A 144179-nucleotide genomic window follows, 5' to 3' on the forward strand; every position below is an offset into this window, starting at 1 on the left:
GGAGTCAGTCTGCACACCATAACGCCCCTCTTTATACCGTCATCTCTGTACTGTTGTATTCATAAGTCCCCGGCACATTGTGTAGGATATAGCGACAGTTACGAGTCTCTGTAAATCATAGTACATCCAGCTAAAAGGCCTCAACAACCTCGTAATAGCTGTTGGACCCTAGTGTTTTGAAGCTTTTCCTCTCCATTAAAAAAAAAAAAAAAAAATGGTAGTTGGAGTCTTTGTACGCTAAACTTTCGAGATTAACTGTATATCTGTTCCTCCACATCATACTCTTTAACCCTCCCCCCATCAGCCCCCCATTCTTCTTCCCCCCCTCCCCTGCTCCCTTGCTTTACCCCCCCCCTGTTATTTATGCTACCACTCCATTACATCCCTTTTCCATTTTCGCCTTTCTGCCTAGCCAACTCCCCAGGGACCTACCTTTTTCTCACCCCTTCCCCTCTTTCCTCCCTCCCCACACTTCCATGTTCCTCTCTTAACTCCCTTCTCCCTGTCCCCTCCTTCGTTTCTGTCTCCCTCTTCATCTTGCTCTCTCTTCCTCCTCGCCCCATTTCTGACTCCCTCACCCTCCCTTTCTGTTCTCCCTCACTGTACCTCCAACCCTCCCTCTCTAACCCTTCGCCCTTCCCTACGCCCCTCTTCCCCCCTCCCTTTTGTCTCGTCGCACCTTTAGCTCTCCCTCTCAACCCTTCTCTCCCCTCTCTCCCTCTCAACCCCTCTCTTCCCCCTCCCTCTCAACCCCTCTCTCCCCTTCCTCTGAACTCCTCTCTCTCTCCCCTTCCTTTGAACCTCTCTCTCTCTCCCCTCCCTCTGAACCCCTCTCCCCCCTCCCTCAACCCCTCTCTCCCTCCTCCCTCTCAACTCCTCCTCCCTCCCTCTCAACCCCTCACCCCTCTCTCCCCCTTCCTCAGAACCCCTCTCTCTCTCCCCTTCCTCTGAACCCCTCTCTCTCTCCCCTCCCTCTGAACCCCACTCTCCCCTTCCTCTGAACCCCTCTCTCCCCTTCCTCTCAACCCCTCTCAGCCCCTCTCTCCCCTCCCTCTCAATCCCTTTCTCCCCTCCCTCTCTTTCCATTCAACCATCCACTGCTCCCGATCTCCTTCCCTTCCCTCATTCTCTTGCCCCCTCACCCCTCTTTTCCTTCATTCCATCTGCAACTCTCAACTCCCTGCCCTTTCCCATTTTCTCCTGCCCCTGTTTTACCCCCTCTCTCTTTCCCCTCTCTTCCTCGCTTCTCTTGCCTTCCTCCCCATAATTATTCTGTCCTTTTCTTACGCCCCTCACTGCCCCTTCCTCCTCTTTGTACCCTACTCCCCCTGTGCACCATCAACACTAACCTCCTGCTCCCCCTCCATGCTCCACTCTCCTCTTTCCCCTCTCTTCCCCTGCCCCCTTCCACTCAATTCCCCCTTCCTCTCCCCTCCCCTCCCCTCCCCTCCCCTCCCCATCCCGGCACCCTCACTGTATTCGGCATCCTGTATTTTATTACGGTTTTTTACATATATATAACGTGTAATATCGTAGCGCTTTCGGTTGCCTCCCCCCCTCGTCTCTCTCTCTCTCTCTCTCTCTCTCTCTCTCTCTCTCTCTCTCTCATTTCTTCCGTTTTTCTCTTCCGTTCTTCCTAGCGTCCCTCTTCCCCTTATTCTATCTTCTTCCATCCCTTTTCCTCCTCTCCCTATTACCCTTCCCTCCATCTTCCTCCTCTCCTTGTTACCATTCCATCCCTCATCCTCCTCTTCCTATTATCCTTCCATCCCTCTTCCTCCTGTCCCTATTACCCTTCCATTCATCTTCTCTCTGTATTACCCTTCCATCCATCTTCCTCCTCTCCCTATTACCCTTCCATCCATCTTCCTCCTCTCACTATTACCCTTCCATTCATCTTCTCTCCCTATTACCTTAACATCCATCTTCCTCCTCTCCCTGTGCCCTTCCATCCATCTTCCCATTATTTTTTTTTTAGCCTTCCTTTTAATCTGTTTTACTCTCTGCAACAAATGTAATTATATAATCTTGTATTTTTGCTATTTTATTTTTATGTAAGAATACCCATGTCATTTCATGGAGTTAAGATATTATCATTACTATTATTATTATTATTATTATTATTATTCATAGTAGTAGTAGTAGTTGTACATGTGCCACGAAAATTTAATGGAAGTGTGATGGGATAATGGTACAGAAATGTGATAGAAAATGCAATGATGTGTTAGGAAACTGTAATGGAAATGTAACAGGAAAAGGTTTTGGAAAATTGATAGGAAAACGGTGTTCAGTCGAAATGTGATCAGAAAATGTGGTATGAAAAATTGGTAGGAAAATTGGCATGGCAGTTTGACAGGAAGATCGACGGTAAAACAGAAAAAAACAAAAACAAAAAGCGCCACAGCTTGAAAAAAAAAAAAAAGTACCGCAATATCTCAGTACAGGGTGGTTCATAAATAGCGCTCCATTACAAATTCACATGGAGGTATTTTGTGTGTTTCTGGGACGGCGCAGTTTGCTGGTGTGGGCGTAGGTGTGGCAGTGGGAGTAGGAAATGAATAAATGATGCAGTGTGGGCGTGGGTGTGGCAGTGGGGGTAGGAAATGAATAAATGATGCAGTGTGGGTGTGGTAGTGGTGGTAGGAAGTGAATAAATGATGCAGTGTGGGCGTGGGTTTGGCAGTGGGAGTAGAAAGTGAATAAATGATGCAGTGTGGGCGTGGGTGTGGCAGTGGGAGTAGGAAGTGAATAAATGATGCATTGTGGGCGTGGGTATGGCAGTGGGAGTAGGAAATGAATAAATGATGCTGTGTGGGCGTGGGTGTGGCAGTGGGAGTAGGAAATGAATAAATGATGCTGTGTGGGCGTGGGTGTGGCAGTGAGAGTAGGAAATGAATAAATGTTGCAGGATGGACATTGACAACGAGCCGTCCCTGCAACACAAGAGAAGTCCCCAGGCGGAGTGTGTTATGTCTTTATCTGTTTGTTTATTTTTGTTTATCCATTTATTCATTCGTTCACTTTTTTCTTTCTTTTCATTTTCTTTCTTTTTTTCTTTCATTTCTTTCTTTTTCTTGTGCTCTTTAAACTCACAATCGATTTAACAGCAACTGAATCGCTGGGTTACTTGTCCATTCACACATTACATTTTTTTCCAATCTATTTCACTTATATCTATCTACTGAAGCCGAATTTTTCTCATTGGAATCCATTTATGTGCTTTTTGCCCTTCATACTTTTCACAAAACTTTCATACTTTTAAAACACAATAATAAAACTCGTTCATAAAACCCATACTTCTACATAAATCTTATTCACAAACGTCATACGTATTCATAAAATTTTCATACTGATTCGTGAAACTTTATTAATGTTTCCTGCATCAGATCCCTATATCTACTTTGAAATCTCTCTCTCTCTCTCTCTCTCTCTCTCTCTCTCTCTCTCTCTCTCTCTCCTTATTCAATCCTTTCTCGTCTCTCATCTCACATCCCCTTTTTCTTCCTCCTCTCTCCCTTCTCCCCTTTTCCCCTTCCTCTTATGCCCCTCTCATCCTTTTCCCATTCCCCTATTTCTGTTTTTTCTTCCCATTCTCATCTTTTCTTTTTTTTTCCCTCATTAATGTTCTCTGTATTCCTTTCCCTTTGCATCACTTTATCACCTATTTATTCTTAACTTTGCTCCCTCTCCACCACATCACCACACCGCCCCCTCCTGCACCCCCTATCTCCCTCCCCCTCCTATCCACCCCACCCCACCACCCACCCTCACCGTCCACTTAGCCCACATCGTTAAATATTCATATCCCCTCCTCTCTTAAGCTCTCCTCCCCTCTTAAGCTCTCTCCCCTCCCCTCCCCTCCCCTCCCCTCCCCTCCCCCCTGTCTCCTTTCCCCGCCTTTCCCCTTCCTTCCTCTCCCCTCTTATACTCTCTCTCCTTCCCCCTCCAGTCCCCTTTCTCCATGTCTTACAAGCTGCCTTTCCCCCTTCCCTCCTTAGTGTTGCTGTCCCCTTCCTCTCTTCCTCTCTCTCCTCTTTAGCTCCTTCCTCTCTCTCATCTCCTCTTCTCAAACTCCTCCCTTCCTCTCACTCACTTCTCAAGCATCTCCCTCCTCTCAAACATCTCCCTTTCTCTCCCTCCATTAACATCTCCCCTCTGTCTCTCCATCTTCTTTGTAGCCCCTCCCTCTCACTTCCTTTCATCAAATCCCTCCCTCTCCCCCTTCTACTCCTCTTCCCCCTCCCCCTCTCCCCCTTTTTCCCTCTCCCTTCTCCCTTAATCCCCCCTTCTCCTTCTCATCTCCTCCCTCAAACCCCTTTCCCCTTCTTTTGCTTTCTCCAGCTCTCCCTCTTACCGCTCCTTTCTCTATTCCTTTCTTTCCTTTCACCTCTTCCTCTCCCCATACCTCACTCCCCCCTTCCTGTTAGCCATCCTCTCTCTCTCTCTCTCTCTCTCTCTCTCTCTCTCTCCATGCCCCGTTCTTTCCCCCCCCCTTCACTCTTTCCCTTCCCCCTCTCCCTCCCCCTCCCACGCCCCGTCTCCTTTTCTCTCCCCCTCTCCCCCTCCTCGCCTCCTCTCCCCCTTCTTTTCATGGCTTTATAATCCTTGTCGTCTTCGTTATAAACAGAAACCATAGTGATAGTTCTCAGTGTTACAAACTTCCTTCAAGACCCTAATGGGGCTGGCGATGTTTACTTTCTCTCTCAACACCTTTTCATCCTCCCTCCCTCCCACCCCCTCTTCCTTCCCTCCTCCTCTCCCCCCCCTCCCACCTGCCCTCCCTCTACCTCTCAGTCTATCCCATTCCCCTCCCCCACCACTCCAGTACGTCTTTCAACCCTTCCCCCCTCCTCCTCCTCCTATATTCTTTTCAGTGTCCCTCTCTCTCTGCCCTCTCATTATCCCTCTCCCCCGTCCCACCTTTCTCAATCCCTCCCACCCCTCTTGTCCCCACTCTTTCCTTTTCACACCCTCTTACATCATTATCCCTCCTCTCCCTCCCTGCCCCGCCTCTCCTCCTCCCATCCTCTCCCCTCCCCCCACCCATTCACTGCTTCTCTCCTCATTATCTCTCTTTACTCCCCCTCTCTCATCCCCTCCCCTCCCAAACCCTCCCCACTCTCCTTTTCACACTCTCATTATCTATCTGGACTCCACATCCCTCCCCTCCCCTCCCCTCCCCCCAACGTCGAGGGGTTTTGGGAGAGAATGAATTTGCCCTCCATATTTAATTCACAAAAGGGGCCATCTCATTGGGCACTAGTGAAGGAGGCTGAGAGAGAGAGAGAGAGAGAGAGGAGGGAACTGGTTGGATACATGGCAACTCAAGGAGGCGATTTTTTTATTGTGTGTGTATGTGTGAGAGAGAGAGAGAGAGAGAGAGAGAGAGAGAGAGAGAGAATCAAAGAGACTGGAGGCACGAAAGAAAAGTTAAATAAGATGTAAAAAGAGAAAAAAGAAGAGATGAAAAGAGAAACGAGAATATGGGAGGGAGAGAAGAGTAAGAATGTAAATAATCAAGTAAGTTACACGAAGTTTAAGTTACACAAACCACACTGAATTATGGTCCCTTCCAGTCGAGAGAGAGAGAGAGAGAGAGAGAGAGGAGAAAATGGAATAAGTAGAAGGTGAGAGGGGTAAAAGAAAATGGAAGAGATAAAGGGAGGGGAAACGATAAGAAATGGAGATGGAAATAAGAAAATGTTAAAGGAGAGAAGAGAGAAGATAAAGAAAGAAATGTTAGGGAAGAGATGTGAAAAATCGAAGAAATAGGTAGTTCATTCCGAAATTAGTATAGGGGAATTATATATTAAAAAATGAAATGGGAAGAAATATCAGAAAATGAAATGTGGAAAAGAAAATTGAGCTAAAAGAAGATCCTCCTCCTCCTCCTCCTCCTCCTCCTCCTCCTCCTCCACAAATTGAGGGGAGATTGACCTTACAAAAACTACTGTGAAAACTAATCTCCATCCATGTGGGACTGGTTTCAAACTTATTAGATTGGATTATTATTATTATTATTATTATTTGAACATTACCAGTGTAAACTCAGATGTGCAGTTGATGACAAAAGTATACGAAATATGTCACCTTTGCTAATTTCCACTTTCATCTCCAGGCTAATATTCCTACGCTGCGAGAGGCTTGGTGTGTTTCCCTGCCCATAGATAACTCTGATATGATAACGTCAGGGAGGAAGGTGACGGACGTGCCCAAGTGTTAAGTGAAAGCAGTGGAATAGCAGACGAATTTTTGTGGTTGATTTTTTTTTTTTTTTAAATGCAAGGAAGAAGGAACCAAAGGCCAGAAAAACAAGATAACAAGAAAGGCAAGTTCAAGATTGTACAAATTTGGTCAAAAAATCCTCTTACACGTTTGGGATGCCGAATTAATGACTCTGAGATTGCAAGCCTTCTTATCTTCTTGAATTGTATTGTTTATAGTGTATTTAACCTGACCAAGACCCTTAACCCCTTTCTGCTCTGTTGGTGCCCAGGTGTAGTATTCTTGAAGGGTTGATTTGACTAGTAACCAAGGAGACTCATCCTCACCGCATAACTAAGGGCCATCGGATTTAAGCAGCCACCTTATAGTAATCAGGTTGTTAGTGGGCCAGTTCCCTTAGATGAAACGAAAGTAGTTAGATTAGCGAGATTTCGTTAGGTTGACACGATGTTAGAACACGATGTAAACGAATTATTGACCGTAACTTCAATCATCATTTTTTTTTTTCCACTTCCCGAACTATTATATAGGTGGTTAGGTGTAGTATTAATCAGTCATGTCGCTGCAAAAAGGTCAGTCGAAGTTGAATACAGTGGTTGGAAGTTGTGATTATATTGGAAAGAAAAAGACGCCACATTATATAGGTTTATTTTATGATCTTCCCTTGCGTTGTTCTGTAAAGTAGTGGACAGGTAGATAGATTGGTAAATAAGTAGATGTTAGATATAGATAATGGTGAACAGACATAGAGACAGACATAAGTAAACAAACATGCTGACGGATAGGCTAAACAGACAGTCAGATTCATAAACAAATACGCAATCTGACAGACACGGAACGACAGACAGGTAGGTAAACACCGTAGATAGACAGATAGACTGATTGGGTGATAGCCTGATGGAAAGACAAAGATACTGTAGGCTGACAAATACAGAATACAAAGACACAGACAGACAGACAGGAGCGATAAAAACAAAACATGATAAAATCTCCAGTGACGAGGAAAGTGAGAGATAAAAAGTGAAATGCAATATAGATAGGTAAATAGACCTAGATAGGTAGGTAGATAGATAGATAGATACAGAGGTAGACAGGTTGACAGCCAGTACAGATCAACTGATAGCTAGACAAACGTATAATGGACACAAACGGACAGACAGACAGCCGTGCAAACAGAAAGACAGACAGGCAGAATGATAGCAAGACACTGACAGACAGGCAGACAGACAGACAAACGGGACAAAAGCGCAAACTGAAAACCTGCCTCCACCTTGAATGAGGGAGGAAATAAAAAGAAAGAGAGCTAGATAAGAAAAGAGAGGAGTGAGGAAGAGAGAGAAATAAGGAAGTGAATTGCAAATGTCACCGACTATCAGTGTCCCTATCGACTGGTGGGGGAGAAGGGGGAGGGAAGGAAAGAGGGAGGAGAGAAGGAACGGAGGCAGGAGGGAAGAAAGGAGAAAAGAGAGTGAGAGGGAAGGCTTGAGGAATTGAGAGAGAGAGAAGGGGGGGGGGAAGGAAAGAGGGAGACAGAAGAAGAAAGGGGAGGAGTGAAGAAGGCATGAGGAAAGAAGAAAAGTGGGGAGGAAGGGAAGGAATGAGATAGGAGGGAGGGAAGACATGCTAAATACAGAAGGGGAAGAAGAGTGAACACAGAGGGGGGGGAGGGGGAGAAAGGACGGAAAGAAATAAGGAGAAGAAGAGTAGGAAAGTGAATGGAATGAGGGAAGAGGTTAGGGGAGGAAGAGGAGTGGGAGAGGAAGGGAGAGCATTGAAATAGGAAGGGATGCAGGGAACAAGGGAGAGGGGGAAGTGAAAGAGGGAGGGAAGGAAAGATGTAGAGAGGGAGAAAAGGATAGAGTGAGTGGACAAAGAAGTTGAGAAACATTAGGAGAAAACAGATTTGAGAGAGAGAGAGAGAGGGCAAGGGGTTCTGTAAGCCGGTTTGTGTGTGTGTGTGTGTGTGTGTGTGTGTGTGTGTGTGTGTGTGTGTGTGTGTGTGTGTGTGTGTGTGTGTTTTCTATTCACCTTTTATCGTCTTGTTTTGCACTTAAGACCTCCATGTTTTCCTGTTTTGCATCAGTGCTTAAAATACTATTCACAGTCACATTTCGGTGAATGCTTGGTAAAACTTAAGTACACAGTCGTAATTTGGTAAGTAAGGAATTAAGCAGGTCTGTCATGGAAATATGGGGATTGGCTTCCGTAGAGTTGTTCAGAGTGGCGGAGAATTGAGTTCCAGCAGTCTGTTGTTGTTGTTGTTATTATTATTATTATTATTATTATTATTATTATTAAGTAGTAGTAGTGGGAATAGCGGTATTATGGGTTCTGGTGAGTGCCCTTCCGTTTATCATCATCAGCAGCTTGATATTTTCCTCAGTTTCTTCATCTTTTTATATGCGTTTCCTCAGCATTCCCACGTTCAGATATTCCCGTTCGCTGTTATTTTCACCCCATGATATTTACCTCCTGTATTTCTCCGTTTCCTTCTTCCCTCTTCCAGACTTTTTCATCTTGGTGCCATTCTTTTATTTCTGTTAAATCAGTTCGCGTTACACTTTGTACAGTTTTCCTTCCAATAACCTTAGACACCATTTTTATTTTCGTTTTATTTATGACTTTTAAAGGGATTCATGAGGTCAAACGTGAACCCATGTAAACCCGCAGCCTTAAAGATCCTGTGTGTGTGTGTGTGTGTGTGTGTGTGTGTGTGTGTGTGTGTGTGTGTGTGTGTGTGTGTGTGTGTTCAGTGAAAATTTGTACAGGAGAATGTCAGTGTATTGTAGTTGTGTGGAGACCATCTTGCATTCCCCTGGGCATGTTGGCAAGCTTGTCTCATTTTCTGTTACCTCCTTTTATTCCCGTTCCTTATTTCCATTAGCTTTTATTTCCTTGTCTTTTTTCTTGTATTTTCATTTCCTATTCTAATTTTGGGGAGACTATTTTTTTTTGTGTGTCCGTTCCCTCTTATTCTCATTTTTCTTATTCCCATTTTCAGGTACTTACGTCTCTTCTTGCCTTTCATTTTCCGATTACTGTTTCCCTCCCTTTATACTTCTCCTTCCCTGTTATTCGACCTTGTCCCGTTTCCTGTTTTTCTCTCCAGTCTTTCCTGTTTTTCTCCCCCTCCCTTTCCTGTGCCTTCTCCTGCCAGTCTCTCGAGGTCCTCTTCTCTTTTCTTCCTTTCTCTTCCTCTTTCTTCCTCTCAAACTATCGATGCTCTCCTCTCTTTTTCCGTTTTAAATTATCGATGCCTTGCTCTCCTTTCCTTCCTTCTCAAACTGTCGTGGTATTTTCTGACTCTTCCTCTCTTTCGTTCCTCTTCCTTTCTCATTCCTCTCATCCTCCCTTTCAGCCTATCTTTACTTCTTCGTCCTCTTTCCTTCCCACCTTTTCCTCTTTCATTTATTACCTGTGTGTTTTTCCTTCCTCCCTCTTTTCTTCCTTTCCTCTTCGTTCATTCTTCACTTGTTTCTCTTTCGCCATTTCTTCCGTGTTTTCCCTTCTTTTTTTCCCTTCGTTATACTCAGTTTTCCTCCTCCTCCTCTTCCTCCTCCTCCTCCTCCTCCTCCTCCTCCTCGGCTCCGATTTCTGCACTTTTTTCGAAGTGAAAGACGAGCTTGAAGGAGCCCGTTCAAGGCGAAAATTGTGGTAGTTTGGTTGTGGTAGTTGGATGTTAGTAGTTGTGGTTCTTGAATGATGGTAGCTGTCGTTTTTGGATGGTGGTAGTTGTGGTTGATGTGTAGTTGCTGATTGATGATAGTTTTAGTTATTGGGGTGGTGGTAGTTGTAATTGGATGCTGGTAGTTATGGTGTTTATGTTTGCATGTTAGTAGTTGTGGTTGTTTGATGGTGGTAGATGTGGTTGTTGGGTGGTGTTGTGGTAGTTTTGGTTGTCGGCTAGTTTTAGTTGATTGGTTGTAGCTGTGGTAGCAGAAAGATGGTGGTTGTGGTAATTGGGCGCTAGTAGTTGTGGTAGTTGGTGGTAGTTGTTGTAGTTGGATGCTAGTAGTTGTGGTAGTTGATGGTAGTTGTTATAGTTGGGTGCTAGTAGTTGTGGTAGTTGGGTGCTAGTAGTTGTGGTAGTTGGTGGTATTTGGGTACTAGTAGTTGTGGTAGTTGGTGGTATTTGGGTACTAGTAGTTGTGGTAGTTGGTGGTATTTGGGTACTAGTAGTTGTGGTAGTTGGGTGCTAGTAGTTGTGGTAGTTGGTGGTATTTGGGTACTAGTAGTTGTGGTAGTTGGGTGCTAGTAGTTGTGGTGGTTGGTGGTAGTTTGATGATGGTAGTCGTGGTGGTTGAATGGTGGTTGTTGTGGTGGTTGAATGGTTATAGTTACGATAGTTGAATGGTTTTAGTTGTTGGATGGTGGTAGTTGTGGTTGTTGCAATGGTTGAATGATGGCAATTGGGGTAGTTTGGTTGTGGTTGTTTGAGATTGGTAGTTGTGATAATAGTTGTGGTAGGCAGTGGTGAGTCGTTGCGGAATTGTGATTGATTGTGGTAGATTTGCGGTGGTGGTTTTGGATAATTGGGTGAAATTGTGGTAGTTTGATGGTGGTAGTCTGGAGGTGAGATGTGGTGGATTGTGGTAGTTGAGGTGGGGTGTGGTAGATTGTGGTAGTTGAGGTGGGGTGTGGTAGATTGTGGTAGTGATTGTGGTAGAGGTGGGATGTGGTTGATTGTGGTAGTTGAGGTGGGGTGTGGTAGATTGTGGTAGTTGAGGTGGGGTGTGGTAGATTGTGGTGGTTGAAGTGGGATGTGGTAGATTGTGGTAGTTGAGGTGGGGTGTGGTAGATTGTGGTAGTTGAGGTGGGATGTGGTTGAGTGTGGTAGTTGAGATGGGATGAGGTAGATTGTGGTAGTTGAGGTGGGGTGTGGTAGATTGTGGTAGTTGAGGTGGGATGTGGTTGAGTGTGGTAGTTGAGATGGGATGAGGTAGATTGTGGTAGTTGAGGTGGGATGTGGTTGATTGTGGTAGTTGCAGATGTGTGGTGATTGTGATAGATGTATGGTGGTAGTTGTGGTTGGAAGGTGATAGTTGTAGGTGTATGGTGATTGTGGTGGTCAGATGGTGGTAGGTGGATGGTGGTAGTTATGGGGGAGTATGGTGGTAGTTACAGTGATGGTGGCTGAGGTGAATGGTGGTACTTCATACCGTAATTGTGGTTGATGGTAGGTGGTAGGTGAGGTAGGGTGTGATGTGGTAGTGAGCGGTAGTTGGGATGGTGGTAGTGGTAGGTTGGTACTGATTGAATGGAGGTATCGGACAGCCGGAGACAGATGGTGATAGATGGGTGGGAATGGTGGTGATGGTGGTGGTGGTGGTGGATGGTTTTGAATGCCTGTATTTAAAATGTGTGTGTGTGTGTGTGTGTGTGTGTGTGTGTGTGTGTGTGTGTGTGTGTGTGTGTGTGTGTGTGTGTGTGTTCCTGTAAAAATCCTAATTATTGCAAATTTTTCGAACAAGATAGACATAGCGTTTTTCATGTTATGTGTAGAATCTCTCTCTCTCTCTCTCTCTCTCTCTCTCTCTCTCTCTCTCTCTCTCTCTTTCTCTCTCTCAAAGAAGCTCAGTAATTAGTATTTTCAGAATCTGTTGATAATTTTTCAGAGGTCTTTCGGTACTCATAATTCCTTTTCCTCAGACTCACTCTTAGATTCACCATAATAAGTCCCCCAGATCATTAAAATTTTCTAAAGGTTTCTCTTCTCAAAAATAATCCCAAACATTAAGCTACAAACTGATCTACAACCTCTCCATAAATTTGGTTTGGAAATTCTGGGAAAAAATATTAAAAATCGAAAAATCCCCCCCAATTTTTATAATACTAATTCTGTGAAGGTGTGATTTCTTGCTGGATCCTGGAGTCTTGGGGGATTCTTCTGGAAATCCTGGAAGTTTGATAAATGTCTTCACGCTGAGAGTTTTTGCTGGGGAGAAGGGTTGGGGCTGAGCTGAGCTTGGGTGAGGCAGGTGGGTGTCAGGCATGTAGGTGGGGGTGCGACAGGTGGGGGTGAGGTAGGAAGGAGTGAGGTAGGTAGAGGTGAGATAGGTGGGGGCGGGGAGTACGTGGAGGTGAGATAAGTTGGGATGAGGCACGCGGAATAAGGTAGGTAATGTGGGAGGTGTGGTAAGGGAGGCACGTGGGGTAATGGAGGTAGAGGTCAGACAGGTAGGGGTGAGGCAGGTGGGAGTGAGGCAAGTAGGACCGAGGCAGGTGAGGTTGAGGCAGGTGGGGGGTGTAGGTGGGGGTGGGGAAGGTGGGGGTGAAGCAGGTTGGGAGTAAAGCAGTTTGGGTGAGGTATGTAGGGGTGAGGAAGGGAGGGGTGAGGCAGGTGGTGATGGGACTTATGGAGGTGAGGCAGGTGGGGTGAGGTATGTAGGGGTGAGGAAGGGAGGGGTGAGACAGGTAGGAGTGGGGTTCATGGAGGTGAGGCAGATGAGGGTGAGGTAGGTATGGTTAAGGAAGATGGGAATGAGGGAAGTAAGAGTTGGGCAGAGGGGGCGAGAAAGGTAAGGGTGAGGAAGGTGGTGGTGAGGCAGTGAGAGTAAAGGTTATTATGCAAGCTGGTTGGTGAGACATGTGATGACATGTGTACAGAGACAGGTAGAGAAGGCAGGTGTGTCGGTGATGCAAAGAGAGGAGGGGTATTTGTGACTGGGCAGGCATGATATAAAACAGGTTTGGTTGAGTTAGGCAAAGAGGTGAAGCAGGGAGAGTAGGGAATGTGTGATGAGACAGGTATGGTGAAGCAGATTGGGTGGAAGGTACTGTAAAGCAGGCAGGGTGAAGAGTGTGCGGAGAAGTACGTGTGGTGAGGAGGTAGGGTAGGGGATGTGCGAAGGTTAGAAGTAAGGAGAGTGGTCGGGTATGCATGGTGAAGCAGGTGGAGTGGGGGATGTGAGTGAAGTACGAGTAGTTAAGGGTGAAGCACAGGAGTTGAGATAGTAGCATGTTTTCCCTTCCCCTCTTATCCAGCCTAACTTTCTACATAGATGCATAACAAACATGCATACGTACATGCGTTCTTGTACACAAATAACCCTCAGCAGTGTAACACATAATGTATCTTTGCCTACCTACATACCTGCCTACCTAACTACCTATTTACCCAATATCACATGAGTTACTGGCTTCCCCGGCCCATTTTCCCTGATATACTGACTTGCGTTGTCTCGTTGGTTGTGTATTTCTCTCTCGTTCCACATCAGCCGCATGTCAACGGTTCGAGCCTGCACCATGACGGTCGTTTAAAGTGGGTATTGGTAGTATGTCCATTCATTTGCCTGCTTTTGTTCACACTCTTGATTCTTACTGACAACATACAGACTCTGACACACGGAAAACAACCATTCCAACCTTTTAGCTTTCACGGGGATCACCATCACTACCTGCACCAATTCTCCATTCGTACTTCGCCAGCATGTGGATAGGTTACTTGCGACAAGTTCTGTAGAAGATTCGGATCTACAGTAGACATTGTTACTACGGCACTTACTGTCATCCTACCTACCTACACATCTAGCTCCCGTTCATGCTGTCTTTCCACCCATCCTTTATACATCGCTCAGGCTATATGCTTCTCTATGTAAATATTTACCTACTGCTACCTCTTCCGCTTAGTTACCCACCAAACGACTTACCTAATGTACCTACATACCTGCCAGCCTACGTGAATACCTGCCTACCTACCCACCCGCCCTGCCTACCCACCCGCCCATCTACCTTCCTTCCTTCCTTTCTTCTTTCCTGCCTTCTTTCCTTTCCTCATCTCTTTCTGTCTTTCGATCGTTCGTTCGTTGGTTCCCTCCTTCCTTCCCTCGTACGTAGCCTACAAACCAACCAGCCTACCTAACTACCCACCTACCTACCTACTTACCTACATACCTACTTACCTACATACTGTCCTTCTTCTTCCTTCCATTCCTCATATAATGTTTGCCCTCCTTCACCTGTATAGTATGTGCATCGGCGTGTCTGCTAATTCTAAGTGAACAAAAGCTGCACCTATCGCTTTTAATCCCTTCAATACGATGATGTACATTTACTACACCTGTGGGGACGGAAGCATAGCGGGATACCTTTGCTGTCCTGATCATCAACTCATAGAATTATAATAGTTATAAACTCTGACAAGCAGTCTCCAATGAATGCTAATGTCTGGTGCTGCTTTGCTTTACCTTGTACTGTTTGCATTCCTCTCTCTCTCTCTCTCTCTCTCTCTCTCTCGTGTGTGTGTGTGTGTGTGTGTGTGTGTGTGTGTGTGTGTGTGTGTGTGTGTGTGTGTGTGTGTGTGCGTGCGCGAACAAAATAATTCCAAATAGTAAACAGTTATGATTGGATTTGGATCAAAGTGTGTGGAAGTGTTGAGGGTCAGCCAAGGATGAAGAGGGTTTTAAGAACAGTAGGTAATAGTCAAAGCTCAGAGGGCAAGGTCAGCATTAAGAATTCTGACCCGATATGGACGAAACTCTGTAGAAGAGTTGAAAGTCAGAGGAGGATAAAGTACACCGATTTTGGGAAGAGTCAGTGGAAGATCAAGGGCAAAAGGGTAAAATCATTCCTGTAGACAGATTGTTAGGCGTGGCGTTGCTCATTATAGCTGACCTATGACCCTCAGCTGAGTTTATTCGCCTCGGAGAAGACGTAGCGTGGTGATGGACTAAATGGAGAATGTTTCCGACTGCTGCGCTACGAAAGATATACTGTATATCCCATAAACTATATAAGATCGTCTCTAGGTAGATAGTATAAGGTAAAGTAGGTGTCTTGATTTAATGATATTCAGCTTAATCCTGCATCATCCTTGAACATGCTTGGGGTTTCATTTACTCGGGACTTATCTTGGAAAGATCATATTACATCTATTGTAAAATCTGCTTCTAAGAGATTAGGTATGCTAAGCCGACTCCGTTCCTTCTTTACCCCTACACAATTGTTGACTCAGTATAGGGGTTTTATCCGCCCCTGTGTGGAGTACAACTCTCATGTGTGGGGAGGCTTCCCACATACAGCTCTTCTCAATAGGGTGGAGTCAAAGGCTCTTCCCAAGGCTCTTCGTCTCATTAACTCTCCTCTTACTAACTCCCTTCAACCTCTGCTGTCTCTTCGCCGCACTGTTGCATCTTGATCTCTTTTTTTGTCGCTGCTTCAATGGTCACTGTTCATCAGAACTGTCTGCATGTATTCCTCCACCTGTACGACGGGCGCGTAGCACCCGTCTAGCAGCAAACTCTCATCCCTTTTCTGTCCAACTCTCTAATGCAAGAGTTAACCGTTATTCCTAGTCCTTCATTTATACAACAGGTCAACTCTGGAACTGTCTCCCTCTGTCTGTATTTCCTGCTTCCTATGATCTTCAGTCTTTCAAACGCAGTGTGTCCGGGCATCTCGAAATGATCGGATCTTGAATTTGGCTCTGTCTTTTGTTTTGTTTTTCTCTTGGAGGGAACTGTTATTGCGGGCTCATGGCCTTTGGTTCCTTCTTCCTCGCATAACAAAAAAAAAAAAAAAAAAAAAAAAATAAGGTGTCTTGATAAATGTGGACTAAAGAGATGTTCTTCTGTGCTGTTTCAATGTTTTTGTATAATTGTGAAAGCAAAAGTATCCCTCCCGCACACGCAGGTTTGATGAAACTAAACCTGTGCGATGTTTTTCTCTGTATGTTTCGGTATGCTTCGTGTTTCTTAGTCACTGAAAGAAGTGTTGATATCGTATGTCTCCCCTTCAGTACGATGACGTGGATTTTATATTCATTGTACCTTCCGACGGTTTTATTCAGCGTAACAAAAGCCCCTTCTACTGAACAGATTAATGAAGGCTATTGTTTTGCCCTCTCAGTTGGAAAAATTTGTTAGTCAGAAAATAATCACCTGAAGTTAGGAAAAATAGTAAAAATAAAACGTCCTCGGGCTGCAGGGGTTAGATGGGTGGTAGAAGTTGGATCCCAGTGCTGATTCTGTGTTTCAGTGTGTTTCGCGCGTCGGAAAACAAGTGTCGTTCACCCATAGGCTCAGGGAAAAACAGACTGAGCGATGTTTATATGTTTCGCTGTCAGGAGTGTTTGAGTCAGCGGAAATGTGCGAGTTGTTAGCCTACCCATAATTTAGATCAAAGTTAACCTGGGCGATTTTATTTGTTTGATTGTTTTTTGTTTTTTTTATTTTTTTATTTATTTTTTTTTTGAAATCATTGTGTCAGCAAAGAAAATCCTGTTTGATGGTACAGTACTTGAATGAGATTGGACATAGGTTTAACGACGATGACGATGGTGATGGTAAGACGGGGGAAGGAATATGACATGCTGGAGGTAGTGGTGCTGATGATGATTGATGATGATGATGATGATGATTGATGATGATGATGATGATGATCATGATCGTTAGGAGGAGGAACGAGAACAAAACGCTGCTGCTGTTATTGCTACTGGTGCTGCTGCTGCAAATGATGATGATGATGGTGGTGCTGGTGGTGGTGGTGATTTTCATTATGATGATGACGGTTAGGAGAAGGAAGAATAAAACTGATGATGATGATGATGATGATGATGATGATGATGGTTTTAATCTTCAATACGTCTGGTAGTTTTTACCTAAAAATAATAATAGTAGTTACCCATAAGCTCAGTCAGACGTAGTGAGCGGTGTTTTTCAGTAGGTTTCGATATGTCTGGAAATACGTGAGTCAGCAAAATAAGTAGGCCTATCCCATTCCTTAGTAGGTTGATAACATTGAGCCTAAACGATGTGTGTCTTTGTGTTTCGCCGCCTTTAGTAGTTGTGAGTGACCCAAAATTCGGTGTGATGCCACGTAACTGTATTTTAATGAGTGATAGTATTGGAAAATAATATGGGGTTAGTGAAATAGGATATACAGTGTGGGGTTTATAAGTTTTCGTTGTCCGTTTCAGAATGTTGAGCACAAGGAGAGGACGTTACTTTTGTTGTTGTTGTCGTTGTTCTTGTTGTTGATGGTGGTGATGGTGAGGGTAGTGTTGATGGTGATTGTGGTGCTGGCGGTTGTGGTGGTGGTGTTGATTGTGGTGGTGGTGGTGGTGATGGTGGTGGTGGTAGTGGTAGTGGTGATTGTGGTGTGGTGGTGGTGGTGGTGATTTTGTGGTTGTGGTGGTGGTGATGATTGTGATGGTGATTGTGTGTGTGATGGTAGTGATGGTGATGATTGTGGTTGTGGTGGTGGTGATGATTGTGTTGGCGATTGTGTGTGTGATGGTAGTGGTGGTGGTTGTGTTGGTGTTGGTGGTGATGGTGTTGGTGGTGGTGGTGATTGTGATGGTGGTGAATGTGTTGGTAATTGTGGTGGTGTTGACTGTACGACTCTTGTCATCGTGAATATATTTTAGGCCAAGGTGTATAAAGGTGTCTTGTGCAATAGGAGATGGAAGATAGAAGTGTGGTGGCAGTGCAAGGTGTGTGCGAGATGTGACCATGAGGTGTGCTTGAGGTCTGGCAGTGTGGAGTCTGATATTGTGAGATGTGCTTAAAGTGTGGCAATTTAAGGTGCGGTTGTGTGATGTGACATAGTTAAATAGTGCAGTGTGAGATGTGAGAGAGGAGTATAACACTGAGGTGAGTTTGAGGTGTATGAGGTGTGTGCTAGTAGGAGGTATATTTGAGGTGTGGCAGTGTGAGGTGTGACAGTGTGAGATGTGGCGTATGTTACGTGTGGCTGTGTAAACTAACGGTATTTTTCTGTTTTATTGTTTCTCCTTTGTCACAGGAAATATAGTAGCTTGATTTCTTTCGCTATAAATCTTTTCATTACGTCACAACAAAATATCGTGCCAGAGTGAGGATTTATCGAAGTTTGCCATTATGCTGACAAAGTTTGGAGAGGGAGTGAGGCAGGCGGGTGACAAAATGAGGAGGCAGTGGGGTGAGGCAAGTGGGGTTAAGCTGGGGGAGAGGGGGAAGCAAGCGTGGTACAGAAGATGGGGAGGCAGATGGGGTGAGCCGGGTTTGGTGAGGCAGGTGGAGCGGGGCATGTGTGATGAGGCAGTTAGGTGATGTGAGGCAGGAATGTGGGGTGAGGGAGGTGTGGTGAAGGAAAAAGGGATCGGAGGGGGAATGAGACAGATTAGGTAATTATGTTAAGTTCTTTTGCTTCGTCGTCGTCGTCGTCGTCGTCTTCAAGCTGCTCTCTCTCCACTCATTTCCAGTCCTTCCTGCCAATCCAAGAAGTCTTCCCTCTTCGACCTAATTTTTCCATTTCCTTGTTGGTCTTCCTCTCCATGTGCGTGCATCATCGTCATCATCATCACTTCCATACAATTCATTTTACTCTCACGTTCATGGTCTTATCATCGTCATCATCTTTTATATTCTTTGTTTATTTGTGTTTCTCGTTCATGCTCTTCCTTTCTTTATCTGCCTATCGTCTTTATACACTTTTATTTTTCACTTTTCTACCCAGACCTTACTACTTACTGCCTACCCACCACTTGGCACCCCTTTCCTACTTACACATAGATCAGCCTCCTTCTCTCCCCGCTTTTCTCACTCATATTCGCTACCCACTTACTTGCCTACTTACCGTGCTACTTCGCGTTACTACCTTATCCTTCTGCGCTACTGACTTTAGACCAGTTCCTTCATTCTTCCATACCTACCTTCCATCCTCCCATGTTACCTACCTTCTTTCCTTTACTTACCTATCTTCCTTCCTACCAGTAGCAATCTTCCTTCTTTTGCCAACCTATCTTCCTGCTTTTGCCTACCTACCTACCTTCCTTCCCTTACCCACCTACCTTCCCACCCATACATACCTACCTACCTTCCATTCCCTACCTACCTTCCTTCCATTTCCAACCTACGTTTTGTAACTACGTGCCTACCTACCTACCTATCTTTTCTACGTACTTGCCTACCTACCTGCCTATCTTCTTTTTCTGTCTACTTGCCTCCCTGCATTTTCTATCACTTTCCCTACCTACCTCCCTCCCTCCCTACCTACTTACCTACCTACCTACCTACCTAATCCCTGCTGCCCAGACCTTCTGCCCTACTGACACGTAGTAGCTTAGCCACCTGTCCTCCCTCCCTCTCTTGTTTCCTTCCTTTTTTTTTTCCTTCCATGTTCTCCTTCTTTCCCGTTCCTCTCCTTTCTTTTCCTTTCCTTCCAGTTTCTTTTCCCTTTTCCTGCTTCATTAATTAATTAAATCATTCATTCACAATTCATTGTCCTTTTACCTCCTACAAGGAGGTTATGTTTTACACCGCTTTTGTTTGTTTGTTTGTCTGACTGTCTGTCTGTTAGCAGAATTACTCAAAAAGTTATGAACATATTTTTGGTGAAATTTTGTGAAAGGGTGGGCCATGGGCTAAGAAAGAAATGATTAAATCTGGGGGTGGATCCGGATCCGGAGTATCCCGCACAATACCTCCAACAGTTCTCAATGAATTTCAATTATATTTTGTGGAAAGGTGGGCCATAGACCAAGAAAGAATTATCAGTATTTTGGGCGGATCCGGATCCTGTATCCACGGATCGGGATTGGGATCCATTTTAATGGCAGTGGCACTGACGGAGGTATGTGCTCCCTGAGCGCCTTGTAGTTATTATTTTATTAATTCAATTGCCTTTATTAATTAATTCATTTATTTCCATTCATCATTTATTCATTTCGTTCTTTTTCTTTCTTTCATTCATGTTCTTCCCATTTCTTATCCCTAACCTGTGTGCCTACTTACCCGACCACCTACCTACCTACCTACCTACCTACCTTCATAGACTCCCTTCTTCTGGTACCAGTCTCCCTACTTACATACCCACCTACTTACTCCCTACTCCCCTGTCCTGGTGCCTGTTTTCCTACTTACCTACCCACCTACTTACGCCCTACTGGCCTGTCCTGGTGGCCTACTGACACGTAGTAGGCCAGCCTCCTTCCTCTCCCCACCCCATCGCCTGTCCGCTTTATTGATTTATCTCTAATCCTTCTCACGTAGCCTTTCCCTCCACCCCTCCACCCTCCCTTCTTCTCCTTCTCTCCCTCCGCCTTCTTCTTTCCCTTCTTCTTCTTCTCTCCCGTGTTTCCCTTCTGCTTTTCTTCTTTCCCTTCTCTCTCTCTCCCTTCCTTCCTCTCTCACTTTCTTTCCTTTCTTCTCTTACCGTCTCTCCATCTCCCTCCCCCCATGCCTTTCTCCGTCCGTCTTCCTCCTACCCCTTTTCTTCCTCCATTCCTCTCCTTCCTTCACACAATGCTTCTTTCTCTCTCTCTCCCTTGCCCTTCTTTCCTTTCATTGGCTCCTTCCTTCTCTCTCTTTCCCTTGCCCTTCTTTCCTTTCATTGGCTCCTTCCTTCTTTTTCTCTCTCTTCTTCCCTCTCCCTCTTAATTTCCTCTGTCCATAGCCATTGATTCTTCCTTTTAGTCTGCCTCTTATTTACCACCTCTTCCTCTCCCCCAGATGAAACAAAGCGTGTCTTCTTAACCCTCTCATTACAAGTGTTCTCTCAAAACGTCTAGTGTTAGCCAAAATAAAACACGAAGCGCGTCTTATATGATTGCGTTTGAGAGATGAATAGAACTTTCAAAATGGACTAAGTGCCTTTCAGTGAGGCAGTGTTGAGGTATAGCCATTTCGAGCCCGTGACTTTATTTTTTACCGTGTACCTTATTTTTTACCGTGATTGTATTACCGTGACTGTTTTTTTACCGTGATTTTATTTATGACCTTGACTTTATTTTTTACCGTGGCTTTATTTTTTACTGTGACTTTTCTTACACTTTTGCCATCTCCAGACGATTTTATTCAGCTTTAAGTCCGACGTTTAGAACTGTCATACATCACTCATTAAACCATTGAAAAAGTGAATGAAAAAATCAGTTTGAGTCAGCGTTTATTGAACCCAAAGAAATCACGTCGTTAGATTAAAAAGAAGTCGCTTGGGTAAGTATCGAGCGTCTACTCCACAGCAAAACACGTCCACTGCTGAATAACACGAATACATCACCGGCGTAGAGGGCAGGGCGGCTGTTACGATACATACATACATAATACATACATACACATACATACATACCATAGCAGACAGTAATATTGATTCACTTATTAGTCGATCTGTTATGAAGCTCGTACACAAAATTCTTAAAACAAAAGAAAAAAATCCATGGACTCCCACGATTGCAATACGTGGTTTCGAGAGTCGTTTGTAAGTATCGTAGTAAAGTCAATCGAAATATAAGTCCGCAACAGTACGTATCAACATATTCTTCACCCCAAATAAAGGACGTACAGGACACCACTAAAGCACAGGTTCCTTGTCCACCTCATATGTACTTTGTTGATTTCGCATATTGATTAAGATGGTGTTGAATATAAAAATTTCCTGATTTTTTTTTTTTATGTTTTGTTGGTGGTGGTTCTCACTTCTTCCTGCCGGCTTCGTCACAGGGAGTGGGTAGGTCAAGACATTTTTCCTTGCGCGCGCGCGCACGCACACACACACACACACACACACACACACACACACACACACACACACACACACACACACACACACACACACACACACACACACACACACACACACACACAGAAACAAACAGCCTCCAAAGAAGTGTGTGATGCTGTTTTTCATTCTGTATTTTCGTCTTCCTTCGTCCTTATCTTTTTTTCCTCCTTCCTTCCCCTTTCCCCTTCACTCCTATCCCCACGCTTCCCTTATTTCTTCTCTCTCTCTCTTTTCCCTTATTCTCTATCCCTCTCTTCTTCCTGTTCTGTCTTTCTCTTCATCACTCAGTTTTCCTCAGTCCTTCTTCTCCTTCCCATTCTCTCTCTTATTCCCCCCCTCTTTCCCTCCCTCTCACTTTCCTTCGCTTTATCTCTCTCCCTCCGTATTCTCTTCCTTTCCTTCTCACTTCTCTCTCTATCTCTCCCTCGTTCTCTGCCTATCTCCTTTTCCTTTTCTCCTCCCCTTTTTCCCCTCTCCCTCCCTGTTTTTACTCCCTGTCACTCCCGCCTCCGTTTTCTGTCCCCCCACTTTTTTTCTCTCCTTTCTTCCTCTTCCCACTTTCCATCTCTCCTCCCTTCTTCCGATCTCTCTCCCTTCCTTCCTCTTACGCTCCCTCTATTACCTCACATACCCCTTACCTTCGTCCCTCCTTCCCTCCACCCTCTTCCTCTTCCTTTCTCTTCTTCGTCGAGTCCTCTCTTACTCCCGTACTTCTCATTTTTCCCTTCCTCCTCACTCCCACCTCTATCCCTCGTCCCCTTCCGCCTCTTCCTCTTCCTTTTATTTGCTTTGCTTCCTCTAGTCCTCTATTGCTCATTTATTCCTCCTCCTTCCCTCGCTTGCGGTTTTTCCTCTCTCTCTCTCTCTCTCTCTCTCTCTCTCTCTCTCTCTCTCTCTCTCTCTCTCTCTCTCTCTCTCTCTCTCTCTCTCTCCCTTCCCCTTTCCGTCTCTCTGTATCCCAGTTCTCTTACTCCTTCCTTTCCTCTTACTTCCCCTCCCCCCTTTTCTCTCTCTGCTCAAACCTTACCTCATCTCTTCCTGTTTTATTTCTCTCTCCTTCTTTTCCTCCCTCCCTCCATGTCCCTTTCTTCCTCTCTCCTTCCCCCTGTCTTCCTCCTTCCTTTTTACATACGGTAGCAGATTACAAAAAGTACAGATTACAAGAGAGAGAGAGAGAGAGAGAGAATACTACTGACCTCCCCCCTGACCCCTGACCTTTTGTGAGCCCCGGAAATAATAGGTCGTTCCAGAGGCCACTATTTCAGGGTCGTGGTGTAGTGGTGCTGAGTGGCCCTTGTTGGTCTTGTTTTTGTTGTTGTTGCTGTTGTTGTTTCAGAGTTTCGTTGGTGACGGGTGACGTTGTAGTTGTTGATTATGTTTGTTTCATTCACCGTAGGGAGCTGGTGTGTGTGTGTGTGTGTGTGTGTGTGTGTGTGTGTGTGTGTGTGTGTGTGTGTTTATCGATCCTGTCTATCCATTTATCTGCCTATGTTATATACTATGGATGTTCGTCTTTCCATACATCCATCTATGTAACCTTCCTGTATACATCGTGCCCTTCCATCCATCTATCTATTTATCTATCTAACTACGGTATGTACCTGTCTATCTCCGTATGTATCAATCTTTCTATCTCGTCTGTCTGTCTGTCTATATATTAATCTATCTTTCCATCTACTTTATGTATCTTTCTGTCTGTTTGTCACTGTCTTCCTCCTCACTTATCCTTTAGTCTGTATATCTTTATCAGTCTACAGGATTACACACACACACACACACACACACACACACACACACACACACACACACACACACACACACACACACACACACACAACTGGTGGAGGATCATGATGAAAATTGTGGTGATAATCCAGACAACCCGGAAAGGCGAAGGATTAAACTATGGCGGCAGTAGGTGAGAGTACAAAGACAGTGTGCTCTCTGTAGTGTACTGTACTCTCATCACATTAACTTGACCTAATCTTGCTGTCCCCCCCATCTTGAATTTTGATCTGTAGCAATAGATTAGGGCTCGAATATGGTGCTAGTCACGAATAAGTGCTACGAAAAGGATGTGGAGACGTAATGCTGTCAGATACTGCTATTTTACTATTGACCATAAACAGCAGAGGTAACAAAAGAAAAACACTCGGATTTGGTGCTAGTCACGAAGAAATGCTGTGGAAGTGGGTGTTTGTATTGAGGGTTGTGCGTGTATTCAGTATGGTCGGTGGGTATTGGTGCTGAAGTGGCGATACATGAAGGTTTGAGGCACATAGATGGACTGTTGACCCCTAGAAACTGCGCAGTCAATGTTATACCTAGAGCCGGGCAGATGAGAGAGAGAGAGAGAGAGAGAGAGAGAGAGAGAGAGAGAGATTCAGGGGTTGTATTGGATATGCTGGAATAAAAGACTTGGAGGGTTTCTTCCTAAGTCTTTTATTTACCATTTTGTACCATTGTCTTTTGTTGTATTCACGTATTTTTCTCCCTTACATACTAGAAGGAGTGGAAGTGTAAATGGCAAAATGAACCGCTGAGAAAGAGGCGTTCCGGCATCCATTAAGCCAGCGAGAGTACGAACCTGAGTCTGTACAGTTTTGTGTCATAAGTATCAACTTTTCCTAATGATAAATAACGAGACAGTGAACACTTATTTTAGAAACCCAGTGCGGAGTCCAACAGATTTCTCAGAGTATTGTGTCAAAGTTCCATAATTGCTCGAGTGCTGAGTGGATGGATATTATTGTTCGCAGTCTTTGGTGATGCTGGAGAGACGCCTTCATGTGGTGGCACTGATATTACCAGGGTGCTCAACTGCCTGGTTATATAGACATCCCACAATTACTTCCCCGTCCCCCGTAAGGAAGATGGTGAACGGCAGGAGATAAACATAAGCCTGTAGTCCACCGGGTTCACGTTTCTGATGAACCAGGTGCCACAACAACAACAACATGCTATGGTACTATACTGTCAGGGTGCGATAGTATGCTAGGTTATAGTGTAGTGCTTTCACCTTAAATTCTCCCTGATTTCCGACCTTTTGTTGCTTGTTTTCCGTAGCTCATGGGCGGAAAGAGACAGTGATTCTGACCTGCATCCTCTCCATAGCACTTTTTCATGACTAATATATATTTTGGTGTTGATCTAATTGTTACAACTCGGCATTCAAGACAGAGATACGGCAGCTTAATGCCAAGTTGGAGTAAATAAAAAATATATATCAGTAATACCAACTTTTGAATGCTGGTCATTGCCGGATTCGAACCCAGACTCAGGGCAGGGCAGGTCGGGAGGGGAAGGCGGTAACTTCTGTGGCACCTGACACTGTGGTACTTTGAAAAAATAAGGGAGTAGGTACAGGGTGTTCAGAAGCAGCCACCTGTGAAATATGGAGATTGGATTCCGTAGAGTTGACCTGAAACTCTCCATGAGAATTGTTCTGTGTAGTTGAAGGTTTGGTGTCTGCTGGTTGGTTTTGTAGTAGTAGTAGTAATCTTAGTTGTACTTGAGTGGTTGTTGTTGCAGTGGTAGCGGATATTGCAATTGTAGGAGGTGGGTGTGATGGTGGTGAAGACAGAAGTAGGCTGGAGTAGGAGAGGGTGGTGTAGGCTAGGGTAGTACTGTAATACTGATGGGAGAGGCACTGGTGATGGTGAGAATAATGGTGACGGTGACTGATGATTACGACATCGAGGACAATCATGATTTATGATAGTATTACTAATAATGAAAATCAAGATCATGACTATGATGATAACTTGATATGACGATGGTGATGGCATGACGTTAATAATCGTTTTTTTTTTTTTTTTTTTTTTTTTTTTTAATAACAGAACAGAGGAAGGAAAAACAAATGAATGTATAGAATATGATGATGATGATGATAATTAGGGCATATGAGTGACGATATTATTGTTTATGATAGTGCTAATGAAGATAAGTGATTCGGATGATACTGAATAATGATAATCGTAGGAAATATAATAACGATAGGGAACAGTGTTGTTGGCGATGTTGGTATGACGAGTTGCAGTATCACTCAGAACATTGCAAGCCAAGGAGTGCAACGGGGCCTTTCAATATGCCATCGATTATTGCAATTGAAATGCATAATGGAGAACTGAATAGCTGAAAAATGACGATACTGTTATTGTCGAAAGAATGCATAGCTTTGTAGTGAGTGTTTGTGTGTTACGTAAAAAATATTGGAGCTGTATTGAGAGAGAGAGAGAGAGAGAGAGAGAGAGGGGGTGGGGGAGGGGGAAGGAGAGATGGAGAGTGAGGGTGTGAGGGAAGGTTGAATGAGGGAGACGGGGAAAGGATTTGATGCATACATGAGTTAATAAGTAAGCCGGTGATTGAATGAGTGAATGAATGAGGAAGAGAAAGATAAGTGGATGAACAGGGGAGTGAGGTGAATGAACGAATGGAGTGAGAAATGAATGTATGAATGAATAAGTCCGTCAATCAATGAGTTACTGAGTGAGGAGATGAATGAGTGAGATATACATAGAGATATACATACCATCCCAATAGTATAAGTGCAAAGTATACCCAGCATATAACCTACTCATGACCGGTATAACTCTAGTAGCATATTCTGTTCTCCAGACTATTTCCTTCAGCTGAGAGGGAATTATAGGAGCATGAGAAGAGTAGAGAATTATAGGGAGATTATACTAGGCTGTCTGTGCGTATGATATAATTACTGTCTCCTATCCTCATTCATCTTCAGGTCTTGTGAATAATAGTTACATCTATCGCCAGCATCCCCTATCCTCGCCCCTCTCTCTTTCTCCTACATTTATTCACCCTCTCGTGTTATGCATTCCTGTGCTTCAGTACCTCTCTCTCTCTCTCTCTCTCTCTCTCTCTCTCTCTCTCTCTCTCTCTCTCTCTCTCTCTCTCTCTCTCTCTCTCTCCACCCATACTCTTCGTTTCCCTCCTAATTGCTGTGTCTCCCCTCTTACAACTCCTCTGTTTCGCCTCTGCATCTTCACCCACATTCTCTTATCCTTCTCCTCCTCCTCCTCTTCCCCCCCCCCCTCTCTCACCTCATCCTCATTCTCCTCCTCATTTTTGTGTTAAGTGATGTACCGCTTCCATCGACCGGGAACTAAAAGGTAGACCATTAGTAGAGAGAGAGAGAGAGAGAGAGAGAGAGAGAGAGAGAAGGGAAGTAGAGCGAGAGAGAGTTAGTATGATAGGGTGTAATAAATGAGAGTGAGTGAGTTAGATAGGGAGACGGGAAACAAGTAGGGATATGTGAAATGGATAGAGAGGGGGGGAGGTCTGAAATCAGAGAGAGAGAGAGAGAGAATGGAAATGAATGGGAGAGTGATTAAAGGAGAGAGGCAAGTCGTAAGAGAGAATGAATGGGCAGGAAGAGATGAATGAATGAGGGAGAGAGCTGTGGAACGAGTGAGAGAGAGAGAGAGAGAGATTGGGGGGGAGGAAGGAAGGAGGGATAGAAAGAAGCAAGGAGAGAGAAAGAGATTGAGGTAGATGGATAGATGGAGACAGAGAGAAAGGGGAGCGGGGGAGGGAGGGAGTTGGAGGAAGTAGTGAGGGATTAAGAAAGGGAGGAAGGGAATGAGAGGGAGAGGGAGTTGAGGGAGGGAGGAAGGGGGTGAAAGAGTCAGGGATGAAGGTAAAATTGGGTGGGGGAGGAGTAAGGGAGAGAGTGGGAGAAAATGAATAAGTGGATAAGGGAGAGATTGGGTGATTGAGTAAATGATGAATGAATTGAAGATTGAATAATGAAGAGCTTGGGATGTATAAAATTATTGGGGAAGGGTGAGTGAGTGAGTAAATGAAGAAGAGAGGTAGCAATGAATGAGTTTGGGGTGAACAAGTGAGTGAGAGATGAATGAAGAACAGTGAGGGATGAAGGAGTAGATGAATAGGGGATGAGTGAGTGAGGAAATATTGAATGAATGAATGGGTGAGTGACGGATGAAGGAAAATGAGATTATTTGCAAGTGAGAGTGATGAATAAATGAGTGAGGGGTTTTTCAGTGAGAGTGAATGAAGGGTGAATGAGTGAGTGTGTGAGTAATGAGTGGGTGAGGGTTGAGTGAGAGTGAGTGTGATAGGGAAGAATGAATAATTGAATGATGGGGGGATAGATGGGGGTGAATGAGGAATAAATGATGGTGAGTGAATGATGAATTAGTGAAAGAAAGATGAGTGAGTGAGAGACATGAATGAGTGAATGAGGGATGAATGAAAGAGTAATGAATGAGAATGAAGGTGAATGAGTGAGAAATGAATAAGTGAGTGAGATGAATAAGTACTTGGGAATGAATGAATGATGAACGAGTAAGTAATGAATAATTGTGGGTGAATTAATGAGTTAGGAATGAATGAGTGAGTTGAGTAAGGAGTGAATGAGCGTGAGGGATGAATGAGGGAGTGAGTGAATGGATGAGTGGTAGATGCGTGAGTGAATGAGTGATTGAATGAATGAGTGAGTGAATGAATGAGTGAGGGAGGCTACACAACTCCTACCCCTCAGTATTGATCATATTAAAGCCGCCATGCTCCCCCCTTCCCTCCCCAACCCCATCCCCTCCCCCTCTCCCCCGTCCCCTCCCTCACTCACCTCGTACTCTCCTCCCTCTCCCCCTCCCTTACTCTCCTCCCTCTCCCCCTTCCTCACTCTCCTCCCTTACTCACCTCCATCCCACCCACATGTATCCTGTAACTCGTCTCCCTCCATCCCTATCTCCCTTCTTCCACCCTCCCTGTCTCCCTCCCTCCCTCCTTATCTCCCTTCTCCCTCCCTCCCTCCCTCCCTATGTGGTTTCTTCCTACCTCCCTCTCTTCCATAATTTATTTTTTTTTCTCCCTTTCCTTCCGTCCCCCTCTTCTCCCCTCCTCCATTTTTCTACCCTCCCCATCCCCTTTCCCCTTCCATCCGCCCCCTTTCTCCTCCCCTCATCCTTTCCCGTACCTATCCTCATCCCCTCCCCCTCCCTGGAACTCCCACTCACCTCTCATTAAACTCCCCCTTTCCACTCACCCTCCCTCCCTCCCTCCCCACTCTTCACCCTCCCTCTTTTTCCCACTCCCCTTTTCCATTCACCTCTCGCTTAACTCTCACCCTCCCTACTCCACACACTCCCTCCATTCTTTCTCCTCCCTCTCCATTCTCTTCCATTCTCCCGCACTTCCCTTCCACTCTCTCTCCCCCTCCCCCTCCCCCTTTACTCTCTCTCTCTTCTTCGGTCTCGCTACCCCCCCCCTCTCTCTCTCTCTCTCTTCCCTACGCCTCACCTCCCCTCCCCCTCTTCCCCTCCATCTCAGTCTCCTTCTCCCTCTCCTCCAGCATCTCCCTCTCCCTCTCCTCCTGTCTCCATCTCTCTCTTCTCTTCTTCTTTCTTCCTTCCACTCTCTCCCTCTTCTCCCCACTCTCTCCCTCGCTATCCATCTCCCTCTTCCTCTTTCTTCTCCACCCTCAATCTCTCCTCCCCATTCTCCTCCACTCTGTCTTCTCCATTTTCCCTCTCCCTCTCCTCCACTCTCCCTCTCCCCTATTCACCTCATTCTCCTCGTACCCTCCGCAATCTCCGTCTTCTTCCTCCCTCCCTCCCTCAGTCGTTCTTTCACTCTCTCGCTCTCTCTCTCTCTCTCTCTCTCTCCTTTTTCCTCACACTCTTCCTCCCTCCCGCTTCTCATAACCTCCTCCCCTCCCTTCCTCCCCATCCTGCTTCCTTCCGTCACTTTCTCCCTTGAATCCCTCCCTCCCACCATTGTCATTCACTTCTCACACTTCCGCCTTCCACTCCCCTCCCTCCCTCCCTCACCTCACAGTGCTCTCTCCCTCCCTCCCTCCCAACCTCCTTCCCTCCCAACCTCCTTCCCTCCCAACCTCCCAACCTCCTTCCCTCCCTCCCTCCCGACCTCCTTCCCTCCATCCCTCATCTCACCATGCTCCCTCCCTTCCTCCCGTATCACCTTCATTCCTCTCCCTTCACTTCGTCATCCACATCTCCTTACCCTCCCTTTCTCTCACTCTTTTACCTCTCCCTTGACCCGCCCTCCTTTTCTACACCACTCCCTTTCTTCGTACTCGATTCTTGCTCCCTTTCCTCTCTCCCTATTTCTCATTCCTCTCTCCTACTCCCACCCTCCTTCCTCTTTCTCCCTCCCCTTCTGTTCCGCCCGTTTTCCACCTTCCTCCCTTTTCCTCTGTGTATTTCCCTCTCCCCCTCTCCTCCCCTTCTTTCATCTTCCCATTTCCCTACTTCCTCCTGCCTATTTCCTTCTCACCCCTTCGTCAGTCCAACTTTCCTCATTTCCCTGTCCAGCTCTCTCTCTCTCTCTCTCTCTCTCTCTCTCTCTCTCTCTCTCTCTCTCTCATGCTGATGTTTTTATGGGTACTTGTTAAAGACGGGAGGGGGAGGCAGGCAGGGAGGAGGGGAGAGGAGGGGAGGGAAGAGGCACAGGGAAAGGGGTAGGGGAGGCAGAGAAGGGAGGGGGAGGGGGAGGGGGAGGGGGAGGCAGAGAGGGGGAAGGGGAAGGTAATGGAGGGGACAAAGGCATTGATTGCTGATTAGGACTGGGGGAGGGGGTGGAAATCATGTATGGTAACCTTCCTCCCCCTACATCACTCCCACTCCCAAACATGCCTCTCCCCCTACCCCCCTGCCACTACTCTTACTCCCACTCCCACCCCCACTCCCACTCCCATTCCCAACCCCCAATCTCAATCCCTGTCCCAATCCCCCCTCCTCCCGACCCCAACTCTCACCCCAACTACTACTCTCTACCTCCACTCCACATCACACTCAAATTTTGTTCTTTCTCGCCTATCCTCCCCATCCTTCCCCTCCCTCTCCCTTTCCCCTTCCCGTTCTCCTTCCCCCCTTCCTCCCCTTCCGCTCCTCTTCCCCTTCCCCTCCTCCTCCCCTTCCCCTCCTCCCCTTTCCTCGTCCTTCCCTTCCCCCCTCTTCCATCCGTCTTCTGCCTCCTCCTTCCATCTTCTCCCCGTTCCATTTCTCATCACCTTTCCTTTTGTCCATGTTACTTCTATTCCCACTTTCACCCCTCTCCCCATCCCAACACTTACCCATCCCCCTTCCCCTCCCCACTCCCCTCTCCCTTCTCTTCCCTTTCTCTTTCCCTTTCCCTTTTATCTCCTACCCAAACTTCCGCTCATTTCCCATAGGACAGTTAGTTGGAGGGATTGGGGGAAGGGAGGGAACAGAAGAGAGAGAGAGAGAGAGAATTATCAGTGCCCCAGTTTCGTGATATATGTATGTATATTAACCCGTTTCTCGACTAAGTAATTAAAATCAGTCGTTCTATACAGTTGGTCAGTCTAATTATGTTTATCTTTTTATTTTATTTTTATTTCTGTCCGCTTATAGAATTGCCTCTCTCTCTCTCTCTCTCTCTCTCTCTCTCTCTCTCTCTCTCTCTCTTTCGTGTTACATTCATTCTGCTATATTTCCTTTTATCTTCGTTTCATTCCTACCTACTTATTATTTTGCATCCTCTCTTTTTCGCTTCTATTTCTCTTTTACCTTTTCCTCTATCATCTTATTCACTGATCATCTCCCTTTTCGTCATATCTTCTCTCTCTCCTTGTCCTTTTCGTCATCATCTTCATCCCTTCCAACTTGTCTGTTCTTCCACTTTTTTTTTTTTCTCTCTTCCATTTCCCACCCGTTTCCCTCTTCCAGTATCATCTTTCTTCTCTATCCCTTCATCCTTTTTGTTTCATTTTCCCTTCTGATTTGCTTTCCTCTTCCAATCATATTTTTCTTCTTCACTCTTCTTCCCAAACATTTTTCTCTTCCTGTCCTTCTGTTTCCCCTTCCTTCCTTTTCTTTCGTTTTCCCTTTTACTGATTTGCTTTCCTAAATATGGAGTTTTGTAATTAGAGTGTATGATTATTTTTTTTCTTAGGTCACAGATGCTCCTTACAACCTCTTTCTTCCGAGTATACAGTATTTCCTGTTGTAACACCTTAAGATTCTCGCGTGGGTTAGTTTTGTTGTCGCTGTGTATTTTGTGTCATAAATATCGCGGAGAAGAATAGTGTAATGTGCAAAATAAATTAGTAAAGGAAGATATGTATAGAAACCGCTTTATCCGATGAGAATATCACCATATAGCTAGTAGTAGTAGTAGTAGTAATAAAAAAAAAATGAAGTGGGCCAACAATAGACTACCGTGAATGTGGCAGGAGTGAAAAAAAAAGGTCAGTTACTTCGTCTGTTGGAACTTGTATCAGGCGGCCACGTTAACACCAGGGTAGGTCATAATAGGTCTCTGTATCTGCTGTATAGTAAGTGTTTGTAATTTGTAACTCTCTTTTCCTCTTTCATTTTTCTACCTTCTCCCCTGCTTCGCTTTTTCCCTTATTCTTTTCCTCCTCCTCCTCTTCTTCCTCCGTTTTTTCCTTCTTCCCTTCTTACCTCTCTCTCTTCATTTTTCTCTCCTTATCCTCTACTTCTCACCTTCCCCCTTCCCTTTATTTCTCTGTCCTACCATCTCATCCCTTCCTCCTCCTTTCCCTTCTCTTCCTTCTCGTCCTCTTCGTCCTAGTCTTCTTCCTCTTCGTCCCCTCTTCCCTCCCTGCTTCTTCCTCTGTTCCTTCCTGCTGACTCAGACCTTCCCGACAAGTTCTCTCACTCCTCCTCTTCCTCCTCATTTCTTCCTCCTCCTCCTCATTTCTTCCTCCTCCATCTTCTTCCCTACCTCCTTTCAATTGTGCCACGACCCAGTTTCCTCCTTCTCCTCTCTTGTTTTCCTTCTCTTCCTTTCCTCCTCCTAGCCCTCCCTATCCTTCTGACCGCTCTCTCCCCTCCCCTCCTTCCCCCTTCCTCCCTTCTTTCCTTCTTCTCCTCTTCGTCCCTCTTCTACTCCTCCTCCCTCTCTTCCTCCTCCTGTTTCTTCTGCTTTTTTCCTCGTCTTCCTTGGGTTTCTCATTCCTCCTCCTCCTCTTCCTCCTCCTCCTCCATATTTCTTTCTCTCTCTCTCTTTCTCAACACACACACACACACACACACACACACACACACACACACACACACACACACACACACACACACACACACACACACACACACACACACACACACACACACACACACACACACGCGTCCCTAGGGTGGCGTCCAAAGCTAACTTCACATTCTCCAGTTTAACTTGTGTGTGGAAAATTTGTGATAAGGCCTTGTATGTGTGTGTGTGTGTGTGTGTACGTTCGGGGGAGTGAGAGTTTGTTGTGTGTGCATTTGTGTATGTATGTATGATGTATGTATATATATTGTAAAGTTTTCGAGGCCGTTTGAATGTGTGTGTGTGTGTGTGTGTGTGTGTGTGTGTGTGTGTGTGTGTGTGTGTGTGTGTGTGTGTGTGTGTGAATCGATTTATATGGAGTTTCCGTGTATTCCTTTTTTTCCCTTTTTATAATTCTTCCCCTTTTTTCAGGTAATTTGACTATTTTCGGTTTTGGGGGGTTTCTTTTTTTCTATGTATTCTTGCCGACAAATGATTTTTTTTTTTTTTTTTTCGTATATTGTAGCCTGTTTTTGCTGTTACTTTTTTCGCTTTCTTTCTCTTATATATTTTCTTTCGGTCCCGCCCACTACTCTTCTTCCTACTGCTCATGCTTTCATCTACACTATTACCGCTATCTCCCTCCTCCTCCTCCTCCTCCTCTGTGTCAGCAGATTTCAACACAACTGGAGATATACGTGTGTGTGTGTGTGTGTGTGTGTGTGTGTGCGCGCGCGCGTGTGTACTCAGTTGTCTTAGTGGTATGTTGTCAGTATGTTGTCAGGATGGAGATATTTATAGTAGACGTAAATTGGATACTGTTTTTAGTATGTAATGTTTCATCATGTTGTCAGTACGCAGACGTTGGCCGTACGGAAATGTTGGCAGTATGCATATTTTGGTAGTATGCAGAATTGGTCAGCATGTTGTCAGATCGTAGGCGTAGGTAGTATGCAAGTTTTGGTAGTATGTAATGTATACAGGAGTCGTCAGTATGGTTCCAGTATGAAAATTTTGATAGTATGTATAAAGTGTCTCTGGTGTGTGTATGCAGTATGTTGTCAGTATGCATGTGTTGGCATCCCCCCTCCCCCCTACCACTTCCCCTGGAGCACAACCCGTATATAAGCCTTGGGGGTCACAGCTGCCTAAAAGTGGAGAGGAGTATTGGTGCCCGGGTGATATTTCAGGGTTGTGTAATATTCCTCTCTCTTATCGTTTTTCTGTCTTTTTTAAATTTATTTTTTGTATGTCTCTCTTGTCTGTTTAATATCTCAACCTTGGCGCCTTGTTGTTGCTGTATTTTTTATTACTTAGATATTTTTTTTTAATGTTTCAGGATTGTGTAATATTCATCTTATTCCTTTATTTGCTCTTCGTTTCTTTTTCATCTCATAATTGTGTTTTCCCATTTTTTTTCCACGTTTTCGTCTTTTTGCCACTGTATCTTCATCTTTCTGCACTTTTTATTTTCTTCACTTTTCATTTTGTGATTTTGTGATATTTCAGGAACATTATATTCCCCTTCTCTCCCCTTCACCAGTATTTCGCTTACGTCTCTCTTCCATTATGGACAGAATGATCCAGTTGCAATTTAATCGTTATCATCTACAGTTTTCATCATTTTCATCCACACTTCATCATAGTTTATTTTCATCGTTGTTCATTATTTCTTATCATTACCGCACTTTATCATCGTTATTTTCCTCATGATCACCTTTCCATATCTCCTCCACTTAACATATTCTTAAATCTTTTCCCTTTTCTATTTTCCCCTTCCTTATTCTTCTGTTCTTGCCTGTACTCGCTTAAAGGCTGCCTTCGGCGGCCTCCGCTCTCTGTCGAAAGGCCTGAAATGAGTCTTAACTCGAGAACCGATGGCCCGATTGGACTGAAAATTGTTTTATTCTTCAAGGTATAGCATTTTAACGGTACCTTGCTCTAACAAAAATTGCTCTACGTTGCATCGTTTTTGCTGTGTTACGGTAACAAACCAACAAACATACGGAAATCGGATCAGTTAATATAGATAGCTAGTTCTTCTTTATTTCACCGTCAACACTATCATCATTATCCCTTTTAGTCTCTTCTGCAATTATCATTTTTATTATTCTTCCCCCTTCTTCACTAAAAATCTCGTGGCAGTTTTCAGTTTGTATAATGTTATCCTTCACTATCACTAATTACGTTATTATCTTTATGGCTTCTTTATCTGTCTTCTCTCCTGTACTTATTGCCGTCATTATTTTGTCTTATTTTTCTTCGCGTATCATATCTGTCATTTGTCCCTTGTTATTCTTCCTCTCATCGTTCGTATTTTTCCGTATTGTTGTTTGCTTATTATCGTTTCCATCTTCATGTTTTTTTCTCTCTCTCTCTTTTCTCCTCTCATTATTTCCTACATTTTTTTTTTTTTCATCTTTCGTATTTTTTCCCTCATGCTTTGTTTCTGCCATCTCCATATATTTAACTTCTCTTTTCTTCTATCGTTATTGCTAATATAATTTTCCCCTGTCATCCATCCTATCACAGCTCCCCTCCCCCTACTTTTTATCTTCACCTACCCGTTCCATCATCATTTATCATCTCTTATTTCCCCCTTATCATTATTTTTTATCATTACCACATCTCTGCTTTACCTGTCATCATTTCCATCGTCATTTTCTCCCGGTTATTTTTAATCATTTTCCTTCATAATAATGTTTCGTCTATCATTTGTTGCATCACTCCTGCATTCTTACCGTAATAATTTTCACATTTATTGAGAGAGAGAGAGAGAGAGAGAGAGAGAGAGAGAGAGAGAGACCCACGAGATAAGTAAACGAGGCAGCTTTAGGAAAATCCGACACAACAAGCTCATAAAATACAAAGAAACTTCCAAACAGTAAAAGGAATATGAGAAGAACAAAAAGAGGTAAGATTTAAGACGCTAAATTACAGAAAGCCACCAGGAAGAAGAAAACCGTAGGAATCCAAAAGTTGAACTTGAGGTAGTTGGAAAGAACACTATACAATGGAAAAACACCTTAACCCTTCTCAATCTGAGGACGTCTTTTTTTTTTTTTTTTTTAAATTAACTTCCAGACGGGTTTATTCTTATTTATTTATTTAGGAGAGTACCCTTATAGCCACTGGGTGAGTGAAGGCTGCATCCAACCCTTATGGTCGAAAAATTTCCCTTCAGCTTATTAATTTTGATTGGAGGTAGGAAGATTATAGAAAATATGTTAAGGGATGCGGAGGCTTGGCAGTAAAAGAAGCCTAATTTTTACTCTCTTGCTGCTGCTGATGGTGATGATGATGATCATGATCATGATCATGGTCATAATAGTAATAATAATAATAATAATAATAACAATATTGTTATTATTAATTATTGTTATTATTAATTATTTTTATTATTAATATTATTATTATTATTATTATTATTATTATTATTATTATTAATTGCTCAACATTCTGTGGACTTCATATTGATATTGTAGATACTATTTTTTTTTTTTTTTCGTTGGGAGGGAGGGGGGAAGATCCAGAAGGCTGGCATTCCAAGACCGTTCGAGACAGAGACTTGAAATTTTCGGGAGTGATTTATCTTGTGTATCTTTTGGCACAGTTTTTTTCCTAGCACTAGCGCCGCAGTAGCACCCTGTATATATATATATATATATATATATATATATATATATATATATATATATATATATACAGGGTGTAACGCGACGTATGACAAAAACTTACATCAATTATCTATCATGTAATTTTGAGTATATTTTGTTCTATAGACATATGCTCTCTGCGATCCCAGTTCAGTACCCAGCATTCGGCTGTTTTGTGTAAAAGCTTCGTCTCTTGCATGTGCCATTGGGTGAGAGCTTCGCAGGGTGACGGGAGACGAGTATTATTAGCTTATACTGTACTGTACATGATAATCCCATATCCTATCAGTACACACGAGTTTTAAGAAGAAACTTTACGTAATCTATTGATTCTTTAACGTCAAGTCATGCATTCATGCAATTCTTTTGCACAAATCGACTGTAATTAAGGATTAAATTCAAATTTTATGGCTTGCAAGGTAGTAGGGAGGGAGGGAGGAGAGGGTGGTGTGTTGTGCCAGTTATGTAATATTTGGTTTGTAGGATGTTGCTACCAGCATTATCATGACACCCACAGCTCATTCAGTGAAAGAACATTACTGTACTGAGTGACTAGCATCATTTTAAGTCAGGAGAAATATTATTATTCATTACAATTTTTCTGATGCAAGTAAAAGTGGCACCATTTTTTTCATATGATGACGTGAGAACAGTGACACAGGCTGGCCAATGTAACGACTACTCATCTAGACCTATTTTTTGCTTCTACTTGCGGCACTAACGTCCGGCAACATAATATCTAGCTACATTCTGGATATTTTTACCATTTTTAGGTGATATTCTAGAGATTTTATCATATTTTCTATTGATGTTTTGCAGTGTTTATTATCTAGCGACATTCTAGCAAGTTTTCAGGACTAGACTAGCGAGATTGATGAGAAGGACTTGGCAACCCTGCTTCCACTGTCATTTGAACGGGAACATTTGCAGGGGAGGCACACACTTCAAATACTGTTCTCCGCGTTCTGTTGTTCACCGGGTTCAGCTTCACATGTTCACGAAACAGCATGCCACGTACGTACAGCAATGAAGAATATGCAGACATCGTGTATTTTTTAACAGATTCTGCGATGATAATGCCAGTGTTGCAGAGAGGAACACAAGTGGAGATACCCAGTGGCGCCATGTTTACTTGCAGCAGAAAAACTGTGATAAATAAAATTCTTCCTGACATAAAGTGAGGCTAATCTCCCTTTAGAATAACGTTTTTTCACTGAATGAGCTGTGGGTGTCATGATAATGCTGGTAGCTACATCCTACAAACCAAATATTACATAACTGGCAACAACACTCCAGCTTGTCCTCCCTCCCTCCCTACTCCCTTGCAAGCCATAAAATTTGAATCTGATCCTTGATTACAGTGGATTTGTGCAAAAGAATTGCATGAATGCATGATTTGATGTTAGAGAATCAATAGACTACGTAAAGTTTCTTCTTAAAACTCGTGTGTACTGATAGGATATGGGATTTTCATGTACAGTACAGAATAAGCTAATAATACTCGTCTCCCGTAACCCTGCGAAGCTCTCACCCAATGGCACATGCAAGAGACGAGGCTTTTACACAAAACAGCCGAATGCTGGGTACTGAACTGGGATCGCAGAGAGCATATGTCTATAGAACAAAATATACTCAAAATTACATGATAGATCATTGGTGTAAGTTTTTGTCATACGGTACGTCGCGTTACACCATATATATATATATATATATATATATATATATATATATATATATATATATATATATATATATATAATGCTCTCCTGCGGAGTAAAAGCTATTGAATCGATTGCTTTGCAGATGTTCCAAGATGTAGTAGTGAACATACTGTATACTGGTGCACCTGGGTATTGATATTGAGATCCAGCAGATACATTTTGAGATTTTGAGGAAAATCAAAGTGGTCGCCTCATGCCTGAAAGTACTAAATCGGAAAGTATTTGACCAAACTTGGCGGAAATGTAGTAGGTCATGAGTGAACGGGATTTGCATAGTATGAATGACTTTGACCTTGTTCTGAAGGTCGCAGGTCAGAATCCGTAAAAAATTGTGAGTCATACCAAAAGTCCCCAAATATTAAGTCAACGGTGATCAAAGAATTTTCATCTGGAATGTGCTCTTCTTTGAATATTGCATCAGCAGTTTCAGAATTATTTGTATTATTATTATTATTATTATTATTTACTACAACTACTACTGCTACTACTACTATTTATTTATTTTCTCTGCCGTCATTTATATTCGTCTGATGTTCATATATCCTCATTTTCAACGCAGTTTTCTTATCGATGATGATGACGACAATGATGATGATGATGATAACGATGATGATGATAATGATGATGTTAAATATTTACTTCCACTTATGTTATTTGTAGTCTTCCTTTTTCTAATCTATCATTTTCATCATTTTCCCCTCTCTTTCTTCCCTTCTCACTCCTCTTATTTCTCCATACTTAACACCATTTATCCCCGTCCCAATACATCAGAATTTATTGATACATTTCCTTTCGCCTCCCCAGCATTATTCACCGTTTAAATGCGGAGAATTGATGAGGGTTGAGAATTTATTACTCTCGTTCTGGGCTTTATTATTCTCTCTCTCTCTCTCTCTCTCTCTCTCTCTCTCTCTCTCTCTCCATTCATCCATCCATTCATTCCCGCCAGATATCAGTCTACCCCTGTCGACTCGTCCATCCATCAGTCCATTTATCTATCCCCATCCAACCATCGTCTACTTCCTTCCATCCATCCATCGCTCCGCCCCTATCCATCATCCGTCCATCCATCCATCCATCCGGCTCCCACTGTCTGTCTTCTCTATCAATAGCCTTCCATATTTACATAGGAATATATGCATACAGACTACGCCTTTCAAATTCCGTATATACTTCCTCCTCTGGGCCCAAGATGAAATGGAAATATGAGGAAGAGGAAAAGGAAATTTGAGGAAGAGGAGTTAAGGGAAATTGGAGGAAGAATGAAGAGGAAGAGAGAAGATAAAAGAGGAAAAATGAGTACAAAGGATAAAAAAAATTGCTACTGATTTATGCTGATCTTTTAGAGGCGTTTCTTATAGGTTTGATATGTAACTCAGATATCTTTTCTATGAGTATGAGACAAGGATAGCAAAGCATAAAGACTTTCCTCCACACACACACACACACACACACACACACACACACACACACACACACACACACACACACACACACACACACCTCGAATCCGGTAGAACAAATTAAGAACTGCCACAAAGAATAGATGAACTGACTCGGAAATTTCATAGGAATGGACGAAAAGAAAACACATTCCTCACCAGCGGCACTTAATCTATATCGGTACCGTAGGCCAGAATGTTTACTCTTACTCCGTATTAGCAGAAAGTCTTAGATTATACCCTTTTTACTCTGTCGTGGCCTGAAATTGCCATCCCTCCATACTGAGTGCTGAGTTTTAACAAGATATTAGCACTAGAATATGGCGCTGGTCACGAGGGAGTGCTGTGGAAAGTATGTAGTCTTAGTGTTGTATTTTGCCTTTAAGTGAAATAAGCTGCTGGGGGATAAAAGTTTGGGCCAAGTTAGGGTAAAGTGAATGCAGTTAAGCTTCGATATTTTCAAAGCTCAAATAAAGTAAAGCTGAAGTAGCAGAAGGACGCTTAAGTATTTGCTTCACTTCAGTCAGTATTAGCAGCAGTCGTGTAGAGGTGGTTACTTAAATCTGATGACGTCTTGGTTATTCTTACTTTTGATCGATAATAACCGCTGTTCTACCATCTCTTATCTTCACTGTAAAATAAGATAGTATTAAGAACATTAGGGTGTTTTGTTCTGCGATTCTGTTCTCTGTGCTGTGTCTGGCGGGAAATATTATACTTTAGAAATGTGTTAAGCAAGAGTGAACGCCTTAAGTTGGGGATTAGAAGCCGCATAATTACCTAGGAGATTTATTTACCCAGGATATTTTTAAGTGGCTGTATTATATCATAGTTTATTAGGTGTTGTAGAAGAGGTGAGAAGAAAATGGGAGGTGGAAGAAGAGAACATGGATTGGAGAAAATGATGACAGTGGAAATAATGTGGATGAAGAATTAAGAAAAGGGGGGATTATATCAGTTAGAAGAAGATGAAGGAAGAAAGAAAGAATGAAAGAAATGAAGGCTGAAGAAAGACCAGCATAGAAAAGGATGTTGGAATTGGGAAGAGGAAGAAAGAGGGGACAGAAACGCAAAAGGAAGAAAGAAAAATTGATGAGAGAGAGAGAGAGAGAGAGAGAGAGAGAGAGCTAAAGGAAAAAAAAGATAAACAGACCGCGTGGGAGGACAGAATAGAGTGAAAGAGAAAAAAAGGAGATAAAGGAGGGAATGAGAGAAGAGAGAGTAAGAGAACGTGAGAGAAGTGGGGAAAATGATTGGTGAGGAGGAGGAGGAAAAGGTAGAGGAGGAAGAGGAGGAGGAGCAGGAAGAAGAAAAGGGAGGAGGAGGATGGTGTGGGAAAGAGGAATGAAAGAAAAATATCAAGAGAAGGAGTAAGAGAGAAGCAGAAAAGCGAACACCAAAAGAGCAAGGGAAATGTCTGTTTGTTTATCTCTCGCTTTTTATTGTGTATTGTATGTTTGTATGTACGGGTATGTATGTTTATTTTTCTGTATAGGTATATATTTCTTGCATCTGGCTATATCTGTGCCCCCCCCCTCCTCTCTCTCTCTCTCTCTCTCTCTCTCTCTCTCTCTCTCTTTCTCTGTCATCTATGTGTGTCTGTCTATCACCTTATTTTACCAGTCCAAGTTGCCCTCCTCCATGTTCTCGTCCACCTCCCATCACCTCGTCCTCGGTCTCGCGCCAATCTTACCTAACCGTCACACTCTTCTCCAACCCTCTTGGCCTCGTTTATTTATTCCACTTAACACCAGACGATTTTATTCAGGTGAGTGTCGCATAATTTCAGTCCTTTCGCCATTAACCTCACCGTCTCGTTTGTCGTATTATCTTCTACCTAATTCCAGACGATTTCTTCAGATGAGAGTGGTTGATTCTAGGTAACCCCAGACGATTTTATTCAGCCGTCTCTGTTTTCTTAGTTTATTCTGGCTTCATCCAGACGATTTTCTTCAGCTTAGGGTAGTCTTTGTCGCACTGAGGTAGGTAGAGATGGTCTTGATCAGCCCCGTCAGCGCTAGAGTTAAAAGAAAAAAATCGCTGAAAATCGTCTGATGGTGGTGTGAAAAAAAAAATCAAAGGTGATGTCATGGTACTATTCAACATTTCTTTTCCTTGTTTTTGCTTGTATATATATTTTTTTATTGTTTTCTTACGGCCTCAGATTCACGTTTCTCCTTCCTGACTGCTGAATTGTAGCAAGAGATTAGCACTGAAGTATGATGCTAGTCACGAGCAAGTGCCATCATCATTATCATGTCGTTTATCGTCTTTTATCATGTTGTCTGTCGTTGGTCATCATCATCATCATCATCAAGCATCAGTCATCATCATCACCATCATCATCATCAAGCATCAGTCATCATCAAGCATCAGTCATCATCATCATCATCATCATCATCTTTGTCGATCATCATATCATCATCATCCCAGGAAAAAGGAATAAGGAATTAGAATTAGAAATACAATAAGGATACAACAATAGACAGAGAGAGAACAGAGATAGATAAAAGGCTGACAAATATATAAGGCCTGTGAAACTGAGAGAATTTTGAGGCCGGGAATGTCAGAGGTGAGGGGAAGAATGAAGAGAGGGAGGAAAGGGAAAGAGGAATATGCCAGAGAGAATGTGGAAGGAATGACGGACGGAGAGAGAGAGGGAGAGAGAGAGAGGAGTAAAAGGTGGATTGAGGAAATATGGAAAAGTTAAGGGAGAGGGAATTCGGATCTCTCTCTCTCTCTCTCTCATTTGAACATCTTCCTTCGTCCTCGTCAGTCTTCTTTTACTACTTTTTCTTTAATCTTTCTCCTATTTTCTCCCTTTACACCTTTAGCCTGAGGACTTCTCTGTATATAATGTTCTCCCTAAGTATAGTTGGCTTTATCCAGCATAAGAGAAAATTTTAGAACTAACTGGGTTTAATTATAGCCTTGTGTAATTATAGTCATTAACTCCTTCACTATGTGGTCACTCTACTGAGAAAAATGGTGTGGTAGAAAGTAGGATATATGTATACACTATCAATCTATATCTGTCTGTCTGTCTATCTATCTGTCTGTCTGTCTGTCTGTCTGTCTGTCTGTCTATCTATCTATCTGTCTGTCTCGGTCTGTGTATATCTATCTGCATATATAATTTCTTAGCGTTATTTTTCCATTGTAACCACTAAATTTCAACACAACCCTCAAATTCGAAAGCAAGGGTTATATTCTGGTATTTTGTGGTGGGTTCGTTATGGGTGTTATTTTCCAGTGCGGGGGCCGGCATTTCCAGGACTGACATTTCCATGGCCGTGGGTTTCCAGTGGGACGGGTATTTCCAGCAGCCCACCTCGTATATTCAAACGCGTCTCAATGTGTTCCAGTTTTCTCTCCGTTTTCGGGTTTGCCTGTTACTTCTTGCACGGTCATTATTATTATTATTATTATTATTATTATTATTATTATTATTATTATTATTTTGCTGTAATTTGTAGTACAGCCGCTATTGTCCAGTTTAACCGTGAGTACACTTTTTTTTTTTTTTTTTTTTTAGTCTAGCTGTTAGTTTCCAGTATGACCGTTAGTTCCCAAATCCACCGTTAGTTCAAGTATGACCATGAGCGTCCAGTATGACCGTTAGTTTCCAAATCCACCGTTAGTTCAGGCGTGACCGTTACTTTCTAGTCTGACCGTTAGTTTCCAGATCCACCGTTGGTTCCATTATGGCCGTTAGTTTCTAGTACGACCTTTAGTTTCCAGTGTGACCGTTAGTTTTCATGTCCACCGTTAGTTTCAAGTTTGACATTTAATTTCCAGTATGGCCGTTAGTTTCCTGTATAAAGGTTAGTTTCGATTATGACCGTTTGTTTCCTGTTGGACCGTATACATCTGTTACTGTTAGTTTCAGTTATAACATTAGTATTGCCGGCGGACGTTGTAAAGCCAGTACAGCTCAATAAATCCTTCCCTGCTTTTCATTTGCTTTAATTTTAGGCTTTCAATCTCCTCCTCCTCCTCCTCCTCCTCCTCTTCCTCCTTCTCCTCCTCCTCCTCCTCCTCTTCCTCCTTCTCCTCCTCCTCCTCCTGCATTGCACATCCACAATGTGCACTGTGCAGTCCCTTTTTATCCAAGACATCCGTCGTATATATTTTTCATTCTCCCCAATGCAAAGAAAGCAATATAAGCACAGATTAGGATCTGCACAGATAACCCTGAGTTAATGGTCACTACTCTCACTTTCGACCTGTGATGGGCTGTGGATCACTGAGGGTCCCTGTTAGTCAAGTGACCACCATCGGGATTTTTTTAATGTACCAGGGGTCACTGCTTCAGGATGAAACTTGTGTACTTGTCCCACATGGGAGAGTTCCTTGTCTCAGTGGAGCGAACGGAGCTAGGGCGTGATTGACTGCTGCCTACCTCAAAACCGCCAGGCAAGGCTGCCGCACCACCCCTAAACATCCATACTGTGCAGTGTGTAGTTTCCACGTTATGTCCACAGACTTCCCATAAACTCCATGTACCGGTTTATAATGTCATGCCGTAGCTATTATTTTATTTTATTAATTTCTCTTTCAGGTTACTCAGTCGGGTAGCTTATAGACAAAGTATTATAGAATGTGACTTTTCCTTTCCAGTTTTTCCTATGAAATTTCCATGTCAGTTTTTCCATGCTGCATGGTGGTTTTTCTCACTTTTTCCTGGAGGGTTTGGTGGTAGGGGGAGCCTTCTTGCTTTACTATCCTTATCCTTCGGCATGTTGAGTTAGATCTTGTAGGCATAGTTTTCTCTGTAACAAGCAGCCTCGAAAGGACCATAAGGTCTGTTGCTGTTTACTTTCCTATGTAATCCTATGTAATCCTCCTCCTCCTCCTCCTCCTCAGTTTACAGTGTTCGCCAGATTTTTTCCATTCTTCTTCTCATTTCCTTTTCTTTTTCTCTATCCTTTTAAATCCAGTACAACCGTTATAAATCCTGTACTAACGTTGTTCCAGTTCGAATGCTTTTAAAAATCGGCCTTCATTTTTTTTTTCTTTCCAGTACGACTTGTTCCGCCCATAATGAGAGAATTTCCTGGAAGAATCTCTCTCTCTCTCTCTCTCTCTCTCTCTCTCTCTCTCTCAGTATTTTTCGATATTTTTCCAAGTTTTCCGTTCTGATTTGAAATTCATATTTTTCCCTTCCCTCCCTTTTCCATATTTATGTGCGGTGGCTTTCATTCCCCCTTTTTTGTAGTTTCTGTCTGTCTGTCTGTCTGTCTGTCTGTCTGTCTCTCTCTCTCTCTCTCTCTTTCTCTCTCTGTCTCTCTGTCTGTCTGTCTGTCTGTCTGTCTGTCTGTCTCTCTCTCTCTCTCTCTCTCTCTCTCTCTCTCTCTCTCTCTCTCTCTGCATTTCCTCGTTTTTCACCCCTTCATCTCCCCTCACATGCTTTCATGCACGACTCCCCTCACATTTCCATGCACATTCTCACCCATATCATTTCCCCTCATTTTCCTCTCTACATTTTTAGCTCCATCCTTTCCCCTCACTTATACCCTCATCCTGATCTCTCTTCCGCTCACTTTCCCCTTATACCAGTACTCTCATCTTTCGTCTCAGTTTTTCCTTAACCCACATCTTTTCTCCTCGCCTGCCCTACACACTCCTCCCCTCATGTAATCCCCTCACTTTTTCCCTTACCTTCATCTTTTCCCATCACTTTTCCCCGTCTGTGTTTTCCCCTCAGTCTTTTCCCATTATTTTCCCTGTACGCTTCTTCCCCTCACTTTTGTCTCTACCTTGTCACATTTTCCCCTCACATTTTCATTTTCGTTTATGCTCATTTTGTTCACTTGCTTCGTTGCCCTAGTTAGCTTATCATTTCCCCTCTCTCCTCCATTTTCATTGGCACCCTTATCTTTTCCCTTCATTTCCCCTTACACTCTTGACCACATGTTTCCCCCTCACCTTTTCCCTTACCGCTCGTGTTCTCATTTCCCCTCACTTCTATGCACTATATGTTTATCATTTTCCCCTCACTTCTCCAATTACGCTGACGTATTTCATTTTCCGCTCATTCTCCCCTTACACTTAACCACATAATTTCCCTTCCCTTTCTTCATACATTGTTGTCATCATCTTTTCCCCTCAGTTTTCCCCCTATCCACATTTTCTTTGCGTTCTTTCCTCTCCCTCTCTCACCTAAGAAGCGCCTCTCTCTCTCTCTCTCTCTCTCTCTCTCTCTCTCTCTCTCTCTCTCTCTCTCTCGTGTCTGCTCTGTCTCACCCACAGCCTTTTCTCCAGTTTTTCCCCTCGCATGCATTTTTCACTCATTCTCTCTCTCTCTCTCTCTCTCTCTCTCTCTCTCTCTCTCTCTCTCTCTCTCTCTCTCTCTCTCTCTCAGGTTTGCAGCTTTTTCCCTTCGACCATTTTTTTTTTCTCTTTTTCACCCACAACTTCGTCCTTCACCCTCTCCTTTCACCTTGTGCTCTCTTTCCCTCCCCAGTTCCCCCCATTTTTTATTCTTTTCACTCTCTCAGCTACAAATATGCCTCCCCCACCCTTTCCCCTCACTCTGCGGTTCCTCTCCACGTCTTCCTTCACCCTACCTCCTGCACGATTTCCCCTCACCCTTATTTTTCTCTTGAGCATTTTCCCTACAACTTTTTCCCCACATTTTTCTCTCCCTTTCTCCCCTCACCTTGTCCCTTCACACTAACCAACAGCTCCCCCCTCCCCCTCGTTCACCCTTTCTCCTTCCCATCACCCTCTCCCCTCACTTTACCTATAAAATTTTCCTCTACTTTCCCGCCTCTCCCCTCAGCCTATAAGGTTCAAAGATTTCCCACCTCTTTTACCGCTCACTTTTCCCCCCTCTCAAACTTTTACCCACAACTTATCCCCTTCTTTCTGTCGTTGTCCCCACAGTTTTCCCTTCCCACCGTGTATGCATTCCCTAAAATTTCCCCACTTTTCCCTCCCCCACCCGTCTTTTTCCGGTGCTTATTCTTCTTCCTTCTGTTTGGATTTTGTTTATTTCGTTTTCTGTGCTGCCTGTTTTCTTTACTCTTGTTTTTTTGTCCTTTTCTGTGAAGGTTAAGTTTTTTGTTTTTTTTGTTTTTCATGGTTTTATTCCCTATGTACTTCGTATTTCTTCCTTCCTTCTTAATTCTTGTACTTCATTGTTTTCTTCTTTATGTCTTAATGGTTTGGCCATGTGGAGAGGATGGAGGGTGAAAGACTGACGAAGAGAGTGTATGTGAGTGAGGTGGAGGGGGGAAGAGGAAGGGGGAGGCCGAGGATGAGATGGAGGGATGGGGTGGAGAGGTATATGAGAGAGGGGGGTGTGAGTTGGGAGCAGGGCAGTGAAATGGCGGGGGACAGGGCGACTTGGAGGCGATTTGTTTGTGGCCACCCCAAACGGGATTGAGGCGTCTGGCAATAGATAGACAGATAGACTTTCTTCATTCTGCTCTTTTCATCCTATTTCTTCTTTCCCTTCATCGTCGTCTTTTGATTCTCCTTGTTTTCTTCATTTTCATTCATGCATTTAGTCATTTTTCTTCATTCTGTATCCTTAATTTTATACATACCTTTCTTCACTGTCTGCGTTCTGTGTCTTCATGCTCACACTGACCTTCATATATTTCGTTAGTGTTCTTTTTAACGTCGTCTTTTTGTCTCTTCCCATTGCCTTCGCACTGTTTTCCTTAGTTTTATTCTTTGTCCTATTATTTTCTTCTCTGTCCATATTTTTTTTTTTCTATGATCCACACTATAGTGGAGACCATACTGTATTACCTCGGTTTCTTTAATCTTTTTCTTATGCTTTCTTTCAGACACTTTTAAGTTTTTTGCCATTCCTTTGTTTCTTCACCAATTCATTTCAAGCTTGGTACAATTATTCCTTGGGCTAATGCTCCCAGATTTATTTATTTATTTATTTTTTCATTTTGGATTTGACCTTTTACAGTTTTGTGGGGTCAAAGGTCACACGAACACATTAAGGAGCCTGTATTCTTGTATGTTCTTTAATTATCATGACATTTTACACAGAAGGCTTTTTCTTTACATATGTCTGTGTAACGTCCCTGTGTGGAGACCATCTTGCATTCCCTTGGCAACCTTGGCAGACTTTAATCTTAATCTGTGTCTTTCTGTGGTATTCCTATTTGTTCAGTGTTTTTGTTTTCTCTGTGTATCCGTCGTCCGTCTGTTCATGCTATTACTGTACTGTGTTCACTTCGTTCTCTTATTCTTCTCTTTGTACTCTCTCTTTGTACTCTACATTCTCAGTGTCATTCAGTGTCCTAAATGCGTTGACTTAGCTATTCGTATTTTATTTTTGTTATCCCTGTTTCGTTCTTCTCATGTTTGCCATTTTTTTTCTCTTGTTTAGCTTTGTCTTTTATTATTGTCTCCTTCATATATTTCCCTATTTTTCTTAGTTTCCTTTTCTCACATTACTTCATACTGTCAAATTTTCCTCACTTTTCTTTTCTTTTTTCTTAGTTTTCGTATCGCATTACCGCATTCTTATTTTTTTTCTTAATTTTCTTAGTTTTCTTTTCCGTATTACTTCGTTTCGTCGAATATTTTCTTATTTATCGTAGTTTTCTTTTCCCATATTACTTCATTGTCTTATTTTTTATATTTTTTTAGTTTTTTCCTGTATTCATTCTGTCGTATTTTTTCTGAGTTTTCTTTCCTCATTATTTCATGGTCTCATTTTAATCATAGTTTTCTTAGTTTCATTTTCCCATATCAGTTCATTGACTTATTATTTTTCTTGTTTTTCTTAATCCATATTACTTCATTCTGTCTTTCCCTCTCTTTTTACTTCCCCTCATCTCTTCACCTAAGGACTGAAGGCGCCCGGGGGGGGGAGGTCAGGGGGGGCATCGATTCCAATCCTCAAGAGACGTTTCCCCTTTTTTTTTTTCCCCTAACTCCTTTCATCCTGCGACTTATTTTTTTCGTTTTATTCATGCTACCGTAGGACGATTTTATTCAGCTGAGGGAGAGAGATCAGGTCATGGAGGGGTTAATGAGCTGTCTCTGTATCCTTCGCTAGGAATCGTCCCGCCAGAGCTTAACCAAATCGTCTGGAAATACCTTGTGTGTGTGTGTGTGTGTGTGTGTGTGTGTGTGTGTGTGTGTGTGTGTGTGTGTGTGTGTGTTTTACTGTCTTCGGTCGATTTCATTCAGCCTAGGAAAACCACCCAGCATGTAAGGAGGGGTTCAGGACAGCAATATTTAGCCCTCCCCCCCAGGTCGAAAAACCTCTCGTTAGCTGAAGAAAATCGTCTGGAGATTACGAGAAGAAGCAGAAACAGACATCAGCCTCGCAACTCCTTGAATCTGATGACACATTGTTTTATTTTGGGGGGAGGGGATTTATTCTCTACCACCAGACGATTTTTACTCAGCGTGGGAAGAACCTCTCGTAGTGTAGGGGATGACAGAGGCTGTATCTAACCCCTCCAGTTCGATCTGTATCCTAATGTGAGAAAAATCGTCTGGAGAAACTTGAGAAAATGGCCAAGTACGTCCTGGAAGTGAGTGTGTTAGAGGGGTTATATTTTGATAGCCTAGCCCCGGGGCCCTACTCCTCGCTGTGTGTAATGAAGGACAGGGCTTCTTGTAACTTTCTTCTTCCCCCATTTTCTGTTTCTTTCGTTGTTTCTCACACCTTCTCTTCTTTCCTTCTTTTCTTCCTTTTCCAGTTCCCCTCAATCCTTCTCCACGTCGTTCTCCTAGTCTCCGTCTTCTTCCTCCTCCTCCTCCTCGTCTTACTCCTCATCCTTATCCCCATCCTCATCCCCTTTTTCCTCACATTTCCCTCCTCACTCGCTTCTTCCCATGCCTCTCCTTATCCTCTGTTTTTTGTCATTTCTATTCTCTTTTGTTTCATTGTCCCTCTCCCGTCAGTTTTTCCATCTCTGTAACTCCTTCTTTTCTTCCTTCCTTTCTCTCCACCATTTTTTCCATCGTTTCCGTCTCCTAGCCATTATATTCTTCCTCTTCCTCCTCCTCACGTCCTCCTCCTAATTTTTTTCTAGTCATCACCTCCTCCTTACTCCTTCGCCATTTTCTTCCCCTCTTTTCCTCATTTTCCCGTGACTTCTCCCTCATCATTCCCCACTCTCTTCACCTCATCATCTTCCTCCTCCTCCTCCTCCGTCTTCATCTTTTTCCCTCCACCAATTTCTTCCCTAACCTTGTCTGAGAGGGGGAGATTGAAAAATGTAAATTAGATTAATGACGGAAGAATATGAGAGAGAGAGAGAGAGAGAGAGAGAGAGAGAGAGAGAGAGAGAGAGAGATGAAGGAAAGTGGGGAAGTGAAGGAAATTAGAAAAAAGGGATAGATAGACAGGTAGATAGATAAACAGAGAGAGAGAGGGGGGGGGAATGAAGAAAAGTGGGGAAGCGAAGGAAATTGGAAAAACTTACATACATAGATTAGTAAATACATGGATGTACATAATGAGAGAGAGAGAGAGAGAGAGAGAGAGAGAGAGAGAGAGAGAGAGAGAGAGATAACAGGGTCTGATGAACTAATTGGCCTCGGAGGGAAGTTGGGCAAGTGGGGATCTGGTTACCAGGTGTGGGGAGGGGAGGGGCAGGGGGAGGGGGAGAGAAGGGAAAGAGTGGAGAGGGGAAAAAGGAGGAGGAAGAAGGTAAGCGAAGGGAAAGGAGAGAGATGGGAAGGGAGGGGAAGCGAGAAGAGGAGAGGGGTGGGGGTGGGAGGGGAAGGTAGGAGAGGTGGGGAAGGAGGGGAAGGTAGAAGAGGTGGGGAGGGGGTTGTAGGGAGTCGGAGGTTGGGGAGGGGAGGATAGATAAGGGATGATCAGGGATGGGAAAGAATGGTATGGTAGGAGGGGCAGTGTGAAGGAGGAAGAATAGGAAAGAAGAGGAGATAAAGATGCATGGGGAGAAGGAGGAAGAGTGGTGGGGAGGAGAAAACGGGAAGGGGAATGAAAGGTGGAAAGGAAAGTAGATACTGGATAGGGAGGCGGGGAGAAGGGTAGCGGATTAGGGAGATGGAAAGGGGAGATGTGGGGAGAAGGGGGAGAGTGCGGACGAGGGTAGAGTGATGGGGAAGGTAGGGAGGAGAGGAGTGTGTTGAGGGAGGGAGAAAATTGACAGAAAGCGGGGAGAACAGCACGAGATGAGATGATGAGAATGGGGGAGGGGAGAAGGCAAGAGATGGGTGGGAAGGGGAGAAGGTAAAAAGGTGAGAAAAAGGAAGAGACTAATGAAAGAGAGAAGGGAGAAAAGGAGAGATGGAGTGGAGAACGGTAGGGGATGGGAGGAAGGGAAAAGGGTACCGAAGAGGAGGAGAATATTGGAGAAAGGGGAGAAACAGAGAAAATAATGGGAGAGTGGGGAGAATGAGAAGAATGATGGTAGTGAGTGAAAAGAAGACTGGGGAGGGGAGAGGAACGGGGAGGGAAGGAGTGAGGAAAAAGGTATGAAGAAGTACAGTAAGGGGAAGAGTAGAGGGAAAGATATATGGAGATGCCGGGGGAGGGGGGTGATGAGGGAAGAGAAAAGGGAAAGGAAAAGTTAGGAGGAAGAGTATGGGTAGGGAGAGGGAAGTGAGGGGGAGAGGAAGGAAAGAGGGGTAGGGAAGTGGAAGGAGAGGTTTATGAGGACGTAGAGGAAGTGAGGGGAGTAGGAGAAGTGCTTAGGGAGGGGAGGGGAAAGAGAGGGGAGGATAAAAACAAAGGCCCAAAGCTAATACCTGAAGGAGGTTCTGTCTCTCAAAAGAAATCAGACTGGAGAAGAAGCCACCATTTATTATTCATTTATTCATTTATTTATTTTTGGTATTCCTGATTATAATACATTTGTTGCACTATTCCGCAACATCTTTTCCTGAGCGACTTGTTTTGCCTACTACTCCTTAATGTTCACTTGTTTTCTGTTTAGGATGTACTTGTTTAGTTTCGACCCCTACACAAGCATGCGCGAAAACTGAGCTACACACACACACACACACACACACACACACACACACACACACACACACACACACACAGGTGAAGAAGGCTCCAGTACCCAGTCAGCGCCGTGAGAGGGGAGGTGAGGGGAGATGTATGGGAAAGAAGAGGGGAAAGTGGAGAGAGAGTGGTGAGGAAAACAGATTAGGTGAGTGGGAAGGAGGGATTTAGGAGGCGAAGAAGAGAGGAAAGGGAGTCTGAGGTGGAAGAGAGAGAGAGAGAGAGAGGGAGGGAGGGAGAGGACAACATAAAGACAGTGAAGATGAGAATAAGACGATTTAAAAGAAAGTGTTACAGAGAAGAAAAAGAGGGGGATTAGGAGAGATAGAAGAAAAGGAGAAAAAAAGTGAACAGTGAAGGGGAAGAGAGGGGTATAAGGAGGGTGGAGAAAGGGTAAGTAGGGGAGAATAAGGGAATGGATGGGTGAAAGGGAAAGGAATGAAAGGAAAGGGAAGCAGAAGAAAGGGAAGAGTTAGAGAAAAGAATAATGAAAAGGAAGGGTAGAGGGATCAGGAGGGGGCGGGAAGGGGTGGAGAGGTAAGGGGAGAGAAAGGAGGAGGAAGATTGAGATGGCGAGAGGAAAGGGAGAAGAAGAATGAGAGAAAGGGGAGCTAGGGAAGAGGAGGAGGGACGGAAGGGGAGACGAAGAAGATTCAAAATAAGGAGGTAGGGGAGGAAGGGAAGGGGAGAGATAGAGAGGGAAAGGTTGTGTAAGGAAGGAAAAGAAAGGGAAGAATAGAGGAAAGGAAGGGTGGGAACGATGGTCAGAGGGGAAGGAAGCAAAAAGAAACAACATAGAGGGAAAGAGGAGAAGGGGAGTAGAGGAGAGGGGAGGGATAGGAAAGGAAGAGGGATAAGGGAAGAGAAGGACGGGAGGAAAAAGAAGTAAGGAGAAGCTAGATGAAAGAGAAAAAAATACAGGAGTGGTGAGAGCTAGGGAGGAGAGAGGAGAAGAGGTGAGGGGAGGGAAGGTTAGATGAGGTGTGGTGAGATTAGATGAGGGTAGGGAAAAGGAGGTGAGATGAAAGATGAGGCGAGGTGAGGGAAAGGGAGGGGAGGGAAGGGGAGGTGAGAGATGTGAAGGGAGGGGAGATGTGAGGTGAGGTGAAGGGAGGGAAGATGTGAGGGAAGATGAAGTGGGGAAAGATGAGGTGAGGAAGTGAGATAGTGGAAGATGAAGTGAGGGGAGATGAGAGGTGAAGGGAGATGCTGACTCCACACCCTTATCGCTTTATGACTCTTGATACTCTCCCCTCTTCCTTCCTTATTTATCTCCCTATCTCCCCTCTTTATCTCCCCTCTTTACTTTCCCTCTTTATCATCACTCTATCTCTCCTCTATGTGCCCTCTTTATTTCCAGTCTTTACCTTCCCTCTTTATCTCCCCTCTTTATCTCGCCTCTTCATCTCCCCTCTTTATCTCCCCTCTATCTCTCCTCTATGCCCCCTCTTTATCTCCAGTCTTTACCTCCCCTCTTTATCTCCCGTCTTTATCTCGCTTCATTATCTCCCCTCTTTATCTCTCCTCTGTCTCCCCTCTTTATCTCCCTTTCCTGTTACATGCTTTATTTTGTTATCGTCCCTCTGCTACCCGCCTCCGTTTTTTATCTCCCCTTCTTCATCATAATCTCCCTCTTTTATCTCCCATTTTATAATTTCCCTCTTATTTCTCTTGTGTTATATATTAGCCCTCTGTTACTCCCTGTATATAATCTCTACCAGTTATTTCCCCTTTTCAATGGATCTATCTGTTTTCTCCCATATCTTGTATCTCTCTCTCTCTCTCTCTCTCTCTCTCTCTCTCTCTCTCTCTCTCTCTCTCTCTCTCTCTCTCTCTCTCAGGATTCAGTAATATTGATTCAGGCAGGCTGTTCACAGTTATTGCTGAGACAGTAACTCGAGGAAATGGTATGAAGTTGCAAGCAAGGAGGGCTAATCCTGATAAAACCAGAAACTTCTTCACTTACTCCGTTGTATATGAATGGAATAAACTCCCTGGAAATGTGATTGAGAGTGGTACCATAAATGTCTTTAAAAAGAGACAAGACAAGTATTTCGACGCGATTGGTATCGCTATATGATAGACCTATTATTGCATATCCGCGTGTACATTCATCTATTTATTAAACACAGTTCGCCTAAACTAGCATTTAACATAGACAATATTTTAGGGAAAATAGATAAATATTCTGTTCATCTGTTTTAAATAAGAAAAAAAAAAAAAGTGCATGCATAGAGTAAGTATGTGGCTATATGACTAGAATCTCCATTTCCATATTATTCTACTTTCTACCGATGTTATAAAATTCCTTGAGGTTTTCAGTCCTGCAGGTTATTACTTCCTCTCTTGTTTCCTGTACGGCAAATACCGGAGGGTCTGGAGGGTGGGGGAGAGAGCCTTCTGCTGTGCTATCCTTTTCTCCTGCTCGTATAATTATAGCACTTTATTAGTGTTAAGGCCGGACCGCCCCGTAGGGACCGTAAGGTCTGTGTGGTCTATGTATTAGTGTAACACTCTCTCTCTCTCTCTCACACACACACACACACACACACACACACACACACACACACACACACACACACACACACACACTTTTATTTCCTCTTTTTTTCACTTCAATTTTTCCCCTGTTTACCTCTCTCTCTCTCTCTCTCTCTCTCTCTCTCTCTCTCTCTCTCTCTCTCTCTCTCTCTCTCTCTCTCTCTACCCCATAGTCATTCTTCTTTCCATCCTTCTTCTATTTCTGCCTGTTACCACCTATCCTTTTCTTCTTTCTACCCACTCCATTCCTTCCATCTCTCTTCTGTTTCCCCTCCTTCACCTTTTCTTCCATCCCCACATTTTCCTTTATTTTTTTTCACATCTTTCTCTTCCATCCTTTTCTTCCATCTCTTCTTCCCATTTGGTTCCCTCTCTTCCTCCCCCTTCTTATCCCTCCCTTCCTTCCTCCCCATTTTCATCTTTGTCATCCCCCTCTCTCTCTCATTTCGCCGTCCATTCACTCCCTCTCCCCTCCTTCATTTTTTTTCTCTGTCGCCAAGCATAGTACATCTCACTTTTTCCTGCCGGCGTTGGTTAGAGGGATTTGTTGGTGAGGGGAGTCTTTCAGCATTACTATCCTTGTCTTACACTCATAGAACAATTACTTGAGTTATAACCAATCCTAATAAAAACAGCCGCCAAAGAACCAGTAGGTCTGTTAATATGTGCTTCTGTTTGGTTTTCCTTGTACTCCTGTTTCTTGCCGTTTCTTCCCCTCTTCGTCTTTTTCTCCTTACCCTCTTCGATCCCTCTGTTACTTGTTCTGTTTCATTCCCTCATTTACCTTACTTTTCTTTCCATCTCTCTCTCTCTCTCTCTCTCTCTCTCTCTCTCTCTAAAACTTTTCCATTCTCACTCGCTGGCTGCCCAAAGAACTTGTTTTCACTCTTTCTCCCCTCTCCTCCCCTCCACATTCATCACCTGCTCCCCCTTTCCCCTCTCCTCCCAACCCTCCCCGCACCTCTCCCCTACCTCACCATCCCTCTCCCCCCACCCACTCATGTAACCCCTGACCTCCCCTTTCCTGACATCCCATCCCTTCCCCTTTCCCCCTCCCTTATCACCCCCATCTCTCCTCGTCAGCTCCCCCTTCTCCCCATCCTTGTTTACCTCCTGTCCCTACGTTTCTCACATACCCTCTCCCCTTCCCCTGTCTTTCTCATCATACTTTTCCCCTCTTCCTGCCTACCTTCCTTCCCTTTGTCGTACCTCCCTTTCTTTTCGTCTACAGCCCTCCCCTTATCTCCCTCCCCTTACCCATGTCTCTCTCTCTCTCTCTCCCCCTTTCGCATCCCATACCCCCCCTCCTGCCGGCCCTATCCCTACCACACATACCTCTCCTCCCACCTGCCAAACAGCTTCCCTCTCCCTCCCCCCCCCCAGCCTACCCCTCTCTTACTTTCTCATTCTCTCTCTTTCCCTTTTTATCTCAAACACTTCTAACCTCCTCCCAGCTCACCCATATCTCTCCTCCTACATTCCTCCCCCCCCCCCTCTCTCTCTCTCTCTCTCTCTCTCTCTCTCTCTCTCTCCCATTAAATTTCCACCACTCCTCACCCCTTTCCCCCCTCCTCCCTCACACCTCCCCCAACCTACCCTTCTGCTTCTTCCCCCTCCCTCCCCCTACTCCATCACCTGCCCCTCTCTCTTTCTCTCTCACTCGCTCTATTTTTATTTCGAGGACTTTTATGTTTACTCTGTTTTGACCATGTAGTTGTAAAAATGGTATGCTTCTTTCATGTTGCTTTTTTCCTTGTGTTTTTTACTGTTTTCACACACACCCAGCCGTCCCTTACCATCCTTGGGTGGGAAGAGGTTTAGGGGAGTAGAGAGAGAGAGAGAGAGACAGACAGACAGACAGACAGACAGACAGAGACAGACAGAGAGACAGAGACAGACAGACAGAGAGACAGAGACAGACAGACAGACAGACAGACAGATATGCTTGTTTTTTTCTTATTTTAATTTTTTTATTTGCTAGTTAGCATCCTCGAAGACGTGGCAATTGTTCGTTTAAGTTTTTAGAAACATTCAGATCGACACATTCATATCGGATAAAACGCTCATGAGATATTTCTTTACCATACAGACAGAGACAAACATACACATACATACATACATAAATACATACATACATAAATTACTTAACATACATTCATACACAAATAAATACTGTACATACATATCTACACACAAAAACGACCAGTTGCTACATCTTCGGAGGTGCTAGCATGCATAGCAGAAAATGAAAATGAGAAAAAAACAAGCATAATGTGTGTGTGTGTGTGTGTGTGTGTGTGTGTGTGTGTGTCTGTCTGTCTGTCTGTCTGTCTGTCTGTCTGTCTGTCTGTCTGTCTGTCTGTCTCTCTCTCTCTCTCTCTCTCTCTCTCTCTCTCTCTCTCTCTCTCTCTCTCTCTCTCTCTCTCTCTCTCTCCCTCCCAATCACCTTTCCCCCCACTGCCTAATCTTTTCTATTTCTTCAACCTCTTCAGTACATCTTGCAACCTCCAGACGATTTTATTCAGCTTAGGAGGACCCCCTAGTAGAGAAGGAGTTATAGGGGGCCAAATGGAAGTCCTCAGATCCAAAAATATCTCCGTAGCTGTAATCTTTTGGTGATAGATTTTTTAAACTATATAATTTGTCGTTGAAGTACAGAGATTAATTGCTCTTTTCACCCTTAGTATTATTTTTCTTGGTTTTATGTCTTTCCCCTTTTCCTCCTCCTCCTCCTCCTCCTCCTCCTCCTCCTCCTCCTCCTCCTCCTCCTCACGTGTCGTTTTCTCTATTGATGTTTTTTGTTTCCCTTGAGTTATTTCTTTATGCCTTTCTTGTTCTTTCATTGTCCTTTTTTCTTGTGGTTCTCTCTCTCTGTGTTTTTCCTCTTCCCTTTTCCTTCCTCTTCCCTTTTCCTTCCTCTTCCCTTTTCCTTTGTCCTATTTTGATTATCGTAATTGTTGTCTTGCATTTTTGTCCTTCTAGTGTTCTCTCCCTTTTCCTCGCCTGTCTTTCATTTTTTTTTTCCAGAATTTCTTGTTTTCGTTCGTTCCCGTTTTGTCCTTATATTGTCCCTTGTCGTCCTCAGTAGTCTTATTTGTTTTTTTTTCGTCCCTCTTTTAGTTTTCTTTTTGTCCTCTGTTTTTTTACCTCTTTCTTGTGCATCCTTCTATCTGTTCATCCTTCTCTCCCTTGTCCTTCAGTCCATATACTATCCCCTCTTCCCCCATGCCATCCTTCTGCTCATTCCCCATCTCTGTCCATCATTTCCTCCCGTCTCTGTCTGTCTGTCTCTCATCCTTTTCGCCTTTCCGTCCCTCTTCGTCCATTCTTTCTCTTTACCTTCGCCTCCCCAGTTGACATTCCCCCACGTCCCTCATTTCTTCATCCCTTCTTCCCTCCCTTCTCATCCCACCTTCCCTCCCTTCTCCATCCCACCTCCCCTCCCTTCTCCATCTCACCTTCCTTCACTTTTCCATCCCTCCTTCCATGCCCCCTGTTTGCGTTTCTCCGATCTTTCTCTTTTATCCTTTAGTCTTCGTTTACTCTCCTCCTCTTCCATTCACTCCCTTTCCTCATCTCTCTCTCTCTCTCTCCCTCTCTCTCCCACTCTTCCTTCTCTCCCCACTGTCGTTTATTCTCCATTTAACCTATCCTCTCCTCCCCATCCCCCTCTCTCTCCCCTCATCCCTCTCCCTCACCCTCTCATGCTTCCTCCTTTATCTCCCCCTCTCCTCTTTCTCCCTTCTGTCTTTTATACTCCATTTAATCTCTCCTCCTCCTACCCACTCGATCCCCCCCCATCCTCCTCTCCCCTTCCCTCCCCCACTTCCTTTATAAATGCCTTTTTAACCCCATGCTCAGCCCATTTAGAGTATATCCCCTCACCTCCCCTTCCTTTACCCTCTCTCTTTTTTTTTTTTACCCCTCCCTACCTTCCTTTCCTCTCCCCTTCATTACTCTCCCCTCCCCTCCCATTCCTTACCCCTCCTTTCCCATCCCCTTCTTCTCCTTTCATATTTCTCTTCTATCTTGTTGTTTTTCCTCTCCTCACTCCTTTTCCTTTCCCCCTCTCTCCCTTCTCACCCATTGTTCGTCACTCTCTGCTTCTTTCCCATCCTTCCCTCTCCCCACAACCCCATTCCTTTCACCTCTTTCTCTCTCCACCCTGCCTTCCCTCTTCGTCTCCTCTCATCCTCAGTCCATATCGTCAGCTCATAGAGATAGATATCGTAGTTGTAGTCTTCTCTGTAACAAACCACCCCGAAGGGATCATAGGGTTTGTTGCTGTTTGTTTTCCTTTGTACTCCTTTGTGTTTTGCATTCCCTTCGCCCCCTCCTCTTCTTCCTCACTCACCCCCTCCCTCCTAATCCCTCCCCAACCCTTTCTCTTACTCTCCCATCTCTCCCTTTCCTCTCTTCCTCTCTCGTATTCTCCCAACTCTTCCTTTCTCCGTAGTCTCTCGCACTCTCCCATCTCTCTCTCTCTCTCTCTCTCTCTCTCTCCTCTCCGTCTCACTGGCTTTCTCTTTCTCCGCGCCTTTCTCCTCACCCCCGCTCCTTTTTCTCCCCTCGCCCTCTTCCCCTTTACCCTCATCTCTCTCGCCCTCTCCTCCCTCCCCCTCTTTCCCCCTCACCCTCTTTCCCCCTCACCCTCTTTCCCCTCACCCTCTTTCCCTACACCCTCTTTCCCTTCCCCCTCTTCCCCCCTCACCCTCTTCCCCCCTCACCCTCTTTCCCTCTCTCCCTCTTCCCCTCACCCTCTCGCTCTCTCCCTCTCGCTCTCTCCCTCTTCCCTCTCACCCTCTTCCCTCTCACCCTCTTTCCCATCACGCTCTTCCCGCTCACCCTCTTCCCCCTCACCCTCTTTCCCCTCCCCTCTCCCCCTCACCCTATTTCCCCTCACGCTCTTCCCGCTCACCCTCATTCCCCTCACCCTCTTCCCCCTCACCCCGTTTCCCCTCATTATAGAAGTCTTAAGCCTGTACATACGAGGCTCTTGTGCTCTGTAGAGTGAAGAGCACGGCGTCTCTCTCTCTCTCTCTCTCTCTCTCTCTCTCTCTCTCTCTCTCATTTCAATAGTGAGAGAAAGGGAGAAACTGGGCAGGAAACTCGATCTTTTCTTCAGAGGAATGTGGGGCTAGGTTTTGTGTGTGTGTGCGCGTCTGTGTAGGTGGGTTATGTAAGTGTGCGTGTGTGTGTGTGTGTGTGTGTGTGTGTGTGTGTGTGTGTGTGTACGCGTGGGAGCCTGTGTACACCCTCCTTACGTAAGGGATAATTAATTTGATGTGCGTGGATGCGTACATGTGTGTTTGTACTGCCTTTGTGAGTGTGTGTGTACATTTGATTTTTGTTTAATTAGATTAGTCTAAGGAGTTCTTTACCCAAGTTTCACTGAAGGATCTTATTTACTTATATTTTTATTTTTTACAATATTATCCTTTGCACATCATCCGTTTTCATTTGCTTCCCTCTCCCTTCACGACTTTCACTTTTCCATCTGTCTTTTCTGCTTTTTAACTGTCTTCCTATTTTCCCCCTTCATCTCCATTTTTCTTTCTCCCTTTTTCGTTATTCATCCACTTCCGTCTTCCCCATTCCTTCTTCTCCCCGTCCCTCTCCCACCCCTCTTTTATACCTACGTCTCCCCCTACCCTCCCTCATCCTCCTTCCCCCACCCAGCTTCCTTCCCCCCTTCCTATTCCGTCAGTCACTTGTCCCCATATATTCTTCAGCCTTCCCCCACTGCCATTCTCCTTTCCATTCCCATTCCCACTCCCATTCCCACTCCTGTTCCCATTCCCACTCCCATTCCTACTCAATCCCACTTCCATTCTTACTCCCACGATCATCTTTATTCTCACATTAATTTCATTTTCCCTCACTTCCACGTTCGTCCCCCTTCCTCCTCCTCCTCCTCCTCCTCCTCTTCCGTGCCTCCCCTTCCTCTTCCTCTTCTCCCATTCTCCTCTTCAAATCCAGCATTCAATGCCCCTTTCTCTCTTTCCACACTCACTTCACACACACACACACACACACACACACACACACACACACACACACACACACACACACACACACACACACACATTCATTTCCTTTATGCCCCTTACTTCCACACTCAAGCTCTTACACTCCCGCCCGTCTCACTCTTAATAGCACTCCTTTTTTCGTTCTACAAGTGCTCTCTCTCTCTCTCTCTCTCTCTCTCACTCATATATATATATATATATATATATATATATATATATATATATATATATATATATATATATATATATATATATATATATAAAATGTGAGTAGGTGAAAATAATAATGATGTGAATGAGCAGTTTCTTCTTGTGTATTCAGAGAAAGCATGAAACTTGCGTACTCAGGCCTGCGATGTGTGTGCCGATTTGAGAGAATTACAAAATAATAATATTACGTCGTAAATGAAGCTGGTATCCCGGTGTACGGGTAAAAGCCTCATGATCGCAATGGTGGTATACGTGTAGGGTAATGTACCAGGATACGCTAAGTGAACAGTAGTAGTAGCAGTCGTAATAGTAGTAGTAGTAGTAGTAGTTGTTGTTGTTGTTGTTAGCTTATGGGAGCCCAGTGCACAGAATGCGTTGAAATATCAAAGGGATATCTGCCCTCCTTCTCGTGTTTTATAGCATTTATAAGTTTTGGGGCGCTGACTCCCTTAAAATAGTAGTAGAAAATTTTATATAGCTTACGACATTATCCAGAAACCAGATGAACTGACCTGAGATGTTGCGTAGAAGTCCTTGTGCTCACTTTCCCCCCAAGAATCTAGTGTGGTGGTCACGCTCCCAAAATATCGCATCCATATCTGTCCTCCTTTCACTATTTCTGAGAATTTTAATTAGGTGAGTGGGGGCCGACCCCTCTAGAAAGCATCGAATGCCCACACGAACTCACCTTGAAAGTTTCATTCATCAGCTAACCTAGGAGGATTTAATGCACAGACACGCAGACTGATAGACACAGACACGAATAATAATAATAATAATAATAATAATAATAATAATGATAATTTATTTTTATTTTATTATTATTATTATTATTATAAAAACTAATTACATTCTTGATAACAGTGATAGAAGAACAAGAAGAAGAACTGACCAGAAAAAAAATACATAAGAATGATGTGTGAAGCGAGGGACAATAAAAGAAATAATGGAGAGAGAGAGAGAGAGAGAGAGAGAGAGAGAATTAAAATAAATTGATGATATTGCGAATAAACACGAAGGACCCGATGATTGAAGAGACGAGATTAAAGATAATAAGTAAAGAGAAATTAGTTTACCCCTTCAGTACGGTAACATTATTTTTTATGTGCTATCTACAGACGATTTTATTTGGCTTAATGGAGACTTTTTTAATTGGAGGGGTTTGACATAGCCTTATATATATATTTTTTTTTTCGCAGCCACAGCCCTCCCCCTCCCCCCAGAAATCAGTAAAATTACCTTGTGGAAAAAATATTAAAATGAAAATATACGTCACCATGTTGAAGGGAAATAAAAATATGAATAAAAGATAGTAACAAAGGCATTGGCAATATGATGACGTTTATTTTTAGTTTATTCTTGCTACCTCCAGACGAATTTATTTGACTTAGGGAAGATCTCTTGCATATAAGGTGTCAGTGAGACTATACGTAACACCTCAGTTCGAAAAATTGCCACCTGAGCTCCGTGAAATGGTTTGCAGGTAAAAATAATATAATGTAAAAGACGTGGCCGTATTGAAGGAGTTAACGAGGGGAGAAAAGGGAGTAAGAAGGAAGAAAATATAAATGACATAACTAACTTATAAAATATGAAAGAGATATAATAAAAGTTGCTTACCGGGCCATTAACTCAAAATGGAAAAGTAAATTAAGAAAAGACAGGCATGAAGAAAAGGGAGATGGAAATTAATGAAAGATGAAGATGATAAGGGCAGTGATCGGGCCGGCCTAGGTGGTGATTTGTTTTGGCCGTATATTTAGCATAGTTTTCATATTTTCCTGCTTCTTGTTTTCTTGTAGGTTACGTATTTATGTATTTATTTATTTATTTTTGCCGTCTCATGATCGGAGGAACTCTTGTATTCCAGGTTACGCCATACAATTTAATCAACTGAGTGACTGGGAGCCTAAAAGAGGAAATGCTGTCGCCATAACACGTATCGCCGAAATAACTACCATTTTGATCATGCTAACTCCACACGATTTTTTTCTTTTTTTTTCCTTTTTTTTTATAGTAAAGGAGCCTCTGTTACTTTACCTTGTACAGTATTCACATTTATTTTTCATTTTGACAAACTTTGCATCGACAACATAAAACAATAAGAACATACCGACAGGCCATATCAGAAAAATAAATTGATAAGGAAGAGGTGATTGGGAGCTTCCTTAACTTTTTCAGTCCGGTGATTTATTTTTTTTTTTCTTCCTGCCTCTGTCTGTAGTCAGCTGGTAAATGAGTGCTGTCTAACCTCTTCATATCGAGAACTATGCACAGCTAAATAAAACAGTTTGGAGCTGACAAGATAAAAATTAAAAAAAACACGTGAATGGAGTGAAGTGGTTAATGAGAAGAAAACGAGAAGAATTAAGAAAAAGAGGTATACTGCAAATGAAATGAAGAATTATTGATCAGAGAATACATACGTGAAAAAATAGTAAATGAATGAATTAATACACACACACACACACACACACACACACACACACACACACACACACACAGAAATTCCCCCCTTCAGCACAATGACATATCCTTCACGTACCTTTTCGAACTTAAACATGGTCTTCATTTAAACCCTACGATACAGGAATTTTTTTATTTTTTAGATTTTTTCCAAACTGAATAAAATCGTCTGGTGGTAACAAGAGTAACCAAACCAGGTCACCTGATGCAAGGGGTTAAGGGTCTTTATTTTACCTCTTCATTACGGTGACGTCTGCTTTTCATTATTATTATTATTGTTGTTATTATTATTATTATTATTATTATTATTAATATTTTGCCTAGGATAGAATTTGTAGATAAAGGGCTGAATAAAAGAAGAAGCAAAGGAAAAAAGTATATTTAAGTTGGGGGAAACGAGGGAAAGATAAAAGAACTTGGCCTGAGAGATTGAAGGTTTTGTGTGTGTGTGTGTGTGTGTGTGTGTGTGTGTGTGTGTGTGTGAGAAAGAGAGAGAGAGAGAGAGAGAGAGAGAGAGGTGAAGTGTGGAGGGGGAGACTTACTCTCGCCTTCCACGAGTAAAGATATTTAAAAATAATCATAAAAAAGAAAAAAAACAGGAATTATACGAAAAAATAAAAGAAAACTAATTAAAGAAGTGACACAAGAAAAAAACAAGTGTGGGAAAATGAGAAATAGTGTGAGAAAGAAGAGTGAGATGAAAAAAGTGATAATATAATTGTAGGGAAAGTTGATGAACTATGAGGAAAAAAGATCAGAATTAAACTTGAAAAAATTAAATGCGGAGAGAAAGTAAGAGAAAAGTGAGAGAAGAGTGAGACAAAAAGTGAGAGACAAGTGAGGACGAAAAAGTGAGAGAAGTAAGTAATAAAAATGTAAAGGCCTGTGTGAGAAAATAAATGAAAATTAAAAAAAGGTAGGGAAAGAAGCGCTCAATAAAAAGAAATAAATGGATAAATAAAAATAAACTTGGGAGAAAAGACAGAAAAAAAAGAGCAAAAAGGGCGTGTGAAATTGAGACAGCAGTGCAAATAAAGAAAAAGATTCGTGTGAGAGAGACAAATATGAGGGAGTGAGATATGAGTGTGAGAGAGTGAGAGGAGGAACAAGGGAGTGAAAATAGGGGAAGTGATAAAACGAGAGTGATAGAGGTGGATGAAAATGAATGAGAGTGAGAGGCGTGCATGCAGAAGGACAAGGGAAATTGACCAGTGAAGAAAAGTGAGAAAAAAGAAGAAAGAGAGAGAGAGAGTAAAAAGATGCAAGAAACACACGTGAAAATGAGAGAGAGGAGTGCAGAGAGAATTGACCTCGGAAGAAGAGTGTGTGAGAAAAAAGAAATGTGAGAGAGCGAGTAAGAAAGGCGTGTGAAAGTGAGAGAGTGTGAGAAAGTTTGGGCAGTTCTCAGGAGGGCTAGAAGTCGAGTTGGAGGAGCGGTGGGGGGAAACATTAAGAAAATACTGCTGCTGGCTTAGTGAGAGAGAGAGAGAGAGAGAGAGAGAGAGAGAGAGATTGTATGTATAGGAGAGTAAGCAGTGTGTGTGTGTGTGTGTGTGTGTGTACACATACAGTATATGTCACTGTGCGTAAAATATCACACAATTTTGATATATAGTCGATCCCTAATTGAAGACTGGGAGCATTTTTTTTTTTTTTTTTTTTTTTTTTTTTTTTTTTTTGAAGGGGGAAGTTACGGGTAGAATTTAGGTCAGCTTAAATACTCCACACTAATGGTTTAGAAATAATCCAAGCCATAGATATTATGTCAGAAAGGATGCATCAGACAGCAGGAAGGAACGTGGTATAGAGTTATATGAAAATATGCAAGTATTGTAATATATATATATATATATATATATATATATATATATATATATATATATATATATATATATATATATTAAGAGAGAGAGAGAGAGAGAGAGAATTATATTATAAATAGAAAATTGGAGAATAATATAAAAAAACAAAACCCAGGGAAGTATATCTGAAACAAAAGACAAAATACCCATGTCCTAAGAAAATGTAAAATGCCGAATCACAAAAAAAAAAAAATAAATAAATAAAATAAAATAAAAATAGCGTGGAATAAAATGTGCAGGTGTGGCACGGGTGGGAGTCTGTAAAAGCGGTTAACAAAATTCTGGCCAGGGATGGAGGTTGTAAAGAGAGATTTCGGTGTGGTAATGGTGCTGGTGGCGGGGTGGTGTGGGGGGTGGAGGGTGGGCGTGTGGACGTGGAGACGGTGGTGGTGGGTGTGGTGGTCGTGGGGTGCGGTGTAGGTGGTGGTGGTGATGTGGTTTGAATGCACGGTAGGGTGTATATGGAAATAAATACTGGAATGTAGAGCTAAGGGTGGTGTGGAGGGTGTGGGAGTGGCTTGTAGTGTTGTGGTTTGAATGCAGGGTGGAAGTAAATATTGAATAGTGGAATGGAGGGTTTGTGGTGATGGTGGTGGTGGTAGTGGTGGAAGAGGTGTGACTGAGTTCATGCGGGTGGTTGGTAGGAGTGGGAGTGGATGGTGTAGTGGGGTGGGGCTTGGGAGTGGATATGATGATGTGAGTACAGTGGAGGTTGAACTGAGCGCTGGAATGGAGAGGTGGGTTGTTTGTGTGATGGTGGTGGTGGTGGTGGTGAAGAGTGTCAAGTGGAATTTGATGGTGGGAGGTGGAGTTGCAAGAAGTGGGGTTGATGGAGATGGATATGCTGGTGGATGTGTTTTGGTGGCGATTGATGTGTAGGGGGATGCAGGTGGTTATGGATATAGGGTGGGAGAGGATGATGGTGGTGGATAAATGGTTGTGATTTTGTTGTGGAGAGGCAGGAGGTGGGGGGGCTTAATGGATAGTGATGAAGTGGAAGATAAAGGGAGGGTGGAGGTTGGAGTGGCTTGTGTGGAAGGAGGGAGTGTGTGTTGATGGGTGGTGAGATGGTGGAAGTGAAGGGTGAGTGGAAGATGAAAACAGACAGACAGACAGACAGACAGACTGACAGACAAGAAGCTAACTGCCAGAGAAACTAGGGTATTGAGAACAGAATGGAGAAAGTTCAGTAGGAGTGATAAGTGGAAATATAATGGTGACCTATTTTCTTTTTGTAACTCTCTCTCTCTCTCTCTCTCGGAAATTCAAAAGCCCCCCCCAAAATCGTCCACACATCCATTCCCTCAGTATTTCACCTTTTCGAATTCTCGGTCCACCTCACAGACACAACCATCCACACACATGCACGTTGGAGCCTTTGTAAACGACACTAACAACGTGTATATCTTAACTTAGGAGGCTTGGAAAGGTGACGCCATTCCCTCACCTGTCCAATTTCAAAAGTGACGCACCCCATGTCATGTGCATTTCTATATTGTACATACTTACATTCATACATACCGGTACATACAATCACATACATGCATAAATATACATACACCATCCATCCATCCATACATACACGTACATGCATAGATACACATACATACATACATACAAACTTCATACATACGTCCGTACATACTCCATCCACACATGTGCAGGAAGGTGTGAATGTGTTTTGCAATCTCAGCTTGGACTTGTGATTCTGTGTATCGTAGATGTGGGTGAGTTCCCCGCCTGAGAGTGAATATTTACATGCCCGGTTACCAAAGTCGATAAACAACCATTGCATAAATAGTGATAGATCGATCGATAGGTGGATTGATAAATGGATAGACATATTGAAAGAAAGAGGGAAGGAAAGATAGGTAGATGGATGGATGGATGGATCGATTGGATGGATGAAAAGATAGATAGGTAGATAGATTAGATAGACAGATAAAGGTAGAGATAGCTAAGTGAAGAGGTTGCAGATGAATAAGTAAGTAGGTTAAGATATATGGATGGAGAAATAGATAGATAGGTAGATAAGTAGACAGAGAGATAGATGAATAGATATATAGGATAGATAAGATTGATAGATTTACTACCAGACGCAGAGCCAGATAGAAAAATAAAACAGATAAACCAATATAGATAAGCAGATAGACAAATAAGAAAAACATAGATTAATAAAAAGAGGAAAGAAAGAACCAAAGGCTGAAATTGCGGCCAAAAGTTATTCCGAGCGCCAAAGAAAAATGGTAATCAGAAGTTTTGAGGAATTTTTGGCTGGAAAATGAATTGCTTGGAAGAAATGAGTGATTCTGGGGAGGATATGAGAGAGAGAGAGAGAGAATGAAAAGGAAGAGATAGAGTGGGGGGACGAGTGAAAGTGGAAAAGGAGGAGGAGGAGGAGGAGGAATAGAAAGGAAGAGAAGCTGTTTTTCTTATAGTCTTGTAGTTAGATGTTTTTATATTGATTTAAAAGCCAAAGAGTCTAGTAAGGACCGTAAAGTGTGAATGATCAGTGAATCTGTGTAATTCTCTCTCTCTCTCTCTCTCCCGATTTTCATCACTCATCTCAGTTTTTAAATACTCTTCTCCCCCATCTTTACTTTCCCATACACCTCTTTATCTCCTGTTTCACCCCTCATTTATTGCCACACTCACAAGGGCGGTCAGCTTCAGTGTGTGTCCCTAACAGTGTCACTCTGTTCACTCCCTTGTTTATATACTGTACTATTTTGCAGGCTGAAATCTGGCAAGTTGCAACCGTAGAGTTTTATGAGCGTTACACTTGCCGGGGGAGGGGGATGTTGAGTGGTGGGGGTGTACGTGTAGTGTGTGGTGTCTGTCTGGGACGTGTGTGTGGAATAGCTGAGGTGCGTGTGGTGTGTGGTATATCTGGGGTGTATCTGAGGGGTGTGTATAGAAACAAAGAATACCATGTGTTGGGGTAGGGGATATGGTTAGAGTGGGTGCGACTGTCGGAGGTGTTCTTGTTAATTTTCTTTTCCTTTCAGTATTACTTTCGCCTCCTCCTCCTTATCTCATAGCATCCTTCCACTCCTCTTCTCTTCCTAATTTTGTTCTTCTTTCCTTTTTTATGGTTCATTGCGCCTTTTCCTCTGTTTCTTCTGTCTGTCTCCGTTTTCCCTTTTCCATTTCCGTTCGTGCAGCCCTCAAGTGGCGGGTGACTATATAGACTTTACACAGAGTATTAAGCCATACGATTTTATACGCATCAGGAAATCTTGACTGTGCTGAGTGATTGCCATATAACTAGCAAATAGACTCCTGGTGGTCTGGTAGGTTGAGGCGCTCCAACCAGATGTGAGGCTTAGGTTGAAGTTCTGCGGAAGGTTTAATCTCACGTATTCTCCTCTTGCTTTCTTTTTAATCGCACCTTTGTTTTCCTCTTTCTCTTCCTTTATATATCACCCTTTTTATTTTCCTGTTTTTTATTCATTTCTCTTATTCTCCTTTGGCTTTCCTTTATCCTCTCTTTTTTTTTCCCTCTGACTCCTATTTTAATGATCGTACTATCGTGCCTTCCTTTATTAATTTTATCATTATTTTTCACCACATTTCCGCTTATTACTTTACCTGCATCAGTGTTGTTCTGCAGACTTTATGCTTTATCCATTTTTTTTTTAATCATACATTTTCACATTATTTCTCTTTTTCATTTTTCTTCCTTTCCCTTCCCTTTTCCTTTTTCTTCCTTTTTTGTTTTCCTGCCCACCTTTAATCGCTGCTCGTCTTCCCCTTTCCTTCTGCCATTATTTCGTTTTCTATCCCTTCCTCTTTTTTATGCCCTACAATTTTTCTTCTTTCTCTTTGTAATCATTTTATTTTATGTTTCTTCGTATCTGCTTCATCCTTCTGCTATTCTTCGTCTTTTCTTTTTTTTCATTTTCCCCTTTTTATCAATTATTATTCAGTTTCTTCGTCTCCAAGTCTTTTTGTACTTTCCCTTGATCTTTTATTTTTTTCTTTTTATATATTCTCAGTACTTTTTAATCCATCATTCTCCCCTTTTATTCCCCCTCCTTTTTTTTTTTTTTTTCTAATCCCAGCTAGAACATCCCCTTTCTGGTCGTCTTCATTCTTCTATCGTTTCTTTTTCCTTCTTCATTCTTCTTTTTTTTTCATTTTTCTACAACCTTCTTACTATATTACTATATTAAATCCTTCATTCGTCCATTTTTGCTCATTCTTCGTATCATTAATTCTTCTCTATTTTTCTTTATTCTTTTTTTATACCTCTCTCTCTTGCATCTCTTCATTCTCTGTTTTATTTCCTCTTATTTCCGTCTGTTGATTATCCTTTTTTAGTCCCCTACCTGTCATACCGGTCCGGGATTATAGGTTTGCGCGGTTCCCTCAGTACGTCCGTCCGCAATTTCGTGTCCGCCTGTAACTTCCACACGCAAGGATAGATTTTGTTATAATCTCACACAGTTGTTCCCCATACCATGACGGTGTGTCGCGCTGAACAGCAAGCCTTCTACACCCAAGGTCAAGGCCTTTACAAACCCATATTGTATACACAGTATATGAGTATTGCTATCATACCCACATTGTATACACGGTACATATGTATGGTTATCATCCGGTAAGGGGACTTTGTATTGCACGGCAATATTTCATTCACTTGTTTCATTTTTTTCCCTTCAGAACTCTTAATTTTGTCGTTGCAACATTTTCATCCTCCTCTTTTTTTTTTTTTCTTTTTCATCAAAGTCTTTTATTTCTCTTTTCCTCTTTATCATCTTCCTTTATTTCTTTCGTCTTCATCTTCATCTTTTTCTCCTTTCCTCTTCATCATCTTCCTATATTTTTCTTTTCGACATCATCTTCCTTTCTTTATTTTCTCTTTTTTCTTCGTTCTTAATCATCCTTCATTTTTCTTTTTTTTTCTCCTCCACTGCCTCCTCTTCAGTTACCTTCCTCTATTTTCTTCTATTATTTATTTTTCATTAATTTCTTACAAAGCTCTCGCCCTTTTACCCTCCTTCCATTAGCACTATTTTCTGGTTCTTGTACGTTATCTCTCTCTCTCTCTCTCTCTCTCATCATCATCATCATCATCCATTTTCCCGGTGTTTTTCGCGTCTTTTTTATTATTTTCAGTCTTGGCATTATATCTTTTCCTTATTTCTGCCTTCTTGCTTATTAGTCTTTTCTTTATCATATTTTTTTTTAGTTTTGTTATCTGTCAGCTCTCATTTTTTATTTGGTTAACTAAGACTTTTCCTTATATTTATTTTGTATTTCCATTTTTCTATATTTTTTGTTTAGCCATTTCTGTGTATCACTTCTTTTTCAATCCATTTCCTTCAAGAATAATCGGTTTCTTTTTATTTACTGGCTGTTTTCTTTTTCTCTTTTCCATAGCGGCTATTTATTTTTATTTTATTACTTATTTCTCTTTAGTTACTGTCTTTATTCAGTCTTCAGTAATCAGTATCCTTATCATTTACGGTATCCTGTATTTTCACCTTTTTTTTTTTTCCTATTTTTATTTCTTATCCATTCACTTATTATCCATTCCACATTTTTTATCCTTTCCATTTAATCACTCCTGTTACTTCACGTCTATAGTTCCATATTACTTTCAGTGTTTTTATGTTCATTAATATCCTTTTACTCAATTCCTTTTCCTGTAAGTTTTCCAGAGAGTTTTCTTCCTTTGTTTCTGTTATTTCCTTTTCGTCTCCTATTAATTTGGGCTTTTCCTTTACACTTCATGTCTTTTCCGTTTCATAATTGGTTTTTATATTTTCTTGTAAGTTTTTTTTCACCTATTTTTGCATTTATTCTTTCCTATTACACTTTCACTAAATTTGTTCTGTATTTTACTTTACTATTTTCCGTGTTTTTCTCTCCATTTATTTTTCACGTTTGTTTATAATATTTTCCCATTTTCCTTTCATCCAATTTTATCACTCCCCCCCCCCAGCCTCCATCTCCCCTCACTTCTTTGTGTACTGTCCCTTTTTTCCCTCTTTTTCTCCCTCTCACTTTTTCTCGTATATTTTTTGTTGCTCGCGGACAATTTTCCCCTTTCCTCCTTTGTCCGTGTGACACATTTTGCCCCCCCCCTTCTCTCTCTCTCTCTCTCTCTCTCTCTCTCTCTCTCTCTCTCTCTCTCTCTCTCTCTCACGTATATTGCATGTTATAGCCTATTGTTTTTGTTTATATTAATTGTCTGACAATTCATCCTCGTCTTTTCTTTCTACTATCTTTCTTCGTGATTTTCGTAATAATTTGTGTATTAGTGAAAATATACTGTCTCTTTTTCTATGTTTCTCCTCCTCCTCCTCCTCCTCCTCCTCCTCCTCCTTCCTTCTTTCCTTCCTCGTTATATTTTCTGTACTTTCTTTTGTCTTTATCCTTCCTTTTCATTTGCTTCTCCTTTTCCTACTTTCCACTTCTTTTGTTGTGACACCCGTCCACACAGTGCGATGGAGGTAGGTGTTTTATCCAGTTTGTCTTTCATTGTGTCTGTCTGTCTGCATGTACTTATATATGTATGTATGTATGTATGTATGTAAGATTATGAAAAATACTATTGGATGGCACTGCACCAAATTTGACCCAATGATTGAGAACCATCAGAATAAATGACTTATATTTTGCTGATAAAGGTCGTAGGTCAAAAGCAAGGTGTTTTTAGTGTTGATCCGATTTTGACTTAGATTAGTGGAAATGTTAAGGGTCAGGAAAAGGGGGAGTGAAATACAATTCGGTCCAAGGTACGGATATCGTTCTTTTTCAATATGTTGTTGTTCTTACCCTTTACTTTTCCTCGTCGTATTCTTAATTTTTCTAGTTTTTTCATTCTTATTCCTTCCCTGTTATGTATTTGTTTTTCCTTAAGTCTCTCGTTTAATGCTTAATGTTCCCCCTCTTCCTATTCCTTACCCGTTTTTTTTTTTTCTTTTTTTTTCTTTCATTCTGTCTTATTTGTGTTTTTCTTTCCTTTCTTTTTCTTGTTCCTTTCCTATGACTACCTAGATTTGTATGTTTCTAGTTTATATTTTTTCCTCTCATTCTCTTGTCTCGTCTTTCTTTCCTTATTTATCTTCTTTCCTCATTTTCTCTCTCATGTTCCTTCAGTCTTTCTCATATTTTCTTATTTATTCTCATTGTTATTTTTCCCTCTGTTTAGTGCATATTTTTTTCTTTCGTGTTCTTAAATTTTACTTGTGTTTCATTTTATCACTCTTTATTACACATTGTTGTTTTACGATTTTATGTATTTTTTGTTCTCATCATCGTCTTTCCGTCCCATTTTTCTTTTCTTTCCTCTCGTCTTCTCTCCACTTCTTGACTTTCCCTTATTTCGCTCCTCTCCATTCTTTCGTCTCTTCTCCTTCCCTCTCCATTGCTTCTTCTCTCCTCCCCTTTCTTCTCACCTTTCCCCTATTCTCGTCCCACCTCTCCTTTCTCATGTCCTCCCCTCTTTCTCCTCCCATTCCCCCCTCTCTCTCCATTCCCTCCTCTCTCACCATTCTCTCCTCTCTCTCCATTCTCTCCTCTCTCTCCATTCTCTCCTCTCCTCCCTTTCCTCCTCTCTCCTATTTATCTCCTTCCCTTTCTTTCGTCTCTTCCCCTTCTCTCTCTCCTCTCCCTCTCCTTCATCTCTCCTCTCTTCCCACCTTTCCCTTTTTCTTTTCCCTCCTCTCTTCTCTCGTGCCCTTCACTCTCCTCTCCTCGTATTCCCTCCTCTCCTACCATTCCCCTCTCTCCTCTCATTCCCTCCACTCCTCCCGTTCTCTCCTATTTCTCTTACTTACCCCCTGTAATTCCAGCCTCCGTCTCACAAATATCCTTTCTCTCCGACTTATTGCCAATTTTCTCCCATTATTATTTTTCTCTTGTTGGGTGCTGATGGGAGCGACCTGGCTGTTATTAGAGGCGCTGTTATTGCCGCTGATTGTGGTGGATTGTGGTGATTGTGGTGGATCGTTGTGCTCGTGGATTGTAAAAGGGAATTTTTGAGGATTGGGTGCTTGATTGTGTGGGCGTGATTGTATTAGATTTTGGTGGTTTATTGTGATTCTGTTCGTTGTGGTGGTTGATTGTGGTGGTTGGCAGTAGTGGTTGTCTTCTTGATGGGCGATTGTAGGTGTGTGTGTGTGTGTGTGTGTGTGTGTGTGTGTGTGTGTGTGTTTATGTGTGTGTGTGTGTGTGTGTGTGTGTGTGTGTTTTGATTGGTGATTGTTTTGCATTGTGTGGGTGATGGGGTGAGGTAACTGCACCAGAATCTAGGGGTGATGGTGGTGGTGGTGGTGATAATGGTGGTGATTTGGACATAACTTTGATGGTGGTGATGGTAGTGATGGAGTTATGAGTTTGACAATACGGGTAGTACTGTTGTGGTTTTGTGTGTGTGTGTGTATATGTATGTGTGTGTGTGTTTGTGAGAGAGAGAGAGAGAGAGAGAGAGAGAGAGAGGTGAGGGGACCTAAAGAAGAGCGGCTGAGGGGTATAAAGTGAGGGGTATTCACATAGAAAAGAGAAGGCGGGGGGCGGAAGTTGAAGGAGGGGGGGGAGGGGGAGGGAGGAAGGAAGAAAAAAGGAGACAGGGAGGGGGGGAGAGTAAAGAGTGAGAGAATAAACTTAAGCACGGTCTTTGTAACTATGAAAAACTCCTCTTCTCATTAAGCGCCTTTTAACTAAGCTACCCCTCCAAGACATTTTCTCTTTTACGTTTTCTTTTAAGAGTTCATAATGACCCCATCTTTTTTGTCCCTTTTTTTTCAGAGTTGGTAATATCCCCACTTTTACTTTTGGGCGGATTTTTTACAAGTTTATAATGTCCATCAATTTTTTCATCGTCCCAGACAAAGGCGTTAATAGGCTGTAATGAAAAGAAAACCTATATGTAGTCTTAGCAGGCATATTTATAAACTGGCGAAGCTTGAATTGTGTGTAAGCTTGGTTATTTGTATTTGTCTTCACTCATGCTGCTTCCAGACACCTCATAATGAAATTTTGAGGATTAATGGCGACAAAATGTGAAAAATGTATTGGTTGTATATATGTTAGTCTTCTCTCATGCAGCCACCAACCGCCCCAGAGTGAAATACGAGTATAGGTGAGTATTAAAGTGATAAAATTTAGTGAGTATGAAAGTGATTAAATACGTAAAGGAAGGGTTTGTGATAATGGTTAACTGTTGTGGACACTTATTTGCCGTAGAGGACTGAATAGACTCCTTCACGTGGTGGCACCGATAGTGCTGGGTGTTCCACTGCCCGGTTGTACACTTCGCTAAACTCCCTCTTTATCCCCAGAAAGAAAGATGGTGAAATGCAGGAAAAGGGCAACTTTAGCCTGCAGTCTACTGGGTTCACGTTTCAGATAAGTCTTGGGCCACAACAACAGCATTTATCGTGGAAATTGGTTCAGCTCCTCCTTATATCTGGGGGGGGGGGGCTAATTACCTTTTTCGTCCTTGAAAATGGGCGACGTTGTTTTCAGTATATTGTTGCTGCCAGACGATTTTATTCAGCATGGGATCGGCCCCTCTTAGTGACAGTATTAAGAATGTATACAGCATATTACCTGTATTGAAAAAGTGTCTCCTGCTCTGAATAAAAACATTAGGAGGCAATAAAGGAATAAGTAAATAAAATAAAAAGTAAAAAAATACTGAACTCGGGATTGTTCGTACTAACTTCGGACGATTTTTTTCGGTACTTTGAAATCTCTTGAGGTTTGCAGGTTAATCCCGTTTCGAACGAGATGAATTTAACAAGGACCAGAGGGCAAAATCGCCTGACGGAAACAAGAATACATTAAAGGCGCTGTCTAATGGAAGGTAATTGGTGACTGATGCAGACCTTCAAGTGAGGGATTTTACAAGCTGAATAAATACCATCTGACCTAAGTATGAAATTATTAACCCCTTCAGTCCCATGAGGCGATATATATTTTTTTTCTTTAATTCTTGATATCTCCAGACAATGTCATTAATTTTGGGAGGTAATATTTTTATCTCCAAGCGATTTCATTCAGTTTTTTGGAGGCTTGTGGCGGTGTATGAGAAAATGAATGCTGTATCCAACTGTCCCAATTCGAAAAAACTGTGCAAAGCTGTCTGTTTGTCAGTCTGTCCAAAGCTGAATATTGGCACATGTGAAATCGCTTGGAGATAACAAGATTGAAATACAAAACACTTCATCGGAATGGAAAGTCTCCTTGTAGACATGGAGCGTTTGGAGATTGCCGGCAACCTTTTCAATCTGAGGGGTTTTCCGAAAGCTGAGTGAAGAAAATAATAACTTGTCTGTAACTGAAAAAAAAGTCATGGTAGGGGAGAAGCTCTAGAAATAATCGTAAATAACTAACGTATTTATCTTTTTTTCTCTTCTTCCAATAAACTCATCAAATTTTTATGCTTTCTACAGCTGTACGCTAATCCCTTCAGCCCGAGCACGTCGTTTTAATTTATTTTTTTCATTAGACGATTTCCCTCAACATAGGAAGGATCGTTAGTATACACTTTTTACTTACTGTATACTTACTCTAAAATCGACATCAGTCAATCTTCAGTGCTAAGTTGCAATAGTAGATAAATTCCATCAGTTTTTTTTTTTATTCTTCGTACCTCCAGACGATTTTATTTACCTTACGATCAAATTTTCTGTCTGGTGGGGTTAGATACAGCCTCCTGAAACCCTGTCGCTACTATACTCTTTTTACTCAAACTTGGCCTAGATTTTCGTCCTTTTGCAGCTTATCTCACATACCTGTGTCTTCGCCGCACTGTTGCCTCTTTATCTCTTTTCTATCGCTACTTCCATGGTCACTGCTCCCCTGAACTGTCTGCTTCCATCCCTCCACCTCAACGACGGGCGCGTAGCACCCGTCTAGCAACAAACTCTCATCCCTTTTCTGTCCAACTCTTTAATGCAGGAGTTAACCGTTACTCCCAGTCCTTCATTTATACAACAGGTCAACTCTGGAACTGTCTCCCTCTGTCTCCTACATCTTATGATCTACAGCCTGTCAAACGCAGTGTGTCCAGGCATCTCGAAATGAACAGATCTTGAATTTGGCTGACTTTTGTATATATATATTTTTTTTTTCTGAAGGAATTGTTTGCGGGCTCCTAGCCTTTGGTTCCTTCTTGCATTAAAAAAAAAAAACTCGATTGTAGAATAAGACAGTACAACAGCTTTGTCCCCTTTCCATGCCGCTTCTTCGTGATTAGCACCATATGCTAGTTCTGATCCATTGTTAAAACAGCATTCAGTATGGAGATGTCAATTCAAGGCCAAGTTAGAGTAAAACGGGTATAGGATTTTCCCCCGAATCTAAGATAATCGTCAGGTCGTAACAAGAATAAACTGTGAAATGCGTCCGCGGATTGAATGGGTTAACGCGAGAATATGATGCTATACTCTGTTCCCTCTAACTAGGCCTACAATTACCATCCCTTCATCTTGTAATGCTGAGATGTAGCAAGAGATGAAGACAAGAATATGGTGGTAGTCACGAAGAAGTGCTACCGTATGGAAAGAATGTAGAGCCGTAGTATTGTCTGCCGCTGAACTACGTGAAATAGGATGCAAGTAGACGAAAATCTGGGCCGAGTTAGAATGAATGATGTATAGTCATCAAAGATTGACCTCCTCCTCCTCCTCCTCCTCCTCCTCCTCCTGAAGACACGCCACAGCAACTTCCCCTCTTATTTTTCCCCGTCAATTCCCCTCCCTTCCTCCCCTTGCTGTTTGCTCCCTCTTTGTTTACCTTTCCTTGTTTGTCTTCCCGCTTGTTTATCTTAGCGGTTGTTTATCTTACGGCTTCGACTCCCCCTATCTCCCTCCTCTTCTCTCCTCCTCCCTGTACTCCCAGTCCTCTCACTTATTCTCCCCCTCTTCTCTCTCTCTCTCTCTCTCTCTCACACACACACACATCTTCCCTCCCTCCTCTCCTCTCTCTCTCCTCCCTCCTCCTTTCTCTCGATTTCCCCCCTCCGTTCTCCCTGCCTGTCACTTTCATGTAGGGTTTTTTCCTTCCCCCTTTCACACACACATATATGGATGCTATTTTTCCCTCGCCTCGTCTCGTCTCGTCTCGTCTCCTCCTTTTCTCGTCTCTTCCCGTCTCGTCTCCTCCTTTTCTCGTCTCTTCCCGTCTCGTCTCTTCCCGTCTCGTCTCCTCCTTTTCTCGTCTCTTCCCGTCTCGTCTCCTCCTTTTCTCGTCTCTTCCCGTCTCGTCTCCTCCTTTTCTCGTCTCTCCTCATCTCCTCTCGTCTCTCCTCATCTCTCTCTCTCTCTCACACACACACACACACACACACACACACACACACACACACACACACACACACACACACACACACACACACACACACACACACACACACACACACACACACACACACACATCTTGTCGACCGTGTGTGTTGTTTGGTTTACTTCCAACTTATTGTGTCATATTGTTTACCCTTGGCAGGGAGAGAGAGCGGGGGGGGGGGGGTGAACAGTTTCTCATCTTCAGCGGTTTCCTAACTTTACAAGCTCACATACCCCTCATCACACCCGTCATCACCCACCCATTCCCATTCAGTCTCACCCACACCAACCCACACCCATCCACACCCACCCCCACTCACCCACACCCACCCCCACTCATTCATACTTAGTCACAACCAGCTATACGTACACAACTCCATCCGGCCACACATTCACCGTACCGAGCCATTCTCTGAGCCATCCATCAGCACACCACACCCACCCACACCTACGCCCACCCAAACTTACCAACACCCACACCCCCCAGAACTAAACACACACACACACACACACACACACACACACACACACACACACACACACACACACACACACACACACACACAAACTCATCCAACGTCTCGTACCGACACTCGCCCATACCAACGCTTATCCTCACTCACCTACAACCACCCACATACATCCAGACACACCCACACTCATCCACCCACATACACCCACACACCTCACAGCCAAACAGAAAGCAGCCCAGCCCAAAGCCGGCCTGTGATTGGTGTCCTTCGTTACCGTGGGAATGGAAGCTGCACTCCTATTGGATAATTTTGACAGGGCACGAAGAATGGGGCCAATTGGCGGCTGTAATTGGTTGAGAGAGAGAGAGAGGAGGTGGGGGGTAGGGGTTGTAGGGAAACAATTCAAGTGAGCGAAATGGAAAAGTTCTTTTGTGTGTGTGTGTGTGAGATAGATAGATTGGTAGATAGATAGATAGATAGATAGAGAGAGAGGTGGGGGTAGTGGTTGTAGGGAAACAATTCAAGTAAGCGAAATGGAAAAGTTCTTTTGTGTGTGTGTGTGTGTGTGTGTGTGTGTGTGTGTGTGTGAGATAGATAGATAGATTGGTAGATAGATAAAGAGAGAGAGGGAGAGGGAGGGGGGATAGGTTGTGGGGAAACAATTTAAGTGAGCGAAATGGAAAAGTTCTTTTGTGTGTGTGTGAGATAGATGGATAGATTGGTAGATAGATAAAGAGGGAGAGGGAGGGGGGGGTAGGTTGTGGGGAAACAATTCAAGTGAGCGAAATGGAAAAGTTCTTTTGTGTGTGTGTGTGTGTGTGTGTGTGTGTGTGTGTGTGTGTGTGTGTGTGTGTGTTTGAGATAGATTGGTAGATAAAGAGGTATAGAGAGAGAGAGAGAGAGACAGGATGGTACTAGGGAATGTAGAAATAATGTAAAAGAGATGTGAAAGACGAGAGCGAAGAGAGCGAAAGAATAGGAAGAGGAAATGGGAAGGTAGCAGGGAATGAGAAGTAAGAGAAAGGATGGTCCAGAGGGAAGGAGGAAATTGAAAAATGAGGAGTAAACTGGAGGGGGGGAAAGGTATATTAAAGAATTTATTATAAAATTAAAAGAAGGAGAGTAGGAGGGACTATCTGAGGAAAGGTGAGAGGGAATGGAAGAAAAAAAGGTAGAAAGACAGAAGGAAAGAAAAACGAAAGAAAGGAAGAAGGAACAGGTAAAAGGAAAAACAAATTCATTAACCTCTTCAGCAGGATGGTCGTTCTTTACAGCACGATGACGTCATTCTTTACCTTATCTTGCTGCTAACCTTATTCGTCTTAGGGGATTACACTGACAGTAAGAGGTCATTGGAACTATATCGATCCTCTCCAAATCGAGACGTGTATCCTACGTTAAATAAAGTATATAATTGTTTCGTCCTTGGCCTGAAAGGGTTGATGATAATACTGATAAAATAGTAGAGGGAGGAGATTAAAGTTGATCAAAGCTCTTCATCTATCCTGCTTCATTTTTCCTCTCCTTCCTTATTTCTGCTTCCTATCCTCTTCATTTTCCCCTGATTTTCCCGTCTTCTTCATTTTCTCTCATTCCTTTCCTCTTCGGGTCCCCCATTTCCCCCCTCCTCTCCTTCCTTCTCTATCCTTTCTCTCCTCTTCATTTCCCCCCTTTTTCCCTCCCCTTCCTTCTCAGTCCCCTTTTCTCCATTTTTGTCTCCTGAATTGCCTCTCTTTCACTGTATCCCTTTCCTTCCCCCTTCCTCTCCTTCTCCCGTTCCCTCTACTTCCCTCTTCCCTCCCTCTTCATCTTCACTCCCTCTTCCTCTCTCTCTCCCCCTTCCCCTCCCCACCGGAGAACATGTCAAACCTCCCCTCCCCGTCACCCCTCTCGAAATTTAAGATAAGGTGTAGTGTTTGTGTGTGTATACGGTGATAAGGGTGTGTGTGTGTGTGTGTGTGTGTGTGTGTGTGTGTGTGTGTGTGTGTGTGTGTGTGTGTGTGTGTGTGTGTGTGTGTGTTTACCCTTGCTGCAGTGGAGGGGCGGTGGAGATTAGAGAGAGAGAGAGAGTTGCCAGACACGCCGTATTTTGTAATTATGTCAGTGTGCCGGAAGAAGTCAAGAGGGGGAGGGGGAGAAGAAGGGAGGGTTTTAGGGGAGGGGGAGGGAAGGAAAGAGAGGGAAAGGGAGTTTCAGGAAGGATGGGGGTAAGGGGAGACTAGAAGGATGAGGAGAGGGAATGAGAGGGAATGGGGAGAGATGGTGGAGAAGGGGGAGATAAAGGGAGGGGGAAGAGTTGGGAAGGTGGGAGGAGTGCGGTAGAGGGGGGAATTGTAGGAGGAAGGGAGGGGGTGAGGAACAGGGAGGAGGGTGAGTGTTGGGGGGAGGTGAGAGGGGGTGCTTGATGAGACGGTAGAAGGTAGAGAGGGAAGTTGCTGGATGTAGGGGAGAAAGAGGAATGGGGTGAGAATGTTTCACGAGGGAAGAAAGGAGGGGAAGGGGAGGAGGTGGGAAGATGGGTGAAGGCAGGTGGGTTGGGGGAGGGAAACAGTCGAGGGGTGGGGGATGTAGGGGGTGGGGGTTGAAGAAGAGATAGGTGGGTGGGAGGAGTAAGGGTGTGGAGGTAAGAGGAGGTAGGTGGGGAGAAGGGGAAGAAGGGCGTTATATGATGGATGTCGGTAGGGGAGGGGACGGGAGAGGAAGTGAGGGAGGCACGGGAGGAGGGGAGGGAGAGGGGAGATAAGTGAAGATGCCGGAGAAGATGGGGGAGACGGTAAGCTGTTTTAAGATGAAGAGGACGTAAGGAGGAAGGTTGGGGGAGAGATTTTGAGGATGGTGGGAGAAGGTGGAGGGGGAGTTGCTGGAGAGATAGGGAAGGGAGGGAAGAAAAGGGTGAAGAAAAAGTATGGAGGGAGAGAGGTAAGCAGTGGATGGAAGGAGAAAAAAGGTAAGGAGGGAAAGAAGGGAGAGGGGTAGTGATGTAAAGGAAGGAAGGAAGTGAGGAGGAAAGGGAAATAAATGGAAGAAAGGGTAGGGAAAGAGAGAGGTAAAGAAACAAAAAAAGAGTAAGATTAGAAAGGAGTAAAATGGAGAGAGAGAGAGAGAGAGAGAGAGAGAGGTAAAGAAACAAAAAAAGAGTAAGATTAGAAAGGAGTAAAATGGAGAGAGAGAGAGAGAGAGAGAGAGAGGAGAATATGCCTCCGTTTCCGCCTCATCTGAGAAACCAATCACATTTTAAATCCCAGGGCCCCACCAGTCCGTCACCCTTCATTCATTCCTTCACTTCTTCATTCATTCATTCTTTCCTTCATCCATTCCTTCACTCCTTCATCCATTCCTTCACCCCGTTTCTTCCTTCACATGTCATTGTTTCTTCCTTCCTTTCTTCCTTCGTTACTTTCACTGCTACTTTCCATCTCTCGTTCTTCATTCCTTTCACTTTTCCTACTCATTTCTTCCTTCTCTCCTTCCTTTTGTCATTTTCTTTGTATCTTCCTTCCCGTACTCTCTTACTGCTCCTTCCTTCTTTCGCTTCTTTCAGTCTCTCCCTACTCCTTCCTTCTCTTCTTTCTGTCACACTTTCCTTATTCATGCCGTCATTACTTCCTTCTCTCACTCCCTACTTCTTTCCTTCACTTCCGTATTTAGTACTCGTTATACATTCAATCTCTTCTTCCTGTTATCCTTCATTCTTTCCTTCCTTTTTCTTTCATTCATATTTAACCCTTCTTAAAAAGGAACAGAAAGAAAGTTTCCTTTCTTTTCTTCTTTCTTTCCTTCCGTCCTTCACCCTTCTTGTCACTCCTACAGAGCCAGGAGAATGTGTTCAACTTTAATACGGTGACTTTTCATTTTTTTTTTTTCTTTTTTTTTTATTCAAGCCGGTGCCAGACAATTTTGCACAGTTTAGAAAAGTCCTCCCCCTCCAGTACTGTATTATGATCGTGATGGTGATGATGATGATGATGATGATTAAGGTCTTCCGTCTTCAATGGACGACCTTCTTGTTATTCTACCGTTTCTTCTTATTCTTTTTCTCCTCTCCCTTTTTTCAAACGTTAATAGCTCAGACGTTTGATGTTCGATTTCGTTCATATTCTCAGAAAAGTTGCAACGCCAGTAGACGCTTCTCATGTATTTTTTTTTTTATTTTTTAATCATGTACATATGGTTTCGAGAAAACGTAATTTTACGGGAAAAAATAACGCTATTTTGTGCACGTAAAAACCCAGAAACGAAAAGAGGTGTTGCAACAAGACTCGACACTGAGGTAGTCTAGACGTCGCAGTTGATCCGCATATATTTCATTTTGACCGGAAGTGCCGCACAAAAAAGCTCGCCTGGACCTGAAATATGGAGGGGTAAAAACGTAAATTTTTTCGACCCTTTTTTGTTTATATCTTTTAACATGTAAACATTTTGTTATAACATATTGAACAAAAGTTGTGCTGTTTTATTAGTTCTTTCATCTGAAATCAAGAAAAAGGGGCTTCACAACGCCCTTAACAAGGAGCTACGGTCCCTAAAACGTTTGTTGAACAACTCGTTAACCGTTGAGAATATGTTAACATATGTTAAACAGTGTTGCATTTGGCACGTAAAATCTTTCTTTTTAGTTTAACGTCGCCCCCTTGATATCATAGGGAGCTGCGAGGGGCCAGATGCCTTAAATGAAGTACTTTCTGTCTTTACCGTGAAATAATTTGTTATATTGTCCTGATGTCTTGCAACGATATACACATTCATTTGGCCTTTGGCCCTTTTCCTTAAGGAGTATCAGGGTCACGTGGTACAACAGCCCCTTGCCATTAACTGGTCAGCGTTAAACAAGGTATTGAACAAAAGTTGTGTAGTTTATGAATTCTTTCATTTGATACCAAGAAAAAAGGGCTGACCCTTTTGGTGAAGGGGTGCGGCCCCTATAACGTTTAATTTAATTACCCATTAACCGTGGAGAATTTGTTGATACATGTCGAACAAAAATAGTCTTGCCTAACTCTCTTATACTTTAACAGTAATCATAAAATAAACGTTATCTTTGTAAATCCAACTCACAACGCTTCAACAACTTTGTTCTCGACGGAAGACCTACTTGTTGCTCCTGCAACATGCAGTGCTTGTATTATTATTATTATATGATTCAGCTACTCAGACGGTTATATTTAGCTGAATTAACAGTCCCTTAGTTGAATGTATGGGCATATGTATGTATGTGTGTATGTATGTATGTATGTAGTGTTTCCTTAGTATTTTAGGAGTTAATGAAGGCTTTATATGACAACCTACACAGTGTTTGTATAGTCCCTCTGTTGTAATTAAGTGAGGTAGTCTGGTAGTAGCAAAAGTATGAGAGAGAGAGAGAGAGAGAGAGAGAGAGAGAGAGAGACGCCACTATATCCAAGTCCTTAATTATTCTCCCCTTTCTATGCAACCCGGAAACATGGAGGGTTGCATTCTCATTTCCGTAACCACTTCAGTACCACGACGTCTCTTGTATGTTCTTCCTTCCTTCTCCAGACGATTTCATTCGGCCCAGGAAAACCACTTAAAAATTTATAGATAATAGTCTTGAATAACGGAGGTAAACACAAATATTACCATAACATCTTCACTTTTCTGTTTTTACTTCGCCAGCATGGGAAAGGCTTAATTCGTTCTACCACTCTCCCTCCGGTATTTGCTTCTGAAGTGGTCCTCATGTAGAGTATTATAGGTACAGTTTGGTTAATATGATAAGAAAAGAAAATTATGTTCAATGTTAAAATAATTTGGGGAGAGTAATGGGTGAAGGAAAGTGTTATGGGGAGAAGGGCCAGTAAGGAAAAAAGAGGGGAGCTAAAACAGTGAGAGGGGGAGATGGAGAGGGGCGATAAACAGGAATTTTAAAAGCCAAGTGAATGGAGAGGTGGAAGGGAAGATGAAAGGGATGGAAGATGGTAAAGCAGCGAAAGGAGAGGCGGAAGAGGAAGACTGATGGATGGAAAGGGGTAAAGAAGTTAAAGGGGAGGTGGAGCAGGCATTTAAAGTGGATGGAAGAGTGAAAAGCAGCATAAGAGAGGTGGAAAATGGAAAATGTGAGAGTGGAAGAGTTAAAGGGGTGGGAAGAAATAAAAAGGGTGGAAGAGGTATAGCAGTGAAAGGGTATGTGGAAGAGATAAATATAATGAATGGAGACGGATGAATTAATGAAAGAGAGGGTGAAAAGGAAAATAAAAAGTGCGAGATGGTAAGTGGAAAAGGGGGATGGGGGAGCCTGGAAAAAAAGTGTAGTGTTTGTGGAAAAAAAAGTGCTGATGTGTAGGGGAGAAAGACCTCTTGTTTAACACCCCGCTCACTTTTTTTTTTTTTTTTTTTTTTTTTTTTTCCCTCAGTCATCCCTTGTTCGGCGAGGGGAGACAGGGAGAGAGGGGAAAGAGGTAGGAGGGAGGGAAGAAGGCAATGAGTAAGGAGGTAGAAGGAGGGAAGGTAGAGGAGGTAGGAGAGGGGGTATGTAGGAAAAGGGTAAGAAGAGAAGGAAGGGAGGCAGGAAGGTAGAGAAGCGAAAGGGGGAAAAAGGAAAGATAAGAAGATTGAGAGGAGAGAGGAGGGGGAGAGAAGGAAGGAAGGAAGGAAGACAGGTTTATCAGGTAAAGAGAAAGTTTAATAAAGAGTAATGTGATCAAAACAAAAGGGGAGAAGGCAAGAAAACAGAAATTAAGTACTAAATCAAAGAAATGTTTAAACGCTAAAGGGAAGATACATGGAAAGAGAAGGACTAAAGAAGTGAAAAAGGAGGATGAATGGAAAGACAGGGGGAAAAAATGAATGAAATAATGAATCGTTAAAAGAGGGAGAGAGGATACAGGGTAACAAAGGGTACAATGCAAGTGGGGAGAGAGAGAGAGAGAGAGAGAGAGAGAGACCTCGTTACACACACACTGCATTTTGTTGCCATTTGCTTCCTGATCTCCCCTCGGTCACGCCTTGTCGGGCGAGGGGAAACATCAGGGGAGGGGAGAGGGAAGAGAATGGAGAGGGGTGAGAAAGAGGGTTGGGAGGGAGGGAGGGAATGAGGCAGGGAGAGAGAGAGAGAGAGAGAGAGAGAGAGAGAAAGGAGAAAGAGAGGAGAGGGAAGGAGGGAGATGGAAGAGGAGAGGAGAGCGAGATGGATGGTGCAGGGAAGAAATGTAGAGAAGCATAGTAGAGAAGAGTGATGAGGGAGAGAGGGAGGGAGGAAAAAGAAAGGGGGAAGGGAGGTAGGGAGAAAAGGAGGAATGGAGAGAGAAAGTTGAAGGAAAGGATAGGCGAGGAGTTATAAAAGGAAGGAAAGGGAGCGAGTAGAAAGAAAATGAGAGGGAAGAATGGTCGTAGGAAGACTGGAGGAAGTGTAGTGGGAGGGAGGGAAGGAAGAAGGATATGAAGGGAAGGGAACCGGAAGAGAGAGAGGAGTAGGGAGTGAGAGAGAGGGAAAAAAAGTGGAGAGAGTGCCCGGAAAGGGAGAAAGGGTGGGAAGGAAAAGTGAGAGGGAGAGGAGTAGGGAGAGAACAAAAAGGAAAGGGTGGGAAAGGGAGAGAGGGAGATAAAAACAGGGAGGGAATGAAAAGAGAGATATGGGGTGAGGAGGAAATGGAGAGACCGGAATGGGAAAGAAGTAGATGTGAGAGAGAGAGAGAGAGAGAGAGAGAGAGAGAGAGAGAGAGAGAGAGAGAGAGAGAGAGAGAGATGGAAGTACTGACGAAAGAAGAAAAAGAAAATTTTGGGGGAAACTTGTGACAGGAAAGGCAGTAAATTGGCAGAAAGGGAAGATAAGCGAGAAGGGCAGAGGATGAGATAAAGATGGAGGGAAGAATAATTGACGAAGAGAGGAGGAAGAGGAGGAGGAGGATATCGAATAGGGAGAAGGAAGAGAAAGAGGATGAGAAGGATATCGAATTGGGAGAATAGGGAAGAGAAAGAGGAGGAAGAAGTGAAGGAGAAGGATGACATCGAATAGGGAGAAGAGGAAAGAGAAAGAGAGAGGTAAGAGGGGGGAGAGAAGGGAGGATGGAATGTAGTAAGTGGACTAGGATGAATCGGGGAAAGGGAGGGATGGTGTATGTGGAAGAGGGAAGAATGAGGGGGTGGAGGAATAGACGGAGGAGGAGGAGGAGGATGAAGAGAAGACGATTGAAAGTTGGGAGAGAAGAGGAGTGGACGGAAGTAGAGAGAAAAAAAAAGAGGAGGAAGGGGTTGAAGGTAGTAAGGGGTGAAATTGGGTGGGGGAAAAGAGGGACATGGAAAGGTGGAGGAGTGGAGGAAAGGCAAAGGGGGAAAGGAGTAGACGAGGGAGAAGATGCTTAAACAAGGCTTGTGTGTGAATGAGGGAAGGTGGAGAGGTTAAGGATGATGATGATGATGATGATAGAGAGAGAGAGAGAGAGATGAATGTGCCATGAAAATGATGTAAGGTGAAATTATGTGATGTGAGGTGAGGTGAAGTTACATCATGCATCAGCGAAATGAGATGAGAATTGTGATGAGGCGAGGCAAGATGAGGGAAAAACATAATAATGGTGAAGTAACATGAAGTGAGGTGAGGTGAAGGTACAGTGAACGTGAGATGAAGTGAAGTGACGTGAGAGGAAGATCCAGTGACAGTGAGATGGCCATTGACGAGGGCTGAGTAAAAGTGAAGTGAGGTGTGATAATATGGCAGTAAAAATGGGATGAAGTGACAAGAGGTGAGTTAAGGATGAGTGATGTGAAGACAGTGTGAAATGAGTAGAGGTGAGTTAGAAATGAGATTAAGTGAGAGAAGCAAGGTAAGTTGAAGGTGCAGTGGAAGTGAAGTGAAATGAGCTGAGTGATATGAAGACAGTGTGAAATGAATGGAGGTGAGTCGAAAGTGAGGTGAAACGAGAGCGGTAATGGGAGAGGAGGGTATGGAGAAGGTGACGTGAGGTGAAGTGAAAGAGGCGAGGTGAAATGAGAGTGCAGTATGAGTGAGGTGTGGTGGTTGCAGAATGACCTCATAACAGTGCCACAACTCCCTCGTCCCCACCACAACGACCCCCTAACTCACACCACCAGTCCGCCTCTATCCTGTCCTCTCCTTCATGTCCCACTTCACCTTTCACCTCCCTTGGCCCTGTGTTGACCTTGTTTGGCTTGACACCCTCGACCTGATTTGGCCTTCTTTGACCTGGTTTGGCACTATTGACCTGACTCAGCATGGCACTGTTTTGACCTGGTTTGGCTTGACACTTGACCTGATTTAACCTGATTTGGCATTCAGCCTGATTTACCCTGCCACTGTATTTACCATTCTCGGCACTCGTGACCTGACACTGTTTTGACCTCACTTGACGAACTGATTTGACTTAGCATTATTTCAACCTGATTTCACGCATTCTTTACCTCATCTAACGTGACACTACTTTCACCTGTCTTTGCACTCTCTTAACCTGACGAAAGGACCTGGCTAGGAATTTTCAAAACCTGTCCTGTGACCTGCCTTGCTATTGCTCTGTCTTGACTTGCCACTTTCTTGACATGTCCTCGCAATCTGTTGACGTGATCTCGCTTGGTACTCTCTTCACTTAATTTAACGACCTGGCACTTCATTAGCGATATCTAATATGACCTGCATTATTAGTACAGTTTTCTCACTTACCTTTTTTTTTTTGAACTACAGCATATTCTCTTTTCATGATATGTTTTGTGTGTTTGGTTGTCGAGCAGTTTCTTTTACACGTTTGTCTGTTCGTCTGCCTACCTGATCACTAAAAATCTAATGAGTGGATGGGGAGGAATCTTTTCAGGAATGTTTCTAGTGACCCAAGAATTAAGTGTTTTAATACTGGTGGAAGCAAGTCAGGGGACAAAGACATTTTTTTATTTTTTTTTATTATTATTATTTTTTTTAGACGTTACACATTTATTGCACCATCAGAGCGGCGGGGCCCGGGACTAGGCTACTCAGTTTGGATATTTAAGGTAAGAATGACCAGTCGCTCGTCTGTGAATGGTTTTCTTAGCACTAAACTTCAGCCAGTCCTCTGAATTAAGCCCATATGAATCACATCCACAGGAGCACCTAAACCCACAAGACCACTTGGCGTTCATTTGTTGCATACATAGTTACCACCCATCGTGGTAAATGTTCCCTGGGTTACAGGAAACCATTTACCCTGTCACTAAGGGTAGACTCCCCTGAAGTTAGCGCCATATCCAGTGAGTAGATGGTGTGCATTTCCTCCCACCACGTAACTAATAAACTACATGCCAGGTTAGTGGGTCATGGTGGGGTGTGCTGTACTGAGTGCCATTCCAGTTTTTCCTTTTTCGTTGCTGTAATTGGTGTTGTGATGACGGCAGTTGGGTTGAGGAACGGAGGCAGTTTTGGTAGAGTCCAGCCCTTTTATTGGTCCAACAGACTTCCCCCCACCCACCCACTCCCGCCCCCCACCCCAGCCCCACTCCAACACACTTCCCTCCCCATCCCCATCCCCACCCCCACTCTTCTGCTCCCCCTACCACCTCCCGCCTCCGTCTCTTCCCTCTCGCCTTCCCCTCCAGCCTCCGTCTCTTCCCTCTCGCCTTCCCCTCCAGCCTCCATCTCTTCCCTCTCCCCTACCCATGCAGCCTCCGTCTCTTCCCTCTCTCCTCCCCCTCCAATCTCCATCTCTTCCTTCTCCCCTCTGCTCTTTCACTTCCCCCTCCCGTCCTTTTTTTTTTTTTTCCCTCCCCTCTCTTCTTCCTCCCATCTCTCTCTTCTTCCTCCCATCTCTCTTTTCTTTCCTTTATCTCTCTCTCTTCTTTCCCCTCTCCTTTCTCTTCTTTCCCCTCTCCTTTCTCTTCTTTCCCCTGCCCCCTTCTCTTTCCTTCCTCCTCCCTCAACCCTCATAGCTCCTCCTCCCCCTTCCCTGTTTCTCCCCTCCTCTTTCTCTCTCTTTCCCCCTCTCCCACGGATTGTTAATTATATTTTTGCTACTGTACCAAAACTGCCATACCTCTGAAACAGTTAAAGCTATAATGGATGTACGCAGGCATCGTTGGAAAGCGTATGAAAAGTAATTGGCGTTGTTTAAGTGATTTTTCTCAGTAATAGCCACCTTATCGCTGAAACGACCCCTCCGCCCCACCCCACCTCCCCAAAGAGAGAGAGAGAGATAAACACCAGAACTGGGTTATCTCGAAAAGTTTTAATCTACAGCAGACCAAAACACAGCGTTGGAAAGCTTATGGAAAAATAATAGGTATTTCTTAAATGACTTATCGCAAAATTCGCCAATATATTAAAAAAAAAAAAAATGGATGGGAAGCGCCAAATGGAGAAATAAACCTGTGTAATCAGAGAAAATATTAAAGTTACAACAGCCCCAGCGCACAAAGATGGAATTACAGTAGGTGTTACGTAAGTGGCATCTTCTAAGTATCAAAGTGTTCATTACTCACAGGCAAGTGGGATGGCACGCGTCTTCTGCTGGCTAAAATAACAGCATTAACAAGCTTGCTCGCGCCAACACGTTCCCCGCTTCCATGTGTCGACGCCTATAACGTAGTATATTAATTAAGAGGAGGAGGAGGCCCTGTCGTAGTGAAGGGTGTAAAAGCAGTCTCCCTTCGTTATTTTATTCAGTACGGACACGCTTTTTATTGTGTGTTGCTTCAGCCAAACGATTTTATTCGGTTTATGTGAGATTTATCATAGAGAAAGCGTAACCCCCTTCAAATAGATGACCACTTTTTTCATTTTCATTTTCTTTATGTCAGCAAACGATTATATTTAGCTTACGTAATTGTCGTAGTCGTGATAAGGTTAATGAATGCTGTTTTGAATCTTGAAATGTCTCCCCTGCACTGAATGAAATCGTGAAGAAGTGGAATAAGATTAAAAGTGACGTCCTCGGTTGAAGGGGTTAAACAATATTTCGTGGTTCTCTCTCTCTCTCTCTCTCTCTCTCTCTCTCTCTCTCTCTCTCTCTTCTCCGTCTGAAGTACCTCATTTCTCTCTTCTTAGTGGCTCTTTCACACCTTTTCATCATCTTTTTTCTTTTCCTTGTCTTTCCCCATTCCCTCACTTTCGATTTAATTAACTTTTTTCTTTCTCCTAATGGTCGTGTCAGTCCTCTCTCGCGTCTCTCTTTTCTGTCTCTCATTTTTTCCTTTCCTTCCCTGTTCTCTCTTTTTTTTTTTTTTTACCTTATTTCATTTTTCCCCTGTTCTGCTTCCTCGTTCATGTTCTTTCTTCCGTTTCGTTATATTATTTCATTTTGCTTATGTTCTCCTTTTCTTCATTATCTCCCTCCCTCCCGTTTTCATTCTCTCTCTCTCTCTCTCTCTCTCACACACACACACACACACACACACACACACACACACACACACACACACACACACAGTACACCATGCTTTCATTTTGTACCCTTGAAAAACACAGTATTTCTTTTGTTTTGATCATAAAATCTTAAAACTCTAAAACAATTCTCTTTTTTTTTTTTTTTTTTTTTTTCAGGTAAGTGTGATGTGTAGTTCAGTATCACCTTGAAGGGCTGGCCAGGTGAGAGTCTAATTAGTGTATACCTTATTTTTTATCCCTATCTTACCACGTCTTTTGTATAATATCCTTGTTACCTCTGGGCTGCATCTTTTATTTTCAGCTTCGTCATATGCCTCTGATTGTGAAAGAGTAAGGCTATCTATCTGTGTCTCTGATTTCTGTCTTTATCTGTCTTTTTATCAGTGTTGTCTGTCTTTCTGCCTTCGTACCTACTTATCTGTCTGTCGGATACATCTGTTCCTGTATCTATATCTATCTGTTTGTCTGTCCATCTGTCTTTCTGTCTGTCTTTCTTTTAGTCAGCATCTCCGTGTACCCATCTTTTCTTCTATCTATCTGTCTTTGTGTCCGTTTGTCTGTCTGTCCATCTATCCGTCTGTGCCCCTTTCATCCCCAGTCTCTCTCTCTGTCATCCCTTCCCACCTCTGTCCCATCCTCCACATCCCAAATATTCAGTCACATTATCCCTAACCACTTAAATCCAGTGACATTATCTCCATTTATTTCTAGCAATTTTCTGACAGTTTTATTCAGCTTAGGGGAGACCTTTCGAGTTGCAGGATTATGTAGAGCCTCTTTTATTACTAGAGGGTTTTTTTTTTAGTGTGAATAAAATCATCTATTGTTACCGAGAGTATAGTCCAGTCACCTTAAATTGGCCCAGAGTTTTGTCCTTCAGCGGCTTATTTCACGAAGCTCAGAGGCAGACTATGGCTGTGGCTCTGTATCCATTCCGTAGCTCTTCTTCGTGACTGGCATTATATTCTGTTGTTAATCTCATGTTACAGATCAGTATTCAAGATGGAGAGATGGTAATTTTAGGCCATGTCAGAGTAAAAAGATTATAAAAGTATATCATCGATCTGAAGGGACACTTTTGCATTACAGATAAAGGTACTGAAGAATATTATCGTGGCAACCAGGTAAGGGGTTATTTGTGAACTGAATTTCATGTGACTGAGAAAGTGTGCGGATTAGAAATTGACTGGATTTAAAGAAAAGGAAAACTCATATGAAGTGACTCAGAATTGGTTCATTGAGGTAAACGTTCATTCATCCAGCCTTCTTTTCATCAGTTCACCCCTTTTTCCTTTGTTTTTCTTTCATTTCGTCATCCTTCTATCTTTCCTTGACGTATCACCTTTTCGTCTTCCTTCTCTCTTTTCGTCATCCTTCCCTCTCTCGTCCATCACGCTTCTCTTTTTCCTTCGTCCATCACGCTTCTCTTTTTCCTTCGTCCATCACGCTTCTCTTTTTCCTTCGTCCATCACGCTTCTCTTTTTCCTTCGTCCTTCCGCCTTTCCATCGACTTTCCCTCTTGCTTTCATCTCTCCCTCTTTCCTTCATCCCACTCTCGTTTCATCGTTCCTCTATCTGCTCTTTCTCCCTGTTTCCTTCGTTATTCCCGCTTTTCTTCGTTCCACCTTCATTCCTTCATCCCTTCCTTTTTCCTACATCTCTACGTGTCGCTTTTTTTTTTCCTGTACACCCTCTTTCTTTCTTTCCATTTATTTTCCTTCGTCCTTCTACGTGTGTCCAGCAGTAATGGAGTTTTCCTTCTTTTCCCTGGTAACTGTTTCGCCGGAGAGGGACGTAAGGGGAAAGGGCTTGTATTTTTCCATCTTTTCACCACACATGTAGCCTAGCCCACTTGTCTGCCATAACCATTCCATCTCAGCAGTTAACGTGTTTAGTCCTCTTGAATGTATTTCCTTTGTATGGCTATGTAAACCCAGGTCTTCGTCCTGCCCACTTTGTCTTCCTTCTTTTCATCCTTTCCCTTTCTCTCCTTCTTTTGCCCATTTGTTCCTCCTTTCCTTCCTTTCTCCCACCGTATCCATCTTTTTTCTCGTACTACCTTCTTTCTTCTTTTCTTTCATCTCTCTTTCCTTTAATATATATATATATATATATATATATATATATATATATATATATATATATATATATATATATATATATACATACACACACACACACACACACACACACACACACACACACACACACACACACACACACACACACACAGTAATGCATACACTCATTCCTTTCATATTGTTTCTTCTTTCCTCTTTTCTTTCCTTCCCTTTCACCTTATTTCCTTCCTCCCCTCCCTCTTCCTTTCTGTCATCTCACACCCCTCTTTCCTTCTTGCCGCCCTTTCTCCTTCACCGCTCTTCGCGCCTACCTGATGGATGGGCGAGCAGGCAAAGTCGTTTGGGCTTGAAACTGCCCTCCGGTAAGTCCACCTTTGACCCTTCGGAAGCCCCCTTCTTATGAAGCACCACCCCCCTCTGGAACAACTCCCCATCCATCCCCCTTGTAACTCCATCTTATGCCCCTCCCAAGTACCTCCTTCATTGCTCCTCCCTAGTTCCACCTCCTGTGCCCCTACCTGACTCTCCCTGCCATGCTCCTCCCACTTACCCTCCCTTGTGCTTCTCCCTAGTATTCCGTTATACGCCTCCCCCTTGTATCCCTCTCCTGTGCCCCTTCCTATACCCCTGCCTTTGCCTTTTCTTTATGACCCTCTCTTACGGACCTCCCTAAAATCCCCCTCCATTTACCCCAGAATTTACCCACTTACGCCTCCCCTCTCCCCATACGTATCCTTGTCTCGCCGTCTCCTCACTCATACCCCTCCCCATTCATCCCCGTCTTCCCCGTTTCTTTTCCCATCTCTCCACTCCCCCGTCTTCCGCCATCACTCCCGTCAATCCTCTCCTTCTTTTCTTTTTCCTCCTCTTTCCCCTCCCCTCCTCAGTCATCCCATCTTCCTCGTCCCTTTCCCATCTTTTTTCTTCCCCAGGCATCCTCCTTTTCGCCTGCCCTTCTACCCTCTCTACCCTTACTCACCCCCCTCCCTTCTCCAGTTACCACCCTTTCCCCCCCACTCCCCTCACTTATAACTTCTCACCACACCTCCCCTCAGCGCATCTCTGCCCCTCCTTGTGATAAATGCTTGGAGCCGTCCCGATAAATTCCTGCCCCAGGCCTGTAAGTGCTGCGATAGTGCAGAAATGGCGGCCGGCCCTGACTATTTACGGCTATTTTTGCGTGGCCCCGTCGCTCTTGCTGGTCCGATGCCGAGAGGGAGGTGTGTATTTTTTCTTTTCCTTTTTACCCCTACGTTTTTGGTGTGTAGTTACGAGTGTGTTGCAATCAGGAAGATGCTGTGCAATTACTTCTCGTTTTTTCTAGTGGTACTGATGATGGGCGCCTTCGCGAGGTGGCACTTTCAGCTGGGTGGCTTTGCTCTATGGTTATACAAACGTCCCTCAGCTCCCTCCCCATCCCCTGAAAAGGGATGGTGACCTGCTGGAAGGGAGCATCTTCAGCCTGCAGTCTACTGGGTTCACGTTCAGACGAACATGGGGTCACAACTACATTTCAACATGTTTGAGTTGTACTGTCGTTCAGAAGAGTATCCTTGCTAAAGTGGCGCGAGTCTGACACGGCTGACGAAAAAAAGTACGGAATACCAACACTGTTCGAATCACTTTACTCACTTTGGAGTCATGCGTTCACGTGAGTAAGGATACGTTTTTGAGCAATAGTACAGTAGTTTTGTTGTAAATGAAGAATTTTTTTTTTTTTGGGGGGAGGGGGTTTAAAGCTTTGGACGCCTGGAGGTGTCTCCTGTGGTGTGTAAGTTGTTTAGTATTAGTTTGAGTTAAATATGTAGTTCGTCTATCGTCGTTTTGAGAGCTGAAGCCCATTGTGTATCGTCGTTTTGAGAGCTTAAGTCCATTGTGTATCGTCGTTTTGAGAGCTTAAGTCCATTGTGTAACTACTTAGCATACGGTATACCAAATATCGATTACTTCTGTTCCAGTGTTTGTTTAAGTCTCTTTCTCTCTCTGTTTGTGTCTGTCTATCCGTCTGTCTGCCTATCTCTGTATATCTATCTATCTATTTTTCTATCTGCGTATCTGTATCTGTATACATACCAACCTGCCTGTATGTATCTGTCTGTCTGTATATCCCAGTATCTATATTTGTAGGTAGATAGATTGATAGATAGATGGATAGATATAAATATGTCATATACTAGTCAATGATGGCTTCAACAAAAGGTTACCCAGACACTTCAGTGCCTTCTCAGTATCGATCCTATCACCTTAACGTGGCCCAGATGTTCGTGTTTTTGTTGCTTATGCCATGTAGTTCAGTGGCAGATAAAGACAATGCGACAGCTCGGCATCCATTCCACAGCGCGTTTTTATGAACAGCATCAGGTTGTATTGTTAATATGTTGTTATCGCTCCTATTCAGTACGGAGAGATGGCGATTTTAGGCCAAGTTAGAGAAGAAAGAGTATAGTTACTGTGAGAGGAAGCTGAAGGAAGGGATTGCGTGGAAAGAACAGCGATGTAGGAACGCGCGGGAATCACTAGAACCATCGAGTCACCAGGAATAATCGGGAATCACCTGGAATCATTTGGAATCACTAGGAACCATTGGGAATCATTTGGAATCACTAGAAACCATTGCGCATCACTAGAAACCATCGGGAATCACCGGAAAGTAACGGGCATCACCATATAGTAAGTCTTTGGGAGTCATTAAGAGTATCAGGAATAGCAGTTAAGGATGCTTGAGATTACCCTTTAAATCAGTCCACAGAAAACGGATGACGCTCTCCCCATCCCCTCCACCACCCTCTTCTTTCCTTAATTTCCCGTCCCCCCCCCCCCCCCCAGATCTTCTTCCCACACCCACCTTTTTCCCCTCTTCCCCATACCCCCATACCATTCCCTCATTCATCCCCTCCATAACTTACTCCTTTCCTTTATTATACTCCTTCCCCATCTACCTCACCATCCATTTATCTCCCCATTTCCCCTTCTCCCATCTCCCCCTTCATTTCTCCTATCCCTTGTTCTTCCTCACCTCCCCCACGGCTGTCTCCATCATCAGCAATCTCCTCCCAATCCCCAATCCCTTCCCCACCTTCCTTATCCCTTATCCCCTCCCCATCTTCCTTCTCCCTCATCCTCTCCCCATCTTCCTTATCCCTCATCCCCTCCCCATCTTCCTTCTCCCTCATCCTCTCCCCATCTTCCTTATCCTTCATCCCCTCCCCACCTTCCTTATCCCTCATCCCCTCCCCACCCTCCTTATCCCTCATCTCCTCTCCTCTCCACCTTCCTTATCCATCATCCCCTCCCCACCTTCGTTATCCCTCATCTCCTCCCCACCTTCGTTATCCCTCATCCCCTCCCCACCCTCCTTGTCCCTCATCCCCTCCCCACCCTCCTTGTCCCTCATCCCCTCCCCGCCTTCGTTATCCCTCATCCCCTCCCCGCCTTCGTTATCCCTCATCTCCTCCCCACCTTCATTATCCCTCATCTCCTCCCCACCTTCATTATCCCTCATCTCCTCCCCACCTTCATTATCCCTCATCCCTATCTCTTCTTCATCACCTCATTCCCATCTCTCCCCATCACCTCCTCCCCATCTCCTCCCCATTCCCTTCCCCTCCCCATCTCCTCCCCATTCCCTTCCCCTCCCCATCACCTCATCCCCTTCCCCTCCCCATCACTTCATCCCCATCCCCATCCCCTCATCCCGATCCCCTCCCCATCCCCTCATCCCGATCCCCTCCCCATCACCTCATCCCCATCCCCTCCCCATCACCTCATCCCCATCCCCTCCCCATCACCTCATCCCCATCCCCTCCCCATTACCTCATCCCCATCCTCTCCCCATCACCTTATCCCCCCCATCACCTCCCCATCACCTTATCCCCCCCATCACCTTCCCATCACCTCATCCCCTTCCCCTCCCCATCACCTCATCCCCTTCCCCTCCCCATCACCTCATCCCCTTCCCCTCCCCATCACATCCCCATCCTCTCCCCATCACCTCATCCCCCATCACCTCCCCATCTCCCCATCCCCATCCCACCATAAATCGAGGTTCATTTAGAGAGAGGAATTGCTGGCCAGATGGTAATTCTTGGAGGAGGTAGTAAATCTCCTGTTGCCGCTTCTCCTGTTTTCCCGTATTCTGTCTCCTGTTGCCCTGTCTTTCTCCTCTTGCCCTGTCTTTCTCCTCTTGCCCTGGCTTTTTTCCTGTTGCCCTGTCTTTCTCCTGTTGCCCTGTCTTTCTCCTGTTGCCTTGGCTTTCTCCTGTTGCCCTGGCTTTCTCCTGTTACACCGTCTTTCTCTTGTTGCCCTGGCTTTCTCCTGTTACACCGTCTTTCTCTTGTTGCCCTGGCTTTCTCCTGTTACACCGTCTTTCTCTTGTTGCCCTGGCTTTCTCCTGTTACACCGTCTTTCTCTTGTTGCCCTGGCTTTCTCCTGTTACACCGTCTTTCTCTTGTTGCCCAGGCTTTCTCCTGTTGCCCAGGCTTTCTCCTGTTGCCCTGTCTTTCTCCTGTTGCCTTGGCTTTCTCCTGTTGCCTTGGCTTTCTCCTGTTGCCCTGGCTTTCTCCTGTTACACCGTCTTTCTCTTGTTGCCCTGGCTTTCTCCTGTTACACCGTCTTTCTCTTGTTGCCCTGGCTTTCTCCTGTTACACCGTCTTTCTCTTGTTGCCCAGGCTTTCTCCTGTTGCTCCGTCTCCTTTTGCCACGTCTCCTTTTTCCTTATCTCCTGTTACCCCATCACTCGTCTCCTGTTGCTTCGTGTGGGGAAGAGGAGGGGATAGACCGAGAGTGTGGTGGAGAGGGAAGGTGGGGGAGAGTGTGAGGGAGCGGGGTGTGTAGTGGGAGGAGGGGATCGTTACTGAATAGGGATAAAGTTCTTAGGGATTATTTTGCTTTGGCCTCCTCTTACACGATGCTAGAGAGAGAGAGAGAGAGAGAGAGAGAGACTTTCTATATCTTCTCCCCTTTCCCCGTACTTTTTTCCTCTCATTCTCCCCCTTTTTATTTCTCTACTTTGCATTTCTTTGAGGTGAACATTATTTCCCTCATTTACCGTGTCCTCTCTTTCTGCTTTCCTCCCTTTTCCTTTTTCCACTCTTTCTCCTTTTCCCTCTCTCTCTCCTTTTTCCACCCTTTCCTCTCTTCTTTCTCTCCTCGTTCGCTTCTTTCTTTCTCCTATTCCCTTTTCCCTTTTTTCACTCTTATATTCCCTCTTCTCATTTTCCTATCGTATTTTTCCTCTTTCCCCTCTTTCCCTCTTCATTCCTTCCCCTTTTCCCTTTCCCCCTCCGTCCCTTTATCCCTTTTTCCCCCTCCCCCCTAATTCTCTCTTCCATCTTTCTCACTCCCATTTCTCCCCTCCTCGAAAGTTCCTCTATTCTCCATATCTTCTCTTCCTATTCCCTCTTCCTCTCCCTCTCTTGCCCCCCTCTCCCCTCTTTCCCATCTCCCATCTCGCTTTCCCCTTTCTCCACTTCTTTCATTCATTCCCTTCTCCCCTGCATTCCCTCATTTCCATTTGTCTTTCTCCCCTATCTCCCCTCTCCCCTCCCACTCTTTCCCTCATCACCCTCTTACTCCCGTCCTTTTCATTCTCCTTGCCTACTGTTTCCTCTCACTCTCCTCCTTCGCCTCTTTCTCCCCTTCCCTCTACTTCCCCTCCTCGTGTGCTCCTTCCCATCAATCCCTTCTTATCCCTTTTTCCTGTCGTGTTATCCATTCTCTCTCTCTCTCTCTCTCTCTCTCTCTCTCTCTCTCTCTCTCTCTCTCTCTCACCTGCTGAGAGTACGGGTAAAAGTTGAGGACTGAAACAAAACCTGGACTCGCCTTGAATAGAGAGAGAGAGAGAGAGAGAGAGGATTGGATGAGGGGGGAGAGGGAGAGAGAGAGAGGTGAGAGGAGAGAAAGAAAGAGTTAGAGTGGTGAGGGTAAAAAATAGGGAGAGGGAGAGGGGTGGAAGGAAAGAGGAACACTGAGACTGAGGGGTGACGAGAGAGGGGGTGAGAGGTGTAAGGGGAGAGAGGAAAGTATAGTTAAAGGGAGGAGAGAGAAAAATACGCTAGGAGAGAGGGAGAGAGAAGAGAGAGGGAATGTAGGGAGGCGATGGGGCTTGTAGGGTGGATTGAGTATAGAGGAAAGAAGTGGAGAGGAAATTGGAACTGAAGGGAGAGAAGGGGAGAAGAAATAAGAGGTCAAAGGTTAAAGGAGAAAAGAGGGTAATAAGAGGAAAAGGAGAAGGTGGGAAGGGAAGAGTTAGAAAGGGGTGCGTGAGGGGAAAAGGGAAAAAATGAGTGAGTTGAAAATGGGGAAAATGTAAGTGAGAGAAAAGGGAAAAAGAGGGAACTGAAGGGAATGAGGAGAGAAAAGCAGTTAAGGAGAGAGAGGAGAATGGAGAAGAGTAGGGAGAGAGGGGGGTGAGGGGGAAAAAGAGGCAGGTGAGGGGGTCAGAAGGAGAGAAGGGAGAGCGAAGAGAGTGGGGGACGCGAGTAGGGTGAGTGGAGTAAAGGGAAAAGGGGAGAGGGAAGGGAGTGAGAGGGCGGGGAGGTGGCGAGTGGGGAGAATGGAGGGAGTGATGAGTGAGAGGGATGAGGAGAGTGAGTGGAGTAAAGGGAAAAGGAGAGAGGGAAGGGAGTGATGAGGAGAGGAGGCGAGTGGAGAGAATGGAGGGAGTGGAGAGAGTGAGAGGGGTGAGGTATACTGTAATCAAAGCCCTGCAGTCCCTCGGGTTCCTCTTATGGCCGTCAGTGAGTGGGAGGTGGGGAGGTTAGGGGGGGTGGGATGGGGAAGAGAGGAAGAAGAGAGAAGGAGGAGAGGCAGGAGAGGCTGAAAGGGAAGGATGAAGAGAGAGGGAAGGAGAGGATGAAGAGAGAGGAAAATGGAAGATGATGCGAGGAAAGGACGAGGAGATGTTAAGCGAAAGATGATGGGAAATGAAGCTGAGAGGAGGGGAGAGGAGAAGGGGAACGTGTAAAGAGAAAATATTTATAGGACGGGAAGAGGAGGGTGAGTTGTAAAAGGGAAGAGGATGGTAAGTGGGGAGAGAGGGAGGAAAGTACCAATAATAGAGAAGAAAGAGGGGTGTTATGGGAGAGGGGACTGGAGAGAGGGGAGAAGAAAGAGAGGAGAGAGAGAGTACTACAAGCAAAGAGAATGCATAGAGAAGAAATCAGAGGGGAGAATGAGAGACAAGAGGGGAAGAGATGAGGATGGAAGAGGATATGAGGAAAGGATGGAAGGAAAGAGAAGCGAAAAGGACGGATTAGAAGAGGGGAGAGGAGAAGAGCGGAGCGGAAAGAAAAGTGGGAAGAAATGGGGAAAGGAGAGGAAAGTAAGAACGGGAGAAGGAAGGAAAGAAAAAAGAAACTAGCTGGTGGAAGGACAACAGATGGTTATGAATAATAAATAAATAGTAATACTGTGCAGTGCAGTACAACAGACAAGTCGACCATTGACCATCCTTTGCGATCTTGGCCTTTGACTTGTTCACAAAATCAAATCCTCCCGTCCTAGACATACCCTGAACCATTGATCATACATAGTTAATCGAACAGAAACGAATTAGATTGGCCTGTCATTTGGTCTGTTGCTCTTTTAAAAAAAATTAAAACCCATTGACTAAAGCCTTCTACTGAATTTTGTTTGAATCGGATCAAGACTGTCGTAGTTATGTGGTTCACAGAGCCACACACGGATCAGACCTTGCCCTTGCCCTGAGACCTTGACCTTTGACTGATTATTTTCAAAACTGACTTCCCACCAACAGCCTTTAGTCTTTACACCAGTTTGTTTCAGATGTGATTAAAACATTTTAAATTTACCTCACCAGGTGACCTTGATCATTTGACTTGTTGTCCTCAGAATCTGTAGGTCAGTTCCTTGACTGATCTCTAATCCAGTCACCAAGTTTGGTTAAAATCGGATGAAATTTGTTTGAGAATATTAGTACACAACAATTATGTCCTTTAATTGAAGTACAGTACACTCTGCCTCACACATTTAGTTAACGTGATAATCAATGACAGAGTAACATGTTGAGGTGCGTGTCAGCATCTAAAAATACAGGGAGAGGAGGGGATACGGGAGGAGAGGGTGAAGAAAAGGTGCATGGGGAGGGGATGAGGGAGAGAGAGAGGGAAGGAAGTCAGAGGGAAAGGGTAAGAAGGAAAAAAAAAAAAGATAGTTTAGGAGAGGAGAGGAGAGGAAATGAGACAAGAGAAGAGAAGAAAAGAGTTGTCTGTCTGTCTGGTAGTGCATCTGTTTGTCTTTACACTAGCTTCAAGTTCACCTGAGAAATGTACATAAATTAATTTCGACCTGAAACACTTCAACTCTGTACATGAACTTGGCCTAAAATTGCCATCTCTCCACTTTGGATGCTGAATTGTAACCATAGATTAACACTAGGACACGATGCTGGTCACGAAGAAGTGCTGTGGAGATGTATAGTCACACTAATTTTTCTGCCACTGAGCGACGTGAAATAATCTGCATTTGGGCGAAAAAATGAGCAATGTTACAGTAAGAAGGATTGTTTAGCGTGGCCGGGATATGAGTTTTATTGAGACTTTTTGTATTTAATAAGTCTCTCTCTCTCTCTCTCTCTCTCTCTCTCTCTCTCTCTCTCTCTCTCTCTCTCTCTCTCTCTCTCTCTCGTTTTGCCGTGTTTTACCTTCTTCTCTTTTAATTTTCCTTCTCTCTCTTATTCTATTTTTTTTTTCTCCTCCACCTCGTCTCCCCCCTTCACGTATAATGAGTTCCCCTTTCGTAATTTTTTCCCTTCCTCCTGCTCCTCCTCCTCCTCTGATAATAATTTTCTACCACTTCACTCTTCGTTCCCTTTCCACCTCCCCTCTCTTTCCCCTCCCCTCTCCTCCCCACTCTCATTCCTCACTCTCCCTCCCCTCCCCTTTTCTTCCCCACTCCCCCTTCCCCCTGAATGGCAGCACTTAAAGTCCAAATCGCCTTCTAATACAACATCAGTTTAACTCATATTTTTCCTTGTTCCAAATTGGGTGGCTGTCAGGAGGAGGGGGACGGAGAGGGGCGGAGGGAAGGGGTGATATGCGGTTGGGGGTGAGGGAGGGGGAGGGGAGGGAGTAGTGAGGGGACAAGGGTGGGGGTTAGGGGTGTAGAATTGGTCGTAAAAGGAGATCTAGCTTTCTTAATGATTTTGCTAACTCCAGACGACTTTATTGAGATGTAGAGGAGAACTCTTGCAGTGAACGGTTTAGTAAAGGCAAGATCTAACTTCTATAGTATCAACGGTTTTTCCTCGAACACGCTATAATATCTAACCTCTGCAGTTAATAAAAGTCTCTCCTGAAGTAGAGTAAAATCGTCTGGTGGTAGCAAAAATGAAAAAGAAAAAAAGAAGCGGCAGGAGTGAAGAGGTTAAAGGTTCAAGGTGAGGCAAGGACAAGGTGTAAAAAGATGTCAAGGTGGGGGTGCTGGTGCTGGTGGAGTGGATAGGGTGATGGCATGGGGACTGTGGGGTCACTGGCTCGAGATTTCTTTTTGGGGGGAGAGAGTGAGAGAGAGAGAGAGAATTTGAATTTTTTTTTAATCATCCTTCTTCAGTGCGGCTTCCCCGAACACCTCATAAAATCATCTACGCTGCAGTTCGTCCACCTGAATATGGCGGAGGTATCCGACATTTTGCAGACAGTATTTCGTAGATCGCCGACATGTCGTAAAAATACCCCCGCTAATACCAATACACCAGTCCTGTATGAGACAGCCCTAGCATGTATTCAGTATGGACGGTGGGTGTTAGCGCCGAAGTGGTGACATGTAGAGGTGTGCGGTACATAGGAGGACTACTGGGCCTTGAAAGCAGGCTTTGAAGCCTATGCCCGGAGTCGGTCACATAAAAAAAAAAAAAAAAAAAAAAAAAGATCAGTGGCGGACCATGGCAGTGCCACTGATCTATATCCTTTCAATAACACTTTTTCGTGACCTGTGTCATATCTAGTTTCGATCTGTTTATGTAATGGAAGAGTAGACAGTATTGCGATGCTTCATCTACAGTATTCTAAAGCATCTCTCCACGGCTAAAATGATATTCTATTATTCGTATCTTGTTACAGCTCAGCATTCAGGATGAAGAGGTACCAATTACGGCCAGGTTACGATGGACAGAGCATAATTACAGGCAAATGTGAATGCGGTAGACCTTGCCTATCACAGTAGAAATGGTGGTTATTAGTGCCGAAGTGGTGGCGTTTGTGTGATGCAGGGGATAAACCCTCTGGTGTGGGAGTAGGTGACTCGGCTTAGGGAACGATCTGTTGAGCTTGTGTCTTTAGCCGAATGCTTAAAAAAATTAGTGATATACAGTACATATAAGAAGATATCGAAAGCTAGATTTTTTTTTTTAATGCGAGAGAGACAGAGAGAGAGAGAGAGAGAGCGTTAAGCAGATATTGATGGATAGGGCTCACGTTGATGGATAGGGAGAGGAGAGGGCGTGGATGGAATAAAGAGGAGGGGGATGATGTATAGTGGAGGGGAGGATGGTGGGGAGGGAGGTTCTGAAGCTGTGTTAGTCAATATACTGTCTATCTAGCACTCTATCTATCTGTCTATCTATATTTCTTGTGTGTGTGTGTGTGTGTGTGTGTGTGTGTGTGTGTGTGTGCCATTTGGAGTAAGGCCTTTAATGAAATCGTCTGAGGTAAGAGGCAGTCATAGCGTACAGTTACGTATACTATTATCCCATTTTTTAGTCGAATAATCCTGGGACTCGTGTGCAACATTCTGATTTTTAAGTTCCAAAGTTGGCAGCACTGGCTTTCGAAAGTTACTGCTCACTGCCCCGTTATATTTCGTAATAAAGCGAATCATTATTTATGTCCGTAACTGTATAATAGTATCTCTTGCTAGCTTCCCTACGCATTTTTTTTTCTAATGCAAGAAAAAAAGAACCAAAGGCCAAGAACCCACAAGATTGTTCCTTCCAAGAAAAAACAAAGACAAGATAAGAGCCAAATTCAAGATCCATTCATTTCGAGATGCCTGAGCACACTACCGTACGTTTGAAAGACTGGAGACCATAGGCAGCATTAAATACAGACAAACAGGCAGAGGAAGACAGTTCCAGAGTTGACCTGTTGCATACAGTACATGAAGGACTGGGAGTAACGGTTAACTCTTGCTTTAGAGAGTTGGACAGAAAAGGGATGAGAGTTTGCTGTTAGACGGGTGCTACGCGCCCGTCGTAGAGATGAAGGGATGCAAGCACACAGTTCAGAGGAGCAGTGACCATTGAAGTTGCGATAGAAAAGAAAATAAGATGCAACAGTGCGGTGAAGAGACAGAGGTTGAAGGGAGCCAGTAAGAGGAGGAGAGTTAATAAGACGAAAAGCCTTTGACTCCACTTTGTTTAGAAGGACTGTATGTGGGGAGCCTCCCCCTACGTGAGAGTTATACTCTACAGAGAGGCGAATAAAACCCGTGTAACAGGTCAACAACAGTACAGGGGTAAAAAAAAAAAAAAAGCACGGGGTCGGCTTAGCACACCTATTCTCATCGAAGCAGATTTAATAAGAGAGGTAATATGTTCTTTCAAAGCTAAATCCCGAGAGAGTGAAACCCCAAGTATGTTTGAAGATGATGCAGGACTGAGTTGGATGTTGTTAAAGCCCAGTATTCTTGAAATTCTACGTCTTTTATTAGGGCCTATTAAACAGTCTGCGGGCAGGGTCAGTCATACTCGTAGCATAGCGTTACACGTATCGCTAAATTATCTCGTGTACAGTAGTACTCTTCAAATTCTTCTTCCTCTTTTCCTATTCTGTATCTGTATCAGTCCATATGAGGCCCATTGAAGAGACAACACCTTTTCTGTGGATGGAGAGTGATAGTTAAAATTAACGCCTACACTTACTAGAGAAGTACGAATGGAGAAGGGGTGTCTGTAGGAAGAGTGATGCATATGAAGGTCGAAGTGTTGTAATGGCTGTGTTTACGTGCGTCTGAATCTGTATGCTTTCGGAAACTGACAGTGCGAACTTGTTCAAGCATATAAAAGGACATACTACCAGCACCCCCTTTAATGAGCGTCACATTTGGATTCGAACCCGAGACTCGGAGTTGCTTGCGTCACAAGTGCGATATCGATCTAGCCACCGTAGCTCCCGCTTTTTCTCTTAGGACTTAAGTAGTAGTTGGAGGATAAAAGCAGGCATTGTGTATTCCTCTTAACTTTAACTCACATGGTGTGTACCCGACAACTTACGTAATAGAGTAATAGTCCCAGCACTCTCTCTCTCTCTCTCTCTCTCTCTCTCTCTCTCTCTCTCTATCTATCTATCTATCTATCTATCTCTATCTCTCTCCCCATGCAGACAAGCCTTTTTGACCTTTTGAATAAGAGAATATTATTTACTATTAAACTTCCAAGCTGCATGAAATCATTGGATGGTAGCAAGAATAAGATAGTAACCCCTTCACTCAGGTAACGAGTATATTGAGCTCCAGGGAGACATTTCACTTTGGTTTAGATTCAGCTTTCACTAACCCCATCAGTACGAGAGACCATTCCAAAGTCGAAAAAAAAAAAAAAATCATGGAAAAATAGCGAGTTTGTGAGATTTAAAGCGTCATGGTGTCGACAGGGTTAATCACTTCAGCCTGAGGACGTCACTTACGATTATTATTATTATTATTATTATTATTATTTTTTTTTTTTTTTTTTTTTTTAAGAGGGCATCGTAGTAGTGAAAGGATTATTGAAGGTTTTATCTACCCCCCCCCTCCCCAGTTTGGAGTCCGATGTATGCTGAAGAAAATAGTATGGAGATTATAGGAATACTGTCATCTTAGTGAAGGGGTTAACAAAGAATGTGTAGTAGTAATGGTAATAGTAGTAATTGTGGTAGTAGTAGTAGTAATAGCAGTAGTAATGGTGGTAGTAGTAGTAGTAGTGGTGGTGGTGGTAGTAGTAGTAATAGTTGTAGTAATACTAGTAATAGTAGTAGTTGTAGCAGCTTAGTAGTAGCAGTAGTAGGAATAATAGTAATAATAGTAGTCGTGGTAATAGTAGTAGTAGTAGTTGTAGTAGTAGTAGTAGTAGTAGCCAAGTAGTAGCAGTAGTAGTAATAATATAGTTATAACAGTAATCGTGGTAGTAATAGTAGTAGTAGTAGTAGACTAGGATTAATACCTATCGACAGCAAGAGGATCATTAAGACAGTTAGCTAATATATTTTACCAGAGTCCCAATCCTGCCCTTGAGTACCACCCGCTGCAGTCCATGTTACACCCAGGTCCCTAATTACTGTACTGCTGGGGGGGGCGGGGACGAGGGGCAACGCAGATTTTGTCCAGGATTCTGACCGGCGGGAAAATCGACTTCGGGTTCGTCCAGTTGGTGTGTGGAGGAGTGAGAATAGAGAAGGGGAGTGGGTAGTTGGAGGGTTGGGGTAGGGAAGGAGGTTGGGGGGGTTGTGGGAGGGGGAGTTGGGGAATGGGAGTCGACGTTGGTGGGGAGTGGAACTGCGATAGGGGGAAGGGGTGGAGTTGTGGTGGGGAGATGGGGTTGATGGAAGGTTGGGGAGGTGCGGGAGAGTGGAAGACGAATAGTGGAGTGTGGTGGAGATGCCGAGGGAGGAGGTGGAGAAACTGTAGATAGAGATTGTTGGAGGAGAAAGTAGTGAGGTGGTGGGGAGTCGGGCTGGAGGAAGATAGTGGAGGTGTGGGCTCCGGAAGAGATTTAGTGGTGGGGATTGGTGGAGGGGGAGGAGTTGCATGCGGATGGGGAGTGGAGAGGGAGATGGAATGATGGAGGGAGGGTGATGAAGATGTGGAAGAGAGGTGGAGATTGGGAAAAGGCAGGTGGAGGATGGTTTGAAAGGTGGATGAAAGGGAGTGTGGTAGAATGGTGGAGAGTGGTGGAGGTATGGCAGGGAGAGATGGAGATTGGTGGAGGTGGGGGTAGGAGAGACAGAGGGTGGAGTGAGGGGGGGAGGTGGAATGGTGGAAAGCAGTGGTGGGAAGACTAGAGTGGAAGGTGTGGAGGGGGAGTGGATGGAAATGGAGGAGAGGGAAGAAAATGTGAAGGAACTGCGAAGAAGGAAAGGTCAGAGTTGAAGGAGAGCGGGAGAGGATGAAAGAAAAGAAAGGAGGAAGAGATGAAAGAGAGATGTGAAGTAAACAATAATAATAATAATGATAATAATAATAATAATAATAATAATAATAATAGCGCATAGGAGGAAGGGTATAAAAGAGAGAGAGGGAGAGAGAGAGAGAGGAAATTGGAAGAGGGGAGTAAGAGAAGATAATGGGAGTATGTAAAACGTAGGCAATATTGGGTCAGAGAGAGAGAGAGAGAGAGACTCAGTGGAGAAGAACCATCAAAGAAAACTTTTACCCAGTCGACGAGGAGGGACTGAAGGAAAAGATAAGGACTTGGGGAAAGCGAGGTAAATATGGATAAAGAAAATGCGGAAATTCAGAGAGACAGACACACAGAGGGAAATAAAAGAAAAATATTTAGTCATCCCCTTTAACCCTTTTTGTCCAGGACTTTTAATTTCATTCTTGCTATTTGCAGACGATTTTATTAGCCCAAGAGAGACTTTTCGGAATGGAGGGGTTGGATATAGCTTTCTTTTAACCCTTCATTTTTTGTTTAGCTGAATAAAATCGTCTGGCAGTACCAGGAAGGGAAAAAAAGTACTCAGGCTGAAAAGGTCTGTGCCACTCCCCATATACCCCCTTCCTTCTTATTCCCCTCGTCTGCTCTTTCCCCACCCTCCTTCCTTGTTCCCATTCCTCTCTTCCAGCCCCTCTCCTTCTCCTTGCCCTCCTCACCTTACCTCTCCATTTTCCCCTTCCCTCTATCTCCCTCCCTGCCTTCTCTTCTCTTTGCTCTCCCTTCCTCCCCCTTCCCTCCTTTTACCTTCCCCCTGCATCCCTTCCATTCCTTCCCTTCCCCCCCCCTCTCTTTTTCCTCTTCCAGCTTTATGTCTCTCTTCTTCTCACCTTCCTTTCTATTTTCCTCCCTTCCTTCTATCAATTTTCCGTTCTTTCCACCCCATCTCCTCCCATTTCGATTCATTTCATGACTTCCCCTCTTCTCATCCTTTTCCCTTTGGCTTTTCTTAATTCCTTCCTTTATTTTCCATTCTTCCCCCTTCCACTTCTGTCGTTTTCTTCCTCTTCCCTTCCCCTCATTCACACTCACCTTTCTTCCCCCCCTCTCTCTCTCTCTCTCTCTCTCTCTCTCTCTCTCTCTCTCTCTCTCTCTCTCTCTCTCTCTCTCTCTCTCTCTCTCTCTCTCCTTCCATCCTTTCGTCATACTATTCCTCCATCCCTCTTCCTTTCGTGCCTTCTTCTCCACTGCTTCTTCTTTTTTAATTCCTTCCCTACCCATCCTTTGTCGTTGCCCTATCATCTTCCTCCCTTCCTCTCTCCTCCTCCTCCTCCTCCTCCTCCTCTTTCTGTTCCTCTTGCCACTATCTTCGTTCCTTCCTACACTTTCCACTGCATTTTATTTTCTCCCCCTTCTCTTTCTCTTTCTGTACCTGCTGTCTTCTCATTTCCTTCCTGTTTCCTTCTCATCCATTTCCTCTTTTTCCTCTCCCTCTCCTTCCTGCCTTCCTCCTTCCTTTCCCTTCTTTCTCCCTCCTCTCCCGTCGCTTTCTCCCATTTCTACTTTGGCTTCCGTTCTCATCTCTCTTCCCTTCTTCCTCTCTCCCTCTCCTCCTTATCATCACCTTTCCACCTCCTCCTCCTGTCTTCTTCCTTCCATCTCCGCTCTCCCATTCTTTCCATTTATGTCATCCCATCTTTTCTTTTCCCTCCCATTATCCTTTTCTTATCTTTTCATTTCCTTCCTACATCCCTCCCAGTTCTTTTTTTTTTTATTTTTTTAAAATCCCCTTTCCATCTCATTTTCTTGTACTCACGCTGTTACTGTTCATTTCCTATCCCTCTTCTTCCATTCCCCTCCCCTCCCATGACACCCCCCCCTCCCACCTTTCCTCCTCTCCCCTCCCACCTTTCCTCCTCTCCCCTCCCACCTTTCCTCCTCTCCCCTCCCCTCCCCTTTCATCACCAACATCACCCTACCTCTTTCTCACCCTTCCTCCCCTCCCCAGCCTATCGCATCCTCACCTCACCCTGCACCTTCCTCCACTCCTTTCTCCTTTCATTTCCCACCGTCTTCTGTCACGTCACCCCACCTCTGCCACAGTCTTCACTCCCTTGTCACCCCTCCCCTCTCATCCCACTCTCACCTCCCCAACCTCCCCTCTTCTTCCTTCCTCCCTTCCTCCCCTCCTTTCCCCTTTCATCCCTGCCACCCTTCCCCCACACTTCATTCCATTACTCTCTCTCCCTTCACCCTTCCTCCCCTCATCACCCCACTTCCATCACATCACCCAACCTTTCCCTCACCTCACCCTACCTCTCTCTCACACCACCCCCTCCTCTTCCCACCTTTCCTCTTGCTGCCCCTACCCCCTCCTCCCCCGCCCTTCGTCTTTCTCACCCGACCCCTCTCCTCTCCCCATCGCCTCACCTGGGTTCACTCGACTAAGCATCTCCCTGGCTCATTTCCCCCACTGGTCCCCCCCCCCCGCCTCATCTCCTAAATCGACCTAGTGAATGGTGTCCGAGAAGAGGGGGGGGGGATCGTAACCCAATTTCCGCTGTTCATGTGGAGGTGAAAGAGAGAGAGAGAGAGAGAGAGAGAGAGAGAGAGAGAGAGAGAGAGAGAGAGAGAGAGCAGGAAGATATTGAGGTTATGTGTTGGGGATAATGGCTAATTCTAATTAATATTTAACCAACGTGAGTAAAAGAGAGAGAGAGAGAGAAAGAGAGAGAGAGAGAGGAAGGCTCTCCCACGTCCACCACTGCCTCCGGTGAAATATCAGACAGGAAAAAGTCAGAAAAATACCAAGGGAAAGAGCAAACCTTTTTTTTTTTTTGACAAATTATAAAATTAGGAGAGGTATTAATGAAAAATCTTTAAATATTTACAATAAGCAGTTGTACAGTTTTCTCATGATTACAAGACGATTTTATTCCTCCTAATACAAGACGATTTCATTCCGCCTAATACAATTTTATGCCACCTAATACAAGACGATTTTATTCCGCCTAATACAAGAAGATTTTATTCAGCATAGAGTGAGTGATAAACGCCTGAATTAATAACTGTAAGGTGATTGATTTGGCTGCGTTTTTTTCCACATAAATATTCACTCTGATTGAAAAGGGTTTAGGAAGATGTACGAAGGAAGAGAAACAGTCTTAAAAATAATTCGAGTTAAGAAAATTTATGAATAGGGCTTCAGGGGTCTCATTTAGGATGGATCTTAGCAGCTGTAGTCGTTGTTGTCGTCCCAGGGCCATCTGTGTCGTGAATCCAATCGACAGCTGGTCGAAGTTGCCCTCTCCCAACAGTCCACCATCTTTTTTCGGGGGATAGGGAGACAAGTGAGGAACATTTTTGTCTAACCGGGCAGCTCCACCACCCAACCATATCAGTGCCACCTCGTGAAGGCGTCCCTCCTAACCAGGTTTGGCGATAACGATGCCCCCACACAAGCTAACTATTGGCAGAGGTCGCTTCTTTGTGCGTATTTTGATTGTGAAGTGTTGGGTAACCATGTGTGTGAAGGCAAGAGAAATATATACAGACTACCTTAACATGAAACGTGGGCTTGAGAATGCTTATGAATATGGCCCCAGGTAGTTAGGGTCCCAGCTGGAGGTGTGAGGATGAGCGGTGATGGTGGTAGTTGTGGTGGCAGGAATGGTGGTAGTTGTGGTGGCTGGAATTGTGGTAGTTGTGGTAGCAGGAATGGTGGTAGTTGTGGTGGCTGGAATTGTGGTAGTTGTGGTTGGAATGGTGGTAGTTGTGGTGGCAGGAATGGTGGTAGTAGTGGTGGTAGTTCTGGTGGCAGGAATGATGGTAGTTCTGGTGGCAGGAATGATGGTAGTTCTGGTGGTAGGAATGGTGGTAGTTGTTGTGGCGGGAATGGTGGTAATTGTGGTGGCAGGAATGGTGGTAATTGTGGCAGGAATAGTGGAAGTTCTGGTGGCAGGAATGGTGGTAATAGTGATGGTAATTCTGGTGGTAGGAATGGTGGTAGTTTTGGTGGTTAGAATGATGGTTGATGGGGCGGAAGAAGGAAATGGAGGTAGCAGGGTAGCGATGGTATCGGATGTGGTTATAGTGGTTGTGGTGATTGTGGTAGCTTAGGTGATAGTGGTTGTTTGTGACCTGATGGTTGTGGTGATAGTGCTGGTGGTAGTTGTGGTGGTTAGAATGGAGGGGTGGTGTTTGAATGACAGGTGTTTGAGGGTATGATTGTGGCGGTAGAGTGTGGTGATGGTGGTTGTGGTAGTAGATGTATTGGTGGTAGCTATGGTGATGGTCATAGCTATGGTAATGGTCGTGGTTGTGGTGGAGGTGGTGGTGGTGAGTGTACTAAGTAATTGTAGTTGTGATGGTGGTGATTGTTATAGTGTTAGGTGCGGTGATGATTGTAGCTGTGATAACGTCTAGGATGCGGGTGATGAGGATTGTGGTGTTAATAGTTGTAGTGATGGTGGTAGTTGTGGTAATGAAGGTGGTCATGATGGAATTTGTTATGATGGTGGTATATGATGTGGTGATAGCTTTGGTGATGGTGGCAGTGGTGAATGTGATGGTGGATGTGTTGATGATGGTGATGAATGTAATAAAGCTTATGAAGATACACACATGCCCTCCTCCTCCTCTTCCTCCTCCTTCTCCTCCTCCTCCTCCTCCTCCTCCTCCTCCTCCTCCTCTACTATAAATGTACATACCCACCTGTCAGAATTCACCCATGTAAACCACACTCCTGCTTAGTATGCATAAAATAAATTTCCATACTAAGGAGGCGTGCAGATTTAGAGATACACACAGCCGTGTAAATTTGAAGGTATACACAACCATGTACATTTTAAGCCATGGAAATTGAAGACCTACACAGCCATATAAATCTGAAAGAAAATAAACACATAGTTAGGAAGCTCAAAACACATTCACACAGGCATGTAGATTTCAACACACACACACACACACACACACACACACACACACACACACACAATAATTGTGAAAAAATACCAAGTTATATATTTGAAGGAATTCGTAAAACATGCAATTATGACAGATAATATATATATATATATATATATATATATATATATATATATATATATATATATATATATATATATATATATATATATATATCGGTATATAAAGCAATACCATCCCCAGTAAATCTGAAGAATTGCACACCGGCACAGTTAGACAAAAATGCGTTGCTGTGGTGTTGGGGTGTTTTAATGTAAGATTCTATGCATACGTAATGAACACCCGCCCGGCCTGTACTGAAAACGATTTGGCCAGGGAAAAAAGTGGGGAAAAGAGGAGAGGGCGATGGGAAAATGGGAAGGAAATAGGTTGGGAAAGATAGAGAGAAATGAAAAGGGAAGGGAGAGGGGGTAAAGGGGTAAAGGTGGAAGGCTGGTGGGGGGAAATGAGAAACAGAATGGAGGTGAGATGGGAAGGACGATTAATGGAGGGGAGGAAAGAAGGAAATGAGGAGAGGAGAAATGGGGAAAAGAGGGGAGGTAGCGTAAGGAGCGAGATGATGGGGATGAGGTGAAGAGGGAGTCTGGGAATGATGGCGGATTTAGAAGAGGGAGGCAAAATGGGAGGAAAGGGGAAAAGTGGGGAGAGATAAGAGAGATGGTAGAGAGAAAGACGAGAAATGGGAGGGAGATGAGGAAAGTACGGGAGGAAAAGAAGGGAAAGAAGAGGGTGAGGGGAGGGGGGTTAGGGTAGGGGTGGAGAAGAGGAAGAGGGAAGAGAGGGGGGAAAGAGGTAAGGAAGATAGATGAATGGTGGAAAGAGGAGGGGACAAGAGAGTAGGGAGGTGGGCAAAAATGAGACAGATGTAGGGGAGGAAGAGGAGGGGGAAAGAGGAGAATGGAAAATAACGGGAAGTATAAAAGAAAAAGAAGGGAAAATAGGTTAGGGCGAGAGGGGCTGGTTGAGAGGGAGTGGATGAGAGGAGGGATGAGGTGGACAGTGGTGGGATTTTCCGTGAAGCCGCTACAAAACACGAACATACATACTCATTTTGATGTACACTTACTCCAAAAATTCGAGTATACTGTATAATTGAATTTGCAATAGGCAGGTTTGTTGTGGGTAGATTGTAACTTAAGGTAGCATCATTTGTCATTTACAGTAGGTAGATTACGTTAGTTAAAGTGATTATAGAAATAGGTACTTCGATAGAATAGCCCAAACAGGTGGTACCCAGCTCACAGGTATATACACGAGGTAATTCCTGTCGACGTAATGCATGGTGTTCATATGAATAACCAAGAGTACACATATGTTAAAGAAAATTTTTATATCCGTTACTGCATGTTAATATAGTAGCCAATAACTGCATGAAGCTGGACTGAGAACTGGGGGCTGAATGGCCAAAAATTTATTTGATTTCTAAAATGGGAACTTCGTTCCAAAATTCATGAATGCTGCAACCAGGAGCGATCAGTTAAACCATATCGTACAGCAGCGTCCATTGTGTCCACACCTCACCCTCACACACCCACATCTCTCTGTTAGTCTTTACAGTGGTTTAGTTTAGCATTATACAGTGGTGAATTTTTAATATTCTCATTATCCCATGCAGTATATATTCATATCACATTTCCCGACGCTGACCTCAGATGGTGATAGTGGTGGGATCTGCTGTATATGGGTGATAATACTCGTGGTGACCGCCCTCCTGCCACCACGCTAGTTACTGATTTACTTACTTATTATTAGAGTTGCAGATAAGAGCTAGGTCATTACTGAGTAGCGGTACCACATAGACACCTGAATGTTTAGTGTAAGCTAGTTTGTTGTGGTTTTCCACGTGTTACTATTAGTCGCAATCATTTGTTTGTAATTGAATAATGCAGTCTGATAATGTTGGTATTGTTTCTGTTGTTTCAGGTAAGTAGCTGTGCAGTGCCCGGGGGTAGGTGTGTGTAAGTACTAACTCTAACCAGTCTTGTTTGTTGCCATGCTGGATTGGTTGGTCATTGTGCTTAATTAGTCACACTCCTTTTTTTATTTGGATTTTATGGTTCACATAGTTATGAAATTAACTTCATTTAAACCAGAGAGAAATATTTGTTCAGTGATTCCTTTGTTGTGTCATAGATATGTTTCAAAATAATAGGTTTTTCCTGCAGCCTGTACTGTATTGGGCAGAAATTGAGGAATCAGTGTTATGGACAGTAATGGATTTTTGATAGCCAATCTTTTTATAATTCACCGTGGAATTATCTGCAAAAAAGACTATGACGAGGGATTTCTGTATTGGACGCGTTAACCTCTTGTCTGTGGTCATTTTACACACGTGACAGGATATATCTGGCACCTGGGTCCTGAGGTGTGCAGGGATTTTACACACGTGGCAGAGAAAATAGGAAAGGAAGTAGGGCAGGGGAAAAGAAGGAAAGGAAGGGAGTAGGAGTGGGACGAAGGGATGGAGTGGGGTTGAAGAAGAGAGTAGGGAAGGGAGGAGAGAGAGAGAGGGGGGGGGGAGAATGAGAGAAGGAAGTGGGATGAGAGAGGGAAAGGAGGAGCGGGATTAGAGAGGGAAGGAAGTTGGGGTGAACGTGAGGGAGTGGAGGTGCGAGAGAGAAGGAATGGCAGGAAGGGAGGAGAGGGAGTGGGATGACGGAGCGGAGCGAGTGAGGGTAAGAGAGGGGAGTGGGGGGAAAAGGGAGAGAGGTGGGAGGAAAAGAAGGGATTATTAGCGAGAAGTTAAAAATTGGAAGAGGAAAAAGAGTGAGGGGAAGAGAGGACTACAGGCGTGAGGAGAGAAGAGGGAAGGACGGGAATAAGAGTGACGGGAGGAAGAAAGAGGGGAAAGGGTTATTCTGACGGAAGGTGGTAAAAAAACGAGGGGAGGGAGAAAAGAGGAAATGAGGGGGGGGGGAGGCGAAAAGTGAGTGGAGGGAAATACAGTGTTAAGGAGGGGAAAAGTGGAGGGAAGGAGGAAAAATAATGAGGGGAGGCAGGAAGAGTGAGGAGGTGGAGAAGAAGAGTGAGGGGAGAGTGAAAGCAAGGAGAAACACAGCGAGGGGAATAGAGAAACAGAGAAAGGGGAGGGAAGGAAAAATGTGAATGAGAGGAATAAGAGAGAGGGGAGAGAAAATGGAGAAGAAAATGCACCTCCACTACCGCCATTTTGATTTAACACCTTCAGACCGATGACCTCATTTTATTCTTGCTGCCAGACGATTTTATTCAGCTGAGCAAAGAGGTCCAGATACTAAAACCCCTTTACCCCGAGGATATTCTTCTTATTCTTGGTCCCTGTAGACGATTTTATTCAGTTTGACGAAGGGGTCTCGTAGGGTAGGGGTTGGGCTGGTGGAAAGACGTCAACCCTTACAATACGAGGACGTCTGTAATTTACTCGCATTTACCCCAGACGATTTTATTCAAGTGTAAATATCAAATTCGTCACGGCAAGATGGTCCCTAAGCTGAATAAAATCGTCTGAAGGTAGCTCGTCGGAGGGGAGAGAGAGAGAGAGAGAGGAAAGTGCAGAGTAAGAAGCTTCAAAAATAAAATACTCCTTCATATTACTTCACTCTGTACACACAAAAAGTGCAATTCTGTTATCAGATGTAACTTCTTTCTCCTCCTATGGCCTTATCGTTTTCTATGAGGGTGGAGGCGGGCGGTACCATCTTCTTTGATACTTCTATGGGAGACTATAATTATTTCTGTGGGCTGAGTAGGCGGGAAATGGGGAGCTGATATGGGAGGGAAATGGCGTTTTGAAGGTTGGGAAAATAGGGGAGAGGGAGAGATGCAATGGTGAGGGTGGGGTGCTGTAATAGGGAGGGAAATGGGGAGTTGAAGCTTGGGGAAATAGGGGGAGGGAGAGAAATGTAGTTGTGAGAGAGGAGATTGATGTATATAGGGGAATGAGGGGAAGGAAAGAGGGTGGAGGGATAGAAGAAAAAGGTGAGAGAGAGAGAGAGAGGTGAAAAGCAAAATTAAAATGGCCATCAGTGTATTGGAGAAATAAATAAGAGAGATTGAGAGAGTGAAATAGAGAGACAGTAAAGGGAAAAATAACAGCTGAGAAAGAGACTGAGGGGAGAATTATTAGTAAGAGAGAGAATAAAAATAGCTGTTTAATAAGAGACTGAGAGGGGAAATTAAGGGATGATAAGAGAGACTGAAGAGAAAGTAGTGATAAGAGACTGGGAGGGTGAAAATTTTTTGTAATAAGAGATGGACGGGTATATGTGGATTAACAGGAGAGATTCAGGAGTTAAGAAGAGAGACTGAGAGGAAATTCTGCCCCTTCAGTACGAGGACGTTTTGTTTTACGTTTGCCTTCTCTAGACGATTATATTTAGGAGAAGCATCGGGCTAGATATTGTTATTATTATTATTATTATTATTATTACTATTACTATTACTACTACTACTACTACTACTACCACCACTACCACTACTACCACTACCACTACTCTTATCATTATTATTATTATTATTATTATTATTTAGGCCCTAGCGCTCATTAACCCCTCTACTTGTTGAGATACATCCAAAACTGAATTAAATCGCATGATGGTAAAGGAGACTAACATAAAATAAAACACCATCTCTGTCCACTGGAGTTAATTGGAGAGTGAGGGGGAAAAATAAGGCTTTGAGAGGGGAATCGATGTCCAGTAAACCAATAAGAGACAATTACCAAGAGGTTGAGAGGAGAGAGGTTAATAAGTGACTGAGAGGGTGGATTGAGAGATAAAGAGCGCTAATAAGAGAGAGAGAGGGGGGGTAGAATGACGGGTAGTAAGAGCGTGAGAGGGATCGTAAGAGAGAAAGAGAGGGAAAATTATTAATAAGAGACTGAAAGAGAAGGATGTTGGTCAGTAAGAGAGATTGAGGAGGTGATGGTTAACAGGAGAGATTGAGATGGGTAATAAGAGACAAGGGGAAAGAGAGAATAAGAGGGGAGAAGTGCTGGTTGATAAGACAGTGAGGGGAAAGATGCTGGTTAATAGGAGAGATCGAGAGGGTTAATAGGAGATTGACTTTGGGCATGGGAAGAAAATGTGAGGGGGAGTGTTGGTAAATTGGAGACAGAGGAGGGAAATGCTGGTAATGGGACATAGTGAAATTGGTTTAAATAAAAGAGATTCTGAAAACAGCAGAGAAAATGAGAGAAAATTGTATTCATAGAGACTGACTCGGGAAAATAATAATTAATAAAGAGATGCAGATTGAAGATGCAGTTATTAAGAAAGAATGGGAGGGAAAATACTGGTTATTAAGAGAGACTGAGGCATGAAGAGTAACCCTTTAAGTCCAAGAGAAAGGAATATAATGTCATTTTGAGGGCATATTCAAAAAGTGATAAGCAAGGGGACCCACACACTTGAATTTGTGAGCTTCGCGACTATGAGCTGGTAGGCGAAGGGCGGTGTACGTGATAAAGCCCCAACAGAAAAAATATATATATGGGTTGCACTTAAACTATAATGGGTTAATAATACGGAATATCATCTACACACACACACACACACACACACACACACACACACACACACACACACACACACACACACACACACACACACACGAATGAAGTTTCAGAATAATATATACACCCCGGGACTTGCCCTAACTTCAGGAGGCTATTTCAGGCTGGCCAAGGGAGGTAATGTCCCCCTTAATTCACCCTTAAGGCCTTCAGTAATTAATTTCCGGGACGGCTGAGAACTGGACCCATTTTGATTATTATTTATTATTATTATTTTTTTTTACTCAGCCTTAGAATTAACCTCCATTAAATAGTACATCATGCCCTTGGATTTCCTGTATAAATAATTGTGCATATAAAATTTCCTGTACATAGTAATTGTGCATGTACATTTTTGCACTTACCTGCTTGGGCGTGTGTCCGTGGCGGTGTTCTTGGCTGAAATTGGAATCTATGAGGGCAGAATTCAAAGACACATGTAACTGAGGAGCTCTAAATGCTATTGTTTGGCTAGTCTACATGGCAGTCAACAAGGAAATATGATAGTTGTAGTAATAGTAGCTATAGTAGCCGTAATAGAAATAATAATAATAATAATGATAATAATAATAAGTATTAATAATAATAATTAAAATTTCGCATTGATTATTATGAAAATTTCTCTTCCATAACTTGATAGAGAATAATAGAAATTTTGGTAATATATATAAATAAAATATATCAACCAAAGCTATGTAAATAATTATCATGTAAAGAAACTAAAGGTACCCCCGTATCAACTAAAATTTTGAAAGTCAGTCAACCAGAAATATAAATGTAAACTTTCCTTTTAAAGTAATAATTGAGTCCCGTTAATAACAAAATAAACCCAAAGCATAATAAAACTTCTAGTAGTAATAACGACTAAAGTTGAGCATACGAAGAGAAATATGCTGCGTCGATCCATGCTCCGCCAAACACATGCTCAGGGAAAATGTTGCTTTCTAGGCTACCATATCCAGACTAGAGGCTACGGCTGTCTGGGGGGGGGGAGGGGGATTTCAGGGGGCCAGCCGTCCCTTGATGGGCTATGGGGTGGGGGGGGGCGAAGGGGTTTGTTGTGTGTGTGGGTGGTTGGGTGGTGGTAAGTGGGTTGGGGTGAGGGTGTGACTGGATCTTAGTGGAAGATTATTTGGATCATATCATTTTTGAGATTGACAAATAGAAAAAAATCAGTAAAAGAGTTTGACGGGAAAGTAGAATAAAAGTTAATTTGTCAGTGACCGTGACTAGAAAGAGAAGTAAATATGAAGTTTACAAGGAAAAGAAAAGACACGCGAATGAAAGAAGAGACAGGGATTTTTTTTTTTTTTTAACAAAGGTGTCTTAAAGAAACTTAAATAATTTGGGGAGTAAAGGTGTTTCATGCAAAAGAAAAATATAATGCCAAGGTCACTTACAATGTTGAAAAAAAAAAGTGAAACGTGTATTATAGTGGGAATATAAAACTTTACCTGAATTAAGATGCCTTGAACATATTGATAAAAACTGTTACTGTGGGTGTGTGAAGAACTAAAATAAGAAGTGTGTGTGTGTGTGTGTGTGTGTGTGTGTGTGTGTGTGTGTGTGTCAGCCCAGCCTCTGCTACTCTAGGCTCTATCTCTAAGGGCTCATTCAAGGGCGCAGGCTCTACTCTACCCCTGGCGGCATTCAAAAGGGCAAGACTAAAGGGCAAAGACAAGTGAGATAGTGCTAGCTCTAAAGGGGAGTGTGTGGCCTTAAAGGGGTTGTTTGGTCCTAAAGGGTTGGTCTGGCTCTAAATACGAAATGGTCTGTCTCTAATAAGGCTAATGCAGCTGTAGAGGGGTGGTCTGGCTCTAACGGGATTAATGTGGCTCTGAAGGGGGTGGGATGGCTCTAAAGGGATTGCCGTGGATCTAAAGGGCACTGGTCTCAACTGTTTGACTCTAAAGGGTCTCTTCCGGCTCTTAGGGATTGGTCTGGCTCTAAAGGGAACTTGTGTGGCTCTAAAGGATATTGTTTTGATTTAGAGATATTATTCGTATAAGGTAGGTCTGTCTTTAGGGCATTAATCTAGCTTTAAAGGAAATGGTCTCAGTGGTCTAGAGTGATTAGTGGGCTTTTAAAGGGGTTGGTATTGGTCCAGAGCTGTTTGTCTGGGTTTAAAGGGGTTGGTCTGGATTTAAAGGGGTTGGTCTGGATTTAAAGGGGTTGGTCTGGGTCTAAAGGGGTTGGTCTGGATTTAAAGGGGTTGGTCTGGGTCTAAAGGGGTTGGTCTGGGTCTAAAGGGGTTGGTCTGACTCAAAAAAGGAATGCGTCCGGCTTTAAGGGGATTGGTCTGGCTCTCAAAGCGTGGTCTGACAAGGGGTTTCGTAGTAGCCCTAAAGGGGTCTAAGTCTAAAGGGGTTGGTGTGCTCTAAATAGGATTAGTTTCGTCTAAAGGGTTAGTGTGACTCTAAAGACGGTGGTCTGGCTCGAAGAGTGAGTTAGATGGCTGTATAAGTGTGTGTGTGTATCTAAAGGGAGCTGATTTTCTCTAAGGTGGGCTGGTCTTGCTCTAAAAAGGGCTGCTCTGGCTCTAAAAAAAAAAGGAACTGGTCCGGCTCTAAAAGGGGACATCTAGGGAGGGCGGAGAGAGAAAGAGGCAACTCACCTCGGTTAAATTCCCTCCCTTCGGCTGCAAGGAAATTAGAGAGAGAGAGGATAGAGAGCTGTGGAGAGGACAGGGCGGCACTAGAGAGCCTTAGAGCTTATAGAGGCGCCACCACTCGCAACATGACACACACAGACTCTGGACTTCGATTCTTCTTTCATTTTTTTTTTCTGTGATTTTTATTCTTGCGTGACTTTGAATAATTTTTTACATCCCCTTTTTTTTTCGATTTTACTCCACTTGATTTATCCGTGCTTGGTTTTGAAGAATTTTGTATATAGTTTCTTCTTATATATGTTTTTCTTGGCACTCGCTGACGGCCTTCCCATCAGGTCGTCAGTCAGAGTTGTGGGAAAACAGAGGTCACATTATCTCTCTATAGGTGGATTGCTTCTCACCTGACTAATGATCCTCTGGCTGTAGCAAAAGTTGATTGTAGTAAATATTTTCTCTATAATTACACTGTAGTTTTTAATAATCTGCAGATGTTCTGGGAGTGAACCACGTCATAATCATTTGAAAACGTGTAAAAGGACGGTTGCAGACATACACTTTTTTTTAAACTAATGAGAATATACATCAAGTCATTACATCCTTAACTAGAGAGACAATGTAAGACTGTGAATATTGCTTGTACTTTACTGCAATTCACCTTAGTTTTCTTCACCTTACATTACTTTACTTTGTTATCAAGAACGTGTGTGTAGCATGTTACGAGCAGGGCAATTGCAGATATACCAGACTACTGAGAGGTCTACAGTACAGTACTTCAATAACAGGGACATTTATCAGTATATACAAGAGAGAGGACATCGTTATCTCAAAACACAGGGGCAGATGGGTCTATGGCTCTACTGGTATAGGTGGGGGTGTGAGTGGGTGGGTGAGTGGATGGGGGTGTGAGGAGGTGTGGGTGGGTACGTGGGTAGAAATGTGCTCTGGCAAGTGGGGATGTGAGTAGGTGGGTGGGGTGTAAGTGGGTGAATACGGGTGGGGGTGAGTAGGTGGGCGTGTGGATAAGTTGGTAGATGGGTGGGTTATAGAGGATGATGTGAGTAGGTGGGTGAGTGGTTTGACAAGGTGGATGAGGGTAGTCCCCTTAGGTGGGTAGTTGGGTGGATGAGTAAGTGGGTAGACGACTGGGTGGGCGTGTGTAGGTAGGTGGGGATGTAGTTTGAGTAGGTGGGTAAAGATGACCTTTGAAAAGCATGGGTGGGTAAATTGGTGAGTGGTTGATTAAGTGGGTAGGTGGGTGGGTAAATTGGTGAGTGGTTGATTAAGTGGGTAGGTGGGTGGGTAAATTGGTGAGTGGTTGATTAAGTGGATAGGTGGTGTGTGTGTGTAAGTGGGTGAATAGGTGGTGTGTGTGTGTAAGTGGGTGAATAGGTGGATGGTTTGTGAGTCAAGGGTGGATCTAATGAATAATTACGTGGTTGCCTATTATCCTCATTCATACCAATCGTCACGTACATTATTCATCCCATTCATTCCTTGTTCATGTGTTTACTGTGCTCATATGTACAAGTTTATTTATTTATTTATTTATTTTTTTTTTTTTGCTTCTTCACGTATGCATGGTGGTGTTTTTAATCAAGTAGATATATTATTCCCTGATTAGGTGTTTTATGTGTGTGTATATTTACAGTTGCATTTTTTATTCCTTGTTTATGTATGCTTAAATTTGTATATATATATATATATATATATATATATATATATATATATATATATATATATATATATATTATAATATATATATATATATTATAATATATATATATATATATATATATATTATAATATATATATATATTATAATATATATTATAATATATATATATATTATATATATATATATATATATATGTATATATATATGTATAATATATATATATATATATATATATATATATATATATATATATATATATATATATATATATATATATATATATATATATATATATATATATATATAGTACTGTAATGTATGTAAAAAACAGCTGGAAAATTCTCTCCGTGTTTTCTTTGGGTTATGTTAATACTGTTTGGGTTATTTTTGTGCTTTTGTTTTCATTTGCATTTTACTTCATGATTTCCCATGTCACTTATACACTGTCTGACATTTCCTTACATCTCCCAAGTTTTATCTGTCTTTTGTTTTCCTGTGAGACGCTTATCAGTTACATTTTAAGCTGTTTCATCCCTCATGCCTCCTTTAATTCATTTTACTTTTTTCATTATTCACTATTGTATTACTCTTCATATTCCTGGCTTATTTTTATTTATAACATTGTCTCTTTGATTCTCCTACCCCTGCCGCTTGACTCCCTTTTTTGCCCTCACATTCCTCCTCCTCCTCTTACTCTTCCTTTAATTCATTTTATTTTCTTCACTATTCACTATTGTATTACTTTTCATATTCCTGACATTTTTATTTCTTCCATTGTCACTGTCATTCTCTCCCCTCTGCCGCTTGACCCCTTTTTTTCCCCTCACATACCTCTTCCCCCTCTAACTCTGCCAGATTCCTCCTCCTCCTCCTCGTCTCCTACTCCATAATCCTCCTCTGCTTTTCTCCTCTCACATTCCTTGGTCTCTTTTTGTGCGTCATTCTCTCCTCCTTTTCGTTCTCCACTTCTTCGTCCCCTCCAGTTTTCCTCCTCCTCTTCTTACTTCCCACACTTTTCCTCCTCCTCCTCCTTCCTCTTCCTCCTGCATTATCTTTCTCCTTTGCTATCTCCCCCCACCCCTCTTCCGTTCCTCTCCCTCCAGTAACCTCCAGTGATATCAGACGCAGCATCCCCCTTCCCCTCTTTCCACTCTCCCTTCCCTCCTCTCCTTCTCCCTACCCGGCTTTCTCCTCTCCCCTCTCCTGTAACACTCCTCCTCTCTCCCCTTGCTGTCCTAAGTCATCTTCCGCTCTCCCATCCCTCTTCTCCACTCTCAATCCATATCCCATCTTTCACTCCTCTTCCCCTCTCCTCTGTCATTAATAATCCCCTCCCCCTCTATTTCCCCTTCTTATATTCTTCTCTCCCCTCATCTCTTCCCCTTTCTCCTCTCTTCCCCTTTCCTTTTCCCTTTCCCTTTCCTCTCTTTTCTCCTTTCCCTTTACCCCCTATCAACCTTTCTCTTCTCATTTCTTCTCTTCCCCCTCTCAACCCCTCCCATTTCCCTAATGCCTTCCATTTCTTCTCTCATCCCATCCATTTCCCTTCTCATCCCATCCATTTTCCCTCTCATCCCTTCCATTTCCCTTCTCATCCCTTCCATTTCCCTTCTCATCCCTTCCATTTCCCCTCTCATCCCATCCATTTCCCTTCTCATTCCTTCCATTTCCCCTCTCATTCCTTCCATTTCCCCTCTCATCCCTTCCATTTCTTACCTTTCGCCTCTCATCAATTCCCTTACCCCTCTCATCTCACCCCTTTCCCCTCTCACCACTCACCCTTTCCTCTCAGTCATCACACTCCCCTTTTCCAGTATCATCAGCAGTCCCCCTCTCCCCCTTTCTCTGTACATTCCCCTTCCCGTATTTTCTCCTTTTCCTCCCCCTTTTTTCTCGCCTCTCCTACCCCTTCCCTTACTTTTCTTTCCCTTCCTACTCCTCCCCTTACTTTTCTCTCCTCTCTTTTTATCTTAACCTCCCTGTTTCTGTTCCTCCTCCTCCCCCTCTCCCTCCCCTCTTTTTTTTTTTATCCTCTCCTCCCCTTCCCTCTTTTTTAATCCTCCCCTTCCCCTCCCCTCTCTCCTCATCCTCTTTTCCCCCTCCCTTCCATCTCTGTCTACATCTGTCCTCTCCTCCCTCTCCCCTCCCCTTCTTTTCTTTTCTTATCCTTTTCTGTTCCTCTTTCCTCCTCTCCCCCCCACTATCAATCTTCTCTTGTTTTCATTTCCACTCCTCTTTCCTCCTCTCATCCCCTTCCTCCTCCTCTCCCTTTTCCTCTTTTCTCTTTATACTTCCTGTTTTGCTGTCCTTTCCAACGACTCAGAACAGTGACGTCAGTAACAACCCATAATATAAGTCACCCCAACACGGCTGTAGACTTTATACTTTTTTTTTTTTTAAATCCCTGTGTGGGGTACAACTCTTGTGTGTGAGGGACTCCCCACATTCAGCTCTTCCAGACGGGGTGGAGTGTAGAGCTTTTCGTCTCGTCAGTTCCCCTCCTCTTATTGATTCCCTTCAGCCTTTCTCTCGCCGCACTGTTGCTTCTCTTCGCCGCACTGTTGCTTCTCTCTCCGGCTCACTGTTGCTTCATTATCTCTTTACTATCGCAGTGTCAATGGTTACTGCTCGTCTGAACTGTTTGTTTGCATCCCTCCTCCAAATCGGCGGGCGCATAGCACCCGTTTGGCAGCACACACTCTCATCCCTTATCTCTCCAGCTCTGTGATGCAAGAGGTAACCGTGACTCTCAGCCGTTTATGTACAGTATACGACAGGTCAGATCTGTCTTCCTCAGTCTGTATTTCCCACTGCCAGTGATCGCCAGTCCTTTAAATTATGTCCAAGCATCTCGAAATGGACGATCTTGAATTTGGTTCTTATGTATTTTCCTTGGAGGAAACAATTTTGTTACCTTGTAGCCTTTGGTTCCTCCTCAGCCTCGAAGGGATCACTAGGTCTGTTGTTGTTTACTTTCCATTGTACTTTCGTACCATTTGGCCGTCGCTTCCCCTTTTTTCGTCATCTCACCCTCATTCCTCCCTCTCTTTCCGTGCCCTCTTTGTACCTTTCCCTCCCTTCTTATCTCTTTTCCTCCCTCTCATTCCCTGCTCTCTTTGTACCTCCCCTTCCCTTCGTATCTTTTTCTCCTCCCGCTCTTTCCCCACTCTGTTTCTATCCTTCATCCCACTCCTCCCCTCCCCTTAGTTTTTCCCCTCTTCTCTATTCATCCTCTTCCCAGTTCACCCCTCTCCATATTTATGTCATCTCTGACCCTCTCCTCATTTCTCCCATTTCATTTCCATTCCTCTTACCTTATCCTTTTTGCATTCATCCTCCGTTTTTTCTTTTCTCCCCGTCTCACTTTCCTTGCCATCTGTCTGTCTTTATTTTTTTTTTACCTCATTTCTTTCCATCTCCCCTCCCCTCTCTTTCTTTCCTCCATCCCTTCCCTCTCTTTCCCTCCCCTCACGATCTTTTTCTACTCCTAGCCTCTCTCTCTCTCTCTCTCTCTCTCTCTCAAAAACCCATTTCAGCTCGTCTGCCGAAATTCCTGAAACTAATATTTTTTCCTCACTATTTTCTCGGCCAGATGAACGTGCCTAAATCACTGACAGGGAGGGAGAGAGAGAGAGAGAGAGAGAGAGAGAGAGAGAGAGAGAGAGAGAGAGAGAGAGAGACTGTTGCTAATAATCGTAGGTAAAATTTGGGATATCGAGCAGCCCTCATAGACCGGCGCTAATACTACCATACTATTCTACTACTACCACTACCACTACAACCACCACAATCGTCACTTCTACCTCCACTGCAGCCATCAAATACACTACCAGCACACTACCACCATCACGACTTCCACCATTACCACCCCCACTATCACTGCCACCACCATCCTTACTGCCACTACCACCACCACGACTACCACTACCACAGCCATCATTTCCGCTACCACTCCTGCCTGCACTAATGGTACTACTTCCATTATCACCACCACCACCACACTAACACTATCCTACGACTGCCACTACTCTCACCACCACCACCACCACCACCGTCATATTCGCAATGGTGACGCTAACCTCTAATGCTGGCAATTCAATTATCTCGTCCATTACCAGTTCATGTTATATCATCGTTGCAGTCATCACTCGCCACCACAGTCACCACACATTACCACAATCACCACACATTACCACAATCACCACACATTACCACAATCACCACGCGCCACCCCAGTCACCAGACATTACCACACTTCATCCGCCACACATTACTGCCTCCTTGTCGCTACCACACTACCGCCACTATCATCGCACGGCCACCACAATAACCACCACAACCATTTCCACCACATCATTACCACCACCACCACCACCACCATCACTCATCATCAACTAACCTGCGATACCACCAACACTACCATATCATTGTCATGACTACCACCATTTTTCACCACAACTACCACAGTCATCACCACTGCACTGTAGGATAACCACACCACATCTACCACACATCAGCACCACTACCGGCATGACTCATCACCACCATTATCATCATCATCACTGCCACATCACCACCGCCAGAAACACTTCCCCTAAACTTTATCATACCTACAGTAACTACACATTTTAACCACTACCACCACCGTCTTGCATCACCTCTACACAGTTACCAACATCACCACCATACAGTTACAGCCATCACCACCACCGCTTTGCATCACCACTGCTAACACCTCCATCGCCATTCCTCCATTACACCACCACCACCACCACCAAGAGTATAAATGTATTTCATATATCATCGTGAGAGTGTTAAGATAGTTTCACCACAGTCACCACCACAGTACCACCAGTCACCACACATTGCCAGCACAGTCCTCAGAATCCATTCCTCACACCGTAGCATCACCATCATCACCGCACCTTAATCATCTTATTTAACCCGTACCGTCACTATACATCAAACACTACACCACAACACCGCAGTTACTTCTCCCCTACTCAGTTACACTAAATTGCAGTACACTATAGCTTCAGCATCTTTTTCTCCTTCCTCTTCTTAGTCTCTGTCTTATACCTCTGCACCACACCACATCACAGCACACCACACCGCACACCACAACAACACACCACAACACACGTCATCTCACCTCACCACACCACACCACACCATTAGCTATGAGAAGGCGGTGACAATAGAGCTTAACACAACATACTAGTCCCTGGTGCCTTGAATATGGTAATGAGGGAGAGAGAGAGAGAGAGAGAGAGAGAGAGAGAGAGAGAGAGTTCACGACTGCAAGAACGAAAACTAAATGTCAAGGACAGAGAGAGAGAGAGAGAGAGAGAGAGAGGAGTCTAACGAATGTGTGTGCTGTAATGAGCGTGTGTGAAGGTCTAATTGTGTGTGTGTGTGTGTGTGTGTGTGTGTGTGTGTGTGTGTGTTTAGTGAGTGCTTATGGCATTTTTTATATTGGTTTATGTATGATTTGTATTTGTGTGTGTGTGTGTGTGTGTGTGTGTGTGTGTGTGTGTGTGTGTGTGTGTGTGTGTGTGTGTGTGTGTGTGTGTGTGTGTGTGTGTGTGTGTGTGTTTGCGCCTACCTGTGTGTGCGCTCGTTAGGCAAACAGGGAGGTAAACAAACACAAACACCCAGACGTGTGGATGGTTGTTTGAACGACATAATTGGTTACTTTGTGTAGCTTTGACTAGATCATGACAAAGCAACAGGGTTTTTTGGAGAGAGAGAGAGAGAGAGAGAAACTGATCCCTTTTTGTAGTTTTCTAAATCCAAATACATTGTCTGACGGTAGCAAGAATATCCTTGGGGTGAAGAGGCAACTAGCTGTAAGAGTGCAATGTGTTGTTGCTTGTTTTCATCACCTTTATCATCACTACCATTTTCGATATATCATCACTTTTCGATACCGTCACCACTTTCTTGTACCTCTGTCATATCACCGTCACTCATCACTATATCATAATCATCACTTTTAGTCACCCACCGCTATCACAATCATCACTTTTATCAGTCATAGCTTCCGTTTATTACTATTATCTCTTATCAGTGTGTCATTACTTATCGCTATCATCACTCACTGTCACCATCACTCCTGTCATCACTCGTATATTACTGTCTTATCATCATCACCCATCACAGTCACCATTTTCTGTCAGTAGCATCATCACTTTCATGGTCATCATTTTTACTACCATCATTACCAACATCTTCACAGTTTACAGTACCTTTAAATATTGGAGCAAATTCTCTCTCTCTCTCTCTCTCTCTCTCTCTCTGTTCCAGCTTCCTTGGTTTATTGATTAGCGAGAGAAGCTTGGCTCAAACGGGTGGAAAGACTAACAGAGAGAGAGGGAGAGAGAGAGAGAGAGAGAGTGGTGTGAGGGGTAGGATTTCTTAAGGGTTACATTACACACCATTGTAGCACTTCAGATCGCCATCCCATAGTCAGTAATCATGCCATGCCATTACCACACCACACCACACTAATATCCCATCCCGTCCCGCCCCACCACACGCCAGCATCACACACCACCCCACACCACCACACCACACACCAGCATCACACACCACCCCACCCCACCCCACACCACCAACCCCACACCCGAACCCCATGCAAAAACCTCACTACACTAACCCCCCACCATTCCACACCATCCCTCGCCACCCCACGCACACCTCACCCCACCCCACACCACATAATCCCATCCCACACCATCCCTCACCACCCCACATCACATCATCCCTCACCTCCCCACTCCTCACCATCCCTCACCTCCCCACTCCTCACCTCCCCACTCCTCACCATCCCACATCAGTATCCCCCAGTACCGCCCCATCCTGCAGCAGCCCACACCGGATCCAGGAGAACACACCAGAACTCACTGCTGTACCCTGTTGAACGCTGCTGTACACATGCACAATACTCACGCGGTGCCAACACGCATTCTTGTGCAGTCACATTGTCTGACACTCTCACTACACAATACACATTATGCAACACACAGTACACAGTGTCCGCTTCCGAGTACACCACACCACACCACACTTTCTTACTGACACACCGCTCTAGTATATCTTAAACCTTGCCATTGAAACCAAATAGGGACATGAAAAAAAACAGACTGGACCACTGCTGAGAGAGAGAGAGAGAGAGAGAGAGAGAAAGAGAGGGAGAGAGAGAGAGAGAGAGAGAGTGAGTTGCCCCCCAGTTATGTGAGAGCGAGTAAAAGACATGAAGAGTCAGTGACATGAATTGCCCACGCAACTGACAAGATAGGAGAGTCAGGTGAGGAGTGACATGCTGCAGGTATACACGCAGTAGTTTATTTGGTGTCATGCCAACATCGAGTATATTTCCACTTCCCTTTTTTTGGCATTATAGAGCATGAGGTATACTGATATGCTGTATTTTGTTGATTATGTATTAGCTGTGTTCATATACTTTGTTTTGAAGATTGTTTAACGTCAGATATGTGCGTTTTTCATTTGTAAGTTTCATGGCAAGATATGATGTATGTCTGTTTTATTTGGCAGATTATGCAACAGGAGATAATCATACGAACTGATCTCTTTAGAACATGGCACATCAACAACCATATTTATTTTTGTAGTTTTTTCCATTATACTTACATAAATACATACACTCGTGGCAGCAGTTCTCATTACTCGTATTTTCAAAGCGACAAGGGTATTCAGACAGGCTCGTTATATTGTAGAGATTAGGTTAGTTTAGACATACGCGTTTTCCTAAGTGACGTCTTTAATCACTCTTAATAACCCTTTCTTTACGATGTCTTATTTGTCGTTCTTGAAGCAACACTCACCTTCCTCAAAAATCAAACTCAGTCTCTTCACCACGATGACTGTATTTCGTTCTTGCCGCCCCCAAATTATTATATTTTTTTTTATTTTGTAAACTTCTTTTCAACCAATTACTTTTTTTTATGCTTTATTCTCAACACCTCCAGACTGCTTTATTCATCTCAGCCGAAACTCCTTCAGGAAATAGATTAGTTAGCCATGACCTTTTAACTCCTTTACTGCTATGAGATTTACTTTGGCTGAATAATTGGTCGGATGGTAGAAAAAAAGTAAAAATAAAGAGCGCCTCGTACTGAAAAGGTTAGTGATGAATGCGTGGATGTATGGTCAGTAAGTAATGTGTTAATAATTGTTTGTGTCCTTACCCTACTTAGTGGTGAGAAGTATGGTTTTGTGATGATGATGATGATGAGGAGGAGGAGGAGGAGGAGGAGGAATACATTATAGAGTAGAAAATGAATGTATATAGGCCTAATTGTGTGAAGCCTATAAATTGTAGGTTTCTCTCTCTCTCTCTCTCTCTCTCTCTCTCTCTCACTCAACAGCTGCGGAGACAATAATACCCGCATCTGTGTTGCCCATCCGTGGGGGGAGAGAGAGAGAGTTGGCAACATGTAGTGGAACGTGTGTGTGTGTGTGTGTGTGTGTGTGTGTGTGTGTGTGTGTCGGTCTGCATCTTTCTGTGTGTGTGTGTGTGTGTGTGTGTGTGTGTGTGTGTGTGTGTGTGGAAGGGGGGGAGGGCACTGGGCTGCATGTGTCTTTATGTGTCTTTGGGGGGTGCAGGGTTTCCTGTGTATACGAGAGAGAGAGAGAGAGAGAGAGAGAGAGAGAGAGGAGGGACAACAAACTCGTTCGTCTCTCTCTCTCTCTCTCTCTCTCATTTCACACGCCATTTTCCCACAAAGTGCAAAATATTCCGTCCTTAGTGACACATTTGTGGTTTACGCCTATTATCCAAGAATTTAATCTACCCTGCCTCATTTTCCTCCTTCATTTTCCTCATTGTCATTTATTTTATGCATAGACCTCCCTGTGCTTTATTGCTGGTATTCATTTTCCTCGCTCTCCCCAGACTATCTCGTCTTGTTCATGGTCGTCTTCCTGTTTTATTATTTGTATTAGTCCCCTGCATGTGAAATCGGTCGGGCACTACAGGTTTGCGCGGTTCCGTCAGTAGGTCAGTCCGTTCTCATTTTCGTGTCCGCTCTCTAACGTCCGCTTATATGGACAGATTTTGATGCGTTGTCCTCGTCGTGCTTTATTATAAGTGTTAATTTTCCTGTCCTATTCTATTTTCCTCATTCATTGTCTTCATAAATTTTCTCATCTTCACCATTCATTGATCTCATTCATTTTGCTGATCCATTTTCATTTTCATGATTTTCGTCATTCCATTTCCTCATTTTCCTCATTCGCTTTTCACCTGGTTCACACTGTCATATTTGCTCTTATTCATTTTTCTCGTTATCCCTGTTCATTTTCATCGCTTCCTAATTCATTTTCCTCAACCCCACATGATGTGTTCTTTCCTTATATTCACCTTCATCACAGTCCTTATTCTCTTTCATTTTCTTCATTAGTCTTCATTCATTTTCCTCATTAGTTTTATTCCCTTATTGACCCCTTCTGTGCCTTCTCAGGGACGACTTTATCCCTACTCAGTAACGACCATTCTTCGCACGGTACAACCACCCTCATGTCTAGCTGCATACCCTACCACCCCATTGTCTTCCCATTACGTAGAAGCTCTTGATCTGTCCCTACTCATTAACGACCCCTCTCTTCCATGCTACTAACAACCATTCAGTCCCTACTCAGTAACGACTTCCCTCACCACGACCCACCCCAGCCGCCGTTCCCCCCATTGCCTGTCCTCACACGCAGCTGCAGTCTCCCATTATCCAGTGTTCATGACCCATTTATCACTGCCATAACCATTACTACTGCCTCTCCCATTACCACTACCGCTGCCTCTCCCATTACCACTACTTCCAACTCTGACCCTATCGCTGTGTCTATCTCTGTCTCCCTTTCTCTGCCTCTCTCTCTGCCTCCCTGCACCTTTTTCTACCTCTCTTTAACTCTGTTTCTACCCCTGCCTCTACCTTCCTACTTTCTTGTCTCTACCTCTGCCACTACCTCCAACTCTGTTTCTACCAGTACCTCCCTGTCTCTGCCTGTAACACTAACTCTGCCTCTGCCTCTGTCTCACTTTAACACTATGTCTGCTTTTCGTTCAGTACCTCAACAATTCTACCGCCTTACCTCAGCCATAAGCATTACTACTCCCTGTCCTCTAACCACTGCGTTTACCTCTCTACCTAGCCATGTAATTACCCCTCTCCCCTTACCTCTGCCTCCACGGGTTCGCCCACCTCTACCCCTGCCTCTTCCTCTGCCTCTACCTCTACCTCCTGGCTACTCTTCTGGTACCTCTCTTCTACCCTACTTGGACCCGGTTAATGTATAGTGCCCGCGTCGCAAGTAGCAATGTTTTGGTTCACGTCTGCTTGTCTGTGTCTGCTTGGCTCTCTCTCAGTCTGTCTGTTTGTCGATCGGTCTGTTAGTCTCTCTGTTTGGCCGGCTGGTTGGTTGACTATCTGGCTGTCTTGCTTCATGTATGTAAGTTTTTTTTTATGTCTTAACGCAGAAGGCTTTTTTGTTTTTATATTGGTAGCTGTTTGGTCGTATCTAGGTCGTAGATGAATATGAAGGTCATGGGCCAAAGGTCAGGATTCCGGAAGTATATAGATAGATAGATAGATAGATGGATGGATGAATGGATGGATAGATATATAGATAGATAGAGATAGAGGTAGGTAAATAAGTATCCCAAGCAGTCTTTTGGATCCGGTATCATGGCGTTCCACTACCTAAATTGATACTGATATATTAAAAACCTACATAATATTTCATAGTCATATTAGGATTATGCCGACTTTCAAAGACTGTTGTACCATTGTCATATTTTCATATTTTTACTTAGAGTTATTAGTAAAGTGATGATGATGATGATGATGGTGATTTCAGTGAACAAAAATTACCCCTTAACAGTACTGATTATTTTTAATGGTTGAAGCTTATACCGTTATGTTTTATTCATTTTCTGCGCAGAGAGCAGCTGTAATGCTATGTAAATAAAATATTTAAGTATGCAGCATATTTTTAAACGACTGCCGGGAGCCAAGAATGTAAATAGGATAGGATGCGTTGTAAATATGTTTTATACGAATCTTTGTTGTATACAAGGATTTTTATTTTATATGTAGATTTTTAATAGTGAAAGTTGTGTGTGTGTGTGTGTGTGTGTGTGTGTGTGTGTGTGTGTGTGTGTAATTCTCTACCTCTAACTCTACTCATCCATCTCCATTCCCATCACCGTTTTCCTCCACCCCAGTCTTTACCTACCTCTCTTTCTCGTTCTCCCGTTCTCCCCTTTTCCCTCCATCTTCCCTGTATTTTTTTTTCTCTTCTCCTCTCTTTCTTTCCATTCCCTCCTCCCTCTTTCCATTTCTTCATTTCCTCTCTCTCTCTCTCTCTCTCTCTCTCTCTCTCATTTCGGATTCAGATTTCCCCTCATTCATGTCTAATTGCGGTGGGGGGGGGAGCTTTGTATACCCCCCCCACTCTCTAACCCCCCCTTCCCTCCTCCCCCATCCCTACCCTCTCTTCACCTCTCCTCTCCACATCTCTCCACCTCTCCCTTCTACACCTCTCCACCTCTCCCTTCTACACCTCTCCACTCCTTTTCTGTCCTTCTGCTCTTCCCATCCCCCCTCCGCTCCTCTCTCCTCTCCAGAGTTCTTCTCTCCATCATTCCCCTCCCCCCCTCCTCTCCCTTTCCATCCCCCAGTCATTCATCTTCCCTCTCTCCTCTCTCACTCTCTTCCTTTCCCCCTCTTTCTTTCTTTCCTATATCTCTCTCTCTCTCTCTCTCTCTCTCTCTCTCTCTCTCTCTCTCTCTCTCTCTCTCTCTCTCTCTCTCTCTCTCTCTCTCAGCCCTCCCTCCCCTCCTCAGCCCTCTCTCTTCCCCTCTCCATGTCTCTCCTATTCACCCACACCCATCTCCCGTTTTCTACTCTTCGTCTCATTTATTCTCCTTCCTTCTCTTTATATCCTTCTTTGCTAGTTGTTTTTCATTTTGACTTCGTTTTCTCTAATCTTTCACTGTTTTCCCCCCTTCCTTCCTTCCTTCCTTCTTTCCTTCCCTCCTTCACTCACTCATTCGTTCATTCATTAATTTCATCCCTTTTCCATTCCCTCCCTTTTTCTTTCCCTTCATCTCTGTCCTTCCTTCCCTTCCTTTCTCCCTTCATATCTCACTTTTTCTCTCTCCCTTTATCCAATTTCCTCCCCACCTCTCATTCTTCTTCTCGTTATGTTAATCGTCTTATCGCTCATGTCCTTTTATCATAACATCCTTCGTCCCGTTCTCTCCCTTCCCCCTCTTTCGCTTTTCCCACCTTCTCATTGTTCACTGTTTTCATTCGATCTTTCATATTCTCTTTGTCACTGTATTTGTATGTTTCACCACCATCATCATCATCATCATCATCATCATCATCATCATCATCATCACTCTATAATACAACTTTTATATAATTTAGCGTGGACAGAATTTAGGAGGATATCCAGGTCTAAAGAGTTAAAAAAAAAATTATCTAAATGCATAGGGAAATGGACTGTGCATCCAAATTTCACTCATTCTTCTTGACTTCGAAATTTTTCTCTCTCTCTCTCTCTCTCTCTCTCTCTCTCTCTCTCTCTCTCTCTCTCTCTCTCTCCTGCTGGATTATAAGGACAAACCGTGATTCTCCACTGACTCCAAAACTCTCACTTCCAAACAATAAAGGACGGAAAAAGACAAAAACAGTGAGATATAAACCCACCAATGTAATGTGCCCAAAGCATTAGGTAGAAGGAAGACAAAAATATAGAACGTTATTAAAAGAAAAGGTAATTTAAGGAACAGTTTAAAGGGAACATTTTAGAATTGAGAGGCCTTTCCTAAAATAAACAATATTGTGTGAAAATAGCAAAGGATATAGTTTTAAAGGATATCATTTTGTTACAGGGGTTGGCATAAGTCTATTGTCCCGTCGCTTTTATTCAGTTTTTTCCTTCTCTTCGTGATTAGAGGGCGAAGTAATTGCCTTTGGGGGTCATTTCGCCTTGACACTTGTTGCAGCTTTCTTATCTTGCAATTGAGACTTCACTTCTTTATTGGGAAACGTTGAAATGAGAGAGAGAGCGAGAGAGAGAGAGAGTGGCCGTAGTTAAGCCACTGAGAGAGGGAATTAGGCAATAATAAGGTAATTAGGCTATGCAGGATAAGCTCCAGTGTAGTTATAATTAGTTAAAGCAGTTATCTCCATGGATGATGACACAACAATAGCAGTAGACAGAGATAGGATGGTGGTGATGATGGTGGTGATGCCAGTGCTTCATATGTTTATGATACTGATAACAGCGATGATGATGATGATGATGATGATGATGATGATGATGATGAAAAGACACCTTCTCCTTTATCCATATCTCCACATGAGAGAGAATAACCCATTCATGAACTAAATAATGCTGATGAAAACACTTTGACAGTGACAGTAATAAAAAGAAAACTGTCATCGCAGTGAAGGGAATAATAGGCTGAGGGAGGGTAGCGTGCGGTGGTGAATATGAGAGAGAGAGAGAGAGAGAGAGAGAGCACCAGAACTCCACGAGCCAGCCTTCCCTGTATCATAATACCGAAGCAGCTCTCTCTCTCTCTCTCTCTCTCTCTCTCTCTCTCTCTCTCTCTCTCTCTCTCTCTCTCTCTCTCTCTCCAAATGCATGTCTATATATCTGCGAGTATATGTATATCTATCTATATGGGTAGATAGATAGTACATAGATACGTCTATCTGAATATCTACATATATATATATATATATATATATATATATATATATATATATATATATATATATATACAGTATATATATATATATATATATATATATATATATATATATATATATATATATATATATATATCTGTCTGTGTGTCTGTCTGTCTAGCTAAGTAACAGTCTATCGGTACTTATATTTGTATGTAGATAGATAAATGCATACAGATATCTTGTACCCCCGTCGCTTGGAGTCGCTTTCTCACTAATTTGATGCAGAGGAAATATTAGGTCTACCCCTCTGCCTGCATGATGGCTAAGGAGGGACAGACTCGTGCCTCTCTGTCTGCCTCTCTGTCTGTCTGTGAGCTGGCTTCTCTGTATTTTTCCTGTCTGTCTTTCTACTTCCTTGTGTCCCTGTATGTTTGAGTGCCCGTCCGTCTATTTGTTTGTTTTTGTCTCTCAATCTGTCTTGTTGTCCGTCTTAACTGTCTGTCTGTCTGTTTTATCTACCTGCCACTCTGTGTGTCTGTCTGTCTGCCTTTCAGTCTATCTACCTGCCTGTCTTTATGCCTGTGTGTGTTTTCAGCCTTGTAGCCTGTTTGTCTATTTGCCTTCATATCTCTGTCTACCTGTCTGTTTTCCTGTCCGCGTGATAACCTACTTGACTGCCTGTTTCTCTGTCTGCCTTTGCCTTTATCTGCCTGGCTGACGCAATAGACAAGGGGTTCATTGTCGTAGTGGTGGTCTCATTGTCTCTTTGCCGTCCTACCTCTCTCTTCCTGTCTGTCTGCTTTCCTGTGTGTCTCTCCGCCTGTTTTCCTTCCTCCCTTCCTGTCTTCCACCCTCCATACAGTGACTGCCTGCCTGCCTGCCTGTCTGTCACTTACATGTTTGCCTGTCTCACATATGCCTGCTTGCCTGCCTAATACACACACAACTGCTTGCCTCACACACATGCCTTCCACATTCTTGCGCTCTGCCTCTCACACATACGTGCCTCACACACATGCGTGCCAACTTTATGTACATGCCTGCGAAATACGTGCTTGCCTGCCTCATACACACTCCTGCTTCATACACATTCCTGCTTCACACACACGCCTGCCTATACACACACGCCTGCCTCACACACACGCCTGCCTCACACACACGCCTGCCTCACACACACGCCTGCCTCACACACACGCCTGCCTCACACACACGCCTGCCTCACACACACGACTGCCTTACACACACGCCTGCCTCACACACACGCCTGCCTCACACACACGCCTGCCTCACACACACGCCTGCCTCACACACACGCCTACCTCACATACATGCATGTCTCACACACGCCTGCCTCATACACTTACCTGCCTCACACACACACACCTGCCTCACACACACGCCTGTCATACACATGCCTGCCACACACATGCCTGTTACATACATGACTACCACACACATGCCTGCCACACACATGACTGCCTGACACATGACTGTCTCACGCACACGCCTGCCTCACGCACACGCCTGCCTCACGCACACGCCTGCCTCACGCACACGCCTGCCTCACGCACATGGCTGCCCCACACACATGCTTGTCTTACACACATGCCTGGCCCATACACATGCCTGCCCCACACACATACCTGCCCCACACACATGCCTGCCTCACAGACGCCTGCCTCACAGACGCCTGCCACACACACACACTCCTGCCCCACACACACGCCTGCCCCACACACACGCCTGCCCCACACACATGCCTGCCTCACACACATGCCTGCCTCACACATATGCCTGCCACACACACACGCCTGCCACACACACATGCCTGCCACACACACATGCCTGCCACACACACATGCCTGCCACACACGTGACCACCACACACATGCCTGCCACACACATGACTGCCATATACATGCCTGCCACAGATATGATTGCCATATACATGCCTGCCACAGATATGATTGCCATATACATGCCTGCCACACATATGACTGCCATATACATGCCTGCCACACATATGACTGCCACATACCTGCCACATACATGCCTGCCTCACACACTTGCTTGCCACACACTTGCTTGCCACACACATGACTGCCACACACATGATTGCCACATACATGCCTGCCACACACACATGCCTGCCACATACATGCCTGCTGTCACACACATGGCTGCCACACACACATGGCTGCCACACACACATGCCTGCCTCACACACATGCCTGCCTGCCTGTGCCTGTGCCCTGTCTTCCCCCTCCGGCTGTTTAATATGATTTGGCCGCCGTGGGTAGTGATGGTGAGGTACGGTCGTCGGCTGCTGCCTGCCTTCCTGCTTGCCAGCCTGCCTGCCTTCCTTCCTCCCGGCCTTCCTGCTTGCCAGCATTCTTGCCTGCCTGCCTGCCATCTCCCTGGCTCCCAACCTCCCTGTCGTTTCCCTGCCTGTCAACCTCTCTGTCGTTTCCCTGCCTGCCAACCTCTCTGTCGTTTCCCTGCCTGCCAACCTCTCTGCCATCTCCCTGCTTGCCTACATGCTGCCTAGGCTGCCTGCCCGCCTGCTTGCCGTCTCCCTACCTGGCTACCTTGCTTGCCATCTCCCTCCCTGCCTGCCTGCTTGCTTGCCTGCTACCTTGTCTGCTGTCTTTCTTCCTTCCTTCCTTCCTGCCTTCCCCTCTCCTTCCCGTCTTGCGTGTTTGACCATTTCCGTCTCTGTTTGTTCCGTTTGTTTTCCTCCCGTCTTTTTGTCTCTTTCCCTCTCTACCTCTTCCTCCTCCCCCCCACACTTCCCTCCTTCCCTGCTGACCTTTCCTCCCTCCCTGCTTGTATGCCTGCCTGCCTTCCATCTTGCTTTCCTCCCTTCCTCCCAGCTGTCTTCCTTCCCTCCAGTTCTCTCTCCCTTCTCCCCTTCCCCTCTTCTTGTTTGCTTCCCACACTCCCTCCCTCCTTTCTTGCTTCCTTCTTCATTCCTTCCTTCTCTCCTTTCTTTTCTTCTCTCTTTCCTTTCTGCCACCTCCTTGTCTGCCTGCCTTCTTCCCTGCTTTCCTGCCTTCCTTTCTGCATGCTTCTGTCTGCGTACATTCATATTTCACCCTTCCTGCTTTCACTGTTTCCTTCTTCTATCCATAACCTCCATCTTCCATTTTTCCTAAGCTGTTCTTCTGTCTTTCATTCCCTCTTCCTTCCCTTCCATACCCCCTCCCTTTTTTCTTCCTTCTTTTTTCATTTCCCTCCTTTATTCCATATTTCTCTCCTTCATCCACTTTCACTTTGTCTTCCTTTCCTTCCTTCCTTCCTTTATTGTACTTTTCCTTCCTTCATTGCATATTTCTTCCTTCTTCCCCTCCGTCTCCTTCCATATTCACTTTCTCTTTCTTTCCTTCCTTTCTTTCCTTCTTCCAGTTTTATTTCATACCTCATTCCTTCCTCCCCTCACACCTTTCTTCTTCTTTCCTCCAACCCTCCCTTCCTTTCCATATATCCTTCATCCTTCCCTCCTTCTGGCCATGTATCACCCTTCCTCTCCTTTTCCCCTCCATTAATCTTGCTGTTGGCTTTCATTCATTTATTACTTCCATATTTCCTCTTTCTCTCCATTCGTCCTTTCTTACCTCGATATTCCTACCTTCCTTCCCTCCTTCCTTTCCTCCTATCCATTCTTTTTTCCCTTTTCTTCCTTTTTTTTCTTTTTCTTTGTTTCTCCTTGTTTCTTCCTTCTTCCTTCCTTCCTTCCCTCATTCCTTCCTTCTTACATTGTCATTGTTTCCCTCCTTTCTTCCTCCACGATTACTTTTCCATATTCTCTCCCTCCTTCCATCCATTTTTCACCCTTCGCTCCCTCCCTCCTTGTGTGACCGTCTGGCTCCCATCAAAGGTTAAGGGCGAAGAGAGACAGACAGACAGACAGACAGACAGACAGACAGACAGAGTTGGTGGAGGGTGAACGGGATCGTATTGGACCTTAATTGGCCCTTCCGTCTTCACATTTGTTATTGCTCTCTCTCTCTCTCTCTCTCTCTCTCTCTCTCTCTCTCTCTCTCTCTCTCTCTCTCTCTCTCTCTCTCTCAAGTTTAAAGCAAGCATGAAAGAAAGAAAGAAAATGAGAGAGTCCCCAGTTTGCCATGGATCTCTTGCTCTCTTAAGTCCTGCTCATTCTTGCTAATTTCACGGAGAGAGAGAGAGAGAGATTATGGAGCAAATTTTTTTCCCTCCTCCCTCTCAGTGCCTTATTAATATTCCGATACTAGCCAATATCATCATCATCATCATCATCATCGCTATCGCTATCGTTATCGTCCCCAAATCCCACCTGAGAGACGGGGTTAGCCAGAATCCAGATATTAAAGGAAAAAGCACCGAAGTGGAAATATCAAACAGCATACCAAGCAGAATTAACCACGCAGTCATATCCAAGTAATTTAGGTGTTTGGTTTTGTCGTTGCGTTACACACACAAAAAAACGACTCTCTCTCTCTCTCTCTCTCTCTCTCTCTCTCTCTCTCTCTCTCTCTCTCTCTCTCTCAAAGCACCAACCGTTCCATGTACGGCTTCATACACTCTCACCTGAAAGTTACTGAACACCTGAACACGATGGATGTGGCAGAAAGTGACTTGTCTCGGAATGTTCAGTACGGCTATTCTCTGTTCATTTTAGCTAGTCATAAAATTACCATATCCCCATGTTGAATGCTGAGATGTCACAGGAGAATAACACTGGAATACGGTGCAAGTCACGAAGAAGTGCTACGAGAAAAGATGTTGAGCCGTAGTAGTGTCTTATTTCGCCATTGTACCACGGGAAATAAGATGCAGAGGGAATAAATGAATAAATAGCCAAGTTAACTGAGTGAATTATATAGTATGTCTGACTGCGAGTGACCTCATCAGATATTATTACTGTTTATATAGTATTTTGCAGTTATCGTTGAAAGAGAGAAGTTTATGTTACTCTGCAATCGAGGGAGCTGTGTACGTATTTTACTTTCATTTAGCCAACCTGCATAGTACAAAGATCAAGAAGATTTGGTGAGAGACTGACGATGAGATGGAGGGATGAGATGTAGAGGTCTAGAAGAGAGTAGGGTGCGAGTGGGAGAGAGGGCGACCTTATGACGTCGGACAGGGTGCCGTGGAGGCGATTTATTTGTGGCCACCCCTCCCTGGACTAAGATAAATACAGAGTTAGATAGTACATACCTTATCGATCCTTTCCATTCCTTGTCACTTTTTCTGTCGTCAATTTTCATTCCCCTTTTACCATATCTGTTCATCTTATTAGCCTACCACGCCGCCTCCCACCTTCAGACTTCCTCACGTATAGCCTACGCTTTTCACGTCAGTCTATATTTGTTCTCTTTCACGTAGTAACTGATAGCCTGGTAACTGAAGGAGAGAGAGAGAGAACTTTAAAATATTCAAAATCTTCTCTTTCTCTCTCCCTCTCTGCGAAATTAGCCAAAATGAGGCTGAGTTTTACGAGAAAGCGAGGACTATGATAAACAGGGAGGATTCTCTCTCACTTGCTCACTCGCTCACCCCTCGCTTTAACCTTGGGGCGGGTGTGAAAGTGGTGCTGAGAGGATGCTTGAGAGAGAGAGAGAGAGAGAGAGAGAGAGTTTGTAAAATCACTGGACGAAAGACAGACACAAACAGATACAGAGTGAGAAAAGAAAAAAGTAAATTTTTTTTTCTCTCTCTCTCTCTCTCTCTCTCTCTCTCTCTCTCTCTCTCTCTCTCTCTCTCTCTCTCTCTCTCTCTCTCTCTCTCTCTCTCTCTCTCTCTCTCTCTCTCTCTCTCTCTCCATGTTATTTCAGTAATGGCGCCAAGGGGGGACGGGGGCAGCTTCAGGCAATAACACAAGCACTATAATTACACGCACAGCCACTTAAAATTACACACACACACACACACACACACACACACACACACACACACACACACACACACACACACACTGGTGCAGTGGTAACGTTCCCGCTTGCCAACTGGTGGACGGGAGTTCGCGTCTAGCTCAGGTTGCGAAAAGTTTCACTGACGAAGTGGGTGGTTACTGTCCCCCTAGAGCAAGGGGACGGGTGTGTGCGTGTGTGAAGGTCACAGCCTTGCCCTTAGATCGGACTATATGAGCTGTCAGCTCCCTTCCGGGAGGGTAAAAGCTGACCATCACGACCATCAAGCGATCCTGACCGACCCGGTGGTGAATTACACACACACACACACACACACACACACACACACACACACACAATTATGCTACGTACTCTCGTCCCCATTCACGTCACGTCCCCTCACTTCCCCCTTCCCCTCACTTCCCCTGTCCCTCACTTCCTCTCACTTCCTCTCATTTCCCCCTTCCCCTCACTTCCCCCAGTCTCCTCCTGTCCATCCATCTCATCCATGGTATTCTGGGTCATTTCACTCCGTCATTTCACCTCCCACTTTGTATCTTGTTTTTTTCTCATTTCCCGTCGATGAACTCTCTAATGTTCATTTCACCTACCCCTGTTTTTGCGTCATTTCCTGTCTTTTCATGTCTCTCTCTCTCTCTCTCTCTCTCTCTCTCTGTTTTTGCGTCATTTCCTGTCTTCATGTTTTCTTGGTACTCTCTCTCTCTCTCTCTCTCTCTCTCTCTCTCTCTCTCTCTCTCTCTCTCTCTCTCTCTCTCTCTCTCTCTCTCTCGCAATTTCAGTTAAGTAAGGAAGAGGTACACCAAAAGCCATTCGTATGTCTGTCTGTCTCTCTGTCTGTCTGTCTATCTGTTTTTGTCTATCCCTATCTGTCTAGTAAAGGCTATTATCATATCTATATTTTACAACAATCCCCTTCTCTTTACACCACCTGTTCTTCTTCATCTCTCTTTATTTTCCTTTACTAAAAGTCTTAAAAGCCTTACCTGGTTGCCGGCTAACTTAGGAAATGAAGCAATTTGTATGAAGGCAGCAAGTTGGGCGCGATTACTGCCTTCATTTCCCCTCCTTTCTTCTTTCATCCTTCATCATCGCACCTTCATTTTTCATCTCGTCTTTTCCCACCCCTCTCGTCTTTCCCTCATCATCACTGCTCATTCGTCTTTCATCGTTTATCATTTCTTTTCCCTCCTGTCTTCTTTCCTTCATCATTCCACCGTCATCTTACATCTCTTATTTTTATCTGTCATGTCCCTCCTTGTCTTCTGTACTTTTTCATTACCACATTTTCATCTTTCGTCCCGTATTGCATTTTTCCTACTCTTCTTCCTCCCCTCTTTGTCATTACCTGTTTTTTCCCTTTATTACTTATCATCTCGAGTCTTTTATCCATCATTACCCACCTTAATCTTCCCTTCGTCGTCACTCCCTTCATCTTCTTTCAGTCCTTTAGTATTTTTATTCGTTAGGATCATTTTTAGATTTTATTTAGTAATTCATTTTCTTTTATTTTCATCTTTCATCATTGCTTTTTAAAAATTTTCTCATCACACCCTCCTCTTGTATCATTTTTTTTTTTTTTCATAGTTTGCTTTATTTTGTACTTCTTGTGATTCGATAAGGCTTTTTTTTTTCTTTTTTTTCATGTTCCTTTCATTTTAACCCTTTGGCTGGGAATTATCTAACTTTTAATTTCATTTCAGTTAACGACATACTATTTTGCCATACTTAAGAAATATTAAGGGCACCAGAAATATTAATCAGCGCCACGATTAACGTTTCGGGGAAGAATTAACAGCATTGCAATTTATCACGTTAACGACGGACGATTTAATGTAGCTCACAAAAACTCGGTGCAGTCAGTTAATACACAGTCACTATATTTGTCATCCTCCCTTTGACATCACACCTTCTTCGTTTTGTAGGTTAGTAGGAATCGAGGGTACGAAGATCTGTACATATATCTGTAGCCGGACACCTCTCACGCTGCCCTCCCCCCGACTCACACCGTCCTCATACATATACCTCTTCACCCCGTGTATCCACCTCATCCCAGGTCTCCCTCGCCCTCTCCATCCAACATACAAGGTCATGTTCAAATTGAGGGTCATGGGTTAAAGGTCAAGGTCGCTGGAGTATGAAGCAATTATACCAGGCGGGGGGATGGGCCTTCACAGAGTCACCCATATTAAATTTTCAATCCCCTTTTTATTTCGTTATTATACTCTTGTTTTTGTTGTGGACATAGGAAGAGCATGAATGATGGGACATTGATGAAGAGATGTGCGGATGAGGAGGATAAGAAGCAGAGGGAGTTAGAGAATATTTCACCATTTTACTATCTTGTCACGATGGCCTGTGAAGAGAATGAGTGAAGAGAGATTGATAAGAAAGATGTGCAGATAAGAGATAAAGGGAGAGAAGAGGGAGACCAAGGAGAAAATGTAAAAATGAAAGAGAGATGTGCAGCTAAGTGGTTAAGGGAATGAGAAGAAGAGGGAAACCAAGGAGAAGATGTAAGAGTGGTGTAAAGGAGGTTTTTGAATAACACGGGTATATAAGATCCAGGAAGGTGAGAGGCGTGTATGGAACAAAGCCAATTGGAATGAAGTGGTTAATGAGGGTATGAGTCGTTGTCAGGGACGTACAGCAGGCAAGAAGTGAAGCTGCTGGGGTAAACCGTAGCTCAGTTGGGCGTGGTTGTTAATGGTTTGAATTTGCAGAGGTTTAGATGATTACATACTACAGATGAGAGACTGAATATGGGTGAACGAGGTTACTTTCTTATGTTTTCAGGTGTCACCCCCTCTGGATCGTGTAACAGCGAACTTGCATGTTATAAAATTATGTATTATTTAGTCCCCTGGTCATAACACCCTCTTGTATCATATTTTTCTTTATATTCATGCCTCTTTGTGCGTAATTATACCTTTTTATTTTTCAGTCTTAGTCTTTCCTCTGTCCTTCCATGTCTTTATTTTATCTTTCATCCTTTTGTATTATTCCATTCGTCGTCATATCGGTCGTTCTCTCATCTCGTCATTTATTTTCAGTGTTTTCCTTCATCAAGTTTTCCCCTTCTACTCGTCCCCTTCCCTCATCTTCCTCCTTATTTTTCTTTCATTATCTTCCCTCCTTACCTCCCTCTGTCCTATTTTGCCTTCCATACCTTTCTTGTCTCCCGTCCTTTCCCTCTCTCCTCTTTTTCCCTCCCATCTTTTCCTCTTCCTCGTCTCTCATCGCACTCTTACTTTGTCCTCGCTTTTCATCATTATTTCTCCTTCCATGTCATCCATTCCTTCTACTTCCCTCATTTTCCCCTCCCCATTCCCTCTTCCTCTTTCTTTATATCCTCTCTCCATTCTGAGCCTTAACTGATAGAACTGTTTTGTTAGCCATGAAAGGGCCCACGAAAGGACCAACTAGTCTGTTGTTGTTTGCTTTCCTTTGTACTCCTTTTCCTCTTCATCATCATCTTCCTCTCTCCCATTTCCCCTATACCCCTGTTTCCCCTTCCTCTCCTTACTGCACCCCACCTCACCTCTCTTCTCCCCTTCCCCCTCTCTGAGTTTCAAAATCTCTTCCTCCCTCTCCCTCGACTCTCCCTCTCCTCTACCCTTCTCACCTGCTTTATATTTACGCTTCGTCATCTTTCTTCATCCTTCGATCCCTCCCCCCCCCTTTTCTCCTCGTGTACCTCTTTTCCTTCCTTTCTCCCTTTCTTGACCCCATTTTCCTCTCCAGTATCTCCCTCCCCTCGTGTCCCCCATCATCCTCTTTTCTCTCCATCTGCTCTCCCCTTCCTCCTTTCCCCTCCTACCTTTCTCCTTCCTCTCTCCTCCCTCTCTCATCCCTTGCCTT

Source organism: Coenobita brevimanus, chromosome 22 (genome assembly GCF_032717465.1).
Source record: "Coenobita brevimanus isolate Jiangsu-jjx chromosome 22, ASM3271746v2, whole genome shotgun sequence".
Lineage (NCBI taxonomy): Eukaryota > Metazoa > Arthropoda > Malacostraca > Decapoda > Coenobitidae > Coenobita > Coenobita brevimanus.